Source organism: Lolium rigidum, chromosome 1 (genome assembly GCF_022539505.1).
Source record: "Lolium rigidum isolate FL_2022 chromosome 1, APGP_CSIRO_Lrig_0.1, whole genome shotgun sequence".
NCBI lineage: Eukaryota > Viridiplantae > Streptophyta > Magnoliopsida > Poales > Poaceae > Lolium > Lolium rigidum.
Genome location: NC_061508.1, coordinates 248,215,507 through 248,331,061, shown reverse-complemented (window position 1 = coordinate 248,331,061; position 115,555 = coordinate 248,215,507). Strand labels below are relative to the sequence as shown.

The window sequence follows — 115,555 nt, the reverse complement described above, 5'->3', positions numbered from 1 at the left end:
CATAAGAGATCATCTCTTAGCTAAGCTAAGGTAAGACAATATTCTCTTTCTTCCTTCCTCTCTTTTAACTAAGCAAAAATCCTACGTGGCAAGCGTAAGGAAAATCTGAGGTCACCCCACTGTACATGCCCTTACCCCTAGTTGTAGACCAGTGAGCACGCCATCACGATGTACAAGCTTCTTCCATTTCAAAATAGACTTTAGTCCCGCTTATTAAAAAAATTAAATGGCTAATCCTATATAAAATGATTATTTTGCGAGTGTGTATAAATGACGAGAAGATCTTCTTACTAAGCAGGTCAAAGCTAACAAAAAAAGACTGGACTTGCTAGAGATGACATGGGAACGAGACGGAGATGAAATGGAGCTCCATGACGACGCCCCCATGAAAGTGACGATGTAGCACACCGCCGCCGTCGAGACAGAGACGGTTAAATGGTTTTCACCACGAGCCCGGACGCGAGAGAAGGTGCCCACAACGGTGCCCCGAGAAGGGTAATGATACACGCATGTATCCACACTCGTCGGTGCCGGAGCGTCGAGCTTTCTCCTAGAAAAAACCTTCGCACCACAATCAACCTTCTGGGTCTGCCGCTTCGGCACCCAAGCTCACGCTCAGACGACACTGTAGGCACCACCACAACATGACCAACATAACAGAACATGGGAAGTCGAGGACAACCAGTTAGCCCACAGCCAATGAGGTACAAGGAGCAGGACAACCATTCACAAGTCGCACCATTGTGCCCGAAGCGGGTTAACAACATGTCCACCTGATCTAGGCCCGCCTGGCTCGGATCTCGAACCTCAGCAATGCCGAGAGCCCCTGAAAGCGGCGCAAACAACATGGCTTGTCCCACCCAGATCGGGCCTAGATGGGACTAGATCTAGGACGTTGACCCAACTGTCCCTCGCAAGCACCGCCTGCTGCCGTCTTACTGCCTTTCCGTCCAAATCCCCACCACTACCAACTCTGGAAGGGCACTCTGTCATCAGGCCACGACACTGACCGCTAGGTCTAGACCAGCCGGGACGACGCACAAAAAGAGGATCGAGGATGTCATGGCCTCCACGTCCACTACCGCATACCCTCGACCGCCAAAGACCGAGTGCCGCAATCAACTCGCACCGACGCCACCAGAGAACAGTAGTACCACACCTCACTGTGCTGATGTCGGAGGCCTCCACCAGGCCCACACCCATCACCATGAACGGCTGCCCCGTGCAACCCCTGCACCCACGAGAGAAGAAGGAACCGTCTCACTACCACCAATACGACATGACCTTTGCCCGGTGGTTCTCTTTGATGAGTGCATTTTATATAGTGTTTTGAGCCTTATTATTCCTTATAAAATCCCTCGTTTACATGCATCATCTTGTGATAGTTATCCTGAGCTTTGCGCAATTAGTAGTTCTATTAGTATTTTCTAACTTTTCCTGCCCTTTGATGTGTGTGTTGATGTTCTAGACATTTATGAACAACGAACGTTAAAAGGAGCCAAAATGAGGCAATATGGAGGAGTTACATGTACTATGAAAAAAAAATTAGTGCTAGGAGGAACTAGCATATTTGAGCAATCCCAGCTTGCCATGTGTCATAAAATTGCCACCTCAGCCAAACAAATATTACTTCCTAAATAATTGACCTATTCATCCATTGATGTTTCTGTTTCCTAATTTATTGATCATGCAGCACCTCGCGTTCTGAAACTGAATACAGTAGGCACGATATATGGCTCCTATATACAACACTAACGTATTCTAAATGGGTTTTAACTCCCATTGAATTTGGTTGGGCCGGCGCTTAAACTCGAAAAAACCAATGCCCACGTCATTGTCCAGCAATATCCATTTGATCTGAACATGAAGAGTCTTCACTCAAAAAATGAAGAGTCTTCACTATGCACCATATGTAGCACTAACGCATTCTAAATGGGTTTTAACTCACATTGAATTTGTTTGAGCGCTTAAACTCCTTCAATTACTAGGACGTACATCGTCCATTCATGCAATCGTCCATTCATGCAAAGGAATGCGTGGTGCTTTGGCCATGCTATTCGATCTCTTTCGTGTGTTCTTGCTCACAGATTAGATCGATCTCAACGTAACTTTCTTTCTCTTTCTTCCTTCTCTAATAATGGAAAATATGCATTTATTACTCTCTGCTGAGATTTGGTACAGTAAGTGACATGCAGGATTTTTTTTGTCTCACGTGTTCTTATTTAAAACTAATTAACACAGCATATCGATACATGGATATGAGCATTAGTTGCTCAAGATGCCAGTAAAAAATAGGTTGTAGTGTCATATATTTGTCTTTTCGTCTATAGTGGCCTGGAGAATCAGCAAGAGAATATTGTCTTCTCTACTTTGTAGATGTTCTAACGGATTATGGCTACACACATACACAAGTTTTGGACATAGAGACTTAGTCTTCAAAATACAATGCTGACTACCAATCAAATAAACGTTCAATCAAGAACAAGTAATAATTTAAGATACTTTCTCAAAAAAAGAATTTAAGATACTTTTGTAGTTTTAATTGACCAAATTAACAATAGGAATAATTTTCACCAGGACACTTTACTCAGGACTTAAATTAAGAAAACTAACAATAGGAATAATCTCTGTCTTTTTAGAACATCAGCACAATCACTACTAACAGTACAGGAAAAGAAACTTTGCCTGGTACCAAAAATACTTGGCAGAGGTAGAAAAAATACACGGCAAAGGCTTTGTCATGTGTTCCACTGGCGAACAACATTCGGCAAAGATTTCCGCGGCAAAGCTACTTTACGGAATGTGTTGTGAATATACTTCATGGGTGTACCATCGACAGTGCCTAGATCCGGCAAGTCAGGGTGGCCCATAGACGGTGATGGTGGCGTATGGCCCATCGGGCGGCCCAGTTGCTGTAGATCAAGATGGATGAAATCCATCCCAGGAACAAGGAGCCGGATCCACTGACCAACTCTGGAAGTCGGATCCGGCCTAGCCCATCAGGGGTAGCCGGATCCAGTACGGCGTATAAGGGAAGACGGATCCTTGACGTGCACGGCAATGTAATATTCCGTAGTTAGGCAACTTGTATTCCGACTAGGACTCTCCGTGTAAACCCTAGATCTTTGCGGAATGAGGGAGTCGACCGACATCATGGAGAAGGCAGCCACCGAAGCCGGAGTCAGCAGCAAGAAGGACGCGGAGACCAAGAATGCGAAAGAAAAAGGTCTCATTGACCCCCTCGCAGGTCTCCCTCCCCACCACCCAGTGGAGGAGGTGGAGGCGGAGGCCGGAGATCCCGTTTCCGCTCAAAATCTCCTGCCCGCAATGGCTCGCTTGACGCACGGGAACATCTCAACGAGTATAGAGATACAAAACGAAAAAAATGCTCAAAAAGTAAGCCTCGTCAACGTCTCCTCCAAATACATATGTCTTGCAAACCGCTATTCCTATTTTTCCATCATTATAGAAATAACATATTTATGCAACTCTCCATAACATGAATATATGAACAGGGGCGACAAATGAATAAAACCTTATTTACCTGCGGAGACTATCATGGATGCTAGAAGAAGAAATGCAACTAAACCACTGGCACGGGCCATATTATTGTTCTTGTAGGATGACAATCTTCTCGTCGGTGTGTGTTCCTGTAGAGAGGTAACTCGATAATGTGGTGTTTGCGTTTGAGCTCTTTCTGTATAATTTGTGCATGGGTATGTACTACCCTAGACATACTTATAACCAGGGATCCTGATGTTAATTAATAGAGGCGCTATTGCGTAGAACTAATGCAGATCGGTCAACAGAATCAGGGCATAATTCTGTGCATATTGTTTCTTAAATTGGTTGTATCGTATCAACTAATAAATACACGTAAATAAGGACTCTATTAATGATCAAGAAATCATGTCTTCTCTTTTCTTAGTAGTCCACCATCAACTAGAGAAGATGATAAATATTAGGGGTACAATGCATTATATCTTATTGGCATCCCTTACAATAAATAAAAATTAATTATTTTTAGTAGAAATTTATGTGGCTAAGGAAAAACAAGTTATACAATGGGAAAAGTAGCTCACCGGAGCGGCCGGAATTCCTCACCGGAGGGCGAGGGTTTTTCGTGGTGGAGGAGCAGGTGCGGCGGCGGGGAGTAGGGTTTTCCGCGGCCTGTATAAATAGGGGCAGCGCGCTCACTTTCTCAGGACCCTGAAATTTTTTTACGGGCCGGGCCACCGATTTAGGCGCTGTTATGTGACGCTTTTGGCCCGAACTCGTAAATCCGTCGGAAAAGTTCCCGGCGGTATTTACGGGTTCTGTTGGAGTTGCTCTAAGGTAGAACCTATTCGGAATAATTACAGGTACTAAAAGAGTAAATATTTGATAATCTCGGCACGTGACCTGCGCGCGGCCAAAGAAATACAATACGTAGCTTTGTGGATGGATCGCGTAGGTCGTGGTTGGCTCACTGGCAGGCATTTAGGCGGGTCCGGGTGCACGCGACCGCGGGCGAGCGAATCCAATCGGCGAGAAGAAAACGAACTAAAAAAGACTGATCTCTGTTTTTCATTTGCGACCTCCAACCCCTCAGCGCCCTCACCCATGAAACAGAGAGAAAGACAGAACCAGAGAGGAAGCCTATGGACAACGGGGAGTCAACAACATACCTACTGGATCCATCGATCAGAAAGAGAGCTCGCCGCCAGCAGGCTAGCCATGTAGACGACGGTACGGTGCTTGCCTCACCTCCGCCGGCCAAGGGATGCAGAGTGTGCTCTCCTCTCGTCGCCGACGCCAAAGAGAGCTCGCCGCCGGCCAGTGCTTGGCTCACCGCCGCCAGCCAAGCGATACAGAGTGCCCTCTCCTCTCCTCTCGTCGCCGACGCCAAAGTCCAAAGTCATAAGTCACGGCACGCGCTGCCGCCCGCGGTTTTGGTCCTAGCTTTTATTTATAGACTCACTTTGAAGTGAAGAGAGGTACGGATTTGAGAGAGCTAAGCGTGTATGCCGATCCATTGGCTATGCTCTCCCGTTTCATGCTTAGATGGACGGATGGGATAGGTTATCTCATGGATTGCTGACTTGGCGTAATAAAAACGAAGGCCCCATAGATAACTGCATGGCTGGTCAAAGAGTTAATCGTTTTTCACTCAATTACCATGCGGAATCCTAGTCGCCAATCAATCAAACAATAACCAAGGGTGGGGGTCTCCTCGATTTTCTTTTCATAGTAGTCACTCAATCAAACAGTAATGACGGACGATGCTCGGACTTCCTTCTTGTTTATGCGTTACCTACTTACCTAGAGGTCTGCATGCACTCTCCCAACAACAGGGCTTGCCATATGGATGGGACAAACAACACCTGGAAATCAATCTCGGAGAAGATGAGCTTCTGGTTGATTTCTTATTCGTGTCGCCATATGGCTCGGAACTCTGCCAAAAAAAAGTTAAATTGACATATAGCTACAGCTACAGTTTTTTATGATCAACTGCATCACTTCCCGATGGCCGGTTTTGCACATGAGCGCTGCTATACATACGATAAATTTCATCCGATAACCGTACGATACTACTACTTGGCAGCCTCACTTACGTGACTCTTCTCTGACTCTGCCTAGTGCCTAACTGACTGCCCAAAAAAAAAAACAGAGCAGCAGAGATGCAACTGTAAGCATAGAGGCCACTCTTTTCCATCCAAGATTAAGGGCATCTCCAGCGGCGCGACGCATTTCGGACGCCCAAAAGTGGTCACGAGGGTCCGTTTGTGTCGCTCGCGGACATATTTTGTCCGCTCGTCCGTTTGCGTCTGGGTGTGCTCCCACCGGGGGCGACCCATTTTTTGAATTGCAACATAGTAAAAACATTGAAAGTAATACGTAAAAATGCATAAAAACTATACAAAGTAGATCTATAGGCCTAGACTACTTGCTTCCCGACGGGCCGGCACCGTCGTTGCGTCGCTCCGTTGCCTGCTTCTCCGCCGCCTCCCGCGCGGCCGCTATGGCTCGGTGCGCCGCCGCGTCCTCTTGCAGGCACTGCTCCAGCCTCGCGTTGGCGGCCTCGTCCTTGAGCGTCTCGAAAGACTCGACGAGGGCCCGCTGCTCCGCCGCCTTCTCCTCCGGCGTCGGCGCATCAGGGTCGGTGATGTCTTCGGAGTCGAACTCGTCGTCGGAGCTCGAGGCCGGGGGAGGTGGAGTGGGAGGTGAAGGTGGAGGTGGAGGCGCGGCAGCCTGGCCGCGTCCGGCGCTGCTCATGGCGGATCTGCTAGGGCTAAGCGGAAGCGGCGCTACGGCACCAGCGGCTAGGGTTTAGTGGGGAGGAGATGAGATGCTCGCGCCCCTGTTTATATAGGTCGGAGACAGGGCGACGGCCGCGCCACGCGGGGCATCGCCATTACTACGCGCGGCACGCAAGGCTTCGCCATTAACGCGGCCGCAGACTACCGAAGCGGCACCTCGGTGTCAGTACTGGCGGGGAAGACGCATCGATGCTGCGCACGCTCGCGGAAGCCGAGGCACGCCATTAACGCGGCCCTGCAAAGGCTGCAGCGCGCCGCCCGGAAGTAATACCGCGGAAGATGAAGCAGTTGTGCCGCTACCAGGCGGGCCCGTGCGAGGACCGAGCGGACATTTTCCGCGACCGCCGAGCATCCGCCGAGACGCAAACCTGGGGCATATTTGGGCCAGGTTTGCGTCACCGCGGACGGCCCGGTCACTTTGCGTCGCGCCGCTGAAGGTGGTGCACGACGCATTTTCGGTCACGGCGAACACAAACGATCGCTCAGCGTCCGTTTACGTCGCGCCGCTGGAGATACCCTAACGTCGACGAACGCCTGTGGGCTGTGGCAGCCTGCCCGTTGTCCGTAGAGCGGAGCACAGCGTGGAGCTCGTCCTTGAAAGGTCGCGCTCGTCAAGGCGCACGCCGTAGCCGTGGAGGATGGACTTGATGGCCTAGCAGTCCTCAGAACGTCTTCTGATGCCGTGAAGCGCCAAGGCGATTGAGGTACAGCTGCAAAGCTGGCACACCTAGTAAGGGAAGGAAGCGTCGTACGTTTATCGGACGGAAAAGATCGTGTGTGAAGCAATTCCGTTTGCACATTGCGTTCCATCACGTGCTTCCTCGCACATCAACTAATTCCACAGTGCTCACTCCTTCCCACCAACTACATATGAAAATATATTATCTTCCATAATACTAAATTAATACAATATATGAAATGAATTTCAAGATGGTTGTACTAATATTGAGTTAACAATGTTGATATTATTTTCTGTACAATTGATCAAAGTTAACAAAGTTTGAATTTAAACACAACTAATACGCATCCTAGTTAGGAAAGGAGAGAGTATTACGGGCGTGTTGTTGTTAAGATGCCTTACATTCTGTCTTTTTTTTTTTTGCTTCTCACTCTACCATGGTTTTCTCTTGTATACGGCTTGTAGATAGGTTAGGGCCTAGTTTGTGTGGTGGCGGCGTTTTAATGGAGGCAGTGCCGTCGTTCCAGCGAATAAGGTGTCCACGGCTCCCCCCATCTCGACAAGGCTGCTCGCGACGGTGTTGAGGAGTCGGGGTCATGTGTTCTTCGCTGGTCGTTTGGATCGGCAAGGTTAGTTTTTCCAGATGTGGTAGCAGTGGCGGCGACCCCATCTTGGAATTGTGTTCTCCGGCTTCGTCGTCTCGATGGTGTGCGCTTCAGCGCCGTCTAGTAGTCTGTGAGATTTGTTTAGGATGCAGTGGGCCGGCAGTTATCATCTCTTTGGAGTACGATGGCGACGGCCTGAGCATGGCTGGTTCGGTGCATGGCGGCAAGCATATCCAGTGTTCTTCTGCGACCTGGTCGGATGAAGATGATGGTTCTGGAGTTCGACGAGCACGGGACGCTCCCCGGCTGACGAGCCACATCAGAGAAGGTTCTATCATTCGCGGCGGACAAGTTCATCGGCTCATAAAGCGGCTTTGTCCGCGATGGTGCTTGTTCGGACTAGGGTATGAAGGTTTGTTGTCCCTTTTGTCACCGGCGGCGCTATCGCGGTGGCGGAGATCGATGGCAGTTGGCGATCTGCAAAGGCATCTTCGAGGAGGCGGTTGTAATGTATCTCTTCTCGGGATGTTCTGTGCAAATGTTATGCCAGGAATGAGATTGCTTATGATCATGGCAGCAGCACAAGCTAGCTATCAATAGCATGCACATCAGCTACAAGAAAACTACAATGCAACATGCAGTACTTAGTCATACACTTAATGGTCAAGAACTAAAAAATAGTAACTCGAAAATTTGACAAAGAAAAGCGCAAGATCATCATACATGCACTACACTACCGACCACTTGAGTAACAATGAATATACAGGGTACGTGCCCATTCGATGCACCGCAAAAATACATCCACACTGCACTACACCCGGAAAGCTCGAACGCCTCGACCTTTATGGCACTTTTCCAAGTGCGACCAGGCCGCCGAGTGTGCTCCACTCGCACCTCTCCTCCACCGCTATCGCAACAAGGAGCGCCACCCTCGAGCTGCTACTCATCCCCAGCTGACTTGGTCAAATAGCATGTTATCCACATCCCCCAGCCATCAGAGCATCAATACTCCATATATCAGCCCTGCCAGAGAAAATCATATCAGTGGGCTATTGTAACGAATGAGCAAAAAAGCTAGTCATGAATAAACAAATTCATTTGACAAGACAAATCAATTAAAGTATGCTTAGATTTTGTTTCCCTCGGGAAAGCTAAAGCACATGATCGCCAGCCACCATTGACGGAAATCCAATCAACAAAGTTGTGCCACCAAACATATTCACCAAGCTTAAGTTGTACTACATCAAAACAACTAGGCCGACAAGTTATATATGTTTTCAACACACAAGGTTGGGCACATTGCCAAACCAAATATAGGTATGTCTCACAATGGCCACAAACCATGCACCACGGCAACATTAGAATGAACCACGACAGCAGGGCAAGCCACAACTAAGTAAATCAGCATTATTCAACCGCACAAGGTCTCGTTTCATACGAAAAATACTATTTTCATAACCTAAGCAGCGCTGGACAACTCAGGTTCATTACCCAACCCCATCCAAACCATTTCTCATTTCCAAAATAAAAAGGTCAGCACCACAATAGCAGGTCAGCGCCACTACGGAATCATCCCTGGGCTCACATACCATTTGTTCAGAACAAAGTACTGAACATTGAACTACCAAAAACATGTATGCAACCACTTGCATATCCGTTTTACTCTTTCGGCAAAGGAGACATACCATGATAAGGACCTCTTTCCCACCACGAACAGGCACCGCACTCCCCGCCAGGCTTCAAGAATCCAGAACAAGCTCGACGTTCTCCTGAAATGAGAAAACAAGGGGATAACTATCTAAACATCATCCAAATAGACTAGAGTTGCAGCAGATACATGTAGTATTTCAGGCTTATAAACTAGCATATGCCTTTTTATTGTGAGAAGGTTGCTGAACATAGCACTATTCTTCTCACTAACTTTCAGTTGGATTATCTGTTAATATGGCTCTGCTTATATTAAATCCTAAAAATCAGATTGAACAACATAATATCGATATGGACAAATGGTATCAGGATAAGTATTAAGAGTAACTGTTAACTTCAGTTGTAGTTAACAGAACCTCAAGGAAGGACTGCAATTTGCTGGAAAACAGTGACCTTTATTATAAAAATTTACAACCGGAACAAACATAACTATTAGAAAGGCCGAATATAAATTTCAAAGATTAAACAACATTAAGATTTAAATTTTAGGATGTAATTTAAACACACTAAAAGGATGAGCTCGGGATCTCACCGTTATCAGAAAGGAAAAAAGACCATCCGTTAATTCCTCGCCAGGTACATTTAACAAAAGGGCACTGCAACATTCGAGTTCATCGACATGTATGTATATACCTTCAGATTCAAGTCCATCTCATCTCTGTTGGCCGTCCGGAAGATCTTGTACCCATACACAGATTAGAAGACACACTGTAGGACTTGGAGGTCGACGAGAGTTTGAGCTCCTTCTCAAAGACCATGACAAACTTGTCGATAGGGTCCTGGTGGACAACTTCCGGTCATCCACCTTCACGAACATGGCCGCCTTGTTGTCCTTCCTGGCCTCGCCGAAGGCTCCCTTCCAAGATAAATAGAAGATCTCAATGACAAGATAACATAAGGCACACATGAAAATACATGTACATAGCTTGTGAAAAGAGCAAGGGGTGTGGCATATAGTTAGGTAAACCTGAGAATATGAAGTAGTCATCTTCAGGCAAGGCCTCAACCAACTGTCTAGGCTTAACCGCAATGCCTGCAGAAGTTAAATAGGAGGCTCAGATACATGTACAGATTTAAGCTTTTTTTGAAGTAAAATAATACAGTGTAGCAGAAATGGTACATAATCAGGTTGTTATATTAGATGAGAAATACTTTCATGCAGAATACATGGATGAACAATGTCCATGCAGAGCAAATTTACCGAAAAGAGACGACATGGACAATCTACTACCTACATTACCAGCATCCAACATTTAAAATAAGCTCTGCATTATTCACTTGCTTTGTTACCTTGATACCTGAGCGGTAAGTTTAAGGTTGAAGTCTAGTGCAGCTTAAAAAGAACCAGAGAACATGCCCCAAGTTTTTTGTTATTAACATATGTTAAGCACACACACGTAAAACAATCAGAAAGAAGTACATCTATATATCTTGATTATGTCAGGGTCATATGTCCACAATGCAACTACATTAGCCGCTGATCTCTTGGAACACTTGCGCACGAAAAATATGCCACAAATTAACAGGGACGAGAGGGTGACAGATTTGATCTTCTGGCATTGACGCTGAACACTCACTTCCGTGACAAAGATTAAAACAAATTCAGAGGCAGAATTCTGTCTGAATCTCATATCCATTGGAGGTGTCGCAGTATGAGAAAGATACTGGAGACAACTCTAATGGACTAGAGTTCTTGGTTCTTTGCCTTGTGCTGCCCACCCCTCGTCCCTGCGCCCTAGGGTTTCAATAGAATGAAATGTTACGACCCCTCCAGACCGGTTTATTACGCCACCAACTATTTTAAGAAAAAAATGACCATTAATTTGGTCAACATAGACGAGATATTTGGCACAAAAATGATACCACTGGGTTCATATTCAAAATGAGTTTCCAATGGTATAATTTTTGTGGCATGTATTTTATATTTTATTGACCATCTTAATGGTCAAAACTTTTCTCGAAGCACGTAATGGGCCTATAAACCGGAATGGAGAGAGTACACCACGGACCAGAAATTACTTCAGGCATTATTGCAGCTATGACATGAGGATCTATGAAATTAAAAAATATAAAAGCTCAACAACTAAATTCACTGCCATCCAAAATAAGTTGATGCCAGTACAACTTTCTTAATAGCAATCTGTGGGGTCTTCCATTTCAATAATATAGTGTCAGATAAGTGGTACAAGATAAAATGCAGAAATTCCAGGTTACAGAAACTATATCGCAATCTATTTGGCATATGAAATGTTAAGAAGAATACTATAATGTTTACCTGGAAAAGAAAGGAAAACATCAACTCAACAAACACATCTAAACTTTCCTCTCATAAAAGTGAGATGCAAACTTCAGCTAAATGATACCCAGTTACCTAAAGAAGTTTGAATTTAGGATAATAACGTTCCAACATGATTACCTCTACTCCAGCAGCATAGAGCACAACGCTATCCAGGCTGACAGGAGGGCAGTAACTTGAAACGTCAACAGAATTAGTAGAGGATATAAGCTAAAGATTTTTTTTGACGAACTCATGCGGCTCTGAGTCTTACTCAAATGTTTATGGAAACCTTTATTACAACACCGTACAAGCTGAACATATAAGTGCTAATGACAAGTACACGGATTTTATGTTGCAAAAGGAAGGAGGAGAATTAGTTGAACAGAGTGCAAATCATTTCAAGTATGATCTGTTGTATAACCCAGCTTCCAATAGAAAAACAATTTTATAGAACATACTCCCTGTCCATTAAAGATGTCTTAGATTTGTCTAAATTTAGATGTTTCTAGAAATGTCGACCCTGCTTGCCCATTCTAGCCCAAATGGAAATTGCAAAGCAGCCTTCCTCATTGAACACCAATATACAGAAATGCATGAAGTGTTTGTGGCACAAAACATAACCAAACAGAGGATTAAAAAAATCAAACTTTATTAACCAACATTTGAATACTATTTGTTAACTGTTAGGAAAATAACTGACCATGTCCTTTCCAACAACATCAACTCTTCCAGCATATGAAGAACCAGAATACATGGTGCAGCATTGTAGTTTCTAAACATTGAATAGGCCCAACATGCAAATTTGGAGAGGTGAAAGATCCTAGCCTTCCCGTGACATACCTAGCCTGAATTACCTACGTAGAAACAGTTCATGTCAAGACCAGACACTTTCTATCCAATAGCAATATATACACCAACTGACAAAACATACCACAACAGCATCATCTCTACTTGCAGCATGCCAGTTTTCACTAGCTAGAGCATGCAGTAATTCATCAAGCCTTAAGTTGTACAACACAATAATTCGCAAAAACAAAAATTGTACAACACAATACGAAACAGGAAATCAATACATGAAGCACATACTGTCTCTCACTTGCATATATTAAGCCTACTATTAAGCATGCGCAGCAACCCTGTGTCTCTTGTAATATAAAGAAAATTAATAAATCCAGATGTAAGAAAATTATTAGATCTTGGCCTTCTCAAAGTAATGTAGATTCTAAATTGTTATATGGAAAAAGTTACAGATGCACTATCGAGCAAGTTGGATCCATCACAAACTCGTTGTTTGCCATAAAATGAACAACACATGTATAAATTGGTAGGTTTTCTCCACCAATATCGATTAAGAAACAAATGTAAGATAATTTTAGTGCAGATATATTCCCCTCAACTCCCGCATAAAGAAGTGACTTCAGATGGAAAATCTGACAGAAATTGATCCTTTTGTCGGAAATGATCCATCATCTAGTCAGCTACTTTATCTTCTGCATGAAGATATTCTTGAGCTCAACATTCCGTTGTGGATGTGTATTTCTGGTGGATCGATGCCATATACGTTGCCTAGAAAATCTGCGACATTGTCCGACTTCATTAATCAATATTGCATCAAGTATATTTTGTGTGGTAAAGGCTTTAAAACCACAGACTTATTTCATCCGCCAGATAATAATATGCAGTAATGTGTAGTTTCCTGAAACAAATGTTATTACAGTGACTAGATGCAACTATCAGGAATCTCTGTAATATGTACCATTTTTGTGCATTACACAGAGCATCATATGAATTAAGCAAAATAACGTTCCAACATGATTACCTCTACTCTAGAGGCAGAGAGCACAACGTGTATATATTTACACATATATCTAGGCTAACAGAGATAGTAACTTCAAGCGTCAACAGAATTAGTAGAGGATATAAGCTAAAGATTCTTTTTGACTAACTTATGCAGCTCTGAGTCTTATGTTTATGGAAACCTTTATTGCAACATCACACAAGCTGGAGATATTAGTAAAAATGACAAGTACATAGATTTTGTGTTGCAAAAGGAAGGAGGGGAATTGGTTGAACAGAGTTAAAATCTTTTCAAATATGATCAGTTGTATAACCTAGCTTCCAACAGCAAAGCAATTTGGTAGAATCTGCTCCCTCCATTTCATGAAAATGTCTTAGATTTGTCTAAATTTAGATGTATCTAGAAATTTCGACCCTGCTTGCCCATTCTAGTGAAAAGAAAATTTAAAAGCAGTCTTATTCACTGGACACCAATATACATAAACGCATGAAGTGTATGTGGCACAAAACATAAGCAACCCTACGATTAAAAACCCAAACCCTGCAAAATTGGAGAGCTGAAAGATCCTAGCCTTCCCATGGAATACCAAGCCTAAATTATCTCAGTAGACACAGTTCATTTCAAAAACGTGCAGGCGCTACCCAGTTGCAGCCTGCTAGTTTTCACTAGCTAGAGCATGCAGTAATTCATGAAGCCTTAAGTTTTAGAGCACAATACTATTTAGGAAATCAATATACTGAGCACGTAGTTCCTCTGACTTGCATATATTAAGCCCATAAGGTAGAGCCTTCATTTGATTACCTACCAGTTATAATTCGCATCAGCACGAATCATGTGCGTATGTCAGCATATAAGGTTGAACAAGATTGGCCTTCAGAGTAAGCCCAAATGCATGAAAGGTATCAAAATGAATGCTAGTTTCCCGTGTGATGCATGAGATGCTTTGAAATGTTTATAAACAACGTTGAAGAGCAAGATGCACTACTATTTTATAACAGTACAAAATCTAGAACCATCATCACCCCAAACAGACGTTGCATCCATGGTCAATGAATTAGGAATAATTATGTATTCATAAACTAAACTAACATGTTTCTTCTAAATGCATATATCTTGATCTGGATATCATAGGAGGCGATCTATCTTATGGTAAAATAAGAGCCAATCCACATGTGCTAATACAAGTTAACACCACAAGCAAATAAAACTAAATCAAGCCCCAAAGCTTGCCAAGACTCCGATGTTCATACTCTTCACATTGCAATTAGAAGAAGTATCCGACTTTACCTGCCAAAGGGAAATCCTTCCTGCCATCCTGCTTAAATTAGACATGTCGTAGAGGAATCTCCGGCTGCCAGAACCGCCCGAGCATCACCGCAATCAGGGCATAAAACAAGACCTCTTCCTCTATATCTCCCCTCCTTTTCCTTGCCACGACTTGCAATTAGTGGCTTCATTTTTGTCTCGCTTATCTCTTGCAATGCATACTTGTATTGTCTCTGCAATTGAACCGATATTTGAATATCGGTACAAGATGGATATAAACGAGAAAGTACCAATGATATTCATTAGATGACAGAGATGATAGTAGCTAGCAACTTTAAGATGATCAACCCGATGCAGAGATAACAAATCAATGACCACCTTTTGTCCTTCTAAACAAAGTATTGAAAATTAAACATGGAACTATCAGAAACATGTATGCAACCAGATATGCCACCTCGAACCTCAAAAGAACATGTAAAAAAAGGTCAACTGGGATAGAGATATACTCCCTCCATTCTAAAATAAGTGTATCAACTTTATCTAGATACAAATGTATCTAAAACTAAAATACATCTACATACATCTGAATCTAGATAAAGTTACGGCACTTACTTTAGAACGGAGGTAGTAACATCTACCAACCCATGTTTAAGAAGTACACATTCTTCTCCCTGCAAACCAATTTTAATTGAGCATTTTGTTATTTAGAGGAAAAGAAATGATTTTGAACAAGAAAAAGTAGCAGACTTCATCAAGTTGCTGTTGTATCATGGAAGGCTCCAAATGTGGATAGTCACTTTCATGCCTAAACCCTGGCTACCGTACCCTGGCTACCTTACCTGGATAGTCACTTTCATGCCTAAAATATTTTAATCAATAAGTTCGTACAAATTGATAAATTATAAAGGCCCGTTCCGTAGTGAAAAGATAGAATCAAGATAAGCAAAAAAAAAAAAAACCCAGCGAGTATGTTCCCATTTCTATCAAAGGTACGCTGATTATTTTGGTTATTGGCAATAAGCCTCAATGCTTCTCCTGCAAGAAAATTCAGAATTAACTCCAAATCAGGCACATAAAACACCAATACAGCAATTACTGTAAAGGATAATTGTATATATAATTTCTTGCTCATAATGGGCAATACAAAATCAGACCCAAATTATATTTTATCTAAGAGACTGCTGTCCTAATACTTAAACACGCTAAATAATATGATGTGCATGTTTGATCAGGTTTTAATTTAACAGACCTGTTGATGACTTCTATCATCATGTCAAGAAAATACTACTAAAAGTCTTGGAGATTACATCAGGTTCAAACATTGACAAACGTAGATGCAGCCATGCTTGAGCATGAACCAACACAACATGCAACATCACACCAAATTCACTCATACTTTCAATACACCACAAAACTATAGCAAAAACTACATCATATCTAATGATAAAAAGCACGTATGGATGGTTGGATCACTCCAGGCCACCACCAGTTCCGCTTACTTTTTCATCCATCGGACCATCTTTGAAAGCTGGTCTCCATGTACTGGAAATCCAACCTTGTCATAATGACCTATAGTGGAACATGAACAAATAGTTATGTGTATTTGTTCCAAATAAAAACTCAAATATCCGAGGATTATAGCAAATTATTTTCAAAACTACAAGATAGATATATAGCAACTATATTACAAGTGCAAGGTCACTCTCAACTCTAATCCAACTATGAATATTGGAAAGTGGAAACGAATTAAACCCTTTCTGGCCCAAACATCTTTTAATTGAAGATATCACAAGAATATAAGACGACCAACTTATTTTTTATATGTACCAATGCTCCACAACGAAGGGCGGGCCTGGTGCAGCGGTAGAGCCTCACCGCTTATGACCGAGAGGTCCCAGGTTCGAGTCGCGGTCTCCTCACATTGCACTTCGTGAGGGTAAGACTTGCCACTACCAATGCTCCACAACGTGTGTACCAAGTTCTTTGAGGTTTCAGAATAAGTTTCAACATCCCAAATTATCACAACAACAACAACAGATAGATGGACGCTATGAAATATCCCAGCACTTCCTATGAATAATCAGTGACCGAAACCAAAGGAGTCGCGCACATACACGTTGATGCGCACACATATCCTTATGCTTCTCTAATCAGTACATCGATACATGCCTATGTTTTTTATCTCATGTATACACATGCAATTCAATAGGACAAAAGATGCATTTGTTAACAAGATTAGATGGAGGAGGAGGAGAGAGACCTCACGAGGCCATACCATCTCGGACTGGTGGCCTACAGTAGAACCTTTGTGGTGTGGTCACCAGAAGACGCCAGCAGAAGCAGCTCCGACTGGACAGCAGGGCAGACGAACACTAGCTCGTCCTCCGTGCTTCCCTGTCGCCATCCTGGCAACACAGCGAGCCCCTCCTGCAGCCCACGGTCACACGCCGTCAACTGCAGGAGCAGTTCGATTTGTTGCCCTGGGTGACCCTGTAAGTGCCGAACTCTGAATATTAAAATGAGAAAAGTCTAAACCTGTAGATTAATCAAACAGCAAGCAAATGAATTCCAAGAAATAGAGAGTCGATTCCTTCAGCAAAAACTAAACCATTGACCACCTAGGAAATGATTATAAACTGCAGCATGCACAAAGCAATTTCGTATTTATTGTATTATTACAATTAAACTAGAGAGAATTTAGGCAATGAAAAAAAGAGCCACGGAACAACTCTCTTGTTGTCGTTGGTGCGTGCACTCAGCCACTCACACTCGGCAGCCCAAGGAACCGGAGACAAATCGTTGACACGCAGCTGAATAACACTAGCTAATAGACTGAACATAATTCAGATGAACGTGACTTTCTCTACTAAATACATGTACAACTGGAGAATTAAAAGCCAAAATATTTAGCGAGAATTGATGGAGGAAACCAGAAGAGGGGGTGAGGAGGAGGAGAGTGGCTTCACCGGGCAGCAGCAGCTTGCTTTGATTGGTGGCCGGCGGTAGGAGCAGGTGGTCGCCACTAGTAGGTCGAGGGCCGGGTTGCTAGAAGAAGACGCTGGTAGCAGCAGACTGTCCAGGCGACCACCGGCTCGTCCTCCGTGCCTCCCCGCCGCCATCCCGGTGCCGCAGCGAGCCCGTCCCGTGCTCACACGCCGTCACCTGAAGGAGCCGTTCGATCTGTGCCAGTGGGTGGTCGTGGATGCGGCCTGGAGATGAAGTTGGGCAGGAGGGCCGGCCAGGAGGAAGAGGAGGAGTTGGTGATGGTGCGAGGGATCGCCGGAACCGGCCGGGATTTGCCGGCGATGAGAAGCGGTGCTGCGAAGGGGAAAAGACGTGTCGCTGTGTTGGGTAGAGGATGTGAGGGGTGGGGTGGGGTTTTCTGCTGCCTTTGTTGGACTTGCCACAAGATTTTGGTTGGCTCCAAAAAGAAATTCTCATGGAGGGAGTTTGGATCCATCGTTCATTGTTTGGAGCGGGAATGAGGATGGACAACGGAGATCTATCGTGCCACGGATCGATGACATGTAATCCCGTGCTATGTCTTAATTACATGATGGAAATCAGTAGTAGTATACTAGTCAATCTGGTCCAATTACTAAGTCTTTGTGGACGGTTCGACTTTCCAAATTTTTCTGGTCCATCCTTAATTACCGTTCTGCATGCGTGTTTATGGTTGTGTGATTCCAATAGAGTACATAGCTTAGCTATACGAAAATTAGAGGGGCAAATTTTCAGCAGATTTACTTCTTTGATATTTAACAGATTTCTTGAAAGCACCTACAACCAAAACAAGAAAAACTAGGAAAGTACTATTCACATGATGGACTAGGAAAGTACTATATTGAGAGATGCTCGTCTAAGAGCATCTCCACGGCCGACGCAAAAGTACGTTGTCCACGCGTCTAAATAACTGAATCTGCACCTTATCCCAGCGGCTCTGCGTAAATTAATCGGACCGTTCGTGGCGACGCATTTTAAAATACGTCGGGTCGTTGGAGATGTCCTAACAAAAACCAACCACAACATGCGTGATATATGTACCTCCATTTTCACGCCACCAGTACAACCTAACGCCACTACTACCAAAACAATGGTGGCGTACAATACCATATTATATTTCGCTTGGTCAAGATGCTGGCCCCACCTAGTGGCGGTGTTTCGTTTCTAACGCAATGCTACCAGTAGTAGCTTAGTGGTGGCGTTTAACTTTTTTGCAACGCCATTGTAATTAACAGTAGTGTTGCAGAAATGACATGCGCCACTAACTATACAGACTGGTGGTTGGGCCGCTGGCCACAAACTGGGAGTTTTCTACTGTAATTCTAAAATCTTCCTCCGAGATAGTCATGCTTGTGAATGATGTGCCACTTCGGAGTTGTGTAATCGATTTACCTCTTTACACCATCCTTTTTACACCCGTAATAGGATTCCATGCAACACGGGTAGGGATTCCGACCATTCCTCTCCGAGTTCCAGGTGAAACCATGTTTTATGGTCCCCATGGAGTGTACCCCCAATCTTTCATCCAAAGTGGTGATTCCATGTGAAGCTTATCTTTTTTGTGTGTTAGTGTGTGTCCTATAAACATGAAAACGTCAAAAGGATCCCATGTTATTACAAGAGTTGGAACAAAGGCCTCGAAGTGGGAGCTTAACACTATAAGTCTAAAATCTTCCTTCGGGGTAGTCATGTTTGCGAAAGAGGTGCCACTTCGGAGTTGTGTAATCGATTTTCCTATTTACACCATCTGTTTATACCCATAATAGGATTCCATGCAACAGGGGTAGGGATTCCGATCATTCCTACCCCAGTTCCAGGTGAAACCCTGTTTTGTGGTCGACATGGAGTGTACCCCTATCTTTCATCCAAAGTGGTGATTCCATGTGAAGCTTATCTTTTTTTGTGTGTGTTAGTATGGGTCATATAAACATGAAAACGTCAAAAGGATCCCACGTGCTTACAAGAGTTGGGACGGAGGCCTCGAAGTGGGAGCTTAACACTATAAGTTAAAATCTTTCTCCGAGGTAGTCATGTTTGCGAAAGAGGTGCACTTCAGAGTTATATCTTGCCTTTTTCTCTTCACACCACACTTTTATACCCATATAAGTACCCAATGCAAATAAGGGGATGTTTTTGACCCTTCCTCCCACGATTTTAAGCGAAACCCTATTTCGTGTACCTCGTGGTGTCTACCCCTTGTTTACTTCTAAAGTCATGATCGATTCCAAGTGACTCATCTATTTGTTTGTGACAGTGTAGGTATTAGGAACATGAAAACCTCAAAAGGACTCCAAGTCCTTATAAGAGTTGATCGTGGCCTCGAAGTGGGAATTTGGTGCTATAATTATGAAATCATCCCCCAGGGAAGTTATGTTTGCGAATGAGGTGCCACTTCAGATTTGTGTATTGATTTTCCTCTTTATGCCACACTTATATGCACATATTATTAATTGAAAACAATAATCGGGTGACCCACGTGTCATCCGTTGGTATAAACTCCTGCCCATATCCTTCCCATGGCTAATCATGTCGCCAACGGGTATTGCCAATGGGAAAACCTGCCAACCCATACCCCTTAGGTGCAAATATAGGGTTTCGTATGAGATGCCACTTCAAAGTGGTTCATGGTCTAGGTTTTATGTATATGTTCTATTTTCTAGGCCTAGGGAGATTTATCTCGGCTTGGTCGACTTCATCGCGAGCTAGCACAGAGTAGTAGGATCGTTCGAGACGGTTTGCATATATACAGGTCATGATATGATGTGATGCTTATGTATATAGCACATATCCATCCATAATTCTCAACGGTGAAATTATAATATGTAGTCTCTCCGTTCATAAAAGGATTTGTCTAAATTGCGAAGGTATGTATACACTAAAAAACATCTAAATGCATTCCAATTTAGAAAAACATGTCACATATTTTTATGAACATACTACATAGTAACTTTTTTTTTGCGAATTAACATAGGTAGCAACTACTAGGATTCAACACTAGTATTTTTAGCTAGTGAAAAAAAGAGCTAGGTACGTACTATTGCATGCGATACATCACATGTTGTTATTGACTGTTTTAGTGTTGAGTACACAATACTAGAAGAGCTGGTAATTAATTCGGCAGCAAAAAAATTCATTCCAGCCAAACATGAAAACCAAGGGACGGACGCACAAGTCCCCAACCAGTCCATTCCCCTCCCCTTTTCTCTCACCCAACTCATGCCGCCGCCGCTCGCCGACGAAGCTCCGGCGCCTTCTCCCCGCTGGTTCCCCGTCGAAGAAGCCCTCCCGAACCCCTCCCTAATCGCGCCGCCACGAAAAGCTGTCTCCTTTCCGGCGGCCGGCGTGACCGGGACCCTGCAGGACGGCGGCCGGCGCAGGAAGACGGGAGGACGGACTGATGCTAGCGTCGCCGAGCCTACTGCATCCCCAACCCGCAGCGAACCCTAGTGCCGGGACTGCAGGCCGGGGTCGAGGACGACGGCGCTCGCCTCGCACAGTGCGGCTGGCCCTCGCCGTCGATTCAGCGGCCATGGGAGTCGCTGCTCGTCCAAGGGAACCTCCAAGTCCGCCGCCGCGGGCGAGCTCCGGCATCCCGCTCGCCGGCATCCTCGGGGGGCCGCTGGCCGCGGCCGTGAGCGCCGGATGAGGCGCGTTCGTGACCTGCAGGAGCTCGCCACCAAAGCAGCACATTCACGCTGCCGTCCAGGAACACCTCTCGCCACTTAAAGGTCGAAATTAATTTTCCCCTGTCCTAGCGCTACAATCGACACCATGTCCGCCACCTAATCTTGTATGATACTGCTGCAGGATACATTGCTCTAGTTAACTCTAGATTTTCATACTAGTGCTGCGTGGTTCTAATTTCCATTGGAAGGAAATTTTCTCACCAATAGGAAATTCACCTGGTTTTCCATGGATGTTTGTTGTAGCTTGTACCCTGGCAAGAGTGCAAACCAGCCCGTGAGTTCACTGCGGCAGCGGCATGCTATGGCAGCTGGTGGCCATCGTCTTCAACTCCGTGGGCTTTGGTAAATTTCTGGTTCCTCTTATTTGTCCTCTATTTTCGCTGTGATAGCATGCCCATCTAGGTGCGTTTCGGATGGAGTGGGTTTGATATGAAATTTTTGGAAAATATGATGGTTTGATGGCAGTGGGTTTTGTTGGAATTGTTGCAATACCCTGTTCATATTTTTGGTGAAGAACACTACGGCTGAATGAATGCTTCAGTTAGTCTCTGTTTTCATTGCGTGATGGTTTCTTATGTGCGGTAAGTCGGGATCAAATCCCTGGAGCAGCATATCATGCTGGCACCGGATTCAGGTTTGTCATATTTGCATTGCCTGTGGTAGTTCAATATCACATCAATGAAGCAGCCTATCTTTTCCGCGCCTCAATTGATTTTCGCCCTATGTCGCCTTTGCGTAGTATAAGCCTTAAGCCTTTTTCTGCTTGTTGATGGCAATTGATTTCACAACTCACATCGAAACAGCAAGAAAAAGCTAGCGAAACGTAGCAACAATTCAAAATCTTGTTCATTTTTGAATTGTTGCAGTTTGTGAATCGCTTACATTTACCATGATGGCTTAAGAGCCTAATTCTTGATCATACTTTAGTATTTTGCAACTCTTTATATGTATATTTGATCATAAACTTGTTTTCCTTCTATTTTCTAGGTTGCTTTGAACCCTAGATCACTTATATGCTATCTCATGATGTTTGTTGAGTAATTGGTCTTGTGATCAATGTATGTGTTGTGCATACTATCTTGGTTTCTTTTTCTAACATGTGAGGTGCACAAGTGTATGTGGTCATGTAACCAAGCTGCTGCTTTTTGGAGCTGATCTGGACTACTAGTTCAACAAAGTAGTTAAATCTTTTGTTAGTCAAGACTATACAGCCACCTTAAAAGGATGGATTAATTCTGTTTTGGCCTGTTTGAAATGCCTATGATGTTGCTGCTTATCTCGAAATTTCATTATCTGCACCTAAGTTGTTTGTGACTTGGAAACGGTTTGTAGCTCTAGTATTTTATTTTGTGTTAATAAGAAAGAAATAGACATTCTTCTGTAGCTCTAGTTTTAGATTATCCTTAAGTTTTTGTTGAACTTTGTTGTTTGGTCGACTTGATGAATGAGAAGCTTAAACCTGAGTTGCATTGAATGTGGGAGCTCTTTGGAGCTGATCTGGACCACTAGTTCAACAAAGCAGTTTAATTTTTGTGATTCAACACAAATGCTTCTACCTTATAAGGTTGAATTGATTCTGTTGTTCCCTGTTTGAAATGTCTGTGCTGCTGTTGCTTAATATTATCTCGGGAAGGATGATTTAATACTGCTTAATATGTTGGCAAAACTTCTAGTGTTGAAGAGTAGTTGTGCTCATTGTTTGCAGAAAGAGCTTATTTTTTTCAGTATGAATTGACTTCGTAGACAGTAGAGAAATTGTTGCCTCGCTTGGAAATGACATCTACATGTACCCTGTATGTCTAGCTTGGAAATTGTTGCCTGACTTGAATGTTTTCTAGCTTTATTAATTCCTTTAGTAAGAATTTTAGAATTGGATCAGTTCCTGGCCACTTCCTTTATCTTTGTGTTTTCGAATCTCAGGGAATAAGTGGATGTGCAGCTGGCTATGAGGTAGTCATGGCCTCCGGATCTGGCTGGCAGTGGCGGCCTTCTTCTTCGACTCGGCAGGTTTAGGTGAGTGTCATGTTCCTCACTTGTCTCTTCTTATTTAGGACTCTGGTGGTGTGGTTGTCTTGGCACTGTACTGGCACTGCTTTGGTTTAGTATTATGTCGTGATCTCCAATGGACACTATATTGTATAGTTAGGAAATTTGATTAGATGGCATGTTTAGGTTGGATTGCTCACTGGGTGTTTTTTTTTTAATCTAGCTGTAGCTACGCAACATGGTAAGAACAAAATGATACCCTTGATTCTGAATTCTACATGTTAGCATGTTCCTTGCTTTCCACTGAATATGCTTGTATTTGCTTCTATTTTCTAGATTGCTTGGGCCCTAGATCTCTTCTATGCTATCTCATGATGTTTGTTGAGTAAGTGTTCTTGTGATCGGTGTATGTGCTGTGCATAATCATCCTGGTTTCCTTTTCTAACATGTGAGGTGCCCAAGCATATGCGGTCATGTAACCGAGCTGCTGGAATCTCCTAGGATCTGGTCGATTTTCGTGTTCATTGGTGTGGTTTCAAGTCAGTCTATTTCGATCTACAGTTGTTAACATTGGCGATCGTTGCTGCTCTGGTTTTTTGGGGCCTTAGCACGACGACTTTCCGTATGTCTAGTACAACAAGCTCTACTATTGCTTGGCTCCGGTGATGGAGGGGCGAGGATGGCGGCGCGTCTTCGGCTCGCGCTAGTATCTGTAGTCGTCGCTAGGTGGTCCAATGACATATTTGTAATTTTTAGTACTTTTGATTTTGAGTCTCTTTGTAACTACTGTTGATGATTATTAATAGATCGGTGGATTTTTTTAAAAAAGTGGGGTGTGCTAGGAAACTACAACTACATGATGCTCTAATCGATGGATGAATTAATGTTTGTAGGAGCGCCATGGAACGAACGAATCGCAAGATAGTGGACCGAGCCGAGCAAAAGATTGGTCATCACGGCGAGATGCATGACAGAATACTGGCGTGTGGCATTTTGTCATATTTTGGAAAATGGAGGCGGCTCAACTTGTTGTAGGCGCGTGCACGTACGTTCACGAGTAATATAGTAGGGAGTACAACTTTGATCCATTTTGTGGATGAGGCAGACTCGCGTCGCGTGGAGGAGGAGCGTTACTTCCTCGGTTCGGTTGGCGTCGCTGGAAACAGGCTGGCAGCAGGCTGTTTTCCCGAGCCGAATTTTGTTTTCCGTCTGGCGCAGCTCCGCCCGAGCGAATTTTGACGGGAGTATGCCGTGCAGCTCCGCGCCGGTACCTCAACTCCAACAAGGCATACCGGGTCATGGGCCCCCCCTGGAGGTTGTTCGTGCAGGAGAGCGGCATGTCCAAGGGCGACCGCCTTGACCTGTACACGTGCAGGCGCGCCGACGACGGCAAGCGCTGCCTCTTCGCCTTCATCACCAAGGGATGCGACGCTTGGTGCACCAAGGCTCGTAAGCGCGCCCGGCAGCCGGCCGCCGACGCCATCCGTGATATTTACGCGGAGTTCTTGCCCGCCAGTAATGGTGGGCGGGCTGCAGGCGGCGGTGACGATGGCAGCCATCTTGATCTCGGAGACCTCGACTACACCCGACCAAAGAGAGACCGTGGCAGAGATCGCAGGAGATCCAAGAACGGTGCTAGCCATGTCGGGAGAGAAGATCATAATAACCTGTTTCCGACGAACGACGGTGTGCACGCTTGGGCCGGTGGTTTCCAAGAAGACTACGGATTCTGCAAGCCCGAGAGGAGAAGGGAAGACGACAAAGCACCATCTTGGTATCTTGATGCCACTCCCGACGAAATAGAGGCTGCCAAAGGCCTCCTCATGCTCAAATATGCTCTTTTGGCTCAGCGTCGTTATTATTAGGGTAGATCGATCGAATTTCAGGCCTCCGTATAGCTAGGCGTTAGGGCAGTTTGATCGATCCCGAATAGTTAATTTGTCATCGTTTCGGTCACGATTTTGTAATCAGAATTGTTTTGTCCAGCCCGCAAATTGTTTATATACATACAGTACATACACTTATTTCAGAGATTATATATATATATACCACAATGAGGTATTAAGTACTATACTTCGTAAACATGCATGCAAACCGGGCTAACAAACGTCCATAACATTGTGCTCGGTGTGATTGCTTGATTCTCCTTAGATCGATCGACTTGCCTCCAAATTGTACCAATGGAAACTATTTGTGTTGCATGCGTTTCAAATATTTCTCACGCTAGCTAGATTTTGGGATCTGTTGCTCAAGATGAGCCGCATGAGGATCCCAAGTGTTTAACTGAATTCGTGAACTGATTCTTGAGTCTGCATGGCTAGGATGCAGTTCAGAAAGCACCAATTCGTACTTCAACCCCTAAAATACACTCGGCTCCCCGGCAATGTTGACCATGTTATTTTATTGCTTCCACTAGAATTTTGGATTCTCTTGCCGATGTTGGTGAATTGTTTTAATTGGCCATGTGGAGCGCGTAGCCTTAGATCTACGGCTCTAGATTTTTGTTGGTATTTACATATCTATGGTTATATCTATGGTTTGACCTCTATGTTATTGTTATGCAGTTGCCTTCAGAAAAATGCAAAATTGCGAAGAAGTAAGATTTTGAAGATCTAGATTATTTGCTCATTTCTTTTATACTTTACTTTTTAATTAAAAAGATTGTTCATATATCTCTGCCATTTACTATTCATTACTGTAAATACTAGATGATATCCCGCTTGTTGAAGTGAGATACACATATATCATAAGCTGAGATGCATTGAAGTACATGGACGGAATAAGATAATTTTAAGGCATTATAAAATTTAACTAATATTTTGAGGAAATGCCGAGCTAATTTTTTTATCAACTGATGCACCAATTTGCAATGTATTATTTATGAAAATAATCAAATGTACTTTTTAGTTGGAGGCTTCAACAAAAGCCGGCACCGAAAAAGGATGTTAAATATATATGTGCCGTGGCCTTCAATTCTCTCGCTGCAAATATATTTCACAGATTGTGCAACAAATTTCAGTGTTGGTGAGAAGCATAAGATAAACAAGATATGTTGCAATATAAATTGAACAAAAGCAAGACAATAACATGACCTTTGTGGAATTGCTGTCAGTAAAAATAAGCTGAAAGACAGGTATGATGATCGGCTGAAGTACGGAAGGTAGAACTGAATAGTTGATTGGTGCTGATGTCGCTTATCGTGTTGTGTTCGTCTGTTTGATGAAGATCTTGGGTCATAGCCTCAGTCGTATGGCTCTAAATATGATGATCGGCTGGTCGGTGCATGTGGCCATGGACCATGGTGGTCCATGGAGTTTTGCATCCGCATGATTCCATAGACTATTGTCGATCGCGTTGATCCAGGCGGCCACTATTAGCATCAGCAGATCGGAGATATCGAAGCAACCTTCCACTAATGTCACCGGAGTACCGAGAAGATTTGGAAATTTTATTTACTGGCTAAATTATATCTAATCGATCAAATTAATTTTTTTAATTTGTTCTAATCTAAGGAACCGATTCAATCTTTAATAGAGACATTGGTGTCGCACCCCTGGAGAGAGACTATTAGTCTCCCAGCGGACAGCCGGAAGTGGTGAGTAAGGCTACGACCGGCATGGTGAGACTAACCGCTTCATATCAATATAATTTCTCATTTGCAGTACTGCTCATTAGTCACCGAGGCTAGGAACATATTCACAATACTAACTGCTATATGAATCCCTAATATTTTGTGACCCTCGCCGGGATTATATAAAGATACAAGGAGAGAGTTAGACTTAAGTACGCCGATATATTTTCTCATGAATATCAAGTAAAACATTTTTCATAAATCACGAAGGAAGAAGGGGGAAAATGCTCATGACCTCTTTATTATTATTATCTTAAATTACCATACATTTATGATAATATGACTTCCGAAATATTATTTAGGAGTGGTGATCGTGAGTTCATGACGAACACAACACAAATTTCAGTTCAGTCTGCAATGGCAATAGTGTTTTCCTCCAATGATCTTGCAGAACCCTCCGTTATGGCAGCGATTCAGGCACCACGAGTTACAGAGCGGATCGAACGGCGGCGAGCATTCATCGTTCGAAGCCCATGAATGGTAATCCACGCCACATTTTGGGATTAAGTTTCTTGGTGCTGCCCAAAGAAATATAGAGAGACGATCATGCAAAAAAGTTTGTCAAACCCCTTCGATTTCGAAAAGATACAAAACGAAAAAAATGCTCAAAAAGTAAGCCTCGTCAACGTCTCCTCCAAATACATATGTCTTGCAAACCGCTATTCCTATTTTTCCATCATTATAAAAATAACATATTTATGCAACTCTCCATAACATGAATATATGAACAGGGGCGACAAATAAATAAAACCTTATTTACCTGCGGAGACTATCATGGATGCTAGAAGAAGAAATGCAACTAAACCACTGGCACGGGCCATATTACTGTTCTTGTAGGATGACAATCTTCTCGTCGGTGTGTGTTCCTGTAGAGAGGTAACTCGATAATGTGGTGTTTGCGTTTGAGCTCTTTCTGTATAATTTGTGCATGGGTATGTACTACCCTAGACATACTTATAACCAGGGATCCTGATGTTAATTAATAGAGGCGCTATTGCATAGAACTAATGCAGATCGGTCAACAGAATCAGGGCATAATTCTGTGCATATTGTTTCTTAAATTGGTTGTATCGTATCAACTAATAAATACACGTAAATAAGGACTCTATTAATGATCAAGAAATCATGTCTTCTCTTCTCTTAGTAGTCCACCATCAACTAGAGAAGATGATAAATATTAGGGCTACAATGCATTATATCTTATTGGCATCCCTTACAATAAATAAAAATTAATTATTTTTAGTAGAAATTTATGTGGCTAAGGAAAAAACAAGTTATACAATGGGAAAATTAGCTTTCTCTTATTCCATAAGAGATCATCTCTTAGCTAAGCTAAGGTAAGACAATATTCTCTTTCTTCCTTCCTCTCTTTTAACTAAGCAAAAATCCTACGTGGCAAGCGTAAGGAAAATCTGAGGTCACCCCACTGTACATGCCCTTACCCCTAGTTGTAGACCAGTGAGCACGCCATCACGATGTACAAGCTTCTTCCATTTCAAAATAGACTTTAGTCCCGCTTATTAAAAAAATTAAATGGCTAATCCTATATAAAATGATTATTTTGCGAGTGTGTATAAATGACGAGAAGATCTTCTTACTAAGCAGGTCAAAGCTAACAAAAAAAAGACTGGACTTGCTAGAGATGACATGGGAACGAGACGGAGATGAAATGGAGCTCCATGACGACGCCCCCATGAAAGTGACGATGTAGCACACCGCCGCCGTCGAGACAGAGACGGTTAAATGGTTTTCACCACGAGCCCGGACGCAGAGAAGGTGCCCACAACGGTGCCCCGAGAAGGGTAATGATACACGCATGTATCCACACTGTCGGTGCCGGAGCGTCGAGCTTTCTCCTAGAAAAAACCTTCGCACCACAATCAACCTTCTGGGTCTGCCGCTTCGGCACCCAAGCTCACGCTCAGACGACACTGTAGGCACCACCACAACATGACCAACATAACAGAACATGGGAAGTCGAGGACAACCAGTTAGCCCACAGCCAATGAGGTACAAGGAGCAGGACAACCATTCACAAGTCGCACCATTGTGCCCGAAGCGGGTTAACAACATGTCCACCTGATCTAGGCCCGCCTGGCTCGGATCTCGAACCTCAGCAATGCCGAGAGCCCCTGAAAGCGGCGCAAACAACATGGCTTGTCCCACCCAGATCGGGCCTAGATGGGACTAGATCTAGGACGTTGACCCAACTGTCCCTCGCAAGCACCGCCTCGCTGCCGTCTTACCGCCTTTCCGTCCAAATCCCCACCACTACCAACTCTGGAAGGGCACTCTGTCATCAGGCCACGACACTGACCGCTAGGTCTAGACCAGCCGGGACGACGCACAAAAAGAGGATCGAGGATGTCATGGCCTCCACGTCCACTACCGCATACCCTCGACCGCCAAAGACCGAGTGCCGCAATCAACTCGCACCGACGCCACCAGAGAACAGTAGTACCACACCTCACCGTGCCGATGTCGGAGGCCTCCACCAGGCCCACACCCATCACCATGAACGGCTGCCCCGTGCAACCCCTGCACCCACGAGAGAAGAAGGAACCGTCTCACTACCACCAATACGACATGACCTTTGCCCGGTGGTTCTCTTTGATGAGTGCATTTTATATAGTGTTTTGAGCCTTATTATTCCTTATAAAATCCCTCGTTTACATGCATCATCTTGTGATAGTTATCCTGAGCTTTGCGCAATTAGTAGTTCTATTAGTATTTTCTAACTTTTCCTGCCCTTTGATGTGTGTGTTGATGTTCTAGACATTTATGAACAACGAACGTTAAAAGGAGCCAAAATGAGGCAATATGGAGGAGTTACATGTACTATGAAAAAAAAATTAGTGCTAGGAGGAACTAGCATATTTGAGCAATCCCAGCTTGCCATGTGTCATAAAATTGCCACCTCAGCCAAACAAATATTACTTCCTAAATAATTGACCTATTCATCCATTGATGTTTCTGTTTCCTAATTTATTGATCATGCAGCACCTCGCGTTCTGAAACTGAATACAGTAGGCACGATATATGGCTCCTATATACAACACTAACGTATTCTAAATGGGTTTTAACTCCCATTGAATTTGGTTGGGCCGGCGCTTAAACTCGAAAAAACCAATGCCCACGTCATTGTCCAGCAATATCCATTTGATCTGAACATGAAGAGTCTTCACTCAAAAAATGAAGAGTCTTCACTATGCACCATATGTAGCACTAACGCATTCTAAATGGGTTTTAACTCACATTGAATTTGTTTGAGCGCTTAAACTCCTTCAATTACTAGGACGTACATCGTCCATTCATGCAATCGTGCCTGATGGGATTCTCTGACCATCCAAGTATTTATTTTCCATGTCTGTGTCTTGGCTAGTGGCTAGAAGGCTATTTGCAGGCTTCCCTCTCTCATCGCCCCAACTTCTGAGCAGCCTTTGCTGTCGCTGAACTGCCGGGCGCTGCTGTTTTTGCTACCAACCATGAGCCACGTCAAGCAACTAATCTCTTTCATAGTTTTAACCCTCTGTTCTTCTGGTTGAATTATCCCTTTTTTTCACCCCCGTTTGAGCTTTGCATCGAGGCTCCCATATCGTGTTGCCATGGCATAATGAAAAATCTAATTGCCTTGTAGATTCTGCTGCTCCGAAAAGGTTGCATCCATGGCTTCAGTTAGTACACCGTGATATAGAGATGACTTCTCGATCTTCCAATATTTTGTTTCTCGGTGGAGCAGGTGGTAATTAATCTATGAATCGTACATTTGTCAGCAGGATAAAGCTAGGAATCATATGCCTTCTGCCTTTTTCTCGCCAGTTTTCGGTAATGGTTCAGTGGTGTCATTCATTCAAATCTTCCACATCTTCGATCAAACTGCGACTACTGGTAAATTACTATCTCCATTATATTATAGTTATATCTATTCATGTATTCATATTTATTGTGGTTCTTTTTTCAAAATGCCTGGATTTTTGTAGTGTACGTCTATCTAAGAAGGGCTTAAGAAGGTGCTGCCAGGATTAAAAAGGAATAAATAATGAACGAAAGTTCACCGAAGCCTGGCTTTTAAACATTTGTTTCCTGAACGATGCGTAATAGTTCAGGATCTACTATTCCTGTAGTATGATGTATGCATCAATTGAACAATTTTCAACTGACTCCACAAATCTTGCTAGGATCTGTGTACTTGCATTGCTGCAAAACGATGTGTAATAGTTCAGGGTCTACTATTCCTATAGTCATATGTATGCATCAATTGAAAAAGATTCATCTAACTCCACATATCTTGATAGCATCTGTGTTATGCATTGCTGCAAACCATACACATTACTTCCAACCATTCTGGATTGTTGTTTTTTAATTCAAGGTTTTGATTTTGTATTAGCACAAAGCCTTTAGGTTTGACCAATTTCATGCAAAATTCTACAAAAATATCTAATTTTAAGAATAATTCATATGACCTTCCAGATTATGCAACATAATACATTATTGATATGAGTTTTAGATAGTACGTCCTGTGAAAAATTGTTTTCATAGAAATTTCTGCTGCAACGCGCGGGTTCACTTCTAGTTTTTTATATGAGGCTGACCCTATTAGTGAGCTTTTTTTTGGAAAGCCATTCGATGAGATTTATTGATGATTAAACAAACTTAAATCGTTTATGAGTTTCGGAAATGAAAAGTTACGGGGTTCATCATCCCAAAAACAATCAACATGTTTTTTTGCAAAATAGAATCCTTGCATTAAGAGAAACATTGAATAGTACAAAGCACCTCAACAAAAACAAAAATTAAAAAAAAAAAACTTGAGTTCCTCTTCGTCTTCAACCTCTAGAACGTGTCGATGGCACGCCGCCGCTGCCGCTCATCCCTTAGATAGACTGATGTTGTTTGTTGCGGACGAGAAGTTGTCGAATGGGTCAAGAAGACTACATCCGTCCCAGAGACGAAGAATAAGGACTAATCGTCGATGAAGCTCCATGAAAATCCGGCGATCCCCCCATCGAGAAGAATTCTTCGAGAACCACACCACTCCCACAAGCTTATCCATGTTGCCATCAAGATGGAGCTGGAGCTGGTGAGAATATATTGTAGAAGACGCCACCGCCACCACCTGAGCGTCGTCCCGCCAAACCAAAACCCTAAAAACCAGGGTACGGAGCCCTCCAGCCGATGGGCGGCGCCACCCCGCCTCCACGGCCCAAAGGCCGCAGAAGGGAGGCAGAACGGCGGCGTCGGGATGCGGCTGCAAACTCTAGTTGCCTTGAGATCACCTCTCGTAGGTGTACGTACCTGTTCGCGTGACTTATTAGTTTATCGTTAGCAATCAACTTGATTTGAAGAACTGTGGCTAACTAGCTCATCCGCGATCTCGTTGGCTTCCCTTTGACAATGTTTTTTTTTTTTGCGAGAAATCCACCGATCTATTAATAATCATCAACAGTAGTACAAATAATCCAAAACGTAAAGAAAATTACAAATTGGTACTCGAACCACCTAGCGACGACTACAAACACTAGCATGAGCCGAAGGCGCGCCGCTGTCCTCGCCCCTCCATCGCCGGAGTCAGGCAAAGCTTGTCGTAGTAGAGCTTGTTGTAGTAGACAGACGGGAAGTCGTCGTGCTAAGGTCCCAAAGGACCAGCGCACCAGAGCAGCAACCATCGCCAATGATGACAACCGTAGATCGCAAGAGACTGACATGAAACCACACCAACAAAGACGAAAACCGGCCAGATCCCAGGAGATCCGACGGGCACACAACTCCACACGCCCTCCGTCAGCGCTAGATGTACCACCGGAGCGAGGATAGGGCGGGGAGGACCTTATTCTGACTTCAGGATGTAGCCGCCGCCTCACCATCCCAAAAAAGAGACTGAAAAGCAAACTAAATTAAGAACGGAAACTCCCCGCCGACGAGGAACCGTGGTCCGCCACACCTCCAAGGCCCCAAGGCCACCGGAGGCGGAGCGGACCGGCGGTATCGCCGGCGAGGAGGATGGAACCCTAGATGGGTTTGTGTTTTTTTCCGCCGCCTGGGTTGTCTCTCACGTTTAAACGTGATATTTCGAAAACCTAAAGATAGGATTCTGCAATCATCATATATAGCGGCACAAGACGTGTCGAGGAGACGCCACCCAAGTGCATAGTCTCAATAACCTGCACATTATCACTTATCAGATTGGATAATGAAATTTTCACATCAGGCTGAGTCCATCTCTCAATGCGTAAGCGAGCTTTGGTTTGACTAAGCATCATACGAATTGACCACAAACTCTCTATAGTTAATAGTAGAACACAATTTTCTATCTAAAGTGGAGCGGAGCAGAATCATTCAACCCCGCAGCCATTACATTTCTTTGTGCAGTAGAAGTGCAAATATCGCACGGGCTAGGCTTGTGCTGGGCACCAAACGAAGGGCCTTATGTGTGGCAGACAAATCAGGCTTGGCCTAGGAAACCGATTTCGGCCTACACACGTACCGCTCTCCACAGTCCATATATAAAACCAAGTTGTTACAGCCTTGCTTCGATCGATACCGCGCGCTCCACATCGCGATCGCGATGCGGTCGTCGTCATCACCGCCTCCGCCGGCCGCCACTGATCCGGAATGTCGACGGGGGCGAGCCAGGAAAGCCCCAGCGTTCCACGTCTCGGTGTTCAAGCACATGGAGCTGCCGTGTGGGAGGGACTGGGCCGAGCTGCCCGCGGACGCCATCTCCTGCATCCTCCACAGGCTGGACCAGGTGGAGCTCCTGATCGGTGGCGTGGCGGCGGTGTGCCGCTCCTGGCGCCGCGCCGCCCGAGAGGAGCCCGAGTTGTGGCGACGCATCGACCTGCGCGATCTGCCCTATATTCCACCATTCCAACCGGAGGCCAGCCTCGCGAATATCATGAGTGCTGCCCTGCGGCTCAGCGCGGGGCAGTGCCATACCTTCTTCGGCGAGATCCTCCACGATGACCACTTCCTCCTCCTCGCTGAGCAGTAAGATTTTCATCTTATTCATCTCTGATTCTATGCTGCCTCTCCCTGCTGCCTGGTTCTTCATGCTTAATTTGCAACAGATCGGACAGTATGCCAAATTATAGAATTGGCGCAGCATCCAGTACAACCTAAATATGTTTGGAAACTACAAATAAAACAACAGTACTTCTTGTGACATACTACCTTACACACAGCCAATTCAACCTTACGCAAATGACATCTTGGAGCTGCTATACACAATGAACTACTCTCTTACATCCTCCCGTTTTCCTATCTTCATTTCTGCTCAACAAAGACAAGTGTTTACTGAAGAGCTAATTAATTCTATCATGCAGGGCTCCGTTACTGAAGAGCCTTCATCTTATTAAATGCCATGATATCTCCAACCAAGGATTTGCAAACGCAATAAAAAGGTTCCATATGCTTGACGAGCTTGAGCTTTTGTGGTGCTTAGGTCACCCACAAGTTCTCGAAACTATCGCGGGAGTGTGCCCAGGCCTAAGGCACTTCAGACTTGTCAACAATAATTGGGGTTTTGGACCTAACGATGAATGGAACGCTCATGCAATCGCTAGGATGCGAGAGCTACGTTCCTTGCATATTGTCAGTGATGAACTCGATAATGAAGGCTTGACAGTCATCCTCGACAACTGTCGCAACTTACAGTATCTTAACATGCACGATTGCTGGAATATCAACATGGATGACAACCTAAGTGAAAAGTGCGCCCACATCAACATGGATGACTGCGAGTACCTCCTGCCGTACGATTCTTATAGCTGTTGCAGTTCTCCGTTTTCTTGTTTTGATGATGATGATTACCATGATCTTTCTCTTTCTTACTACCTTGGTGACGATATTGATGACATGGATGAAGAGCATGGAAGAGCATGTGTAGGTACTTGTGCTAATGTGATACTGTAGATTTGGATGTTTTGATGGGAGTTTCTGATTGAGTGGTGCCTTCTATTCTCAAATGTATTCACATGTTTTGTTGCTTCATTCTGGCCGCGACATCCCCAAGATCCAGCTTTCTTCGGAATGTTTAATGTCTAGATTGTGTCTCGGTGTCAAGATAAAATCCTCGGGAGATATATGATTCACTGAAATAAAGGACACCGCGATGATTTTCTCCTTCGTTTTGCAAGAACAAGCAGAGCAAATAAAGAGAGGTGCCCAAGGTCATGCCATTATATTTCAGAACAAGGCGTGCCGTCAGAGTTACTTTTGAATGTCGAAATATAATGCCACTTGGATTGTTGTAATTTGTTAATCATATATATGGTTGATTATATTTCATATGTTCTCAGGTACTAACATTGAATTTACTTTGAGTTTAACTCTTCAGACATATTGTTGCTCTGTTGCGGTGCAGAAGAAAACATTATGCTGCTTTTGAGTACGAAATATGAAGGCTGCTTTAATCAATGTCTTCGTACAATTGTTCTTAGGCCTAATTAATATAAAGTTTTCTTGTGCAAGTATCGTTCAACAGAGCACACAGTCTATCTAGTAGTACACAATGTGTATCATAGGCTTGAGTCCTACAAACGACCTGCATGTTTTTGGAATGTTTCTTTGGACACAATGTCTGAACCTGATGCATGTCTCAGGTCGGAGGTAAATACGAGATGCATGGATTCGAAATCAAATAATATATTGACGTAGGTGGTCAGCTGTGGTTTGTCATTTTCCTTTCCATCTCTTTTTTTTAAAACGAAATGCAGTCGAACTGTCTTTTATCTAATTAATAAGGATCAGTAAAAAGGTTTTATATTTACCTGACCAAGAAAAAGTTGCTAAACTGGCAGATTAGAGTATCATTAAGTTGCATATGCTGCCCAGAATTGTTCCGCAAGATGAGTTCAACAATGATAGCATCAAACACAACCGTCGCGGAGATTTGAAGATGCGATTGCGTTAACACCATCTCCTAGGACATGCTAGACAATAACAAGCATTGCAGGTGCTACTTATCAAACGGGAATTATAACGTACGCAGGCTTCAGAACTACATACGCACGTTTCATTGGCTAGCAATAGCAAGTGAAGCAAATAGGCACCGATTTTAACAGCAAACGATAATAGCCTCCTCCATCAATCAACATGGTAACATCTCATGGGCAGGGAACATGGTAACATCGCATTAACCAAGCTACATGTGTACTAGCTAATTGAGCGAAACTAACATACGACCGGAAGGAGCAGCACAACGTCGGCCGGCCTCTGGATCGGTCAGGTCAGCATTTACAGTGGCAGTAGTGCAGCTTGCCGATCTTCTTGCAGAAGCCGTTCTTGCAGACGTCGTCCCTGGCACAGGCCGACTGCTGGCACCACGCGTTGCAATCTTCGGTCCTCTCCGGCACCGGGCAGCCTACGTTCTCCAGCTCGTTGCCCCACAGGTGGTAGTCACGGCAGCACGTTGGCTTCTCTGACGCTGCAACAAAATTGGCTGCCGTGAATTGAAGTTGTTGTAGGAACGCAAAAGATGAAGCGTGACAGCAAAAGAAACTTACTTGCGAAGGCGACGAGCCAAAGTAGGACAAGAGCTAGTACTAGTGCAGAGATACGAGCCATGCTGTTCCCTTCTCGTGTGTTCTTGCTCAGAGATTGGATCGATCTCAAACGAGTACGAGTTTATTTGCCTTCTCTCTCTAGATGTGATTGCCTTTGCCGTACTATTTGTAATCTCTAAGCTGCTTCGATTTTTGGAATTGCTGTAATAAAGGAAAATACGCATTTATTACTCTATGCCAAGATTTAGTATGGTAAGTGACAGCCAGGATTTTCTTTGTCTTGCCTGTTCTTATATAAAGCTAATTACCACCGTATATTGATATACTCCCTCCGTTTCTTTCTACAGTGCCTATAGATTTTTGCCACGGAAATTAGCGCAAGAGTATTTTTTACACAAGACCCCCTAGCTGAACGATTTAAGATCAGACTAAAATTAGGGAAATCGATAACTTCCTAACTTACCGTAACAAATCCGACAAATCTGTCTGGTTGACTCTCCATATATGTGCAACCAGGTTTAATTAAGGAAAGAAAAATACTGCTTCCTAAATCTAAGCAATTCTTGGGGCCATGCATTAGGAATCTCAATTAATTGTTTCCTAATTTGTATGAATTTTTTTTCATGCATGTCGTGTGGGAGTTAACCGGTGGAGGGGGTAATTGAAAAAAAGCCAAGCTACAGCCTTATATTGTGAAACAAATGCCAAAAATCTATAGGCACTATAGAAAGGATTGGAGGGAGTATGTAGATATGATACCCGCAATTAAAAGTTATATGAATATGATCATTAGTTGCTCAAGATTTCAGTAAGAAATAGCATATAGTGTATATGTTTGTCTTTTCTTCTCTAGTGGCTAGAGAGTCGTCAAGACGATTTTTTTTTAATAAAAGGAGCTTTATTACTTAACCCATCTAAATACTACATCCATACTGATTTACAGGTGATTTACGTATTTCAAGAAAAAAATTAACTACTAATTTAGTTAACAAAATATACAATATTACACTTCATCTCTACATAACTAAGATGCACACGGTCGCAGACGTAACAAAAGGTAAAATAAAAAGGCATACTATACATATCCATGGATCTGCAAAGGCATCTAAGATCATGGAGGACCGAGATTACACCATTATCCATGTTGGATAAAATATCTCTTGTTTTGCCTCCAACCTGTAGACACCTTCATAAATAGATCAAGATTACCCACTCAGTATAGAAATTGGCATGAATAAACTAAAGCTGTACACTGCACTACCGTCAGCTGAGCCTTGGCTGTCTCCTTCCTCCCGCTACAGTAAGGGGAAGGGCGATTTTTCTGGAAAAGCTTGGTCGCCCACTTCGCAAGCTCTGGATCCGTGGGATCCCTTCTCTTCCGTCGGCTGCCTCGGCAGCGGGAGGAGGGGGGATCTCCGGATCGTAGCCTGTATATAGTAGGGTCGTCTGGGTCTCCGCTCGGTGGCGTCGAGGAGGTGGTGACGCCGGCGATGCGGTTTTTGGAGGTGAGCTTCTTCCCCTCCGGCAGCGGTGGTCTTCGGGGTACTGCTGGGCGGAGCTCGCCTTCCCGGTGCTCCTCGGTCCGCGGATCGGGTGAGTGTCTCGTTCCCTCCCCGGATCGAAGGTGGTGGTCGATCTGGATCGTGAAGTCGAAGAAGTTGGTGATGGCGCGCGGCGCGGCGTCGTTGGTGGGGCGTGGAGTAGGTTCTTCGGTGCCGGTGAGCTCTGACTACCCCGCTGCTGAGGGGTTGCTTCGAATCCAAGGCGTGTGCGAAGCAATGGCAGCGGCCCGCCAGTCTCAGCTCTGGGTCGTCTCCGGCGAGGTCGGGGTCCTGTATGGCCTTATCTGTATTTTTTGTTTCTTTCAGGACCTATCTGTAAGATCGCTGCTGTAATATCATCTCTTTCTTCTAGCAAAAAAAAAAACTAAAGCTGTACACCGGTAGATAACTTGCATGAGTGAAAAAATCATAAAAATTCTTATTATTTCTACATAGCCACAACGACCAAATAACATCAAGCACTTCCACCCTAAAAAATACATTAAACCCATGATCCACACTGTTTATCTAATTGTTGAATATACTATTAGCAACGCTACGTTGGCGGCTATAAGAGCATCTCTAGTAGTGCCCGTAAAAGCGGGAACCGAAAAAATGGAGTTCAGTCTCCCGAATTTTATGGTTTCGTCGATTTTAGTCGAGGCGCAGAGTAGAAACCGAAAAGACTAATTGAAAAAGGAAATCAAACGTCGAGGGAAGTTTTTGGCGATGAACACGCGAAATGGAACGAATTCAGTGCTCCGATCGAGCTACATTCATACATAATTCACATATTGGCCCCGGGATAGTCACCGCGGCCTCTACGCGCGGCGGAGGAAGGAGCAGATGCGGCGGAGGAAGCCTAGGCGACAACGATGGCCATGAGCTCGAAAAACGTCGCCTTCGCGGAATTCCCCCAAGTAAGGGGAAGCGCCGGCGTGTCTTCGGCGTCATCGTCGTGTTCCCTGCGCGGCAGAAGCGTCGGCAGCGGCGGGCTGCACAAGCCACCGGACGTGACCTCGCCGTCCCCATCGCGTCCATCAATGCGCGTCAACCTGCGCGTGAACCTGCGCGGCATCCTGCGCGCCGCCTGCTTGCGAGCTCCCTCGAAGTCCGTACACTTCGCGAGGGTTTTTCGTGGTGGAGGAGCGGGTGCGGCGGCGGGGAGTAGGGTTTTCCGCGGCCTGTATAAATAGGCGCTGTTATGTGATGCTTTTGGCCCGAACCCGTAAATCCGTCGAAAAAGTTCAGTTCCGGCGGTATTTACGGGTTCTGTTGGAGTCGCTCTAAGGTAGAACCTATTCGGATGGCCAACCGTATAGATCTAGAATAATTACACATACTAAAAGAGTAAATGTTTGATAATCTCGGCATGATCACAGAATACACAATTTATACTTCCGTGCCATCAAATGTCGTATTTTGTGAGGATTTCCCCTCTATGAAGATACCATGCGAAGACCTTAGTCCTGCACGGAATTTTTATTTTCCAATTTTTTTATTACTATCAACTAGCGGAGACTATCATAGATGCTAGAAGAAGAAATGCAACTAAACCACTGGCACGGGCCATATTATTGTGCTTTACATGTTGGCAACAAGTACTGACAGTTTCGAGCTCTAGATTTTTATGCTTCTACATGGTACTCAAAATATTCAGTTAGATCTTCAGATACTTACATCAATGTAATATGCTTCAATGCTTTCGTGCCATCTGCATTTCACAAGGTTGAGGATTTTGTAAGGAACCGATGCAAAGCTTGGTTTAGTATGGAGCAGTACTTTTTCTGGGCACTTGACTTGCGCGCGGCCAAAGAAATACAGTACATATCTTTGTGGATGGATCGCGCAGGTCGTGGTCATTTTACGGACAGGCCTTTAGGCGGGTCCAGGTGCACGCGACCGCGGGCGAGCAAAACGAAAGAAGACGGCGCATCCAATCGGCGAGAAGACAACGAACTAAACAAGACTGATCTCTGTTTTTCATTTGCGACCACCAAACCCTCGCGCCTCACGCATGAAACAGAGAGAAAGACAGAAAACAGGGAGGAAGCCTATGTACGATGGGGAGTCAACAACATACCTACGGGATCCATTGATCAGAAAGAGAGCTCGCCGCCGGCAGGTTAGCCATGTAGACGACGGTACGGTGCTTGCCTCACCTCCGCCGGCCAAGTGATGCAGAGTGTACTCTCCTCTCGTCGCCGACGCCAAAGTCCAAAGTCATAAGTCACGGCACGCGCTGCCGCCCGCGGCTTTGGCCATGGCTTTTATTTATAGACTCACTTTGAAGTGAAGAGAGGTAAGGTGTATACGGATCCATTGGCTCTGCACTCATGTTTCATACTCAGATGAACGGATGGGATAGGTACTCCCATGGATTGCTGACTTGGCGTAATAAAAGCAAAGGCCCCATAGATAACTACATCATTGGTTCAATCGAAGAGTTAATTGTTTCACTTAATTACCACGTGGAATCCCAGTAGCCAGTCAATCAAACAATAATCAAGGGTGGGGGTCTCCTCGATTTTCCTTTTCCTACTAGTCACTCAACCAAACAGTAAAGACTTCCTTCTTGTTTATGCATTGCCTAGGTCTGCATGCATGCTCCCTACAGTCGGGTTTTCCATATGGCTGGGACTGGGAGGAACAACAACACCTGGAAATTCTATAAAAAAAACACCTGGAAATCAACCTCGAAAAAATGAGCATGTACATATTGTTGGTTGATTTCTTATTCGTGTCACCATATGGCTACAAACTCTGTCAAAAAATAGTACTTAAAATTCACTGAAAGCTGCAGTTTTTGTTGATCAGCTGCATCGGTTCCGGATGGCCGTTTTGCATATTGAAAGGTCCTCCAGGACTAATTAATGGGAATCTTAACTGCATTCGGAGCCGTGCATGCACATCAATACGACAAATATTACCGACCGGTTGTTGTTGAGTTTTTATTCGAACCACTGACACTACTAAGGTGCCTTGCATTCTCCTCTTTTGCTTCTCACTCTACCACACAGCTTCCTCTTGTCTATGGCTAAGGAAACGTACCAGATCAAATGCCAGATCAGTTGATTAACACAAGATATCAATGTTATGCCAAGAGTGAGTTTGCATATAACCATGACCAGCAGCACCAGCTAGCTAGTAATAGCATGTGGTTTAGGTACAAAACTATGCGACATACAATATTTAGTCATACACTTAATGGTAAAGAACAACTAAAAACATGAACTTGAACATGTGACAAAGAAAAGACTCAAGATCATCATACAGGTACTACACTACCGACTACTTGAGTAACAATAAATATAATGTGTAGGTTCCCGGCCGATGCACCGCAAAAAAATACATCCATCGTGCACTACACCTGGCAAGCTCGGACGACTTGACATTTGTGGCACTTATCCAAGCGCGACCAAGCCGGTGAGTGTCGCAACAAGGGTCGCCGAACTTGAGCCGCTACTCCTCCCCCAGCCGACTTGGTCAATCATCATGTTATCCACAACCCTCTTCCTCTCATACCATCAGAGCATCAACACTCCATACATTAACACTGCCAAGAAAATCATATCAGTGGGTTGTTGTAACAAATGAGCATAAAAAAAAGTTAGTCATGGATAAACCAATTCGTTTGACAAAACTAATCAACTAAAGCCAGCAAAGATTTATATTTTCTCATGAAAACTAAAGCACATGAATGCCAGCCACCAGGCAATCCAATCCCAGCATATTTACCGCGCTTAAGTTGTACTACAGCAAAACAACTAGGCAGACAAGTTATACATGTTTTCAACACACCTCGGTAACATCAAATTGAACCACCATAGATGGCCAAGCCAGAGCTAAGTAAATTTACACTATATTCAACCACACAAGGTACTTTCATACAAAAAGAAACTATTTTCATAATCTAAGCAGCACATGACAACTCATGCTTCTTGCCCAGCCCTATCCAAACCATTTCTAATTTTGACAAATAGCAGATCAGCACCACTATGGTAGCATCTGTGGGCTTGCATACCATTTGTTCAAAATGGACTACTGAACACTGAACTACCAGAAACATGCATGCAACCACTTGCGTACCACTTTTAATCTCTTAGCAAAGGAGACGTACCATGATAAGGACCCCTTGGCCACCACGAATAGGTACTGCACTCCCTTGGCTTCCGCTAGGATTCAAGCATCCAAAACAAGCTCCCCATTGTCCTAGCATGAGAAAACAAAGGGATAACTATCTAAACAACATTCGAATAGACTAGAGTTACAGCAGAAAGTAAAAAACATGTCATACTTCAGGCTTATGAACTAACATATACCGACCTTTGCAGTGAGAAGTTTCCTAAACATAGCATATTCTTCTCAGTAATCCTAAATATCAGATTGAATAAAATTTTGACTTTGATTAAAACAAATTCAGATGCAAAATTATCATCAGCTCTTCCAACTCTACAACCTTACATACCAGTAAGTGAATGCAATACAGTACAGGGACAAGCGTAGGTATCTAAAGCCACACTTTAAAACTATTAGCTCTACATCAAATTGCATACTAAATGCCCCTCCATACCCTTGGTTAATGCAAGATGTCAATGTTATGCCAAGAGTGAGTTTGCATATAACGCAAAATATCAAAGTTATGCCGGATCACTTGATTACCTCAAGATATGAATGTTATGCCAGGAATGTGATTTGCTTATAACCATGGCAGCAGCACAAGCTAGCTAGCAATAACATGCACATCAGCTAGTACAAGAAAATTACAATGCGACATGCAGTACTTAGTCATACACTTAATGGTAAAACACTAACATGAAAATTTGACAAAGAAAAGGCGCAAGATCATCATACATGCACTACACTACCAACCACTTGAGTAACAATGGGTACGTGCCCATTCGATATACTCTCTTGGCACCATCTAGCTAGTAATAGCAATATACTCTGCTTCTAACACAACGTAGCAGAACAAATCCAGAATCTCTTGATTACCTCAAGAGATGAATGTTATGCCAAGAGTGTGTTTGCATATAACCATTGCCAGCAGCACCAACTGGCTAGCAATATCATGCGCTTCAGGCACAAATAGTTACAATGCGACAGGCAGTAGTTAGTCATACACTTAATGGTAGAGAACAACTAAAAGACGGAACTTCAATATTTGACAAAGAAAAGACTCAAGATCATCATAGAAGCCCTATCCTACCGACTACTTGAGTAACAATAATTATATTGTGTAGGTGCCCGCCCGATGCACCGCAAAAAATACATCCACGTGCACTACACCCGGCAAGCTCGGACGATTTGATGTTTATGGCACTTTTCCAAGCGCGACCATCGCCGGCGAGTGTCGCAACAATGATCGCCTAACTCGAGCTGCTACTCCGCTCCCTCAGCTGACTTGGTCAATCAGCATGTTATCCACATCCCTCTTCCTTCCCGGCCATCAGAACATCAACACTACATATATCAGCCCTGCCGAGAAAATCATATCAGTGGGTTGTTGTAACAATTGAGAAAAAAAGTTAGTCATGAATAAACCAATTCGTTTGACAAGACTAATCAACTAAAGCCAGCACAGGTTTATATTCTCTCATGAAAACTAAAGCACATGAACGCCGGCCACCAGGCAATCCAATCAACAAAGTTTTGCCACCCAGCATATTCACCGTGCTCAAGTTATACTACAACAAAAGAACTAGGCAGGCAAGTTATACATGTTTTTAAACACAAGGTCTGGTACATCTCCAGACCAAACATAAATAAGCCTAACAATGGCCACCCCAAACCATGCACCAGGGCAACAATGGAATGAACCACCATAGCAGGCCAAGCCACATCTAAGTAAATTGACACTATATTCAACCACACAAGGTCCCGTTTCATACCAAAAAAACTATTTTCATAACCTAAGCAGCACATGACAACTCATGTTTCTAGCCCAACCCTATCTCAACCATTTCTAATTTCGACAATAGCAGGTCAGCACCACAATAGCAAGTCAGTACCACCATAGCAGGTCAGCACTCACTACGGTAGCATCTGTGGGCTTGCATTTTGTTCAAAATGGACTACTGGACACTGAACTACCAGAAACATGTATGTAACCACTTGCGCACCATTTTTACTCTCTTGGCAAAGGAGACGTACCATGACAAGGACCTCTTGGCCACCACGAAGAGGTACTGCACTCCCTTGGCTACCGCTAGGATTCAAGCATCCAGAACAAGCTTCCCGTTGTCCTGGCATGAGAAAACAAGGGGGTAACTATCTAAACAACATCCGGATAGACTAGAGTTGCAGCAGATAGAAAAAACATGTCGTGCTTCAGGCTTATGAACTAGCATATACCGGCCTTTGCGGTGAGAAGTTTCCTAAACATAGCACTATTCTTCTCAGTAATCCTAAATATCAGATTGAATAACATAATTTTGATTTTGATTAAAACACATTCAGATGCAAAAATCTCATCAGCTCTTCCAACTCTACAACCTTACATACCAAAGTTTCAACAGTAAGTGAATGCAATACGGTACAGGGACAAGCGTAGGTATCTAAAGTCACACTTTGAAACTATTAACCCTACCTCAAATTGCATACTAAATTCCCCTCCAGATCCTATCAATAAGAAATTACGTGAGCAAAAAGGATAATATTACAAGAACATTTAACGATGGTCACGGGAAAGTTGAGGACGCTTCACTGGTGACATTATCATACTTCACGGAGCTGCAGAAGTATTGTTCAACTTATCTCCAAAGACAGACCGCAGTGGTTGTCTGGATCTCATGTCCACTGGAGGTGTTGCAGTACGACAAAGATATCATGCAGACAACTCTAATGGACTGGAGTTCTTGGGTCTTTGCCTTGTGCTGCACACACCCCTTGTCTCTGCACCCTGGGGTTTCAATAGGATCAACAAATGAATAGAGTAAATGATGCCATTTATTACCTTTTCAATAAAATGAAATGGTACTACTCCCACAAGACCGATTTAGTAGGCCAACACCTATTTCAGCGGCAGAGAGCACCACGTGTCTATATTTACACATCTATGTAGGCGAACAGTGATAGTAATTTCAAACGTCAAAAGAATCAGTGGAGGATATAAGCTAACTTTGTTTTGGCAAACTCATGCACATCTGAGCCTTCCTTACTCAGATGTTTATATAAGCCTTTATTACAACATCGCACAAGCGTTTTTTGACTAAGTGCTAATGAAAAGTACATATGTTTTGTTTTGCAAAAGGAAGGACAAGAATTGGTTGAACAGAGTGCAAATCTTTTCAAGTATGATCTGTTGTATAACCCAGCTTCCAATATAAAAACAATTTGATAGAAGAGCAGCCTTGCTCATTGAACACCAATATACAGAAATGCAAAATTATATGTGGCACAAATCATAACCAACCCTACAATTAAAAAATCCTAAATTTATTTATCAACATTTGAATATGATTTGTAAAAAGTTAGAGAAAAATAACTGACCATGTCCTCTCCAACAACATCAACTTTGTCATCACTAGCTTCCAGCATATGAAGAATCTTCAAATAATGATGCAACATATTCGCTATAGTCATTTAAAGGAAGTGCCCTGAAGTAGCTCCATAAATGCTGGCTTCAAATTTTCAGGACACCTACTATCCTCTCTGGAAGCATAAAGACTGAAAGAGAATCCTTGAAAAGGATAAGACTTATTGGATTATATCATTATTGCTATAGCAATGTGTCAATAACATTACTTTCTTTTCCTTTTTAAGATACCGAAGGAGGCAGGATGCCAGATCTTAATGGACATGCTCACTCTCTTGAATTACAAATATCATTGTTGTTTCCATAGGAGGCAATCCATCATATGGGAAATATGAGCCAATCCACATGTGCTAATCAAAGTTAACACCACGAGCAAATAAAACTAAGTCAAACCTTGAAGCTTGCCGAGATTTTGATGCTCATACTCATCACATTGCAATCTCAAATATTAGGATTTTTAAAACAAGAAGTACCAGACTTTACCTGCCAAAGTGAAAACCTTCCTGCCATCCTGCTCGAATTAGAGGCGTAAAAACCACAGCTCCTCCTGACATCCTACGGCAGCGACCATGCTAGCAGAGGAATCTCCCGTTGTCAGAACTGCCCAGCTCCACTTCAATCATATAAGAAAAGGATACCTCTTCCTCTTTATCTCTCCTCATTTTTCCTCGCAGGGACTTGCAATTAGTGGTTGCATTCTTGCCTGCTTGTCACTTCCAATGCATACTTGTATTGTTTCTGCAATTAAACTGACAGAACATTAGTACAAGATGGATATAAACAGTAAAGTACCAATGATATTAATTAGATGACATAGATGATACTCAGTAGCCAAAAATTTTAAGATGACCAACTCAAGACAGAGATAACAAATCAATGACCACCTTTTGTCCTTCTAAACAAAGTATTGAACACTTTTTTTTCGAGAAAACGCAAGAGATGTTGCGTTTCATTTCATTGAACAGGAAGAAGACAACGGGAGTACAACCTCCAGAAGGAGGGACACACACACACAACACACACACACACACGACCGTCCTCACCAAGCGACTACAACTTGGTAAGGAGGTGCCCTCGACTACAGACCGCAACAACATTAGGCTTCGCTTTCTTCAGAATGTTTAATGTATAGATTGTGTCTCGGTGTCAAGATACAATCCTCGGGAGATATATGATTCACTGAAATAAAGGACACCGTGACGATTTTCTCCTTTGTTTTGCAAGAACAAGCAGAGCAAACAAAGAGAGGTGCCCAAGGTCATGCCATTATATTTCAGAACCAGGGTGCCGCCAGAGTTACTTTTGAATGTCGAAATATAATGCCACTTGGATTGTTGTAATTTGTTAATCATATATATGGTTGATTATATTTCATATATTCTCAGGCACAAACACTGAATTTACTTTGAGTTTAACTCTTCAGACAGATTACCTGCAGAAGAAAACATTATGCTGCTTTTGAGTACCAAATATGAAGGCTGCTTCAGTCCATGTCTTCGTTTGTGTACTGAGTGTTTTAGGCCTAGCTAATTAATATAAAGTTTTCTTGTGTAGCTATCCTTCAACAGAACACACAGTCTAACTAGTAGTACACAATGTGGATCATAGGCTTGAGTCCTACAAACAACCTGCATGTTTTTGGAAGGTTTCTTTGGACACAATGTCTGAATCTGATGCATGTCTCAGGTCGGAGGTAAATACCAGATGCATGGATTCGAAATCAAATAATGTATTGACGGTAGGTGGTCAGATGTGGTTTGTCATTTTCCTTTCCATCTCTTTTCTAAAACGAAATGCAGTCGAACTGTCTTTTAACTAATTAATAAGGGTATGTTTACAACAGTAAAAAAGGTTTTATATTTACCTGACCAAGAAAAAGTTGCTAAATTAGCAGATCAGGGTATCATTAAGTTGCATGCTGCCCAGCATTCTTCCGCAAGATGGTGAGGCATTCAGACTTGGGACAACATGGCAGCGACACCGCTGTTGCCAGACTCTTCCAAGGACGATTGCAGCTCCAAGACTGCCCAGACCAACGTACCTCACACCCATCATGTGCCAAGAGAGTTGGCAAGTGGGAGGCAGGGCCTAGCTGGAACTGGTGTAGCAATCATCGGGAGGCGTTGGCTTTGGCATACGCAGCACCCTGGATTTCCATGCCCTTGTGAAGCAGTCTACGCCGTAGTGACGCATCACCAACATCCAGCTGCAGCAACCAATACTCCACTTGCAGCAAAAGCAGCGCCCTCAAGAGGGCAACAGCGCTGAGACGCCGCCGCTGCCCGGTCCAGCAGGCTAGACCTAGGGTTTCCCCCGATGCTTGAGGAGGAAGTCCGGTGGGGGTCATGCCAACGCCTCCAAGAAGGTAACGGCACCCTCGGGCGTCGCCGTTGACAGCGCAGGCTGTTGCCGCGCGGGGATTTCGCCCAGACCCACGAACAGGACCTTCAATGGTGCAGGGGCAGACCGGAGGTGGTGATGAAGGTTGCTGGAGTAGACCGACACTCGGAGGAAGCCTAGAAACGTCGCAGGAGGAGGAGCACCGGCCAGCGCAGGCGCCGCCACGCCGGCCCGCAGCTGCCGCTGCCGGGATCTGTCGGGGCAGAGCAGAGCAGCCATCGCCCAAAGGGCCGTTGCTCACATGCCCGCACGTCCGACGTCCTCCACCAGCGACGGCTGGGAGGAGGGTGGGAAGAGGGGGATCGAAGAAGGGGAAGCCAGCCCCGCAGCTAGCGTCGTCGCGGAGCGCCACGGCTGCGGCCCACACGGCCCAGGTCAGGCCCAGATCGGGCCCAAGCGCCGCCGCCTGCAGGCGCGCCGCCACCGCCACCAGGAGGCGTTCCGCGCCGCGCAGCTTCCTGGCGCCGCGCCGCCGTGCGCCGCCTTCATTCCCCGCCCTACACCACGCCGCCTCGCAGCCCGCGCGACCCGCGCGAAGGAGCTCTGTCAGGGTACGCCACGCACACAGCCCCCCGCCTTTGGCGGCCGGGCGCCGCCACCACCGCCGGTGGCGGCCAGGGAGCAGGGGAGCTCGGTTTGGTTTTATGGTTTGGGGTGGTCGCCTCCGGAGTCGCCCGCGCGAGCGACCCGGGAGGCAGAGCTGTTCTGCTGATGAAGTAGATGAGAAAGTATTGAACATTAAACATGGAACTACCAGAAACATGTATGCAACCACATATGCCACCTCTAACCTCAATAGAACATGTAAAAACAAAGGTCAACTGGAGTAGACATATATTTAACATCTACCAACCCATTTTAAGTACACATCCTTCTGACCGCAAACTAATTTTAATTGAGAATTTTGTTTTTACAGGAAAATAAATGATTTTTTTTCAAGAAAAAGTACCTGACTTCATCAAGCTCTTGTATCGTGGAAAGCTCCACATGCGGATTAGTCACTTTAATGCCTGAAGCCTGGAAACCTGGGCAGCTCATGGAAGCACCAAACTTGGACCCCTTTATGAAATAAACAAAGGAGTATGGTCAAGAACATTATTGCGAAAAATACATGGCCAACTGGGTTATTGGAATGGACAAACAAGACTTACCCCTTGCACTTAGAGCGCAGGAAATTACAGGAAAGAGAGAGCTTCCACTCATGCAACAACATACAACTAGGTCATGCCAATATGAAAGGAATCAAGACGTATGTCACCAATCAGCCCATTCCATCAACTGAAGAATTGCAAATAAAGGAAAGCCAACCTAAATGCTAACATGGCTACACAAGTAGAAATCAATCTCTATCAGATAGCAAATCTTTGAACCAAAAACAATGCCTACAAATTGATATATCAGAAAGGTCTGTTCCATAGTGAAAAGATAGAATTAAGTTAAGCAAAAAAAAAAAACTAACCAGACAGTATGTTCCCACTTCTATCAATAGTACGCTGATCACTGTGGTCATTAGCAATATGCCTCATGCTTCTCATGCAAGAAAATTCAGAATCAAATCCATATCCGGCATATAAAACACTACTACAACAATTACTTTGAAATAAAAATGTATATATCAGTTCTTTGTCGCAATGGGCAATATAAAATCCAGACCAATTTATACTTTATCTAAGAGGCTGATGTCCTACTACTTAAACATGCTATATCAATAAGATGTTGGGATGTTTGATCAGGTTTTAATATAGCAGACATGTTGATGATTTCTATCATCAGGTCAAGTAAATACTACTAAATGTCTTTGAGTACATATCAGGTTGGAACATTTACACATTGTGCAGTAAGACTTGAGCATGAACCAACACAACATGCAACATCACAAAAAACACACTCATCCTTTCAGGGCACCACACAACTACAACATAAACTACATCAGCTCTAATAATAAAAGGCACGTCCGGATGGCCGGATCCCTCCAGGCCATCACCAGCTCCACTTACTTTTTCATCCAACAGACCATCTTTGAAGGGATCTTCACGTAATGGAAAACCAACCTTGTAATTATGACCTATAGTGGAGCAGTAACAAATACTTAGGTGTATATGTTCTAAACAAAAACTCAAATATCGAATATTATAGCAAATGATTTTGAAAATTACAAGATAGTTATATAGCAACTTTATTACTAGTGCAAGATCCCTCTCAACTTTAATCCAACTGTGACTACTGGAAACAAATTAAACCAGTTTCCAAACATGTTTTAATTGAAGATATCACGAGAAGATTATTCTTATTCAAAGACGACCAGCTTATTTTTCTTATATGTAGTTATGTACTAATGCTCCACTCCACAGCATGTGTACCAAGTTCTTTGAGGTTCAGAATAAGCTTCAGCACCCCATATTATCACAACAACAACACCAGATAGATGCACACACTCATATATATCAGCACTTCCAATGAATAATCAGCAACCGAAATCAAAGGAGCTGCGCACATACATGTCAATGCACACACATCCCTTATGCTTCTCTTATCAATACACCGATACATGCCTATGCTTTTTATCTTCTGAATACACATTCAATTCAATAGGAGAAAAGATGCAATTTTTAGTAAGATTATGTGGAGGAGAGAGACCTCACGAGGCAGTACCATCTCGGAGTGGTGGCCGGCTGTAGAACCGTGGTGGTGTGGTTGCCAGAAGACGCCAGCGGCAGCAGCTCCAGCCGACTGCCGGCAGCAGCAGCCAGGGCAGGCGAACACCAGCCCATCCTCCGTGCCTCCCCGTCACCATCCCGTCAACACAATGAGCCCCTCAAGCAGCGATCGGTCACTTGCCGTCACCTGCAGAGGCCGTTCGATCTGTTGTCATGGGTGATCCTGTAAGTGCAGAACTCTGAATATTAAAATGAGAAAAGTCTAAACCAGTACATTAATGGAATATGAAGCAAGTAAACTCCAAAAAAATGGAGAGCCAATTCATTGAGAAAATACTAAACCATTTACCACCTACAAAATGATTACAAACTGCAGAATGCACAAAGCAAAATCTTATTTATTGTATTAGAATTAGAATAAAGAGAATTTAGGGAATGAACCAATGACTGGATTCTTCCGCAATGCGGTAATAAATAGGTACAAGAGATAGGGGGATATACACTCATACTACAACAGATTAGCAACTAACTCTATGGACCTAGTCTATCTGCTGCATATACATGTTGAGAGCACGTTAAACTAGATAGGCCTTGCATACAAGCCATGGGTAACTAATGGACGTGATCATACTAGACTAATTTGTGTGTGTACGTGCACGTGTAGACTGTAGAGCCTTGACTAACACAATAAGATGCAAGCTAGAGCTACTAGTAATTAGTTGCTACTTTGGTTCATTAACACATAAAAGAGCCGCTTAACAGCTTGCGGCCTTGCGCATTGGTGAGTGCACTCAGGTCCGGCAGCCCAAGGAACCAAAGACAAAATCAATGAACATAGACATTCAAATTTGGATTTCAAAATATTTGGTGATATTTTAGTGTCCTTTCAGATCGAGGATTTATCCCATGCATATGAGGGATAATATATGCCTGCAACAGGCCTAAATTCATACATACATGCGTCAAACATTTTAACATGTGGCTTGGGGATGGCCTAAAGAAATCATGGGCACACATCTGAATAACATTCGCTAACAGACTGAACAAAATTCAGATGAACGTGACTTTCTCTACTGACTACATGTTTAACGGGAGAAAAGCTAAAGCTAAAAGTATTTAGTAAGAATGGATGGAGGAGGAGGAGGAGGAGAGAGGCGTAAACGGGCAACAACAGCTTTGAGTGGTGGCTGGCGGTAGGAGCAGGTGGTCGGCACCAGTAGGTCGAGGGTGGGGTTGCCAGAAAAGACGGCAACAGCAAAAGCTCTCGCCGGTGTGCTAGCAGCAGCAACTGGTGCAGGCGACCACCGGCTCGTCCTCCGTGCCTTCCCGCCGCCCTCCCGGTGCTGCTGTGAGCCTGTCCCACCAGCCACGGTCACACATTGTTACCTGAAGGAGACATTCGATCTGTGCCAGTGGGTCGTCGTGGATGCGGCGTCGAGATGAAGTGGGGGAGGAGTGCCGACCAGAGCTAGACGGAGCCACGTGGCGGCGCCGCTTTTGGAGGATTCCAGTGGTTCTAGGGCTCGCCGTGGGGGCTGCAGAACGGTGGTTCCACGACATGGAGACGGTACATGAAGAGGAGGAGTTGGTGACGGTGTGATGGTCGGCGGTGCGAGGGATCACCGGGACCGGCCGGAAATCCATCCTTGTCATTATGACCTATAGTGGAACAGGAACAAATAGTTACGTGTATTTGTTCCAAATAAAAACTCAAATATCCGAGGATTATAGCAAATTATTTTCAAAATTACAAGATAGATATATAGCAACTATATTACAAGTGCAAGGTCACTCTCAACTCTAATCCAACTGTGAATACTGGAAACGAATTAAACCCTTTCCGGCCCAAACATGTTTTAATTGAAGATATCACAAGAATATAAGACGACCAACTTATTTTTTATATGTACCAATGCTCCACAACGTGTGTACCAAGTTCTTTGAGGTTTCAGAATAAGTTTCAACGTCCCAAATTATCACACCAACAACATATAGATGGACGCTATGAAATATCTCAGCACTTCCTATGAATAATCAGTAACCGAAACCAAAGGAGCCGCGCACATACATGTTGATGCACACACACATCCTTATGCTTCTCCAACCAGTACATGGATACATGCCTATGCTTTTTATCTCATGTATACACATGCAATTCAATAGGACAAAAGATGCATTTGTTAACAAGATTAGATGGAGGAGGAGAGAGACCTCACGAGGCCATACCATCTCGGAGTGGTGGCCTACAGTAGAACCTTGGTGGTGTGGTCACCAGAAGACGCCAGCAGAAGCAACTCCGACTGGACTGCAGGGAAGAGACGAACACTAGCTCGTCCTCCGTGCCTCCCTATCGCCATCCTGGCAACACAGCGAGCCCCTCCTGCAGCCCACTGTCACACACCGTCAACTGCAGAAGCCGTCCGATTTGTTGCCATGGGTGATCCTGTAAGTGCAGAACTCTGAATATTAAAATGAGAAAAGTCTAAACAGAAGCAAACGAACTCCAAGACCACCTAGGAAATGATTGCAAACTGCAGCATGCACAAAGAAAATTTGTATTTCTTGCATTACAATTAGAATAGAGAGAATTTAGGCAATGAACAAAAGAGCGACGGAACAACTCTCTCGTTGGTGGGAGAAAAATCGTTGGCACGCAGCTGAATAACACTTGCTAATAGACTGAACATAAATTCAGATGAACGTGACTTTCTCTACTAACTACATGTGCAACGGGAGAAAAGCTAGTAAAATATTTGGCAAGAATGGATGGAGGAAACCGGAAGAGGAAGAGAGAGGCTTCACCGCGCTGCAGTAGTTTGCTTCGATTGGTGGCCGACGGTAGGAGCAGGTGGTCGGCACTAGTAGGTCGAGTCCCGGGTTGCCAGAAGAAGACGCCAGCAGCAGCAGGCTATGCAGGCGACCACCGGGCTTGTCCTCCGTGCCTCCCCGCCGCCCTCCCGGCGCCGCTGTGAGCCCATCCCACCAGCCACAGTCACACGTTGTCACCTGAAGGGGCCATTCGATCTGTGCCAGTGGGTGGTCGTGGATGCGGCCTGGAGATGAAGTTGGGCAGGAGGGCCGGCCAGAGCTAGACGGTACAGGAAGAGGAGGAGTTGGTGATGGTGCGAGGGATCGCCGGAACCGGCCGGGATTTGCCGGCGATGAGAAGCGGTCCTGCGAAGGGGAAAAGACGTGTTGCTGTGTTGGGTAGAGGATGTGAGGGGTGGGGTGGGGTTTTCTTCTGGCTTTGTTGGACTCGCGAGAAGATTTTCGTTCGCTCCAAAAATAAATTTTCTTGGAGGGAGTTTGGATCCATCGTTGATTGTTTGGAGCGGAATTGAGGATGGACAGCGGAGATCTATCGTGCCACGGATCGATGACATGTAATCCCGTGCTATGTCTTAATTACATGATGAAAATCAGTAGTAGTAGTCAATCTGGTACAATTACTAAGTCTTTGTGGACGGTTCGACTTTCCAAATTTTTCTGGTCCATCCTTAATTACCATTCTGCATGCGTGTTTATGGTTGTGTGATTCCAACATAGAGTACCTAGATTAGCTACGAAAATTAGAGGCAAATTTTCAGCATATTTCCACGCTGATATTTGACAGATTTCTTCAAACCACGAGATGGTGTGCAGTATAAGCAAAAAAATAAAAACTGCACCTAAGTCAGACTATTGTGAGACTCCATCAACTCCATGATGGACTAGGAAAGTACTATTCACATCTAAAACAGATTGATAGATACTCCTCTAAGGGCATCTCCACGCCCGACGCAAACGGATGTTGTTCAGACTAAATAAATGGACCTGCACTTTATCCCAGTGGTTCAACGTAAACTAATCGGGCCGTTTCTGGGGACGCATTCCTTGACCAAATATAGTCACATTTGCGTCTATGCCAACACTATCCGCACGGCGTACTTGTTCCCTCTATCTCCTCCCTAATTAATACATCGGTCATGTGTTGGCCACTGGCCACACAAAACACATCTCTCCCTCTCTCTCCTCCCTAATTAATGCAAGGTCCATACTGACATGCCCTTTGCGATCGAAAAAGGGTATTACCGCTAGAGAAAGGGTAAACGGACCGAAACGAACACAAATCGTGTCCAAAATACGTCGGGTCGTTGGAGATGCCCTAACAAAAACCAACCACAACATGTGTGTTATATCTATTTCCATTTTCACGCCACAAGTACAACCTGACTAGGGGCGTGGCCGGTTTTAATGCCACTACAACCAAAAAAGTGGTAGCATTACATTAAGGTACAAGAGTAACAAGACCATATTATATTTCGCTTGGTCAAGATGTTGGGCCCCACCTAGTGGTGGTGTTTCGTTTCTAACGCAACACTACCAGTAGTAGCTTAGTGGTGGCGTTTAACTTTTTTGCAACGCCGTTGTAATTAACAGTGGCTTTGCACAAATGACATGCGCCACTAGCTATACTAACTGGTGTTGGGCCGGTGGCCATGAACTCGGAGATTTCTACTGTAATTCTGAAATCTTCCTCTGGGGTAGTCATGCTTGTGAATGATGTGCCACTTCGGAGTTGTGTAATCGATTTACCTCCGGGGTAGTCATGTTTGCGAAAGAGGTTACACTTCTGAGTTGTGTAATCGATTTTCCTATTTACACCATATGTTTATACCCATCATAGGATTCCATGCAACAGGGGTAGGGATTCCGACCATTCCTCTCCCAGTTCCAGGTGAAACCCTATTTTGTGGTCCCCGTGGAGTTTACCCCCAATCTTTCATCCAAAGTGGTGATTCCATGTGAAGCTTATCTTTTTTTGTGTTAGTGTGGGTCCTATAAACATGAGAACGTCAAAAGGATCTCACGTTCTTACAAGAGTTGGGACGAAGGCCTCGAAGTGGGATCTTAACACTATAAGTCTAAAATCTTCCTCCAGGTAGTCATGTTTGCGAAAGAGGTGCCACTTCGGAGTTGTGTAATCGATTTTCCTATTTACACCATTTGTTTATACCCATAATAGGATTCCATGCAACAGGGGTAGGGATTCCGACCATTCCTCCCAGTTCCAGGTGAAACCCTGTTTTGTGGTCCGCATGGAGTGTACCCCTATCTTTCATCCAAAGTGGCGATTCCATGTGAAGCTTATCTTTTTTTGTGTGTTAGTGTGGGTCCTATAAACATGAAAACGTCAAAAGGATCCCACGTGCTTACAAGAGCTGGGACGGAGGCCTCGAATTGGGATCTTAACACTATTAAGTCTAAAATCTTCCTCCGGGTAGTCATGTTTGGGAAAGAGGTGCCACTTCGGAGTTGTGTAATTGATTTTACTATTTACACCATTTGTTTATACCCATAACAGGATTCCATACAAAATGGGTAGGGATTCCGATCATTCCTACCCTAGTTCCACGTGAAAACCTGTTTTGTGGTCCACATGGAGTGTACCCCTATCTTTCATCCAAAGTGGTGATTCCATGTGAAGCTTATCTATTTTTTTGTGTTAGCGTGGGTCCTATAAACATGAAAACCTCAAAAGGATCCCACGTGCTTACAAGAGTTGGGACGGAGGCCTCGAAGTGGAAGCTTAACACTATAAGTCTAAAATCTTCCTCCGGGGTAGTCATGTTTGCGAAAGAGGTGCACTTCAGAGTTATATATTGGCTTTTCCTCTTCACACCACACTTTTATACCCATATAAATATCCAATGCAATAAGGGGATGTTTTTTACCCTTCCTCTCACGGTTTTAAGAGAAACCCTGTTCCGTGTGCCTCGTGGTGTCTACCCCTTGTTTACTTCTAAAGTCGTGATCGATTCCAAGTGACCCATCTATTTGTTTGTGACAGTGTAGGTACTGGGAACATGAAAACCTTAAAAGGACTCCAAGTCCTTATAAGAGTTGATCGTGGCCTCGAAGTGGGAATTTTGTGCTATAATTATGAAATCATCCTCCATGGAAGTTATGTTTGCGAATGAGGTGCCACTTCAGATTTGTGTATTGATTTTCCTCTTTATGCCACCCTTATATGCACATATTATTAATTGAAAACAATAATCGGGCAACCCACGGGTCATCCGTTGGTATAAACGCGTGCCCATATCCTTCCCATGGCTAATCATGTCGCCCGTGGGTATTGCCCATGGGAAAACATGCCAACCCATACCCCGCCAATTCGGGTCGGGTGTGCCCATGGGTCAAATTGCCAGCTTAGGTGTAAATCTAGGGTTTCGTATGAGATGCCACTTCAAAGTGGTTCACGGCCTAGTTTTTATGTATATGTTCTATTTTCTAGGTCTATGGAGATATATCTCGGCTTGGTCGACTTCATCGCGAGCTAGCACAGAGTAGTAGGATCGTTCGAGACGGTTTGCATATATACATGTCATGATGTGAAGCTTATCTTATGTATATAGCACATATCCATCCATTCTCAACGGTGAAATCATAATATGTACTCTCTCCGTTCATAAAAGGATTTTTCTAAATTCGAAGGTATGTATACACTAAAAAACATCTAAATGCATTCCAATTTAGAAAAACATGTCACATATTTTTATGAACATACATAGTAACTATTTTTTTTTTGCGAATTAACATACGTAGCAACTAGTAGGATTCAACAAACCTGAGTAGTATTTTTAGCTAGTGAAAAAAAGAGCTAGGTACGTACTATTGCATGCGATACATCACATGTTGTTATTGTTGAGTACACAATAGAAGAGCTGGTAATTTAAAGAATTATTTCCAGCCAAAGATGAAAACCAAGGGACGGACGCACAAGTCCCCTTTTCTCTCACCCAACTCATGCCGCCGCCGCTCGCCGACGAAGCTCCGGCGCCTTCTCCCCGCTGGTTCCCCGTCGACGAAGCCCTCCCGAACCCTAATCGCGCCGCCACGCAAAGCTGTCTCCTTTCCGGCGGCGGCGTGACCGGGACCCTGCAGGACGGCGGCCGGCGCAGGAAGACGGGAGGACGGACTGCTGCTTGTGTCCCCGATCTGCTGCATCCCCAACCCGCAGCGAACCCTAGTGCCGGGACTGCAGGCCGGGGTCGAGGACGACGGCGCTCGCCTCGCACAGTGTGGCTGGCCCTCGCCGTCGATTCAGCGGCCATGGGAGTCGCTGCTCGTCCAAGGGAACCTCCAAGTCCGCCGCCGCGGGCGAGCTCCGGCATCCCGCTCGCCGGCGTCCTCGGGGGGCCGCCCGACACGGCCGACAGCGCCGGACGAGGCGCGCTCACGACTTGCAGGAGCTCGCCACGGAATCCCCACATCCACGCTGCCGCCCAGGAATACCTATCGCCAACCAAAGGTCGAAATTAATTTTCCCCTGTCCTAGCGCTACAATCGACACCATGTCCGCCACCTAATCTTGTATGATACTGCTGCAGGATACATTGCTCTAGTTAACTATAGATTCTCATACTAGTGCTGCGTGGTTCAAATTTCCACTGGATATACATATGAAGAAATTTTCGCACCTACAGGAAATTCACCTGGGTTTGCATGGACCTTCGTTGTAGGTGTCCCTGGCAAGAGTGCAAACCAGCCCGTGAGTTCACTGCGGCAGCGGCATGCTATGGCAGCTGGTGGCCATCGTCTTCAACTCCGTGGGCTTTGGTAAATTTCTGGTTCCTCTTATTTCTCCTCTATTTTCTCCGTGATAGCACGCCCATCTAGCTCTGCCTATGTGTGTTTCGGATGGAGTGGGTTTGATATGATTTTTTTGGAAAATATGATGGTTTGATGGCAGTGGGTTTTGTTGGAATTGTTGCAGTACCCTGTTTCATATTTTTGGTGAAGAACAGTACGGCTGAATGAATGCTTCAGTTAGTCTCTGTTTTCATTGCGTGATGGTTTCTTATGTGCGGTTCGTAGGGATCAAATCCCTGGAGCAGCATGTCATGCTGGCACCGGATTCATGTTTGTCATATTTGCATTGCCTGATGTTATTCATATGTGGTAGCTCAATATCACATCAATGAAGCAGCCTATCTTCTCCACGCCTCAATTGATTTTTGCCCTATGTCGCCTTTGCACAGTATAAGCCTTAAGCCTTTTTCTGCTTGTTGATGGCAATTGATTTCAGAACTCACATCGAAAACAGCAAGAAAAAGCTAGCGAAACGTAGCAACAATTCAAAATCTTGTTTATTTTTGAATTGTTGCAGTTTGTGAATCGCTTATATTTACCATGATGGCTTAAGAGCCTAATTCTTGATCATACTTTAGTATTTTGCAACTCTTTATATGTATATTTGATCATAAACTTGTTTTCCTTCTATTTTCTAGGTTGCTTTGGACCCTAGATCACTTATATGCTATCTCATGATGTTTGTTGAGTAATTGGTCTTGTGATCAATGTATGTGTTGTGCATACTATCCTGGTTTCTTTTTCTAACATGTGAGGTGCACAAGTGTATGCGGTCATGTAACCAAGCTGCTGCGTTTTGGAGCTTATCTGGACTACTAGTTCAACAAAGTAGTTAAATCTTTTGTTAGTCAAGACTATACAGCCACCTTAAAAGGATGTATTAATTCTGTTTTGGCCTGTTTGAAATGCCTATGATGTTGCTGCTTATCTCGAAAGATCGATATCTGCACCTAAGTTGTTTGTGACTTGGAAACGGTTTGTAACTCTAGTATTTTATTTTGTGTTAATAAGAAAGAAATATACATTCTTCTGTAGCTCTAGTTTTAGATTATCCTTAAGTTTTTGTTGAACTTTGTTGTTTGGTCGACTTGATGAATGAGAAGCTTAAACCTGAGTTGTATTGAATGTGGGAGCTCTTTGGAGCTGATCTGGACCACTAGTTCAACAAAGCAGTTTAATTTTTGTGATTCAACACAAATGCTGCTACCTTATAAGGTTGAATTGATTCTGTTGTTCCCTGTTTGAAATGTCTGTGCTGCTGTTGCTTAATATTATCTCGGGATGGATGATTTAATACTGCTTAATATGTTGGCAAAACTTCTAGTGTTGAAGAGTAGTTGTGCTCATTGTTTGCAGAAAGAGCTTATTTTTTTCAGTATGAATTGACTTCGTAGACAGTAGAGAAATTGTTGCCTCGCTTGGAAATTCTGAAAAAAATAATTGTACATAACCAAATGGATTAAAAAAAATAACGAAATAACCTTTAGTCCCGGGTCGTGTTTCAAAGTCATAAGTCACGGCACGCGCTGCCGCCCGCGGTTTTGGCCGTAGCTTTTATTTATAGACTCACTTTCAGGTGAATAGAGGTGCGGATTTGAGAGAGCCAAACGTCTATGCGGATCCATTGGCTCTGCTCTCCTGTTTCATACTTAGATGGACGGATGGGATTGTTGAAATATTGGACCCACATTTGGTGGCCCATACTAGATTTCAGATTTTTCCTATAAATCTCAAAGCCCACTTAGTGGCAGCCTTGTGAGTTTGAGCCCAAGTTGGTGGCAGCTCACTAGGGAGTGGCAAGAGGTGGAAGTTTAGTCCCACATGGAAAGTTGGAAGGAAGTTAGACCACCTTATAAGGTGGGTTGTTCCACCACTAGTAAGTGAGTGAGAATAAGAGTGCTACACGCGCGCGCTCCTCCTCCTCCTCGCTCGCTCGTCTCGACTCGACTCGACGTCGACGCGACGCGCTCGTGGTGAGTGGATTGAGCCTCGAGCCGAGACTTTCCTTACTTTTTGCAGCTCAGGAAAACGAACAGAGTCCTAGACGGAGGCGTCGCAGTTAGTCGGTTCGGGTCGCTCGCGGATCGTGGGCTATCTGTAACCGACTCGAAACGTTCGTGTGACGTGGGCGTGGCCCACGTTGCCTAGGGTTTCCCGAGCCTATATAATCTCTTGCCCGGCTACCGCGTAAATATACGAATACACGAGTTAGGGTTTTCACCTCTCTTCGCTTGCGCCGCCATCGTAGCCTACTCCATCCCGCGCGCCGACGTGCATCGGCGAACGGGAGAGCAGAGTCTCCGGAACCGCTCGTCCTTGCGATCCCGTACGGGAGAGGGCGACTAGGTTTTTGGGAAGCGCTCGCGCGACCGCTCAAGCTCTTCATCACGGGTCGACTTCCGTCCAAGTCGGGCGGTGCTGCCTACCGTCGTCTTCAACGCCGTCTACTTCAACCCATCGTCCCGTCGTCAACAACGTTGTCATCAACAACGTTATCGCTGCGACATCATCTGCTACACCTCCACCGCCACCTCCACCGGATCGGTACGTGCGACATATCTCGATCCGTTTAGCGATGGAAGTTGTACTGTTTGCTCTGCTACTGTTCATGTTGATCACTGCATCTAGTATGTTCGAGTTTCACATGTTAGTAGTTACTTTCGTCATGCTTTATATTCTGGAATTAATCATGAAAATTTGGATGTTTTGACGGGAGTTTCTGATTGAGTGGTGCCTTCTATTCTCAAATGTATTCACATGTTTTGTTGCTTCATTCTGGCCGCGACATCCCCAAGATCCAGCTTTCTTCGGAATGTTTAATGTCTAGATTGTGTCTCGGTGTCAAGATAAAATCCTCGGGAGATATATGATTCACTGAAATAAAGAACACCGCGATGATTTTCTCCTTCGTTTTGCAAGAACAAGCAGACCAAACAAAGAGAGGTGCCCAAGGTCATGCCATTATATTTCAGAACAAGGTGTGCCGTCAGAGTTACTTTTGAATGTCGAAATATAATGCCACTTGGATTGTTGTAATTTGTTAATCATATATATGGTTGATTATATTTCATATGTTCTCAGGTACTAACATTGAATTTACTTTGAGTTTAACTCTTCAGACATATTGTTGCTCCATTGCGGTGCAGAAGAAAACATTATGCTGCTTTTGAGTACGAAATATGAAGGCTGCTTTAATCGATGTCTTCGTGTGTGTACCGATTGTTCTTAGGCCTAATTAATATAAAGTTTTCTTGTGCAAGTATCGTTCAACAGAGCACACAGTCTATCTAGTAGTACACAATGTGTATCATAGGCTTGAGTCCTACAAACGACGTGCATGTTTTTGGAATGTTTCTTTGGACACAATGTCTGAACCTGATGCATGTCTCAGGTCGGAGGTAAATACGAGATGCATGGATTCGAAATCAAATAATATATTGACGTAGGTGGTCAGCTGTGGTTTGTCATTTTCCTTTCCATCTCTTTTTTTTAAACGAAATGCAGTCGAACTGTCTTTTAACTAATTAATAAGGATCAGTAAAAAGGTTTTATATTTACCTGACCAAGAAAAAGTTGCTAAACTGGCAGATTAGAGTATCATTAAGTTGCATATGCTGCCCAGCATTGTTCCGCAAGATGAGTTCAACAATGATAGCATCAAACACAACCGTCGCGGAGATTTGAAGATGCGATTGCGTTAACACCCATCTCCTAGGACATGCTAGACAATAACAAGCATTGCAGGTGCTACTTATCAAACGGGAATTATAACGTACGCAGGCTTCAGAACTACATACGCACGTTTCATTGGCTAGCAATAGCAAGTGAAGCAAATAGGCACCGATTTTAACAGCAAACGATAATAGCCTCCTCCATCAATCAACATGGTAACATCTCATGGGCAGGGAACATGGTAACATCGCATTAACCAAGCTACATGTGTACTAGCTAATTGAGCGAAACTAACATACGACCGGAAGGAGCAGCACAACGTCGGCCGGCCTCTGGATCGGTCAGGTCAGCATTTACAGTGGCAGTAGTGCAGCTTGCCGATCTTCTTGCAGAAGCCGTTCTTGCAGACGTCGTCCCTGGCACAGGCCGACTGCTGGCACCACGCGTTGCAATCTTCGGTCCTCTCCGGCACCGGGCAGCCTACGTTCTCCAGCTCGTTGCCCCACAGGTGGTAGTCACGGCAGCACGTTGGCTTCTCTGACGCTGCAACAAAATTGGCTGCCGTGAATTGAAGTTGTTGTAGGAACGCAAAAGATGAAGCGTGACAGCAAAAGAAACTTACTTGCGAAGGCGACGAGCCAAAGTAGGACAAGAGCTAGTACTAGTGCAGAGATACGAGCCATGCTGTTCCCTTCTCGTGTGTTCTTGCTCAGAGATTGGATCGATCTCAAACGAGTACGAGTTTATTTGCCTTCTCTCTCTAGATGTGATTGCCTTTGCCGTACTATTTGTAATCTCTAAGCTGCTTCGATTTTTGGAATTGCTGTAATAAAGGAAAATACGCATTTATTACTCTATGCCAAGATTTAGTATGGTAAGTGACAGCCAGGATTTTCTTTGTCTTGCCTGTTCTTATATAAAGCTAATTACCACCGTATATTGATATACTCCCTCCGTTTCTTTCTACAGTGCCTATAGATTTTTGCCACGGAAATTAGCGCAAGAGTATTTTTTACACAAGACCCCTAGCTGAACGATTTAAGATCAGACTAAAATTAGGGAAATCGATAACTTCCTAACTTACCGTAACAAATCCGACAAATCTGTCTGGTTGACTCTCCATATATGTGCAACCAGGTTTAATTAAGGAAAGAAAAATACTGCTTCCTAAATCTAAGCAATTCTTGGGGCCATGCATTAGGAATCTCAATTAATTGTTTCCTAATTTGTATGAATTTTTTTCATGCATGTCGTGTGGGAGTTAACCGGTGGAGGGGGTAATTGAAAAAAGCCAAGCTACAGCCTTATATTGTGAAACAAATGCCAAAAATCTATAGGCACTATAGAAAGGATTGGAGGGAGTATGTAGATATGATACCCGCAATTAAAAGTTATATGAATATGATCATTAGTTGCTCAAGATTTCAGTAAGAAATAGCATATAGTGTATATGTTTGTCTTTTCTTCTCTAGTGGCTAGAGAGTCGTCAAGACGATATTTTTTTTATAAAAGAAGCTTTATTACTTAACCCATCTAAATACTCCATCCATACTGATTTACAGGTGATTTACGTATTTCAAGAAAAAAATTAACTACTAATTTAGTTAACAAAATATGAAATATTACACTTCATCTCTACATAACTAAGATGCACACGGTCGCAGACGTAACAAAAGGTAAAATAAAAAGGCACACTATACATATCCATGGATCTGCAAAGGCATCTAAGATCATGGAGGACCAAGATTACACCATTATCCATATTGGATAAAAATATCTCTTGTTCTACCTCCAACCTGTAGACACCTTCATAAATAGATCAAGATTACCCACTCAGTATAGAAATTAGCATGAATAAACTAAAGCTGTACACTGGTAGATAACCTGCATGAGTGAAAAAATCATAAAAATTCTTATTATTTCTACATAGCCACAATGACCAAATACATCAAGCGCTTCCACCCTAATAAATACATTAAACCCATGATCCACACTGTTTATCTAATTGTTGAATATACTATTAGCAACGCTACGTGGCGGCTATAAGAGCATCTCTAGTAGTGCCCGTAAAAGCGGGAACCGAAAACATGGAGTTCAGTCTCCCGAATTTTACGGTTTCGTCGATTTTAGTCGAGGCGCAGAGTAGAAACCGAAAAGACTAACTGGAAAAGAAAATCAAACGTCGAGGGAAATTTTTGGCGATGAACATGCGAAATGGAATGAATTCAGTGCTCCGATCGAGCTACATTCATACATAATTTACATATTATAGCCAAAATAAACAACTAATCCTACGCCACACAAGTAATCTAACCGTTGGCCCCGGGATAGTCACCGAGGCCTCTACGCGCGGCGGAGGAAGGAGCAGATGCGGCGGAGGAAGCCTAGGCGACGACGATTGCGATGAGCTCGAAAAACGTCGCCTTCGCGGAATTCCCCCAAGTAAGGGGAAGCGCCGGCGTTTCCCCTTACTTATGGGCTTACTATTTAGGAAATCAATATACTGAGCACGTAGTTCCTCTGACTTGCATATATTAAGCCCATAAGTAGAACCTTCATTTGATTACCTACCAATTATAATTCGCATCAGCACGAATCATGTGCGTATGTCAGCATATAAGGTTGAATAAGATTGGCCTTCAGAGTAAGCCCAAATGCATGAAAGGTATCAAAATGAATGCTAGTTTCCCATGTGATGCATGAGATGCTTTGAAATGTTTATAAACAACGTTGAAGAGCAAGATGCACTACTATTTTATAACGGTACAAAATCTAGAACCATCATCACCCCAAACAGACGTTGCATCCATGGTCAATGAATTAGGAATAATTATGTATTCATAAACTAAACTAACATGTTTCTTCTAAATGCATATATCTTGATCTGGATATCACAGGAGGCAATCTATCTTATGGTAAAATAAGAGCCAATCCACATGTGCTAATCCAAGTTAACACCACAAGCAAATAAAACTAAATCAAGCCCCGAAGCTTGCCAAGACTCCGATGTTCATACTCTTCACATTGCAATTAGAAGAAGTATCCGACTTTACCTGCCAAAGGGAAATCCTTCCTTCCATCCTGCTTAAATTAGAGATGTCGTAGAGGAATCTCCGGCTGCCAGAACCGCCCAGCATCACTGCAATCAGGGCATAAAACAAGACCTCTTCCTCTATATCTCCCCTCCTTTTCCTTGCCACGACTTGCAATTAGTGGCTTCATTTTTGTCTGCTTATCTCTTGCAATGCATACTTGTATTGTCTCTGCAATTGAACTGATATTTGAATATCAGTACAAGATGGATATAAACGAGAAAGTACCAATGATATTCATTAGATGACAGAGATGATAGTAGCTAGCAACTTTAAGATGATCAACCCAATGCAGAGATAACAAATCAATGACCACCTTTTGTCCTTCTAAACAAAGTATTGAAAATTAAACATGGAACTATCAGAAACATGTATGCAACCAGATATGCCACCTCGAACCTCAAAAGAACATGTAAAAAAAGGTCAACTGGGATAGAGATATACTCCCTCCGTTCTAAAATAAGTGTTTCAACTTTATCTAGATACAGATGTATCTAAAACTAAAATGCATCTACATACATCTGAATCTAGATAAAGTTACGGCACTTACTTTAGAACGGAGGTAGTAACATCTACCAACCCATGTTTAAGAAGTACACATTCTTCTCCCTGCAAACCAATTTTAATTGAGCATTTTGTTATTTAGAGGAAAAGAAATGATTTTGAACAAGAAAAAGTAGCAGACTTCATCAAGTTGATGTTGTATCATGGAAGGCTCCAGATGTGGATAGTCACTTTCATGCCTAAACCCTGGCTACCTTACCTGGATAGTCACTTTCATGCCTAAAATCTTTTAATCAATAAGTTCGTACAAATTGATAAATTATAAAGGCCCGCTCCGTAGTGAAAAGATAGAATCAAGATAAGCAAAAAAAAACCCAGTGAGTATGTTCCCATTTCTATCAAAGGTACGCTGATTATTTTGGTTATTGGCAATAAGCCTCATGCTTCTCCTGCAAGAAAATTCAGAATTAACTCCAAATCAGGCACATAAAACACCAATACAGCAATTACTGTCAGGCAAATACAAAATCAGGCCCAAATTATATTTTATCTAAGAGATTGTTGTCCTAATACTTAAACACGCTAAATAATATGATGTGCATGTTTGATCAGGTTTTAATTTAACAGACCTGTTGATGACTTCTATCATCATGTCAAGAAAATACTACTAAAAGTCTTGGAGATTACATCAGGTTCAAACATTGACAAACGTAGATGCAGCCATGCTTGAGCATGAACCAACACAACATGCAACATCACACCAAATTCACTCATACTTTCAGTACACCACAAAACTATAGCAAAAACTACATCATATCTAATGATAAAAAGCACGTCTGGATGGCTGGATCACTCCAGGCCACCACCAGTTCCGCTTACTTTTTCATCCATCGGACCATCTTTGAAAGCTGGTGTCCATGTACTGGAAATCCAACCTTGTCATTATGACCTATAGTGGAACAGGAACAAATACTTATGTGTATTTGTTCCAAATAAAAACTCAAATATCGGAGGATTATAGCAAATTATTTTCAAAACTACAAGATAGATAAATAGCAACTATATTACAAGTGCAAGGTCACTCTCAACTCTAATCGAACTGTGAATATTGGAAAGTGGAAATGAATTAAACCCTTTCTGGCCCAAACATCTTTTAATTGAAGATATCACAAGAATATAAGATGACCAACTTATTTTTTATATGTACCAATGCTCCACAACGAAGGGCGGGCCTGGTGCAGCGGTAGAGCCTCACCGCTTGTGACCGAGAGGTCCCAGGTTCGAGTCGCGGTCTCCTCACATTGCACTTCGTGAGGGTAAGACTTGCCACTACCAATGCTCCACAACGTGTGTACCAAGTTCTTTGAGGTTTCAGAATAAGTTTCAACATCCCAAATTATCACAACAACAACAGATAGATGGACGCTATGAAATATCTCAGCACTTCCTATGAATAATCAGTGACCGAAACCAAAGGAGCCGCGCACATACACGTTGATGCGCACACACATCCTTATGCTTCTCTAATCAGTACATCGATACATGCCTATGTTTTTTATCTCATGTATACGCATGCAATTCAATAGGACAAAAGATGCATTTGTTAACAAGATTAGATGGAGGGGAGGAGAGAGACCTCACGAGGCCATACCATCTCGGAGTGGTGGCCTACAGTAGAACCTTGGTGGTGTGGTAACCAGAAGACACCAGCAGAAGCAACTCCGACTGGGCTGCAGGGAAGACGAACACTAGCTCATCCTCCGTGCCTCCCTGTCGCCATCCTGGCAACACAGCGAGCCCCTCCTGCAGCCCACTGTCACACGCCGTCAACTGCAGAAGCCGTTCGATTTGTTGCCATGGGTGACCCTGTAAGTGCAGAACTCCGAATATTAAAATGAGAAAAGTCTAAACAGAAGCAAACGAACTCCAAGACCACCTAGGAAATGATTGCAAACTGCAGCATGCACAAAGAAATTTCGTATTTTTTGCATTACAATTAGAATAGAGAGAATTTAAGCAATGAACAAAAGAGCGACGGAACAACTTTCTCGTTGGTGTGTGCACTCACACCCGGCAGCCCAAGGAACCGGAGACAAATCGTTGGCACGCAGCTGAATAACACTCGCTAATAGACTGAACATAAATTCAGATGAACGTGACTTTCTCTACTAACTACATGTTTAACGGAAGAAAAGCTAAAATATTTAGCCAGAATGGATGGAGGAAACCGGAGGAGGAAGAGAGAGGCTTCACCGCGCTGCAGTAGTTTGCTTCGATTGGTGGCCGGCGGTAGGTGCAGGTGGTCGCCACTAGTAGGTCGAGGGCCGGGTTGCCAGAAGAAGACGCCTGTAGCAGCAGACTGTGCAGGCGACCACCGGCTTGTCCCCCGTGCCTCCCCGCCGCCATCCCGGTGCCGCAGTGAGCCCGTCCCGCCGCCCGCGGTCACACGGCATCACCAGAAGGAGCCGTTCGATCTGTGGCAGTGGGTGGTCGTGGATGCGGCCTGGAGATGAAGTTGGGGAGGAGGGCCAGCCGGCCAGAGCTAGAGGGATCCAGCGGCGACGCTGCTTTGGAGGATTCCTGTGGGTCTAGGGCTCGCCGTGGGGGCTGCAGAACGGTGATTCCACGACAAAGAGACGGTACATGAAGAGGAGGAGTTGGTGACGGTGCGAGGGATCGCCGGAATCGGCCGTGATTTGCCGGCGATGAGAAGCGGCGCTGCGAAGGGGAAAAGACGTGTCGCTGTGTTGGGTAGAGGATGTGAGGGGTGGGGTGGGGTTTTCTGCTGGCTTTTGGACTTGCCAGAAGATTTTCGTTCGCTCCAAAAATAAAAATTTTATGGAGGGAGTTTGGATCCATCGTTGATTGTTTGGAGCGGGAATGAGGATGGACAACGGAGATCTATCGTGCCACGGATCGATGACATGTAATCCCGTGCTATGTCTTAATTACATGATGAAAATCAGTAGTAGTATACTAGTCAATCTGGTCCAATTACTAAGTCTTTGTGGACGGTTCGACTTTCCAAATTTTTCTGGTCCATCCTTAATTACCGTTTTGCATGCGTGTTTATGGTTGTGTGATTCCAATAAAGTACATAGCTTAGCTATACGAAAATTAGAGGGGCAAATTTTCAGCAGATTTACTTCTTTGATATTTAACAGATTTCTTGAAAGCACGTACAACCAAAACAAGAAAAACTAGGAAAGTACTATTCACATGATGGACTAGGAAAGTACTATTCACATATAAGACATATATTAAGAGATGCTCGTCTAAGAGCATCTCCACGGCCGACGCAAAAGTACGTTGTCCACGTGACTAAATAACTGAATCTGCACCTTATCCCAGCGGCTCTGCGTAAATTAATCGGACCGTTCGTGGCGATGCATTTTAAAATACGTCGGGTCGTTGGAGATGTGCTAACAAAAACCAACCACAACATGCGTGATATATGTACCTCCATTTTCACGCCACCAGTACAACCTAACGCCACTACTACCAAAACAATGGTGGCGTACAATACCATATTATATTTCGCTTGGTCAAGATGCTGGCCCCACCTAGTGGCGGTGTTTCGTTTCTAACGCAACGCTATCAGTAGTAGCTTAGTGGTGGCGTTTAACTTTTTTGCAACGCCATTGTAATTAACAGTAGCGTTGCAGAAATGACATGCGCCACTAACTATACAGACTGGTGGTTGGGCCGCTGGCCACAAACTGGGAGTTTTCTACTGTAATTCTAAAATCTTCCTCCGAGATAGTCATGCTTGTGAATGATGTGCCACTTTGGAGTTGTGTAATCGATTTACCTCTTTACACCATCCTTTTTACACCCGTAATAGGATTCCATGCAACACGGGTAGGGATTCCGACCATTCCTCTCTGAGTTCCAGGTGAAACCATGTTTTGTGGTCCCCATGGAGTGTACCCCCAATTTATCATCCAAAGTGGTGATTCCATGTGAAGCTTATCTTTTTTTTTGTGTTAATGTGGGTCCTATAAACATGAAAACGTCAAAAGGATCACACGTTCTTACAAGAGTTGGGACGAAGGCCTCGAAGTGGGAGCTTAACACTATAAGTCTAAAATCTTCCTCCGGGGTAGTCATGTTTGAGAAAGAGGTGCCACTTTGGAGTTGTGTAATCGATTTTCCTATTTACACCATCTGTTTATGCCCATAATAGGATTCCATGCAACAAGGGTAGGGATTCCATGTGAAGCTTATCTTTTGTGTGTGTGTTAGTGTGGGTCCTATAAACATGAAAACATCAAAAGGATCCCACGTGCTTACAAGAGTTGGGACGGAGGCCTCGAAATGGGAGCTTAACACTATAAGTCTACAATCTTCCTCCGTGGTAGTCATGTTTACGAAAGAGGTGCACTTCAGAGTTATATCTTGGCTTTTCCTCTTCACACCACACTTTTATACCCATATAAGTACCGAATGCAATAAGGGGATATTTTTTGACCCTTCCTCTCACGGTTTTAAGCGAAACCCTATTTTGTGTGCCTCGTGGTGCCTACCCCTTGTTTACTTCTAAAGTCATGATCGATTCCAAGTGCTCATGTATTTGTTTGTGACAGTGTAGGTATTGGGAACATGAAAACCTCAAAAGGACTCCAAGTCCTTATTAGTTAACAGTATAATGGAACCACCTAGAAGCAACCACAGTAATTTAACTCTCTGGACCGTCTGATTCAGCCGTTGGACGTTTCAGATGCATCCTCGTTTCCCGCATCGTTGATGAAGTGGTTTCGTTCCTTAAATCGCGCCGAACGGGCCAACCCAACATCACAGGGCTGCTACTCCGCACGCCGAGCTAGCCCAGCTTTGGTTGATCGGGCCGTGAATAGTTCATGTGATAAGAGTTGATCGTGGCCTCGAAGTGGGAATTTTGTGCTATAATTATGAAATCATCCTCCAGGGAAGTTATGTTTGCAAATGGGGTGCCAGTTCAGATTTGTGTATTGATTTTCCTCTTTATGCCACCCTTATATGCACTATTATTAATTGAAAACAATAATCGGGCGACCCACGGGTCATCCATTGGTATAAACTCGTGCCCATATCATTCCCATGGCTAATCATGTCGCCCGTGGATATTGCCCATGGGAAAACCTGCCAACCCATACCCCGCCAGCTTAGGTGCAAATCTAGGGTTTCGTATGAGATGCCACTTCAAAGTGGTTCATGGTCTAGGTTTTATGTATATCTTCTATTTTCTAGGCCTAGGGAGATTTATCTCGGCTTGGTCGATTTCATCGCGAGCTAGCACAGAGTAGTAGGATCGTTCGAGACGGTTTGCATATATACATGTCATGATGTGATGTGATGCTTATGTATATATCACATATCCATCCATTCTAAACGGTGAAATCATAATATGTACTCTCTCCGTTCATAAAAGGATTGGTCTAAATTCGAAGGTATGTATACACTCTAGATGCATTCCAATTTAGAAAAACATGTCACATATTTTTATGAATATACATAGTAACTTTTGTTTTTGCGAATTAACATATGTAGCAACTAGGATTCAACACTAGTATTTTTAGCTAGTGAAAGAACGAGTTAGGTACGTACTATTGCATGCGATACATCACATGTTGTTATTGACTGTTTTAGTGTTGAGTACAATAAATAATTCGGCAGCAAAAAATTTATTTCCAGCCAAAGATGAAAACCAAGGGACGGACGCACAAGTCCCCAGCCAGTCCATTCCCCTCCCCTTTTCTCTCACCCAACTCATGCCGCCGCCCACGCATGCCGCCGCCGCTCGCCGACGAAGCTCCGGCGCCTTCTCCCCGCTGGTTTCCCGTCGACGAAGCCCTCCCTAATCGCGCCGCCACGAAAAGCTGTCTCCTTTCCGGCGGCGGCGTGACCGGGACCCTGCAGGACGGCGGCCGGCGCAGGAAGACGGGAGGACGGACTGCTGCTTGTGTCCCCGAGCCTACTGCATCCCCGACCTGCTGCATCCCCCACCCGCAGCGAACCCTAGTGCTTGCCGGGACTGCAGGCCGGGGTCGAGGACGACGGCGCTCGCCTCGCACAGTGCGGCTGGCCCTCGCCGTCGATTCAGCGGCCATGGGAGTCGCTGCTCGTCCAAGGGAACCTCCAAGTCCGCCGCCGCGGGCGAGCTCCGGCATCCCGCTCGCCGGCGTCCTCGGGGGGCCGCCCGACACGGCCGACAGCGCCGGACGAGGCGCGCTCACGACTTGCAGGAGCTCGCCACGGAATCCCCACATCCACGCTGCCGCCCAGGAATACCTATCGCCAACCAAAGGTCGAAATTAATTTTCCCCTGTCCTAGCGCTACAATCGACACCATGTCCGCCACCTAATCTTGTATGATACTGCTGCAGGATACATTGCTCTAGTTAACTATAGATTCTCATACTAGTGCTGCGTGGTTCAAATTTCCATTGGATATACATATGAAGAAATTTTCGCACCTACAGGAAATTCACCTGGGTGTCCCTGGCAAGAGTGCAAACCACCCCGTGAGTTCACTGCGGCAGCGGCATGCTATGGCAGCTGGTGGCCATCGTCTTCAACTCTGTGGGCTTTGGTAAATTTCTGGTTCCTCTTATTTCTCCTCTATTTTCTCCGTGATAGCACGCCCATCTAGCTCTGCCTATGTGTGTTTCGGATGGAGTGGGTTTGATATGAATTTTTTGGAAAATATGATGGTTTGATGGCAGTGGGTTTTGTTGAAATTGTTGCAATACCCTGTTCATATTTTTAGTGAAGAACACTACGGCCGAATGAATGCTTCAGTTAGTCTCTGTTTTCATTGCGTGATGGTTTCTTATGTGCGGTTAGTAGGGATCAAATCCCTCGAGCAGCATGTCATGCTGGCACCGGATTCATGTTTGTCCTATTTGCATTGCCTGATGTTATTCATATGTGGTAGTTCAATATCACATCAATGAAGCAGCCTATCTTCTCCGCGCCTCAATTGATTTTTGCCCTATGTCGCCTTTGCACAGTATAAGCCTTAAGCCTTTTTCTGCTTGTTGATGGCAATTGCTTTCACAACTCACATCGAAAACAGCAAGAAAAAGCTAGCGAAACGTAGCAACAATTCAAAATCTTGTTCGTTTTTGAATTGTTGCAGTTTGTAAATCGCTTATATTTACCATGATGGCTTAAGAGCCTAATTCTTGATCATACTTTAGTATTTTGCAACTCTTTATATGTATATTTGATCATAATCTTGTTTTCCTTCTATTTTCTAGGTTGCTTTGAACCCTAGATCACTTATATGCTATCTCATGATGTTTGTTGAGTAATTGGTTTCTTTTTCTAACATGTGAGGTGCACAAGTGTATGCGGTCATGTAACCAAGCTGCTGCTTTTTGGAGCTGATCTGGACTACTAGTTCAACAAAGTAGTTAAATCTTTTGTTAGTCAAGACTATACAGCCACCTTACAAGGATATATTAATTCTGTTTGGGCCTGTTTGAAATGCCTATGATGTTGCTGCTTATCTCGAAAGATCGATATCTGCACCTAAGTTGTTTGTGACTTGGAAATGGTTTGTAGCTCTAGTATTTTTTTGTGTTAATAAGAAAGAAATAGACATTCTTCTGTAGCTCTAGTTTCCTTAAGATTTTGTTGAACTTTGTTGTTTGGTCGACTTGATGAATGAGAAGCTTAAACCTGAGTTGTATTGAATGTGGGAGCTCTTTGGAGCTGATCTGGACCACTAGTTCAACAAAGCAGTTTAATTTTTGTGATTCAACACAAATGCTGCTACCTTATAAGGTTGAATTGATTCTGTTGTTCCCTGTTTGAAATGTCTGTGCTGCTGTTGCTTAATGTTATCACAGGAAGGATGATTTAATACTGCTTAATATGTTGGCAAAGCTTCTAGTGTTGAAGAGTAATTGTGCTCATTGTTTGCAGAAAGAGCTTATTTTTCTCAGTATGAATTGACTTTGTAGACAGTAGAGAAATTGTTGCCTCGCTTGGAAATGACATCTACATGTACCCTGTATGTCTAGCTTGGAAATTGTTGCCTGACTTGAATGTTTTCTAGCTTTATTAATTCCTTCAGTAAGAATTTTAGAATTGGATAAGTTCCTGGCCACTTCCTTTATCTTTGTGTTTTCGAATCTCAGGGAATAAGTGGATGTGCAGCTGGCTATGAGGTAGTCATGGCCGCCGGATCCGACTGGCAGTGGCGGCCTTCTTCTTCGACTGGGCAGGTTTAGGTGAGTGTCATGTTCCTCACTTGTCTCTTCTTATTTAGGACTCTGGTGGTGTGGTTGTCTTGGCACTGTACTGGCACTGCTTTGGTTTAGTATTATGTGGTGATCTCCAATGGACAGTTGGACACTATATTGTATAGTTAGGAAATTTGATTAGATGGCATGTTTAGGTTGGATTGCTCACTGGGTGTTTTTTTTTTATCTAGCTGTAGCTACGCAACATGGTAAGAACAAAATGATACCCTTGATTCTGAATTCTACATGTTAGCATGTTACTTGCTTCCACTGAATATGCTTGTATTTGCTTGTATTTTCTAGGTTGCTTGAACCCTAGATCTCTTATATGCTATCTCATGATGTTTGTTGAGTGATTGTTCTTGTGATCGGTGTATGTGCTGTGCATAATAATCCTGGTTTCCTTTTCTAACATGTGAGGTGCACAAGCATATGCGGTCATGTAACCGAGCTGCTGCTTTTTGGAGCTGATCTGCACTACTAGTTCCACAAAGTAGTTAAATCTTTTGTGAGTCAAGACAATGCAGCCACCTTAGAAGGATGGATTAATTCTGTTTTTGCCTGTTTGAAATGCCTATGATGTTGCTGCTTATCTCAAAAGAGTGATATCTGCACCTAAGATGTTTGTGACTTGGAGACGGTTTGAAGTTCTAGTATTTTTTTTGTGTTAATAAGAAAGAAATTGACATTCTGACCATCTGTAGCACTAGTTTTAGATTATAGTTAAGTTTTTATTGAACTTGTTGTTTGGTCGAATTGATGAATGTGAACTGTGAAGCTTAAACCTGACTTGGAGCTGATCTTGTAGTTTTTATTAAATGTGGGCAGAACCTCGAGCTCTTTGGAGATGATCTGGACCACTAGTTCAACAAAGCATTTTAATGTCTGTGAGTCAACACAAATGCTGCGACCTTATAAGGATGAATTGATTCTGTTGTTTCTTGTTTGAAATGCCTGTGTTGCTGTTGCTTAATATTATCTCAGGAAGGATGAATTAATTCTGCTATTTTTATGGATCATTTGTGTTATATATCGGCAGAGCTTCTAGCGTTGAAGAGTAATTTTGCTCAATTGTTTGCAATAAGAGCTTATTTTTGAATTGACTTTGTAGACAGTAGAGAAATTGTTGCCTTTGCTTGGAAATGACATCTACATGTACCCTGTATGTCTAGCTTGAAATTGTTGCCTGACTTGAATGTTCTCTAGCTGTAGTATATCCTTTTGGAATTGGATCAGTTGGTGACCACTTCCTTTATCTTTGTGTTTTTGAATCTCAGACAATAAGTGGATGTGCAGCTGGCTAGGATGTAGTCATGGCCGCCGGATCCGGCCGGCTGGCAGCGGCGGCCTTCTTCGACTCGGTGGGTTTAGGTAAGTGTCATGTTCCTCACTTGTCTCTTCTTATTTAGGACTCTGGTGGTGTGGTTGTCTTGTCACTGTACTGGCACTGCTTTGGATTTAGTATTATGTGGTGATATCCAATGGACGCTATATTTTGTCGTTAGGAAATTTGATTAGATGGCATGTTTAGGTTGGGTTGCTCACTGTGTGGTTTTTGTTATCTAGCTGTAGCTAAGCAACATGGTAAAAACAAAATGATAGCCTTGATTCTGAATTCTACATGTTATCATGTTCCTTGCTTCCACTGAATATGCTTGTATTTGCTGCTACTGATCATTCAACTATCTGACAGTTATGTACTCCCTCTGATCCCAAAAAAGTGTCTGATTTACAATTTTGCAAACACACCCTTGCTCTTTCTATATTATCAACCCGCACTCCCATCTGAATGCAGGGCGCATGCAGCATGCAGTTCGTTTCCGTAGTGTGTGGACCATGCACGCACATGCAATCAATCAATTTGATTAATCTAAAAGGGGCTAATTAGAAAACGTAATTAGACAGTGGCTCCGACACTTTTTTAGGATCGGAGGGAGTACTTGATATCATTTGGCTTCTTATATGCCAAGTACATGCATATGCATTCTGGTAATTGGCTATGTTTGTCGTGTTTATATGGATCTCATGTGGTTATACATAAGCATAGCTTGTTTGTGTTGAGCTGTACAAATTTGCTGAAGTTGATTTGTGTGTATGTGCAGGCAGGGGAGGTTGTTGCAGGCTTCGTCTTGTGTGGCTCTGGCCGGTCCACCACGTCCCTCGCTGACTGCATTTGACTATCACGAGACTTAATGCCATTCCTTGTCCTTGGTTTTCTGGTAAAAAAGAACAGAAGATCAAGACTTGAGTTAACCATCTTAATTAGGACGTGAAAACAGGTAGTGGTGGCCTTTTTTCTATGCTTCCATGGTTAGGTGAGTTTTTGGTTCTCCCCTTGTAACGTATATGTGCTCCATGGCCGTTGAGCAGCCTGTTTACCTGCTAATTGGTAGCGATGACTAGGTTTTGGCTATAGCACACATGAGTAGTGCTTGGGCTCCTGATTCTTGGTATTCTGGGTGGTTGGATTGAATAGATTTTGTGTGTATATACCTGCTGGTAGGTGGTGGTATATACTAGCTAGCTAGCCATCTTATGATTTCCGGTACGATACATTAATGGCAGGGCGTTGAATTAATTTTTTTTACCAAAGGAATATATACTAGTTTCAATCGTGGATTACTTTTACGGACCTGATATTTGAAATGATCATTGTCGATTGATTTGGTGACTGGCTACGCGTGGCTGTCGGTGTTTTGGTTTCTTGTAATAGCTAGCAGAAGCAGTAATAGTGTGAACCTGAGATAGTGTAATGTCACGGGCGAAGTGGTGCTGGCCGGCGTGTGTTTGGGTGTGACCGGAAGTTGTAATTTTCGCTGTGCACGTTCTTAGTTGCATTCGTTTTGAATTGAACCGCTGAGTGTCCTCGGTTGCTATGGTAGTAAGCGCTCCCAGCAGCAGGCAGGCTGAAGAAGGCAGATAATATTTTGTGGATACCAATCAGACTCGTTCCACAGCTTGAATCGATCGATTGGATGAGTATGGGCTGTTCTAGGAAACTACAACTACATGATGCTCTAATCGATGGATGAATTAGTTAATGTTTGTAGGAGCGCCATGTCGCAAGAGAGAGGAAGGAACAATCGGTGGGCCGAGCAAAAGATTGGTCTTGACGGTGAGATGCATGACAGAATACTGGCGTGTGGCATTTTTTCATATTTTCGAAAATGGAGGCGGCTACGTGTACCCTGTATGTCTAGCTTGGAAATTGTTGCCTGACTTGAATGTTCTCTAGCTGTAGTATTTCCTTTTCGAATTGGATCAGTTCCTGACCACTTCCTTTATCTTTGTGTTTTCGAATCTCAGGGAATAAGTGGATGTGCAGCTGGCTAGAAGGTAGTCATCGCCGCTGGATCCGGCTGGCAGTGGTGGCCTTCTTCTTCGACTCGGCAGGTTTAGGTGAGTGTCATGTTCCTCACTTGTCTCTTCTTATTTAGGACTCTGGTGGTGTGGTTGTCTTTGCACTGTACTGGCACTGCTTTGGTTTAGTATTATGTGGTGATCTCCAATGGACACTATATTGTGTAATTAGGAAATTTGATTAGATGGCATGTTTAGGCTGGATTGCTCACTGGGTGTTTTTTTTTATCTAGCTGTAGCAACGCAACATGGTAAGAACAAAATGATACCCTTGATTCTGAATTCTACATGTTAGCATGTTCCTTGCTTCCACTGAATATCTTTGTATTTGCTTCTATTTTCTAGGTTGCTTGAACCCTAGATCTCTTATATGCTATCTCATGATGTTTGTTGAGTAATTGTTCTTGTGATCGGTGTATGTGCTGTGCATACTAATCCTGGTTTCCTTTTCTAACGTATGAGGTGCCCAAGCATATGCGGTCATGTAACCGAGCTGCTGCTTTTTGGAGCTGGTCTGCACGACTAGTTCCACAAAGGCAGCCACCTTAAAAGGATGGATTAATTCTGTTTTTTCCTGTTTGAAATGCCTATGATGTTGCTGCTTATCTCGAAAGAATGATATCTGCACCTAAGTTGTTTGTGACTTGGAAACGGTTTTTAGTTCTAGTAATTTTTTTGTGTTAATAAGAAAGAAATTGACATTCTGACCATCTGTAGTATTTCTTGTATGTCTAGCTTGGAAATTGTTGCCATCTACATGTACCCTGTATGTCTAGCTTGGAAATTGTTGCCTGACTTGAATATTCTCTAGCTGTAGTATTTCCTTTTCGAATTGGATCAGTTCCTTTATCTTTGTGTTTTCGAATCTCAGGGAATAAGTGGATGTGCAGCTGGCTAGAAGGTAGTCATGGCCGCTGGATCCAGCCGGCTGGCAGCTGTGGCCCTCTTCTTCGACTTGGCGGGTTTAGGTGAGTATCATGGTCCTCACTTGTCTCTTCTTATTTAGGACTCTGGTGGTGTGGTTGTACTGGCACTGCTTTGGTTTAGTATTATGTGGTGATCTACAATGGACGCTATATTTTGTCGTTAGGAAATTTGATTAGATGGCATGCTTAGGTTCGGCTGGCTCACTGGGTGGTTTTTGTTATCTAGCTGTAGCTACGCAACATGGTAAGAACAAAATGATACCCTTGATTCTGAATTCTACATGTTAGCATGTTTCCACTGAATATGATTGTATTTGCTCCTGCCGATAATTTGACTATGTGGCAGTTATGCACTTAATATCATTTGGCTTCTTATATGCCAAGTGCATGAATATGCATTCTGGTAATGGGCTATGTTTGGAGTGTTCAATGTTGTGTTTATATGGATGTCATGTGTTATACATCAGCAGAGCTTGTTTGTGTTGAGCTGTACAAATTTGCTGAAGTTTACTTGTGTGTATGTGAGTGCAGGCAGGGGAGGTTGTTGCAGGCTTCGTCTTGTGCGGCTCTGGCCGGTCCACCGCGTCCGTCGCTGACTACATTTGAGTAGCTACTGCTATCACGAGACTTGATGGCATTCCCTCTGTCCTCGGTTTTCTTGTAATGAACAGAAGATCAAGACTTGAGTTAACCAGCTTAATTAGGACCCGGAAACAGGTAGCGGTGGCCTTTTTGTATGCCTCCGTGTTTAGGTGAGTTAATTTGTGGTTCACCCATTGTATCGTATACGTGCTCCATGGCCATTGAGCAGCCTGTGACATGCTAAATGGTAGCGATGACTAGGTTTTGGCTATAACACAGATGAGTTGTGCTTGCGCGTTTTTTTTTTTTTTTTTTTTTTTGTGGGTAGTGCTTGCGCTCTTGATATTTGGTATTCTGAGTGGTTTGATTGTTGAATTATATACCTGCTGCTGGTGGTACGTACTAGTCATCTTATTGATTTCCAGTAAGATACATTAGTGGTGGGCTGTTGAATTTTTGTACCAAAGGAATATACTTTCAATGGTAGATTACTTTTACCGGCCTGATAATTGAAATGATCATTCTCGATTGATTTTCGATTGAGTTAACCAGTTTAATTAGGACGTGAAAACAGGCAGTGGTGGCCTTTTTTCTATGTTTCCATGGTTAGGTGAGGTTTTGGTTCTCCCCTTGTAACGTATACGTGGAGCAGCCTGTGACCTGCTAATTGGTAGCGATGACTAGGTTTTGGCTATAGCACACATGCGTAGTGCTTGGGCTCCTGATTCTTGGTATTCTGGGTTATACATCTGGGTTTGAAGCGCGCGCATGCATGTATGTAGATTGATGCGGCGGTGACAAGGGATGCAACGCGTGCAGCACGCAGGCTCAAGAGCGCAGATCGAAATGAAAAAAGAAAAAAGAAAAAAGAAAAAATAAGAAGCACGCGCGCGAGGGCGGTAGCCAAGTTTTAGGGAGTACGTTCACGAGTACATGCTTTAATGGATCCGTGCATGCTCGAATCGATCGATGAATTGTAGGCGCATTTTCCCGAGTACAACTTGTCGCGTGGAGGATTACTGTATTTACTTCCTCGGTTCGGTTGGCGTTGCTGGAAACAGGCTGGCAGCAGGCTGTTTTCCCGAGCCGAATTTTGTTTTCCGTCTGGCGCAGCTCCGCCCGAATTTTGACGGGAGTATGCCGTGAACCTCAACTCCAACAAGGCGTACCGGGTCATGGGGCCCCCGTGGAGGTTGTTCGTGCATGCGAGCGGCATGTCCAAGGGCGACCGCCTCGATCTCTACACGTGAAGACGAACGCTGCCTCTTCGCGTTCATCACCAAGGCCGGGATGCGACGCTTGGTGCACCAAGGCTCGTAAGCGCGCCCGGCAGCCGGCCGCCGACGCCGTTCGTGATCTTCTCGCGGAGGGCGACCAGGAGTTCTTGCCCGCCAGTAATGGTGGGCGGGCTGCAGGCGGCGGTGACGATGGCAGCCATCTTGATCTCGGAGACCTCGACTACACCCGACCAAAGAGAGACCGTGGCAGAGATCGCAGGAGATCCAAGAACGGTGGTACCCATGTCGGGAGAGAAGGTCATAATAACCTGTTTCCGACGAACGACGGTGTGCACGCCTGGGCCGGTGGTTTCCAAGAAGACTACGGATTCTGCAAGCCCGAGAGGAGAAGGGAAGACGACAGAGCACCGTCTTGGTATCTTGATGCCACTCCCGACGAAATAGAGGCTGCCAAAGGCCTCCTCATGCTCAAATATGCTCTTTTGGCCCAGCGTCGTTATTATTAGGGTAGATCGAATTTTAGACCTCCGTATAGCTAGGCGTTAGGGCAGTTTGATCGATCCCGAATAGTTAATTTCTCATCGTTTCGGTCACGATTTTGTAATCAGAATTGTTTTGTCCAGCCCGCAAATTGTTTATATACATACAGTACATACACTTATTTCAGAGATTATATATATATATATATATACCACAATGAGGTATTAAGTACTATACTTCGTAAACATTCATGCAAACCGGGCTAACAAACGTCGATAACATTGTGCTCGGTGTGATTGCTTGATTCTCCTTAGATCGATCGACTTGCCTCCAAATTGTACCAATGGAAACTATTTGTGTTGCATGCGTTTCAAATATTTCTCACGCTAGCTAGCTAGATTTTGGGATCTGTTGCTCATGATGAGCCGCATGAGGATCCCAAGTGTTTAACTGAATTCGTCAACTGATTCTTGAGTCTGCATGGCTAGGATGCAGTTCACAAAGCACCAATTCGTACTTCAACCCCTAAAATACACTCGGCTCCCCGGCAATGTTGACCATGTTATTTTATTGCTTCCACTAGAATTTTGGAATTCTCTTGCCGATGTTGGTGAATTGTTTTAATTGGCCATGTGGAGCGCGTAGCCTTAGCACTGCGGCTCTAGATTTTTGTTGGTATTTACATATCTATGGTTTGACCTCTATATTATTGTTATGCAGTTGCCTTCAGAAAAATGCAAAATTGCCAAGAAGTAAGATTTTGAAGATCTAGATTATTTGCTCATTTCTTTTATACTTTACTTTTTAATTAAAAAAGATTGTTCATATATCTCTGCCATGTACTATTCATTACTATAAATACTAGATGATATCCCGCTTGTTGAAGTGAGATACACATATATCATAAGCTGAGATGCATTGAAGTACATGGATGGAATAAGATAATTTTAAGGCATTATAAAATTGAACTAATATTTTGAGGAAATGCCGAGCTAAAAAAAATTATCAACTGATGCACCAATTTGCAATGTATTATTTATGAAAATAATCAAATGTACTTTTTAGTTGGAGGCTTCAACAAAAGCCGGCACCGAAAAAGGATGTTAAATATATATGTGCCGTGGCCTTCAATTCTCTGCTGCAAATATATTTCACAGATTGTGCAACAAATTTCAGTGTTGGTGAGAAGCATAAGATAAACAAGATATGTTGCAACATAAATTGAACAAAAGCAAGACAATAACATGACCGTTGTGGAATTACTGTCGGTAAAAATAAGCTGAAAGACAGGTAGATCATGTCAACATATTCACAACTATAGAGAAGTACAGAAGGTAGAACTGAATAGTTGATTGGTGCTGATGTCGCTTATCGTGTTGTGTTTGTCTGTTTGATGAAGATCTTGGGTCATAGCCTCAGTCGTAAGGATCTAAATATGATGATCGGCTCGTCGGTGCATGTGGCCATGGACCATGGTGGTCCATGGAGTTTTGCATCCGCATGGTTCCATAGACTATTGTCGATCGCGTTGATCTAGGCGGCCACTATTAGCATCAGCAGATCGGAGATATCGAAGCAACCTTCCACTAATGTCACCGGAGTACCGAGAAGATTTGGAAATTTTATTTACTGGCTAAATTATATCTAATCGATCGAATTAATTTTTTTAATTTGTTCTAATCTAAGGAACCGATTCAATCTTTAATAGAGACATTGGTGTCGCACCCCTGGAGAGAGAATATTAGTCTCCCAGCGGACAGCCGGAAGTGGTGAGTAAGGCTACGACCGGCATGGTGAGACTAACCGCTTCACATCAATATAATTTCTCATTAGCAGTACTGCTCATTAGTCACCGAGGCTAGGAACATATTCACAATACTAACTGCTATATGAATCCCTAATGTTTTGTTGTTGTATCGATTGGACCCTCGCCGGGATTATATAAAGATACAAGGAGAGAGTTAGACTTAAGTACGCCAATATATTTTCTCATGAATACCAAGTAAAACATTTTTCATAAATCACGAAGGAAGAAGGGGGAAATTCTCATGACCTCTTTATTATTATCTTAAATTACCCTACATTTATGACAATATGACTTCCGAAATATTATTTAGGAGTGGTGATCGTGAGTTCATGACGAACACAACACAAATTTCAGTTCAGTCTGCAATGGCAATAGTGTTTTCCTCCAATGATCTTGCAGAACCCTCCGTTATGGCAGCGATTCAGGCACCACGAGTTGCAGAGCGGATCGAACGGCGGCGAGCATTCATCGTTCGAAGCCCATGAATGGTAATCCACGCCACATTTTGGGATTAAGTTTCTTGGTGCTGCCCAAAGAAATATAGAGAGACGAACATGCAAAAAAGTTTGTCAAACCCCCTTCGATTTCGAAAAGATACAAAACGAAAAAAAATGCTCAAAAAGTAAGCCTCGTCAACGTCTCCTCCAAATACATATGTCTTGCAAACCGCTATTCCTATTTTTCCATCATTATAGAAATAACATGAATATATGAACAGGGGCGACAAATGAATAAAACCTTATTTACCTGCGGAGACTATAATGGATGCTAGAAGAAGAAATGCAACTAAACCACTGGCACGGGCCATATTATTGTTCTTGTAGGATGACAATCTTCTCGTCGGTGTGTGTTCCTGTAGAGAGGTAACTCGATAATGTGGTGTTTGCGTTTGAGCTCTTTCTGTATAATTTGTGCATGGGTATGTACTACCCTAGACATACTTATAACCAGGGATCCTGATGTTAATTAATAGAGGCGCTATTGCCGTAGAACTAATGCAGATCGGTCAACAGAATCAGGGCATAATTCTGTGCATATTGTTTCTTAAATTGGTTGTATCGTATCAACTAATAAATACACGTAAATAAGGACTCTATTAATGATTAAGAAATCATGTCTTGTCTTCTCTTAGTAGTCCACCATCAACTAGAGAAGATGATAAATATTAGGGGTACAATGCATTATATCTTATTGGCATCCCTTACAATAAATAAAAATTAATTATTTTTAGTAGAAATTTATGTGGCTAAGGAAAAACAAGTTATACAATGGGAAAAATAGCTTTCTCTTATTCCATAAGAGATCATCTCTTAGCTAAGCTAAGGTAAGACAATATTCTCTTTCTTCCTTCCTCTCTTTTAACTAAGCAAAAATCCTACGTGGCAAGCGTAAGGAAAATCTGAGGTCACCCCACTGTACATGCCCTTACCCCTAGTTGTAGACCTGTGAGCACGCCATCACGATGTACAAGCTTCTTCCATTTCAAAATAGACTTTGGTCCCTCTTATTAAAAAAATTAAATGGCTAATCCTATATAAAATGATTATTTTGCGAGGGTGTATAAATGACGAGAAGATCTTCTTACTAAGCAGGTCAAAGCTAACAAAAAAAAGACCGGACTTGCTAGAGATGACATGGGAACGAGACGGAGATGAAATGGAGCTCCATGACGACGCCCTGATACGTCCAAAACGTATCTACTTTCCAGAACACTTTTGCTATTGTTTTGCCTCTAATTTGTGTATTTTGGATACAACTAACACGGACTAACACTGTTTTCAGCAGAATTGCCCTGGTGTCTTATTTTTGTGCAGAAACTCAACTTTCAGGAAAATCCCCGAAAATAATTGCAATGGGCCTATTTTCACAGAAGATTGACGGAGTCAGAAGACGAGACGGAGGGGGGCCACGAGGCGCCCACCCCACAAGGCGGCGCGGTGGGCCCCTGGGCCGCGCCGGCCTATGGTGGCGACGCCTCGGGCCCTCGGCCAGCCTCCGACGCTCCCCTCTGGACTACTTAAGGGTTTCGACCTAAAAACGCACGGGAGTTCGACCAATCTGCCAAAAGACATCCAGAACTCCGCCGCCATCGCGAAACTCCGTCTCGGGACCAGAAACTCCGTTCTGGCACCCTACCGGGACGGGGAATTGGAGGAGATCATCGCCATCATCACCACCGACGCCTCTCCATCGACCATCCATGTTTCCCCCATCCATGTGTGAGTAATTCCCCCGATGTAGGCTGAAGGGGATGGTAGGGATTGGATGAGATTGATCATGTAATAGTCATAAGATTGTTAGGGCATAGTGCCTAGTATCCGTAGTTGGTACTTTTATGATATTGTTGCAACTTGTTATGCTTAATGCTTGTCACTAGGGCCCGAGTGCCATGATTTCAGATCTGAACATGTTATTGTTTCATGATGATATTCATTTTTTTATGATCTTACCTGCAAGTTGTATACACATATTGCTGTCCGGAACCCGAGGCCCCAAAGTGACAGAAATTGGGACAACCGGAGGGGAAGGCTGTGATGTGAGGATCACATGTGTTCGCGGAGTGTTAATGCTTTGCTCCGGTGCTCTATTAAAAGGAGTACCTTAATTACCAGTAGATTCCCTAGAGGCCCTGCTACCACCGGCTGGTAGGACAAAAGATGTTGTGCAAGTTTCTCATTGCGAGCACGTACGACTATATACGGAACACATGCCTATGGTTGTTTAGTACTTGGATACCGTTTTATTATTATCTGCAAATGCCCTGCCTTGATTGTTACATGAGTTCTCTTATCCATGCAGCGCCCGTTCATCCATCCTTGTGCCTACAGTATTTTAATCCTGTTGTTTACTATAATCACTACTGCTGTCTTTGTTACTCTGCCGCTTATATTTCACTACTTATTCTTGCTATAAAGCTGTTGCTACTGATAAACTCTTGCGAGCAAGTCTGTTTCCAGTGCAGCTGAATTGATAACTCCACGAGGCTTACAAATATTCTTTGGCTCCCCTTGTGTCGAATCAATAAATTGGGTTTTACTTCCCTCGAAGGCTGTTGCGATCCCCTATACTTGTGGGTTATCAAGACTATTTTCACGGCGCCGTTGCCGGGGAGCATAGCTTTATTTGCAAGTTCACACTGAATTGATATTGTTCGCTGCAAATCCTCCATCATGGGTAAATATCGCGATGCTAAAGTCGCCATATTACCATCCACTACAAGAAAAGGTACAACTACGAGTACCTCTGTTGCTCTTGATTCACCATACTGTGATAGGTAAACTTGTTTCACCGCCACAAGCTTCAAATGCTGGTACTTCTGCTGAATCTGAAAATTCCTCTTATAATTTTGATGATGCTTCTGCTGTGCTTGATAATAATGGTTCATTAGGTTCTTTTCTAGATGCTACAATTCCTAGGTCTAGACAAATTGAAAATACTGAAATTCCTAATGAAAATACTGCTACACCTGTTAATTCACCTGAGTCTGTTGAATATTCTAGTGATGATCTTGATGAAGATTATGTGGAACTTGATGATAATTTTATTGATAAATGTAATGCTACTACTGGTGCAAGTAACATTAAAAAACTTCTTGCACAACATGCTGTTACATATAAATTGTCTCATGATCCTAAATTTGCCACATCTCCTATAAACATTAAGGATAAGGATTATGATTTTTCTCTTGATTTATCTCATATATCTATTGTTGAGAAAACACCTTTTTGTGAGTACTGAAAAAGAAAGTGCTTGTAGAACACATGAATGAGCTTTCTACTTTGAGTAGCTTGTTTTCTGATGATATCAAGAAGCGTACTTATTTTGTTGCTCAAATTTTTCCTTTCTCATTAAAGGATGATGCTAAAACTTGGTATAATAGTTTGCCTCCTGATTCTATTGATAGCCCAAAAGGTTTGCTTTATGTTTTCTTTCGGAAATATTTTCCTGCTAGTGCTCAACATATTGCTTTGCAGAAAATTTATAGTTTTGATCAGGAAGATGGAGAGAAATTGCCTGAAGCTTGGGCAAGGTTTTGCTCTCTTATCAGAGCTCGGCCTGGACATGATTTGGAAAAGCATGACTTACTTGGTAAATTTTATAGTGGACTAACCATTGAGTCTAGGGCATACCTGGATAGTTGTGCTGGTTGCGTTTTCAGGAAAAGAACTCCAGACGAAGCTGAAGAATTATTGGCTAGAATAGGCCGAAATCATGATGATTGGACTACACCTGAACCAACCCCGACACCAGTATTGAAGAAGAGGGGTATGATTAAATTAAATGATGAAGATATGAGGGAAGCCAAGAAATCTCTTAAAGAGAAGGGTATTAAATCCGAAGATGTGAAGAATTTACCCCCATAGAAGATTTATGTAAGATAACTCCCCCTTCATCCATGATCGAGGTACACTCTCTTCAACGCTTTGATAGAGAATATATTCCTTACTCGAAACCTCCTGAACAATGTTTAGATGAGTTTGATAATTATGTTGTTAAGCAAAATAATTTTAATATGAGAGTAGAGAATCATTTAATGGAAAATTCTCGAGCTATTAGTGAACTGCATGATATTGTGGAGAGAACCTCCAATGATGTTAAGATGCTTGTTAAACATTTTCATATGGTTCAAACTCAAATTTATCAACTCACTAAAGTGCAAAATGACTTGTTAAAAAATACTTCTAAGGAGAGACATGCTTATGAAGTAACAACTAGAGGCGGTGTTTCTACTCAGGATCCTCTATATCCTGAGGGGCATCCCAAAAGAGTTGAACAAGATTCTCAACGAACTAAAGAAATTAGTGCTCCTTCTAAGAAAAAGAAAAAGAAACATAAAACTGTTGTAGAATCCTCTGAGCCTGTTAATGATCCTAATAGTATTTCTATTTCGATGCTTTGAAACTGAAAGTGGTAATGAACATGATAAAGATAATGATAAGAATGATATTTCTGATAAAGAAGAGGTTGAAGATGAACCTGAAAAGCATGCTAAAAATAAAAAGTATACTAAAGAAGATTTTATTGCTAAGAAACATGGTAATGAAAGGGAACTTTGGGTTCAAAAGAAAATGCCTTTCCCTGCTAAGAAACTAAAATCAAAGGAGGAAGAACACTATAATAAATTTTGTGATTGGATGAAACCCTTGTTCCTGCAAATCCTTTTAACTGATGCTATTAAATTGCCTCCTTACTCAAAGTATATGAAGGATATTGTCACTAACAAAAGAAAAATTCCTAATGAGGAGATTTCCACTATGCTTGCTAATTACTCTTTCAATGGCAAGGTTCCAAAGAAGCTGGGAGACCCAGGTATATCGACTATTCCTTGTTCCATCAAGAATAATTATGTTAGAACTGCTCTATGTGATTTGGGAGCGAGGAGTTAGTGTTATGCCTTTTTCTCTTTACAAGAGACTTTATTTAGATAAGTTGATACCAAGCTGATATATCTTTGCAAATGGCTGATAAATCTCACTGCTATTCCTGTTGGTATATGTGAGGATGTTCCTGTTCAAGTTACTAATAATTGCTTAATGTTAACTGATTTTGTTGTGTTGGAAATGCCTGAAGATGACAATATGTCTATTATTCTTGGGAGACCTTTTCTTAACACTGCGGGGGCTGTTATTGATTGCAATAAAGGAAAAGTTACTTTCAATGTTGATGACAAGGAGCACACTGTTTATTTTCCCAAGAGGATTGATAAAGTGTGTGGAGTTAATACAATTTCTAATTTGAGAACCATCAAAGTGGGAGTTATTGATTGTCCTATATATGAGCCTAAACAAGGATACCAAAGTATTATGATTGGATCCATATCAATACAATATAAGGTAACATGATTGATTTGAGGTTTATTTCTTCTTATGTCATGTAAGATTTATTTGGTGGCAAGACTTGATCAACCTTGTTAACAAGTACATTTTATATGCATAGAAGGGCTAAACAACATTTCTTTCCTTCTCCACTTGCTTTACTTGTTGTAGTACTATTTGTTTTGCAAGATGCTTTAGTTGTTTAGGAGTTTGAAAATCTTTTTCTGTCCTGAAATAGTAATTTTAACACCCAGAAATGTGCGTTTTTCAAAGTTCTCAAAAATTTACAAAAATTATACCGTTGGTCTTATTTTTGAAATGCAACCTGGGAGTGCCTGCGGCTGACCAGTGGGGCACCCCAGGGCTAGCCCCCATGTGCCGGCGCGGCCAGCAAGGGGGGCGCGCCACCCTGTGGTGAGAGCCCCACCTGGCCCCACATTGTCATCCCTTCCACTCATTCCACTCTCTCTCCCGAAAAAACTCGTACCAGTTCGTTCTCACTCGCGTTTTTGCCCAAGAGCTCAGGATTTTTCGATCTCTTTGCTCAGCCCAGATTTCAGTCTGAAATTTGGCACATTTGCTCTCCGGTATGTGACTCCTCCGATTATCCAAATAGAATTTTGTTTGGTTGAGTATATCTTGAATATTTTGCTGCTGTAGGTGACATGTTAAGTGAGCTTGCATGCTTGTTCTAAGTTGTAAAAAGTAGTTTTGATGCATGTTTAGTACTCTACCAAGTTCCTATAGTAGTTCCCCTCATTGATATGTCTCAAAATCAACTTTTATAATGATTGTTGAAAAATTTCAGAAAAGGAAAATGCATAGCCATACCTTTGGAGAAGTGTTCGAGAGGGATACGACAAGAGCGGCAAGGCCGTCAAGGGAAGCCACTCGAGTTAGGCGATCCTATGACGAGGATATCATCGCACCTAGCTTTGAGGCTGAAGAGGATAATGGGGTTCCTAATGCTTCATCATTTCCATGCTTTGACTTTTTGCGTAATGCAGGGCTACTTGATGATTTCTTGTTTCTCATCAATAGAGTGGGTTTATTTACCTACATGGAAGATGAGGGTGATCAATTTTACAGGCTAACTAAAATCTTTGTTGAAAGCTTTAAATTTAGCAACTCAGCTTTCTCGCCAACAGTTAAATTCAGGATTTATGATAGGCCTGTTACTATGAAGTTGAAGGATTTTTGTGCAGCATTGGACATCGCTCCTATAGGTACAGCGAAGAGGATTGAGAACCGCCCCAAAGCTTTGACGGAACTCTATCGAGAAGTCACCAACGATGATAGCCGCACCATTCAGCGCGGCAAGATAAGGAACATTCAGCTCCCTGCCATTAGATATTTCACTTACTATCTTGCTACTAGCATTCTTGGTAGGGAGAACACTAGCAACATTTCTAGTTATCATCTTGCTTTTCTAGTTGCTGCACTTAGTGGAGGTACTCCTTATCATTTTGGTGCTCTCATTGCTCGTCGCTTAGATAGTAAGGGACCTATTTATGGAGGAATTATTGCCTCACGTGTTGTTGCGTATCTAGGTCTTTCTATTGATCCTAGTGATGAGAAACTAGCTCCTATTAGGCTTGATATTGCTGCTACGAAGAGTCACCAATTTGTCACAACTGACTCTAACTTAGAAAATATTGTCTATAGAATGTTGTTTATTGATGGGGATGAGAGGGAAATCCCCCTACCGCAGGTCGATTTGTTCAGTGTTCGCAGGAGACCGTGGTCGCGCTCCAAGGAGGAGGTGGATGAGCAGCTGAGGGTACGTGGTTTCCACCAGCAGCACGACTCCGAGGACGCCGAGCCCTCCGACAGGTACACCGTCACGTATCCTGGTGCGTCTTCCAGCACGTACCAAGAACAGGATCCTTCTTCATCATATTACGGAGGTGCCACCTCATGGGCACCGTGGGATTGATCTCCACTTAGGCCAAAAGCCTATGCTTGGGGGGAGGTATGCCGGCATCACTCATTCATTGCATATTACAATTGCCGGATATGTGTATATACTTGTTTCACTTCTTATGGTTGCCTCTAATATGAGGAAGATGATATTTGGGGAAGTGCTGTCTAAAAAAAGATTCTGGGCTGATACTAAAAAAGTTCCTAAAAACAGCCAGGACGTTATTTTGAGAAGCCAATTTTTGTGCATGTTCCCCAGGTTATTATCTAACTTTCATTAGTTGAGCACTTTCGAGTTGAACAACGGAAGATTTTCGTAAAAAATGATTACTGTACTGCTGTCAAGTTTGACGGATTTCTGCCACTTTGTGTCTATGTGACTCTTTTAGTTCCTACTCTCTTGTTTTTGCTTTGTTTCTTTCCCACAAAAAGACCAAAAATATTTATGTTGTTTCTCTTCACCATTTGTTTATTTTGGTTTCTTGTTCTTATTTTGCTTTATTTGCTATCGTTGGTTTGCTATGAGAAAATCCAAAAAGATTTTGCTTTGTTTGCCTGTTTCCTTTTGTTCTTGTTTCCAATTCGAAAACACCAAAATATTTGCTGTTCTTCTTTGGTTTTTTAAAGTTCACTATGGAGTTCAGCGGTCTTCGGTGGTTGGAGCTTGGTTTTCATTTCATATTATTCAAGCTACACAAGTGAAAGGCAATAATGACGATCTACGATAATTCGACTGTGGTGAGAGGCTAGTATGAACTCTATTTGTTTTCATTTTTGTACATATACTCATCCATGTGAGCATGCTTAGTTGGTTCATGTGAGGTATATGTCATTTAATGAAGTCTAGTAGTTCATGATCTCTCATGTTTAGCTCAAATTTATTAATATGAGTAGCATGTCATAAATATTTGCTTGCATTGTTTTATTCATAGATAGGTATGACATTGTGGTATCCTCCTCTGAATAATTCATTTGAATTGACTTGGCACATGCTCACGCATGCATATGACTGAAAAACAAAAGTCAATTAAGCCTCGATGATTTACTTTGCTTCGGAGTTCTTGTATCACTTTTATGCCTCCGTTAATTTTATTTTGTCGCAAGCATGATTATGACGGTTATTGCTCTCTTGATTTTCGCTTCCCAGTCTATTGCTAGCCTTCACTTGTACTGAGCGGGAATGCTGCTCGTGCTTCCAAACCCCTAAAAACCAAGTTATTCCAAAGTGTCCACCATAAATACCTATGCATGGCATTTCAAACCATTCCAAGTAAATTCTCATGTGCTACCTTTAAACCTTCAAAGTACTTCTCAATTTGTGTTAATGTTTTATAGCTCATGAGGAAGTATATGGTGTTTTATCTTTCAACCTTGTCATTTACTCCTGACAAACTTTCACTAATGGACTAGTGGCACATCCGCTTATCCAATAATTTTGCAAAAAGAGCTGGCAACGGGGTACCCAGCCCCAATTAATCAACTTTCATCAATAATTCTCTTCACGTGTTTTGCCCTGATTTATCAGTAAGCAACTTAATTTGCAAATAGACACTCCTCCATGGTATGTGAATGTTGGAAGGCACCCGAGGATTCGGTTAGCCATGGCTTGTGTAAGCAAAGGTTGGGGGAGTGTCATCCATAATGAAACTAAAATATATGTGTAAACAAAAGAGAAGAGGGATGATTTACCTTGCTGGTAGAGATAATGTCCTTCATGGGAGCCGCTCTTGAAAGTCTGGTTGATGAAGTAGTTAGAGTGCCCACTATCATTCGTTGACAACAACAAACACCTCTCAAAATAATTTTACTCCTGTTTTACAAATGAAAAGCTCTAGCACATGTTAATCCCTGCTTCCCTCTGCGAAGGGTCAATCTTTTTACTTTTACATCGAGTCTCCATCCTTTCTTTGAGCACCTTCTTGAGAGCATAATTTTCATTCTTAGTGTAATATGCTTGTCCCAAAATATGATTAGCTGTGGTATAACCCTGATGCTTTTATCTTTGACAATCTTTACTTCTAGTATTTCCATGAAATTCAGAGGTGCCTGGGCATTTATGTTTTGCTGTACAAATATGGGCAAACGAGATACCACTTTATCATATCTTTCTATGAACATTGCAATCCTGCTGATAGACATGATTCATGATGCTTACTATTAGTTTGTTGGTATCTTTTTCATGATTGACATAACTATTAGATGACTTTATTTGCATGTATCTTATTATGAATTGCCTAAGTACTTGTCCATATCATGAGAATATTTACATCATATGAGCAAATGTGTTCGTGAAAGTTCTTTTATCGCACTCAATTGTTAGCTGAATTGCTTGAGGACAAGCAATAAGCTAAGCTTGGGGGGAGCTGATACGTCCAAAACGTATCTACTTTCCCGAACACTTTTGCTATTGTTTTGCCTCTAATTTGTGTATTTTGGATACAACTAACACGGACTATCAGTTGTTTTCAGCGAGAATTGCCACTGGTGTCTTATTTTTGTGCAGAAACTCAACTTTCAGGAAAATCCCCGGAAATAATTGCAATGGGCCTATTTTCACAGAAGATTGACGGAGCCAGAAGACGAGACGGGGGGGGGGGGGCACGAGGCGCCCACCCCACAAGGCGGCGTGGTGGGCCCCTGGGCCACGCCGGCCTATGGTGGCGACGCCTCGGCCAGCCTCCGACGCTCCCCTCTGGACTACTTAAGGGTTTCGACCTAAAAACGCACGGGAGTTCGACCAATCTGCCAGAAGACATCCAGAACTCCGCCGCCATCGCGAAACTCCGCCTCGGGACCAGAAACTCCGTTACGGCACCCTGCCGGGACGGGGAATTGGAGGAGATCATCGCCATCATCACCACCGACGCCTCTCCATCGACCATCCATGTTTCCCCCATCCATGTGTGAGTAATTCCCCCGTTGTTGGCTGAAGGGGATGGTAGGGATTGGATGAGATTGATCATGTAATAGTCATAAGATTGTTAGGGCATAGTGCCTAGTATCCGTAGTTGGTACTTTTATGATATTGTTGCAACTTGTTATGCTTAATGCTTGTCACTAGGGCTCAGATCTGAACATGTTATTGTTTCATGATGATATTCATTGTTTTATGATCTTACCTGCAAGTTGTATACACATATTGCTGTCCGGAACCCGAGACCCCAAAGTGACGGAAATTGGGACAACAGGAGGGGAAGGCTGTGATGTGAGGATCACATGTGTTCACGGAGTGTTAATGCTTTGCTCCGGTGCTCTATTAAAAGGAGTACCTTAATTACCAGTAGATTTCCTAGAGGCCCGGCTGCCACCGGCTGGTAGGACAAAAAATGTTGTGCAAGTTTCTCATTGCGAGCACGTACGACTATATACGGAACACATGCCTATGGTTGTTTAGTACTTGGATACCGTTTTATTATTATACGCAAATGCCCTGCCTTGATTGTTACATGAGTTCTCTTATCCATGCAGCGCCTAGTTCATCCATCCCTGTGCCTACTGATATTTTAATCCTGCTGTTTAGTATAATCACTACTGCTTGTCTTTGTTACTCGCCGCTTATATTTCACTACTGCTACTGCTATAAAGCTGTTGCTCTCGATAAACTCTTGCGAGCAAGTCTGTTTCCAGTGCGGCTGAATTGACAACTCCGTCAGTTAAGGCTTACAAATATTCTTTGGCTCCCCTTGTGTCAAATCAATAAATTGGGTTTTACTTCCCTCGAAGACTGTTGCGATCCCCTATACTTGTGGGTCATCACGCCCCCATGAAAGTGACGATGTAGCACACCGCCGTCGTCGAGACAGAGACGGTTAAATGGTTTTCACCACGAGCCCGACCGCAGAGAAGGTGCCCACAACGGTGCCCCGAGAAGGGTAATGATACACGCATGTATCCACACTGTCGGTGCCGGAGCGTCGAGCTTTCTCCTAGAAAAAACCTTCGCACCACAATCAACCTTCTGGGTCTGCCGCTTCGGCATCTAAGCTCACGCTCAGACGACACTGTAGGCACCACCACAACAGGACCAACATAACAGAACATGGGAAGTCGAGGACAACCAGTTAGCCCACAACCAATGAGGTACAAGGAGCAGGACAACCATTCACAAGTCGCACCGTTGTGCTCGAAGCGGGTTAACAACATGTCCACCTGATCTAGGCCCGCCTGGCTCGGATCTCGAACCTCAACAATGCCGAGAGCCCCTGAAAGCGGCGCAAACAGCATGGCTTGTCCCACCCAGATCGGGCCTAGATGGGACTAGATCTAGGACGTTGACCCAATTGTCCCTCGCAAGCACCGCCTGCTGCCGTCTTACTGCCTTTCCGTCCAAGTCCCCACCACTACCAACTCTGGAAGGGCACTCTGTCATCGGGCCACGACACTGACCGCTAGGTCTAGACCAGCCGGGACGACGCACAAAAAAGAGGATCGAGGATGTCATGGCATCCACGTCCACTACCGCATACCCTCGACCGCCAAAGACCGAGTGCCGCAATCAACTCGCACCGACGCCACCAGAGAACAGTAGTACCACACCTCACTGTGCTGATGTCGGAGGCCTCCACTAGGCCCACACCCATCACCATGAACGGCTGCCCCGTGCAACCCCTGCACCCACGAGAGAAGAAGGAACCGTCTCACTACCACCAATACGACATGACCTTTGCCCGGTGGTTCTCTTTGATGAGTGCATTTTATATAGTGTTTTGAGCCTTATTATTCCTTATAAAATCCCTCGTTTACATGCATCATCTTGTGATAGTTATCCATTTTCACTCGAGCTTTGCGCAATTAGTAGTTCTATTAGTATTTTTCTAACTTTTCCTTCCCTTTGATGTGTGTGTTGATGTTCTAGACATTTATGAACAACGAACGTTGAAAGGAGCCAAAATGAGGCAATATGGAGGAGTTAGATGTACTATGAAAAAAAATGAATTAGTGCTAGGAGGAACTAGACACTAAATGATATAGTAGAAGCAGAACCTCGACGTGAGAATTATAGAAATTCGTTCCTGACAGGATTCAAACTCTGGTCCTGCGATCCCAACCATTGGGCTATGCCCACGTCCTCAGTTACATGTACTATGACTTGGCCATTTCAAAGGTGAAAAAGTAATTTTTTCAGCAACAAGATAATATATATCCAAGATCATGGTGTTGTGGCCCTCGTACATATGAATCCGAGCTGAAGCACACCCCAATCAGAGTTTGTATGAGTAAATAGCATTACAATTACAACACGACTTCACAGAGTTTAACGGCCACTTTTAGGTATCCAACCACATGTTGGTTCTCGATTGCCAACGGTTTTACAACACCGTATAAGTAATGGGGTGCTTGTGTTTCTCAAAAAAAATTAGCGGTCCATGTCATATTTTCTTCTTTCTACTGTCAGTAATAGCAATATTTATTAATCAATAATTTTCATGTTTATCATAAGCTTAGACAAAATAAAATTTAGAGGACCTGGTTGCTTCCCTAGCCAACTGTGGCTCCTGTAATTGATAGATTTCCTAGCCCTTATCAAATATACGAACTTTATAGCTTTTTATGTTAATCAATATCACATATATTTATAATAACAAATAGTACATGGTAGAGATACACCAACTATCTTCAATGGTTAAAAAATAATTAAATCTAAAAGAATGGGGTAAATCTTTGAGCTCTTCAAACTTTTTCTTCTTCCCTGACATAATCTTGTACACTGAAGAAAGCCAAAACCAGATACGAGAGCAGAAACCTGTAAATACAAATTAAAGATTATTCCATATATAATTTTAATTTGAGTTGCAATACCAAGGCTACGAGCATGCGCATAACCATTTAAGTAGTCAATCAATATTATTAAGAGTATCAACAACAGTATGACAGAGGTAAAATAACCGAACATCTTGGCCGACGTTGCTAGCGAGCCGACTGTACGAATTTATTGAGGATGCATCAGCCGAGACAAATATGGCAAGAATAGTCCAGCTCGTGGCAAGCATGAGAAAATATCTAAAACTAATCTAGCGAAAAAAGATATGAAGGACCATAGTAGATAATTGTAATCTTCAAACACCACCATTGACTCTAGGAAGAAGGTCGTCATCGAAAGAAGGGCCAAAAACCATTTATTGTAGACGATACCATTTCAATCAAGGAGGAAGCCAAAAACAAAGAAGCCTACGAAAGTGCTAGTACAATCTATTAAAACACTACTTTTAAGAGAGAAAAAATCCACACATAGATCGGGTTCCCCATCCCTCCCGATGCCGATGAGGCCGGCCAAATCAGAGGAGAAGGAACCAATCTATGGAGGAAGCGGAGGGGGATGGCGGCGCTAGATTTTTTATATGAGGCTGACCCTATTAGTGAGCTTTTTTTTTTGAAAGCCATTCGATGAGATTTATTGATGATTAAACAAACTTAAATCGTTTATGAGTTTCGGAAATGAAAAGTTACGGGGTTCATCATCCCAAAAATAATCAACATGTTTTTTTGCAAAATAGAATCCTTGCATTAAGAGAAACATTGAATAGTACAAAGCACCTCAACAAAAACAAAAATTACAAAAAAAAATCTTGAGTTCCTCTTCGTCTTCAACTTCTAGAACGTGTCGATGGCACGCCGCCGCTGCCGCTCATCCCATAGATAGACTGACGTTGTTTGTTGCGGACGAGAAGTTTCCGAATGGGTCAAGAAGACTACATCCGTCCCAGAGACGAAGAATAAGGACTAATCGTCGATGAAGCTCCATGAAAATCCGGCGATCCCCCCATCGAGAAGAATTCTTCGAGAACCACACCACTCCCACAAGCTTTTCCATGTTGCCGTCAAGATGGAGCTGGAGCTGGTGAGAATATATTGTAGAAGACGCCACCGCCACCACTTGAGCGTCGCCCCGCCAAACCAAAACCCTAAAAACCAGGGTACGGAGCCCTCCAGCCGACGGGCGGCGCCGCCCCGCCTCCACGGCCCAAAGTCCACAGAAGGGAGGCAGAACGGCGGCGTCGACGGGATGCGGCTGCAAGCTCTAGTTGCCTTGAGATCACCTCTGGTAGGTGTACGTACCTGTTCGCGTGACTTATTAGTTTATCGTTAGGAATCAACTTGATTTGAAGAACTGTGGCTAACTAACTCATCCGGATCTCGTTGGCTTCCCTTTGACAATGTTGAAACGTGATATTTCGAAAACCTGAAGATAGGATTCTGCAATCATCATATATAGCGGCACAAGACGTGTCGAGGAGATGCCACCCAAGTGCATAGTCTCAATAACCTGCACATTATCAGATTCGATTATGAAATTTTGACATCAGGCTGAGTCCATTTCTCAAAGCGTAAGTGAGCTTTCGTTTGACTAAGCATCATACTAATTGACCACAAACTCTCTACAGTTAATAGTAGAACACAATTTTCTATCTAAAGTGGAGCGGAGCAGAATCATTCAACCCCGCAGCCATTACATTTCTTTGTGCAGTAGAAAGTGCAAATATCGCACGGGCTAGGCTTGTGCTGGGCACCAAACGAAGGGCCTTATGTGTGGCAGACAAATCAGGCTTGGCCTAGGAAACCGATTCCGGCCTACACACGTACCGCTCTCCACAGTCCATATATAAAACCAAGTTGTTACAGCCTTGCCTCGATCGATACCGCGCGCTCCACATCGCGATCGCGATGCGGTCGTCGTCATCACCGCCTCCGCCGGCCGCCACTGATCCGGAATGTCGACGGGGGCGAGCCAGGAAAGCCCCAGCGTTTCCACGTCTCGGTGTTCAAGCACATGGAGCTGCCGTGTGGGAGGGACTGGGCCGAGCTGCCCGCGGACGCCATCTCCTGCATCCTCCACAGGCTGGACCAGGTGGAGCTCCTGATCGGTGGCGTGGCGGCGGTGTGCCGCTCCTGGCGCCGCGCCGCCCGAGAGGAGCCCGAGCTGTGGCGACGCATCGACCTGCGCGATCTGCCCTATATTCCACCCTTCCAACCGGAGGCCAGCCTCGCGAATATCATGAGTGCTGCCCTGCGGCTCAGCGCGGGGCAGTGCCATACCTTCTTCGGCGAGCTCCTCCACGATGACCACTTCCTCCTCCTCGCTGAGCAGTAAGATTTTCATCTTATTCATCTCTCATTCTATGCTGCCTCTCCCTGCTGTCTGGTTTTCCTGTCTTCATTTCTGCTCAACAAAGACAAGTGTTTACTGAAGAGCTAATTAATTCTATCATGCAGGGCTCCGTTACTGAAGAGCCTTCATCTTATTAAATGCAATGATATCTCCAACCAAGGATTTGCAAAGGCAATAAAAAGGTTCCATATGCTTGACGAGCTTGAGCTTTTGTGGTGCTTAGGTCACCCACAAGTTCTCGAAACTATCGCGGGAGTGTGCCCAGGCCTAAGGCACTTCACACTTGTCAACAATAATTGGGGTTTTGGACCTAACGATGAACGGAAAGCTCATGCAATCGCTAGGATGCGAGAGCTACGTTCATTGCATATTGTCAGTGATGAACTCGATAATGAAGGCTTGACAGTCATCCTCGACAACTGTCGCAACTTACAGTATCTTAACATGCACGATTGCTGGAATATCAACATGGATGACAACCTAACAGAAAAGTGCGCCCACATCAACATGGATGACTGCGAGTACCTCCTGCCATACGATTCTTACAGCTGTTGCAGTTCTCCGTTTTCTTGTTTTGATGATGATGATTACCATGATCTTTCTCTTTCTTACTTCCTTGGTGACGATATTGATGACATGGATGAAGAGCATGAAAGAATTATTGACATCAAGAGCATGTCTAGGTACTTGTGCTAATGTGATACTGTAGATTTGGATGTTTTGATGGGAGTTTCTGATTGAGTGGTGCCTTCTATTCTCAAATGTATTCACATGTTTTGTTGCTTCATTCTGGCCGCGACATCCCCAAGAGGATCCAGCTTTCTTCGGAATGTTTAATGTCTAGATTGTGTCTCGGTGTCAAGATAAAATCCTCGGGAGATATATGATTCACTGAAATAAAGGACACCGCGATGATTTTCTCCTTCGTTTTGCAAGAACAAGCAGAGCAAATAAAGAGAGGTGCCCAAGGTCATGCCATTATATTTCAGAACAAGGCGTGCCGTCAGAGTTACTTTTGAATGTCGAAATATAATGCCACTTGGATTGTTGTAATTTGTTAATCATATATATGGTTGATTATATTTCATATGTTCTCAGGTACTAACATTGAATTTACTTTGAGTTTAACTCTTCAGACATATTGTTGCTCTGTTGCGGTGCAGAAGAAAACATTATGCTGCTTTTGAGTACGAAATATGAAGGCTGCTTTAATCAATGTCTTCGTGTGTGTACCGATTGTTCTTAGGCCTAATCTCTACTACTTAAAAAAGAGGAACCGGTTCCGTCGTCAATCGGTACGTCGTCGGTTTCGTCCATCGGTCCGTCGCTATCACATTTGCAATTTGGTTCCTCACAAATCGCACACACGATCTCGCCGTCCACACCGCCGCATCCTCAGCGCCCGCTGCCGCTGCGACGGAGGGCGGCGTCTCGTCTTAAGGGTGAATGGGTGATCACGCCATGGATCGATGGTTCTTCCGTCCGCGCGACGAGGTCACCATTTTAGTTTGTTCTCTCCAGACCGCCGACCCCCCGCATAGTGCTACAACAAATGCGAGAGCTAGGGTTAGCTCGCCGCCGCCCTGGTGCATAGCCTCGACCTGGCAGTGGATGGTCACGGCGAGCGCGGCGTTCCCGTCCCACGCGGTGGCGAGGATGGAGCCATAGGAGGAGAGTGACGGTGCGGGCTCACGGCCCTAACTTTCCAATTTGCCTCATGATCTCTAGTCGCTGCCACTCAATCAATCCAACCTGCACGAATCCAATATGGAGGCGGCGTCAGTGCACGAGCTGAGGCAGACAAGTAAGATATTTTATCTCGTTGTATACGTACTGTCGAGTTTAATTCATCTCCATGTAGTCTAAGATTGGAATATATGATTTAGTTCTATTCTCTCTGAATGATAGCGTGGTTTTGTTTGGAATCAGGTTCAGATCCTGTCTGAGTTCATCAATTGCATGGAAAGCTCTACCTGAATGTTTACACCACCATTCAGCACTTGTTGGGACAGGAAGCCTCTTTTGGAAGGACATCAGAAATTAGAATGTGTGTGATAGAAAAATACTACTCTACAGGACTCTACGACTTGCTGTAGGAGACAGATGATTCTTCTGGTAAAAGACAGTTGTGAGAAATCCAAGAACAGAGGAGAAACTTGTATTCAGGGTTAAGAGGGCCTTTCCCGCAGAGTCTCGTGGATTACTTCCAGCCGCATCTAGAGGTACAACAGTCATCTACTAATTAAACATATGTATTAATGCTTATTAAATCCATTCTTCTTGCTTCAAGATGGTTCAAACAACTTAGTTGACAACATAGTAACACGGAGCCATAATTTGTTCTTAGAGATGCTATTTGGATGGTTCGTTGTTTATTTTCAGAGAGATGACGCACCAAATCATGTATTGCCGCATCCATTTGATCAAATAAATTCAATCAAGCCAAATGTTCTAATGCCATCATTTGCTCCTTTTGAGCAGCAACTTGTTGTATTATCACATATGTCACCTTACTTTAAGAGAAGGTTCTCACCTGAATATACATGCAGTCAACAACTCCTTAATCAAATCCAACCATCTAATGGCAAAGGAGATACTTCTCTTCTATGTTTTATTCATGAAACTATCAGTGCAAAATTCTGCCAACATTGTTAGCTCATTCTTAAATCCTGAAGCTTCTGAACGACCTCTAATTGTATAGAAGGATGCCCTATGCGAGTAAGGTTTTTATGGTTGAACACCGTTACTCCAGCGCGCTATGCCATGTTCTTGCAGATTTTGTTACCAATGCTATGACAACGTCACCATTTATCTCAAGGATAATAACTGTTATAATTACATCTACATGTGCTTTTAGTGTGTATATGCTTGTAAGCATTTACCAATATTTGTGAGCACCACATTAGTTAAGAATATTTTTCACTGGATGGATCATTAGCATCACAGCATTTGCTTAGGTTTCCACTTCGTAGTTTGCGTAGTTTATTTGTAATAAATCCATCTTGATTCGTTGACTGGAGCTTTTTTGGTTCTGTAAACTTCCTTTTCTCAACTGGACTTGTGTGGTACGTAAGTGTAGTTTTTTTCTTTTTTTCTAGGACTATAAATTTTATGATGTTAAAATAAGAAGGCATGTTCCTTTCTCTGAAGAGGAGATACCGAAGTTTATGTTCCAAATACTACAAGTGTTTGTGTATGTATGCATAATAATGGATATTTCCATTGTGACCTGAAGCCTGGTAATTTTGTGTTGTCTTCTGTCTGAATCCAGTAAAATAGCTAAAATCTAACAACACTTCTGTTTCATAAAATCTGTTGGTGACAAACAGTGTTGTTAAAATTTCTGAATTTGAGCTGGTGAGATAAGTATGTTACTTTGTTGATGACAAAGTTCCTTATGTCAGGTGATGAGATACTGTTAAATTCATAGGCATGCAGTTATTATCGTCAACCAGAATCAACCTTGCACTTGGAAGCACCAAAATGCAAAAAAACTCTTTACTGCATGTAGACTAATTCCAGTGTTTTAGTGTCAACGGAAGATTCATTTTTATCCCTTTTTAAATGTTGTAGTTCAAGCAGCTAGCCGAAAAGGAACGAGCTGTGAAGCTTGCTCCTAATGAGTTTCATGGGGGTCTTCCAGGCAAGTGACTTGTACATATTTTGACATTGAAATTTATCGGTATTGTTGTCTCATTGATTATATTTCATACTTGAAATTCCCACCTCTCCATGCTTATGCAGTATCCCAAATCTTGGAATGTATCTTGTGGACCATTTATGTGCAATCATTCACCCTCCACAGGTTCCTCATTGTCCCTTGTCATTAAGGGGTTCCTTTGAATTCATACTGTTAATCTTTTATATCCTCCTGCCAGGCTGGTATTCGCATTGTTGGAGGCGGTAACAAGGTTGTGGAGCCAGTTATGGAAAGTGATGGTACATTTTCTAGAATATGATTGTCCTGCTTAAATATGTCGCATTCATATCTAACTCATGTTGCATTGTCCAGGAACAGAGAAGGAGCCTGACTCTGTCTACTGATCATCGTATATTAGAGGGCAACTAGGAGGTATTGATCATTTTAGTCTTGTTACTTCATCCATCTTCTCTCATGTTATTTACTCTCTTCCTTTTGTGACACATGGCATGCAAGTTTTTCACAGAGTTGGCACTGAACTTCAGTGACATCAGGAGATAGGTTTTGTTAATGAAAGATGATATACTATGGTGTTCCAGGAGTTCTTTGGAGATGCCACACAAGATAATATACTAGGTGGAAATTGACTTTTAGTTGCTTGATCATCTACCTGTGAAAAGTAATCTATTTTTAAATTTAATAAGAAAACATTGGAAACTTCATGGCGTTGTCCCCGAGAATTTACATCCATTTTAATGTTTTATGTGGTTGCCCAACATTAACTCATGAGGTTGAGGTTTGCTGTAACTCTGGTCATGTTTCTTGAGGATTTCTGGTAGACATAAACATTTTTATCATGACTTTGTTACATGGGACGGGGACAGTAATAAGTAAAAATTCTTCTTTCAGCATCGCAGATTGCTGGTCAGTTTATTGAGTTTTGTTTATTTGGCTATGGATCAATTAGCTGATGTTTTGTTTTATTCGTATGGTGGCAGATGGACTAATGTATTTCAATCATCTCCTTGATAAGGAGTGGTTTCACTAAAATTTGGGAAAATTGGAGAAACTAAGGTATCCTCATCATATTACACTGAATATTGACATGCCAATGTTGCCTTATGTTGTTTGTTAGTCATGCTTAACATAGGCCATTGGATATTGTACACTTTGACAGAGCTATGTTTTCCCACTTTTGTTACTGCATATAATAAAATCATCAAGAGACGTATGGATAATTTATGAGTACCCGACCCTGCTGGGTTCTTAGGTGAGAGATTCTGCACACACTGGACCTCAATCTTTCAGTCTTTTTTGCTTCTTACACTTGTAGCCCAAGAACTATGATTCGCCCAAAAAAACACCAGCACAGGCATGAGCCATGAATAGATTGCGATATTTCACTATGCTTGAAAATTAAACATTTCTCATGTTTGTAAAATTCTATCATGTATAAAAGTTATGCTAGATTAGGATTTGAGGAACGCTTGCCTGGTTATAAGAATGGTAGCTGCTTGTAGTAGCATTTCTTTATGTAATGTTGGACGCTTTGCTTTGTGCAAATAGGACTTCGCATGATGTTATAATCATCTAATTACCAAGTATGGATTGGACTAATTGCCACTAACTTTCTAGCATGATTTACTATCTCTCTAAAAATAATTTATTTGATTATTGGTAGGCATTATGAATCACTCTTGTGATGGTACTTTGGGCCCTTAGTCTTGACCGTGAAATTGACTACAGCAGGGACGGTTATAGTGCTCGTGAGGTTGCCTCTCCTATGAAACCAGGCCCAAAGTATGTTTTTTTTTAGCTGAAAACTGTAGGGGAGGCCCTGACATTTTATTAAAAGAGAACAATATGTACAAGATAGAGGGAAGGAATGTACAAAAGGGCTTAGCCCAGGGCAGAGCCCAAAGGAACTACAGAGCGTCTAGCCAGGCTAAAAGGAGGGATTTGATGTCAAAAGGGACCTCTTCCTTCTTAGGTCCAAGCTCTAACATGAGGTGCTTCATTATCAAAGATAAGACCATTCCTATGCTTCCAAATATTCCAGCAAGCTGTGGCAAAAACTTCAAAGAAGAAAGGTTTTCCAAAGTTGCATCTAGCTGGGGGGGAATTCAAGGCTGTCATTGATCATGGTGTTAATTTTTCCCCAACATTGCTGAACCTAACTTACTTTGCTGGAGTGATTCCTGTACTGTGTGAATCTTAGATGAGGTTATATGCTTTCCGACAAGGTTTTCTTCCTTCTCCATAGATAGATTTTTTTGTCAATCTGTAAACCGTTAATAAAGTTTTGCAATTGTTTTCTGACCATTGGTGAACCCTTTGGAAGTAGAACTGATATGTTCCGAGCTAGCTCTGATTGTTGAGGGGGTCACATCGAGTCTTCAGCTGCAGCTGAGCCGAGGTACCATCCATTTAGCCTAGATGCACTTCTGCTTTTCATAATCTAAATTTGCATAGAAACGTCAGTTTGGACATACTCCTGGTTTTCAGCACGATAGTACCTCAGATCTTAATGCAATGTGTAACTAACCAGAGTAGCCACACATCACTAGCTACTTAGGCTAGACAAAATACTCGCCTCCATTACCCTCTATAGTTTTAATTCTGTAAGTCAAGTTCTGCACACAAATCAGCAACGAAGGTGCAGTGCTGGAGCTGAAGGTTGAGGTGAGTGGCACAAACAGGAGGAACGAATAGAAATGGAGGCAAAGCTGGTATATATTTTTAAAAATTTGGGATAACTCTACAGCGACAAGAGCCGGTTATGTTGAGCCGTTGCTGGTGCTACTATATATGTATAGCAGCGACGTTGAATACCTTTCATGAAATTGATTGAGATTTGTTCAAATTTGTAAATTCCTAGGTGTCATGAACTTTGCACAAGTTGGTATGAAGTTTTGTTTCTTCACTGCGGTTTTGGATCTGTTTCTAATCTGGTCTGCTCATATTGCAACATTCTATCAGCGGATGATATTTTAATTATATATGAGATGTTCTTTGGCTACATTTTTTTTCTTTTTGGATGATCAATAGGGTGGGATCTCACCGAGGAGGCATTTGCACATGAAAGGAGCCTGTACGGACAAAAGACTAAAAACCAAAAATGACACTTCGATGTTTTGCTGAGAGGGTAAACGAATGAGACTTCCATGCGCATAAATTGGGTGTGGTGCATGATGTTAGTTCAGAAAATGATTTTATGCATTTCAATCTTTTATCCCGTAGCAGCGCACGGGTATTTTACTAGTTAATATAAAGTTTTCTTGTGCAAGTATCGTTCAACAGAGCACACAGTCTATCTAGTAGTACACAATGTGTATCATAGGCTTGAGTCCTACAAACGACCTGCATGTTTTTGGAATGTTTCTTTGGACACAATGTCTGAACCTGATGCATGTCTCAGGTCGGAGGTAAATACGAGATGCATGGATTCGAAATCAAATAATATATTGACGTAGGTGGTCAGCTGTGGTTTGTCATTTTCCTTTCCATCTCTTTTTTTTTTAAACGAAATGCAGTCGAACTATCTTTTAACTAATTAATAAGGATCAGTAAAAATGTTTTATATTTACCTGACCAAGAAAAAGTTGCTAAACTGGCAGATTAGAGTATCATTAAGTTGCATATGCTGCCCAGCATTGTTCCGCAAGATGAGTTCAACAATGATAGCATCAAACACAACCGTCGCGGAGATTTGAAGATGCGATTGTTCCTCAACTTCCATAACATCCAAGGTATGAGCATTATGTTAACACCCATCTCCTAGGACATGCTAGACAATAACAAGCATTGCATGCAGGTGCTACTTATCAAACGGGAATTATAACGTATGCAGGCTTCAGAACTACATACGCACGTTTCATTGGCTAGCAATAGCAAGTGAAGCAAATAGGCACCGATTTTAACAGCAAACGATAATAGCCTCATCCATCAATCAACATGGTAACATCTCGTGGGCAGGGAACATGGTAACATCGCATTAACCAAGCTACATGTGTACTAGCTAATTGAGCGAAACTAACATACGACCGGAAGGAGCAGCACAACGTCGGCCGGCCTCTGGATCGGTCAGGTCAGCATTTACAGTGGCAGTAGTGCAGCTTGCCGATCTTCTTGCAGAAGCCGTTCTTGCTGACGTCGTCCCTGGCACAGGCCGACTGCTGGCACCACGCGTTGCAATCTTCGGTCTTCTCCGGCACCGGGCAGCCTACGTTCTCCAGCTCGTTGCCCCACAGGTGGTAGTCACGGCAGCACGTTGGCTTCTCTGACGCTGCAACAAAATTGGCTGCCGTGAATTGAAGTTGTTGTAGGAACGCAAAAGATGAAGCGTGACAGCAAAAGAAACTTACTCGCGAAGGCGACGAGCCAAAGTAGGACAAGAGCTAGTACTAGTGCAGAGATACGAGCCATGCTGTTCCCTTCTCGTGTGTTCTTGCTCAGAGATTGGATCGATCTCAAACGTACGAGTTTATTTATCCTTCTTCTCTCTCTAGACTAGATGTGATTGCCTTTGCCGTACTATTTATAATCTCTATGCTGCTCCGATTTTTGGAATTGCTGCAATAAAGGAAAATACGCATTTATTACTCGATCTATGCCAAGATTTAGTATGGTAAGTGACAGCCAGGATTTCTTTGTCTTGCCTGTTTAAAGCTAATTACCACCGTATATATATTGATATATGTAGATATGATACCCGCAATTAAAAGTTATATGAATATGATCATTAGTTGCTCAAGATTTCAGTAAGAAATAGCATATAGTGTATATGTTTGTCTTTTCTTCTCTAGTGGCTAGAGAGTCGTCAAGACGATTTTTTTTCTTATAAAAGGAGCTTTATTACTTAACCCATCTAAATACTCCATCCATACTGATTTACAGGTGATTTACGTATTTCAAGAAAAAAATTAACTACTAATTTAGTTAACAAAATATGAAATATTACACTTCATCTCTACATAACTAAGATGCACACGGTCGCAGACGTAACAAAAGGTAAAATAAAAAGGCATACTATACATATCCATGGATCTGCAAAGGCATCTAAGATCATGGAGGACCGAGATTACACCATTATCCATGTTGGATAAAAATATCTCTTGTTCTGCCTCCAACCTGTAGACACCTTCATAAATAGATCAAGATTACCCACTCAGTATAGAAATTAGCTACACCGGTAGATAACTTGCATGAGTGAAAAAATCATAAAAAATCTTATTATTTCTACATAGCCACAACGACCAAATAACATCAAGCGCTTCCACCCTAATAAATACATTAAACCCATGATCCACACTGTTTATCTAATTGTTGAATATACTATTAGCAACGCTACGTGGCGGCTATAAGAGCATCTCTAGTAGTGCCCGTAAAAGCGGGAACTGAAAACATGGAGTTCAGTCTCCCGAATTTTACGGTTTCATCGATTTTAGTCGAGGCGCAGAGTAGAAACCGAAAAGACTAACTGAAAAAGAAAATCAAATATCGAGGGAAATTTTTGGCGATGAACATGCGAAATGGAACGAATTCAGTGCTCCGATTGAGCTACATTCATACATAATTTATATATTATAGCCAAAATAAACAACTAATCCTACGCCACACAAGTAATAATCTAACCGAAAATTGGCCCCGGGATAGTCACCGAGGCCTCTACGCGCGGCGGAGGAAGGAGCAGATGCGGCGGAGGAAGCCTAGGCGACGACGATGGCGATGAGCTCGAAAAACATCGCCTTCGCGGAATTCCCCCAAGTAAGGGGAAGCGCCGGCGTGTCTTCGTCGTCATCGTCGATGTCCCTGCGCGGCAGAAGCGTCGGCAGCAGCGGGCTGCACGAGCCGCCGGACGTGACCTCGCCGTCCCCATCGCGTCCATCAATGCGCGTCGACCTGCGCGTGAACCTGCTCGGCATCCTGCGCGCCGCCCGCTTGCGAGCTCCCTCGAAGTCCGTACACTTCGCGCGGTCCGCCTTCGACCTCACAACTGGCGGACGAGGCGGCGAGCCTCCGACGCCGATTCGTCCGCATCCCCTACCGCATCGTTGTGCGCACACCATTGCGAATGGAGGGGACGTCGCGGCGGAAGGGATAGCGCGACGGAGCGGCCGGAATTCCTCACCGGAGGGCGAGGGTTTTTCGTGGTGGAGGAGCGGGTGCGGCGGCGGGGAGTAGGGTTTTCCGCGGCCTGTATAAATAGGGGCAGCGCGCTCACTTTCTCAGGACCCTGAAATTTTTTTACGGGCCGGGCCACCGATTTAGGCGCTGTTATGTGACGCTTTTGGCCCGAACTCGTAAATCCGTCGGAAAAGTTCAGTTCCGGCGGTATTTACGGGTTCTGTTGGAGTTGCTCTAAGGTAGAACCTATTCGGATGGCCAACCGTATAGATCTAGAATAATTACACGTACTAAAAGAGTAAATGTTCGATAATCTCGGCATGATCACAGAATACACAATTTGTACTTCCGTGACATCAAATGTCGTATTTTGTGAGGATTTCCCCTCTATGAAGATACCATGCGAAGACCTTAGTCCTGCACGGAATTTTCATTTTCCAAATTTTTTTATTACTACGTCTAACGGATTAAACCTCTATACATAGAATCAATCGACAATTTGCCACTCTCTTGTAGTTCCATTAAAACACGTTAGTCCCTTGCGTTAATTCGATCGAAGCCAAACGTTATAGCAAAGCATTCCATGATGAAAGCCTAGGACTAATGTTGAGGGTACTCCTCGCCAATGCCCTCCGATAGGGGCTTAGGGTTGATGGAATCCTGCAAGCTGACACGAGACATCGGTTCACAGACAAGCGGGGAGAGCGATTTACCCAGGTTCGGGGCCCTCGATGAGGTAAAACCCTTACGTCCTGCCTGTCTGTTCTTGATTATGATGATAATGGGTTACAATGGGGTGCCGAATAGTTCGGCTGAGATCTCGTCGAGATGACTATTGCTATGGTGACCTGGCTCTAAGCTTCTTCCGGCTAAGATTGCTAAGATTGATTCCGTCCCTCGGCAGCCCCTCTCCTGGCCTTTATATAGGAGGCCAGGTCTCAAGAGGTCTCACCGTGTACGACTAGGTTTACAGTAATTTTAGATCCGATCTTTCCTTGTTCCATCGCTTCCTTGCCTTGCTCGTCAAGGAACCTTACAGTGCGCCGTCCTAGTGGCCCATCTCGCCTTCACGTGTCTTCATGGGCCTCCAATTAGTCAATACAGGATAGGGTAATGTGGGTTACCCGAAGGGTAGTGCCCACGTCAGTAGCCCCCGAGTGTCTAGCCGAAAATAGTTTGGGTAGAGACTAAAGTATGTCTTCTCCTGATATTCTTCTCCTTCATTGTCCTTGTTCACCTTGAATCTGCTCTATCTTCATTTTATCGGGTGCGCGTCAGCGCTCCCGATGGGAGTAGCCCCCGAGTCTAGGTGCGGATGCTCGCAGTCCGCGCGTAGACTCAAGTTGTACCACTCGAATATTTTCCTCTGCCGAGATCTTCATAGGTCATCCGATATATTTCTTTTATGCAAAGGATAATGAGTAACGTGCCCAACTGTTGTTTGGTTAACTGCCGATGGCAAAACAACGTTACCCTACACAGAATCAAGTCCCCGGGCATGATCCTGGAGTGCAAAAAACTTCTATCAGGTATGCATCACGCGCTCCCGATGGGAGTAATAGCCCCCGAGTGTCTGGGTGCGAGCGCTTTGCAACCGAATGATGACTCAAACCTTCTTCCTTCGACTGCTCATTCTGTCGAGTCTTTATTTTATCGGGTGCGCGTCAGCGCTCCCGATGGGAGTAGCCCCCGAGTCTAGGTACGGATGTCTGCAGCCGGGCGTAGACTCAAGTCCTTCATCCGATAGCTCTTCTTTTTTCCTTCGAACGCTTCAAGTTTTTTTTAATGACATCACTGTTGACGTGTAACTTCTGTGGCCTGATTGACAAGACTTGACCTGACGGGCCCACCCTAGCTCGCGCGAGCGCAGTTTTAGGGTTTGACCAATGCACGCGTGGTGATCAAGGCGTCTCCTCGATTTTCGCACGACGTGGGAATAATGGGCCGCCGGTTCCACTCCTTCTTCAAGCGCCACGTGTACAGTCAGATCTGCCCCACCCCCCACGACGCTTTGTGGAGTTATGGCCACGATTGGGCACAAATTCTTACGGGATAAATAGGGGACCTCTTCTCTATTTTATCTTTTACCCCGCTTACTGCTCATCTTCTCCCTCAAGCCTCCCTGTTCCTCTGCCTCTTCAGCAGAAGCTCCGTTCACCATGGGCAAGAATAAAAGCTGCAGTACCTCGGAGGCGGTCAAAGTTAGCCGTGATTGGAGCGCCTCCGCCATTTCCAACCGCGACATCAACAAGCTTCGCGCTCTCGGCTTCATCTCCGCATCTGAGGAAGACATTCGTCTCCCAGGTTCGGTTACTCGCCCAAAGCCCCCAAGGGTTTCACCGTCATGTTTGTCTGCTTTCTGTTTCGTGGCCTTTCTCTTCCGGCTCACGAGTTTCTTCGCTCCCTCCTTTTCTTCTATGGGATTCAGCTCTGGCAGCTGACCCCAAATTCCATCCTTCACCTTTCCATTTTTATCACCGTCTGCGAGGCCTTCCTCGGCATTGAGCCTCACTGGGCCTTTGGAGGAAGATCTTTTATGTGAAGCGTCACAATGACAGCAATGGCCCCCCTGTCGTCGGTGGCGTCGGCTTCGTCGTCAGGAAGGAGGTTGACTACTTCGACTATCCGATGAAGGAATCCGTCCAAGGCTGGCGCAACAAGTGGTTCTACCTGCGAGATCCCGCTGTTTCTGGGCGGCATTCAAATCTCCCCCCCTTTGATGATGTCTTGGTGGCTCAAAATAAGAAGTCTTGGCAAAATGCCCTTTCTCCCGAAGAAAAGGCGACAGCCGATGAACTGTTTGAGCAAATAGTCACCTTGAAGAATACAGGAGGTCTGACGATGTGCGGCACTGAAGTAGTTTCAGTGTTCCTACAACGTCGAGTGCAGCCACTGATGTCCCGCCCTCACCGAGTTATGGCTTTATACGGCAAAGGCGATAAGTCCAGGATCAACTCTGCCGACCTATCGGCAGATGAGCTTCGGGACGAGGTTCGTCGCCTAACATGCCTCAGTGCGAAGGACACCATCGTCCTGACATCATCTCGTCCTCCCTACGATTTCGACCACCTCCCATCCGAGGTAATCTTACTGCCCCTCGCATGCTTTCATTCTTTTTGCTTCGCCGTATTTTACAATTTTCTTTACTCTTTTTGATAGGCCCCAGTCGTCGTCCGATGCTATCCTCCTCCACCGGAAAGTGGTGTGGAACCGGAGGATGATGACGATGATCTACGACGAAGCCGAAGGCATCCAGCAAGTCCTTGAGGACAGCGATGTTCAAGAGGGCGACACTGCCGAAGATGCCGCTTTTACCAGGAGCAAGCGCCGCTTGCAGATAGATGATGATTTCATCACGACGGCTGAATCTAGTCCTAGTGACCAAGATAATGATGCCGTTGAAACTCCTCCGCCTTCTCCTGTTAAAACAAGTTTCTTCGCGGATGAAGATGATCTGGAGCTGTGAGCATCTATACTCTTTTCTCTTGATTTATTTCTTGTCATCCTGCATGCTAACTGTGCACTTTGCTTAAGTAGCTCTGATGATGACGATGTTCCTCTCGCGAAGAGGGCCAAGCTCGCTTTCAAGAGAGCAGCATCGACTAAGGAATCAGACCCTTCTCCCGCCAAGTCAATGCCCCCTACCAGGGTGGCTGTAGAGAAAATTCTGGTGTCGAAGGTTATTCCTCCTGGTGATCCTCCTGCTTCGTTGGCTTCTCGTGACCACGTAAGTTCTTATGTTGCCTTGTTTTGCTAAATTTCTCTTTTTATCGACTAATTCCCCCTTCTTCCTTGTCGCAGCCGATTTATGCCACAGTCGACGCTGTGGCAGATTTTGCTGAGCAATTTACTCGACTAGAGGCTGAAAACGCCCAGCTCCGGAAGAACGTCAAGACCTCGGCTGATCAGGTGTTAGAAGCCAACAGGCTTGCTTCGACGTCAAGAATGAAAATGCCTTGCTTGAAGAAAGAGCTGTCGAAGCTGAAGCAACAGATGAAGGACGAACAAGAAGCCAGGCGAGTGGCGGCGATTGCAGTCGATAAGAAGGAAGGAGTCCTCCGCGAATCCGTCAAGGATTTATTAGGTGAAAACCCACGGTATCCCGCTTTTTAATTGGTGATTCTTTATTGGTTACTGATATATCTTTCTTTCAGAGGCCGCCAATATAAGCGTCAGCCGTCGTCATCAGCTTCGAGTGGACTCCACAGTCGATGCCTTGTCACTTGCTGCTGAGTCTAATGTCCAGGTCCTTGGACTTCTGCAAAAGACCAAGGGAGCATTGTCGAGGCTATACTCGATGATCTTCCCGAAGATGACGCAGGACAAGACACTCGACGAGTTGGCGGATGCTTTCCGTTGATCCTTCAGAGCCCATGGAGGTACTTAAACGCCGTAGCCGCGTGATTGGGGCGGTTCTTACTTTTCAATTGCTCATGGGCCATGGGATGGGGTCAGAGTTGGAGGAGTTTTCTAAGTCACTGCCTGTTGATGATGACAACCATCTGGTACCTTGAGCCTTTCAAAAGATTGGCGATAAGCTGCGCCAACCGCCTTCTGAAGCTAGTGGATGAAGCGCGAGCCGAGCCTATTCCTGAGCCTGCCCCTGGCTCATCGTCGGCGAATCCTTGAACTGTTATTTGACTTGTTGTAAATAAGATCATCCGTAGCTTGAAGTAGCTTAAGTAAAATTCGGCTCTGTTGCCAATTCAAACATCCTTTTGTCTGTAAAATGCATGTTGAACGCTCCCGATGGGAGTTTTTATGTTAATGCTTGGTACTGAGCCGGAGGCATGCTGCAGATTCCTTCATCCTCTTCCCGTGCCGAGCTTTCTCCAAATTCTTCGGGTAACGACGAGTCAGGCCTTGTTCGTCGCTTACGTGATCAGGTGTCTTGTCTAAATAAAGACATTACTTCACTTCGTGCGATGGCAACCTTGGTGAAGAAAAAGGGAGAGATAGCGGCTAGCTGTCGAGCAATATGCTCTCGATGGTCTTCATGTTGCTACCGAAAGCTTGGGCTGTAAGTATTAGCCTATCTTCCGATTTTTGGCATAGCTTGAGTGTTCTTTTATCTGACATTCGTCCCTTTTCCAGTCGTATCTTCGGATGCAGCTGAAGAGGACAGGAAGATTCATGAAGAGGTTGAGGCGATGAGCGATGTTGCCCATCCGACACATGGTTTATGGCTGCATCGTCCGAAGGTTGTCGTTATGGCGAAGTTTAAGTACCGGGTGATGAAGGCGCATTACTATTTTGATAAGTACTATGCTCTTCTCACGATGGTTTGGAACACCTTGTTTCCTCTGGACCAAGCACCGGAACCTTGTACGGCTTATTCACCCGATTCAAGTCCCACGAGAAGATTCGACAGTTGGTGCGGAAAGAGCTTCTGGCTGGTGCTGAGCTTGCCTTTGCTTCAATATTGGCGTGCCATCCAACTCTAGACTTGGCAGCCGTAGCAAATACTGAAAGAGATTTAAGCCAATACTATGATGTTGCTAGAGGTCCTGCTTACACCGTCGTTTCTCGGATGGAATCATGCCTTGAAAAGGAACTGAAGGCCCATTGGGACCGGGGAACCCGATTATAAATATAATAACATTGTATCTGCATAAGATTGTTTACTGCGTACGCTGCATGCTATGTTAGTTGGATTGATATTTTATTGTCGAGTGCGGCTGAGTGATCAGTTCAACCTGCTTTCTCGACGACTTCGTTGAATTTTACGCAATGTTATTGCGAAGTCGATATGTAGTTTATTCGAGAGTTTGGCTTCGTCACCCGGTGCACCGGTTTGAGCCTTATGTTGTGATAATGTAACCATCGACTGCAGCGCTCACGTATTTTTCGAGGCTTGGATTGGTTGTTTTTGGGTGTCATTAATCTTAGCTCTCGCTGAGAGTATTTAATTAATGACAACTTGTGTAAGCATATTGCTTTTGGGCACTGAGCTCCCGATGGGAGTTATAGCCGATGGTAGGGGCTCCAAACGTTATGTTCGGATGCCGAAGCCTGAAGCAAGAGAAAAGAGAGACAATCTGATTAGATCTTAATTCATAATGTAAAAGCAACCTTATAGGCCGTTGACAAAACAATCGTGTCCTATGTATAGAACCGTCGCAATTGCGCGATGTTCCACGGATTCTCGACGTCTTTCCCTGAATCTGGATTTTTGAGCCGATAGGCTCCTCCTGGTATCACTTCGGTGATGATGTATGGTCCTTCCCATGGGGATTCTAGCTTCAAGGGTCTTTTTTGCTTCAGCCCGAGTACCATATCCCCAACATTGAAACTTCGACTGCGTATCCGTCGGCTGTGGTAGTTTCTCAACGCTTGCTGGTACACCGTTGTTCTTGCCAAGGCGATATCTCGTGCTTCATCAAGGAGATCGACAGCATCTTGTAATGCGATGTTGGAGGAGGACTCTGTGTATGCTGTTACTCGAGGCGCTTCAAATCTGACGTCGGCTGGTAAGACTGCTTCGGCTCCGTGCACCAAGAAGAATGGAGTATATTGAGTCGATCTGTTGGGTGTAGTACGCAAACTCCAGAGTACAGATGGTAACTCTTCGACCCGAGCTCAGGCTGCGCCTTTAAGGCGTTTCTTGAGGCCATCTCCTATTAGGCCATTGATCCTTTCCACCTGGCCGTTGGTCTGGGGATGAGAGACTGATGCAAATTTCAATTTGATTCCTCCATTATCACAAAATTTCCTGAACTCCTCGAAATCAAAATTTGAGCCGTTATCTGTGACGATGCTGTGGGGCATACCGAATCGACAAGTTATTCCCTTGAAGAATTGAACCGCTGTTTCAGCTTTTGGTTTCGCACGAGTGCTTGCCTCGATCCACTTAGTGAATTTGTCTCTTGCTACCAACAAGTACGTGTGTCCTCCGGGTGATGATCTTGGCAGCGGCCCAACTTGATCTAGTCCCCATTGAGCGAAAGGCCATGCCAAGGGTATTGTCATTAGGTCCGTTGCAGGAGCGTGTGGTTTTGGTGAAAAACGTTGACAGGGATCGCACTTCATGACTAGGTCCCTAGCATCCGACGCTGCCGTTGGCCAGTCAAATCCTGCGCTAAAGGCTTTTGCCACAAGGGCCCTTCTCCCTGCGTGATGTCCGCAGGTTCCTTCGTGTATCTCGCGCAACAGTGCTTTTCCATCGTCAATGGCGATGCACCTTTGGAAGATCCCTGAGATGCTACGCTTGTAAAGCTCACCATTTATCACGGTGAAGGCCTTTGAGCGTCTGATGATTCGCCTAGCTTCCACAGAGTCCTCTGGCAGCTCTTGCTTTGTTAGATACGCTAGGAACGGTTGGGTCCATAGTGGCTCGAGGAGGAGGACTTGTTCGGCGGGGAGGAGTTGGAGATTCTTCAGCCGAAGGAGTTTGCTTTGAGCTTGCCTCCGATTCATCGACCGATGAATTTGGAGGTGCCGACGTTTTTCTTTTATCGATCGTTGAGTGATCACTTCGTAAAACACTCCGTCCGGGATGGGAGAGCATGTGGATCCGATGTTCGCCAAAGTGTCGGCTTCCTCATTACGGCTCTGCCGATGTGTTTGAGCTCGCATCCCTCGAATTTAGCTTCCATATTCTGATACAGCCAGCGATAGGCGATCATGTTGTCGCTGACTGCGTCGCATAGGTTCATCGACTGCTGCACCACCAAGTTTGAGTCTCCGTAGATCTCCAGACAAGTAGCACCACACGCCTTTGCCATTTTCATTCCGTGCAACGGTAGCTTCGTATTCTGCTTCATTGTTTGTCGGCAGAGAGAAATTCATACGTAGTATGTACTTCATCTTATCTCCCTGCGGTGATATCAGCACCACTCCTGCT

General features: G+C 43.7%; 1 protein-coding gene across 3 annotated transcripts; it reads left to right on the top strand.

The window, feature by feature from the left end:
* The first annotated feature begins 21,255 nt into the window (after positions 1–21,255).
* Positions 21,256–79,035, top strand: LOC124692417. 3 transcript variants are annotated; one of them, XR_006999512.1, is made up of 4 exons: positions 21,256–21,363; positions 21,565–23,334; positions 77,942–78,038; positions 78,528–79,035. XR_006999512.1 is itself a non-coding variant. In XM_047225803.1 (4 exons), the coding sequence occupies exons 1-4, from the start codon at positions 74,558–74,560 to the stop codon at positions 78,604–78,606; spliced, it is 303 nt and encodes a 100-aa protein (XP_047081759.1). In that variant the 5' UTR covers positions 73,823–74,557; the 3' UTR covers positions 78,607–79,035. The 3 variants fall into 3 exon arrangements, 2 of the variants coding, with proteins under 2 accessions (XP_047081759.1, XP_047081752.1); XM_047225803.1 differs by lacking the exons at positions 21,256–21,363; positions 21,565–23,334 and adding exons at positions 73,823–74,597; positions 77,017–77,103; XM_047225796.1 differs by lacking the exons at positions 21,256–21,363; positions 21,565–23,334 and adding exons at positions 73,823–74,597; positions 77,017–77,109.
* The last annotated feature ends 36,520 nt before the right edge of the window (positions 79,036–115,555 follow it).

Excerpts from the sequence above, each read along its gene's own strand:
- LOC124692417 (XM_047225796.1), top strand. The coding sequence starts at position 74,558 with ATGATCTGGACCACTAGTTCAACAAAGCATTTTAATGTCT. Across the intron at positions 74,598-77,016 it reads AACAAAGCATTTTAATGTCT|GGAATAAGTGGATGTGCAGC; the intron begins GTGAGTCAACAC and ends TTCGAATCTCAG. Across the intron at positions 78,039-78,527 it reads CTTCGACTTGGCGGGTTTAG|GCAGGGGAGGTTGTTGCAGG; the intron begins GTGAGTATCATG and ends ATGTGAGTGCAG.